The 144,179-nt window shown below is 47.5% G+C and overlaps 2 protein-coding genes and 1 long non-coding RNA gene across 3 annotated transcripts in view; all 3 read right to left on the reverse strand.

Annotated features, from left to right (window-relative positions):
- Positions 1-9,018: 9,018 nt before the first annotated feature.
- Positions 9,019-9,516, reverse strand: LOC129034135 (uncharacterized protein C3orf36). The gene has a single exon (XM_054483722.1). It carries the CDS (start codon positions 9,514-9,516, stop codon positions 9,019-9,021), a length of 498 nt encoding a protein of 165 aa, XP_054339697.1.
- A 3,896-nt stretch (positions 9,517-13,412) lies between these two features.
- On the reverse strand, positions 13,413-110,825 carry SLCO2A1 (solute carrier organic anion transporter family member 2A1). The gene is made up of 14 exons (XM_054482881.2): positions 110,444-110,825; positions 60,303-60,440; positions 54,494-54,656; positions 35,657-35,884; positions 34,373-34,471; positions 31,917-32,053; positions 29,613-29,691; positions 29,256-29,420; positions 27,981-28,170; positions 25,818-25,983; positions 23,312-23,475; positions 19,158-19,222; positions 16,498-16,621; positions 13,413-15,556 (listed from the first exon to the last, which is right to left on the reverse strand). Exons 1-14 carry the CDS (start codon positions 110,537-110,539, stop codon positions 15,439-15,441), a joined length of 1,932 nt encoding a protein of 643 aa, XP_054338856.1. The 5' UTR covers positions 110,540-110,825; the 3' UTR covers positions 13,413-15,438.
- Positions 110,826-143,144: 32,319 nt separating this feature from the next.
- Positions 143,145-144,179, reverse strand: part of LOC134739128 (uncharacterized) — a 3,040-nt gene continuing 2,005 nt past the window's right edge. Inside the window, exon 3 of the long non-coding RNA XR_010125638.1 lies at positions 143,145-143,297. This is a non-coding gene — a long non-coding RNA (uncharacterized LOC134739128). The remainder of the gene's footprint in view (positions 143,298-144,179) is intronic.

Genomic DNA, 144,179 nt, shown 5'->3' on the forward strand with positions numbered 1-144,179 from the left:
AGCTCAGGCAGCCTGCAAAGGCATAACTTTTCATAAATCCATCAGAGAGTTGAGGTTGCATGGTAACCCAGAAACACAAAAACTATTTTACCTTTAGTGAAACACAGGAAGAAGAGGAGGCCACCATCTAAGTGGGTAAAAAGAAATCAGCTAATATTTTCATAAATTCCTAAAAGCTGAGTTTGGCCTAACATATCAATCGGGAATAACTCAGAGTTCCAGATACGAATTTGCACACACTCACAAGATTCTCCATGGTTCTTCCCTGGGTGCTCATTAGAAACATGTGGCAGAACAAGAGATCAGAGAAGCCTCCCTTGGGTGGTGCAGACATGCAGAAGGTGATTGGCTGTGGCTGAAACACCACCTATTTAGAGGAGGAGTAGGAATATGTCCTAGAACAAAGCACACTCTAGACCTGCCCTTCAAATGCCTAAAATCAAGCCCTAATGAGATTCTTAGAGGAAACAGAATTTGGAGGTTGAGACCCAATAAATTAGAAGGGCTTGACAAATATCTGGGATTTTTATAGATTTTTCCTGACAAAGTATATAAAACCAAGCCTACATAAGTTCAAGGTGGTCAGCTAATAAGTGAACTACCTACCAGAACAAAAACCACCATTCTTTAGATGATAATAGCAGAATCTGGAGTCTCTACAGGATGTCATTCATAATATCCAACAGATACTAAAAAATAACTAGAATAGCAAAGGAAAAGGAAAACGTGACCCAAAGTCCAGAAATAAAAGTAATCAAGTGAAATTGACCATGAGATGGCCCAGATGTTGGATTTAGCAGACAGAAAATTTAAAGTAGCTATTATAAATAAGAAATTATAAATTAAAAATAAGGAATTAAAGGAAAATATATTCAAACAACTAAATGAGAATATTATTTTAATGAGTGAATAGTTCAGGAATCTCAGCAGTGAAATGGAAGTTATTGAAAAACGATTAAATCATATTTCTGTAAGTGAAAAATATAAAAACTGAAATTTAAAAAATCACTGGATGGTCATAAGAGTGGGTTAACAGAAGATGGCAGAAGAAAGCTAAATAAACTTAAGATAGAGCAATAGAAATTATCCAATCTGAGGACCACAGAGGGAAAAAAAATGAAGGAAAATGAACAAGACCTGTGGAATGTATCAAATGGTCCAATATGGTTAATCACAGTTCTAGAAGGAGATGAGACTAAATATGGGCTAGAAAAAATATTTCAAGGCTGAAATTTTCTCAATTGAAAAATAACCCAGTGAATCCCAAGCAAGATAAAATAGCCCAGTGAACTATAAATATAAATATATAGAGATAAATATAAATAAAAGATAAATATAAGTAAATATAAATATAAATAAAAGCACACTTAGGGGCATCATGTCAAATGGTTGAAAACCAAAGATAAAGAGAAAATATTGAAAGCTGCTAGAAAACAAAACATAACAAGACACATTGCATACAGAGATCAATGACACAAATGGACTGCTAACTTCTCAGCATAAATAATGGAATCTAGAAGACAATGACATGACATTTTCAAAGTGCAAAAGAGAAAAACTGCCAACCCACATCTTTATATTTATATCCAGTAAACAACATCTGTCAAAAATAAGTTAAATAAAGTCATTTTCAGGTTAACAAAAGCTGAGACAATTTGTCACCATGAGAACTGTGATACAAGAAATTCTAAGGGATGTTCTTCAGGCTAAAGGTAAAGGATTCCAGGTAGAAACTTGGATCTATGGAAAGTAATGAAGAAGGCCAAAAATGGTAAGTAGTAATCCAACTCTATAACTTTGGTAAATAGTTTAATATTTCTTATAAAGTCAAATATATACTCGCCATATGATCCAGCACTTCCACATATAGGTATTTACCCAAGAGAAATGAGAACATATGTCTATAAAAGGACAGTAACACAAATGTTCATAATGGCCCCCAAACTGGAAGCAACCCAAATGTCCATCAACAAGTCAAAGGTCGAAACATGTAGATATATGGTATTTATACAATGGAAAACTACTGAGTAATATGAACTTGGCACCAAAACCAGAATTCATAAGAGGAAAAATTAATAAATCGAATCTCATAAAAATGAAACTTTTTGCTTTGTGAAAGTTCAGGTGAAGAGGATAGAGAAAATGAACTATAGACTGGGAGAAAGAATTTGTCAATCACACATCTAACAAACGACTAATACTTACAGAGCATAAAGAACTCTCAAAACACAACAGTTAAAAAGCAATGTAATTAGAAAATGGGCAAAAGATGTAAACAGACATTTTACCAAAGAGGATATACAGATGGTAAATAAGCACATGAAAGATGCTCAACACCATCAGGGCAATGCAAATTAAAACCACAATGAAATGTTACTACTTACCTGTCAGAATCACTAAACTAAAAGGGTGACAATATCAAATGCTGACAAGAATACAGAGAAACTGGATCACTCATGCATTACTGGTGAGAATGTAAAATGATATTGCCACTCTGGAAAACAATAGCAATTCCTTAAAATATTAAACATGCAATTATCGTATGACTCAGCAGTTACACTCTTGGATATTTATCCCTGATAAATAAAAACTTTTCTTCCCACAAATACCTACATACAAATATTCATAGTATATTTTATTCATTATTAGCCCCAAACTCGAATCAGCCAGATGTCCTTCAAGAAAAGAATGGTTAACATCATTCTCAGCAAACTAACATAAGAACAGAAAACCCAACACCACATGTTCTCACTCATAAGTGGAAGTTGAACAATGAGAACACATGGACACAGGGATGGGATCATCACACTCCGGGGCCTGTCAGGGGGTACGGGGGTTAGGGGAGGGATAGCTTTAGGAGAAATACCTAATGTAGATGATGGGTTGATGGGTGCAGCAAACCACTATGGCACATGTATAGCTATGTAACAAACCTCCACATTCTGCACATGTACCCCAGAACTTAAAGTATATATATAAAGAAAAGAAGTGAATGGTTAAACAAATTGTGGTACATCCATACCATGGAATACTACTCAGTAATACAAAAGAGCAAACTACTGATACATGCAACAACTTGAATGACTGTCCAGTGAATTATATTGATATTGAGTGAAAAAAATACATACCATATGATTATATATACCATATATTATGTATATCATTATATATACTATATGGTATCCTCATTACCATACCTCTACTCCCCAGGGAACCACTGATCTGATGTCTATCACTGTAGATTAGTTTTGCCTCTTCTAGAATTTAATGTAAGTGGAATCTTAAATATGTCCTCTCACCTTAAGCCTTCTGGGTGAGATACATCCATGTTGTGTGTGTGTATACATTCTAGAATATACCTTCTAGAAATGAATTTTAGAAACAAAGGATAGATTTTAGAAATGAAAGATAGACTAGTTACATTTTAGAAATGAAGGATAGATTAGTGTGATTGCCAGGGGCTAGAGATGGGGTGGGAGGGGGCAGGAGGAAAGGAGGTGAGTGTGTTTATAAAAGGGCAACAGGAGGCTGGGTGCAGTGGCTCACGCCTGTAATCCCACCACTTTGGAAAGCCGAGGTGGACAGATTACTTGAGGTCAGGAGTTTGAGACAAGCCTGGCCAACGTGGGGAAACCCTGTCTCTACCAAAAACACAAACATTAGCCAGGTGCGGTGGCGGGGGCCTGTAATCCCAGCTACTCAGGAGGCTGAGGCAGGAGAATTGAACTCGGGGGCAGAAGTTGCAGTGAGCTGAGATTGTGCCACTGCACTCCAGCCTGGGTGACAGAGTGAAACTCTGTCTCAAAAAAAAAAAAAAAAAAAAAAAAAAGGCAAGAGGAGAGATTTTTATGGTGATGGAACTGTTCAGTATCTCCACTGTGGTGGTGGATACATGCAGCTACACAGGTGATAGAATTGCGTAGAGCTATAGACACACACACATATATGCACACACCAATGAGTACAAGTAAAGCTGAAGAAATCTAAAATAAATGGATTGTATCAATGTCGATATTCTGGCTGCAATGTTATAGTGTTGTAAAATGTTACAATTGGGGGTAATTAAGCAAAGTGTACAAGGGATCTCTCTGTATTTTTTTTCTTTTCTTTTTTTTTTTTTTGACATGGAGTCTTGCTCTTGTCGCCCAGGCTGGAGTGCAGTGGTGCAATCTTGGCTCACTGTAACCTCCACCTTCTCGGATTCAAGAGATTCTCCTGCCTCAGCCTCCCAAATAGCTGGGATTACAGGTGCCCACCACCACGCCCAGCTAATTTTTGTATTTTAGTAGAGACACGCTTTCACCATGTTAGCCAGGCTGGCCTCAAACTCCTGACCTCAGGTGAACTGCCAGCCTCAGCCTCCCAAAGTGCTGGGATTACAGGCGTAAGCCACTGTGCCCTGCCACTGTCTATATTATTTCTTACAACTGCATGCAAATCTATAAATATCTCAAAAAATTCAATTAAAAATATCTTGTGGAAAATTAACCAAGCATAGGATAGTTAAGATAGTATTTTCACTTTTTCAGATAGTCTTATCAGCATTTTTATGTGAAAACTGAAAAAGCAGACACTAAATTTTTGCCTTCATAGAAACTTAGATGATCTGATTATCATAATCTGATCCTACTTAAGAGGCTACCTATGGATATAATGGAAAACAGGAATATTCAACAGGCAGTCTTCATGATAAGCCTTTACTAGTTTCAGTCTACAAATATGTGACTTTTAAAACTACTTATTTTATTAGATATTTAAGATGTAGTAAAATCATTTGAAACACAAACTGATGGGCTTAGGCCATTTGAAATAATGATTTCATGACTACTAAAAATGTTGATAATGTAAAGATTTAAAAACGATTTTTAAAGTTAAAATTCATTTTGCATGTGGGGGAAGGAATAAACTACTGATTCATACAATAACATGGATGAATCTCACTCGAAGGCATTATAGTGAGAGGACATACTTAAGATTCCACTTACGTTAAATTCCAGAACAGGCAAAACTAATCTACTGTGATAGACAGCAGATCAGTGGTTCCCTGTGGGGAAGAGGTATGGTAATGAGGAGACCATAATGGAGCAGGAGAGAACTTATTTGGGAGATGGAGATGTTCTATATCTTAATTTGGATGTGGAAGTCACATGGATGTACACATTTATCAGAATAAATTGACCTTATTCTACAAATATATTGGCTGGGTGCAGTGGGCTCATGCCTGTAATCCCAGCACTTTGGGAGGCTGAGGTGGGTGGATCACTTGAGGTCAGGAGCTCAAGACCAGCCTGGCCAACATGGCAAAATCCCATCTCTACTAAAAATATAAAAATGAGCCAGGTGTGGTGGTGTGCGTCTGTAATCCCAGCTGCTCGGGAGGCTGAGGCATGAGAATTGCTTGAACCCAGGAGGCTGAGGTTTCAGTGAGCTGAGATTGCACCACTGCACTCCGGCCTGGGCAACAGAGCGAGACTCTGTCTCAAAAAATAAATAAAAATAAAAATATATGGATACTATTGCATGTAAATTAAACCTCAAGACAATGATTAAAAAACACTAATGATGCCAAGTTTTCAAAATGATATGGAGCAACTGACTTCTCCCATACCAGGGAGCATTAAATGGCATGACTTTGGAAATAGGCAGTTTCTTATAAAGTTAAATGTACACATACCCTGTGATCCAGCAAGTTTTGCTCCTAAGTATTTCCCCAAGAGAAAAGAAAACATAGGTCCACAGAAAGACTTGTGCACAAATGAGCACTGCTTAATTTTTAAGCAGTTTTATTCATAATAGTAAAAACGTTATAAACAAATGCCAAAAAACAAATGAACAGAAAAACATATTTTGCCTAAATACCAAAAAATAAATGAACAGAAAAACAAATTACGATCTATTTATCCAATGAAATACTGCCCAGCAATGAAAAGGACTGAACTACTTATACACATAGCCACACGAATGAATCTCAAAAACATGCTAAGCAAGAGATACATAATGTATTATATGACCCATTATATGAAATTCTAGAACAGGTTAAGCTAATCTATAGTGAAATAAGGCTTATTGGTTGCTTGCACAAGGAAGGAGGATGGAGTGAGGAGGTGGGGATAGTATTGTCTGGAAAGAGGTATCAAGAAATTTTCTGGTGGTCATGGCAATGTTCTATATCTCGATTAAAATGGTGGTTGTGTGGTTGTATACATTTGTCAAAACTCATTGAACAGCAAGTAGGCTTAAAATTAATGCTTTTCATTGTTTATAAACTATATGTCAGTAAAGCAGATTTTAAAAAGTCTTTTTAAAGCTTATTTTCTATTGTCTCCAAGTTTTTGGTCTTATCAACTAAGGTTGGAATGCCATTAACTGAGACAGGAAAGTCAGTGAAAGGAGGTTTGGGGAAGACAAGGAGCTCAATGTTGGATTTGATTCTGTAGCAGGCCACAAGCAGTCACCTGGCGATCACCACTTGTTCCTCACATCTTCTGCCCATCCATCCTCAAGCACGGCCAGTCTTCCCTGGTCATTATTTCTCAAACAGCCTTTCTTTCCTTCTGGGCTTGTCTTTTCCAACATCCACCTGGATTTCTGGTGTTTTAACTTGACTCTTTGAGGGTGTGTGTGTGTGTGTGTGTGAAAGTTTTAAATACCTACAAGGGCCAGGCAGATGATGTGGGAACCGCAGCCACCCTGAGAGGACAGGGTCCATCTGAAGGACTGCCCTCTACTCAGCTCCAATCCATTGTTTTTGGGCTGGAATGCTGCAGCAGCGTTTTTCAAGAGAAAACCCGAGTCAAACTCTCCCAGTTTTTGGAGCTAACTTAAAGACATGCAAATATCTTGTAGGCCAACTAGAACCCTTGTGCTAGGCCCAGGCTCAGCCAGTTTCCAATGCCTGTTTTATAACAAGGCAAGTTCTGGTGCTGGGATGGGCTCCCGCATGGCCTTTTGCTAACCCTGCATTCTGCGCTGGCTCAGCCTGGCTGCCAGGAGCCTGTGGGTGCCTGGGATGCTCCTGCTGCTCGGCTCTGACAGTCCTGCCCTCGGCTCTGACGTCTCCCGCTCTAGTATCCCAGTGGCCATAATGACAAGTAGGCCTCCCTCCTAAGGACCTTTGCCAGCCAGGTTCCCTCTTCCAAGTACACATGTAGCCCCAGTGGCCTTTTACACCCTGAAATCTGGTTGCATCTTGCCTCTGTTAAAATTCTGTCAGCGACGCCCCATCATCCACCAGCAGCACCCTGCTGGTTACTAAAGGAGATGTACATGATACACTCTCCCTCTAGAATCCACCGCTCACCACGCTCTGCCTGAGGCACCTTGCAACTGGGGGCGCTACTTACACACTGCCCTCCAGGCAAACATGGTCCAGTTTTCTCATCTCTTGAGTCTTCACTCCTGCAGTCCCCTCCGCCCAGAACACCTTCTCTAAGGCCCCTGTCAACAAACTTACCCCATCCTTCAAGGCACAGTTAGAGCTCATCTCTGCTCCAGATCTCCAATCCCCTAGGGAACGGGCCTCTTTCACCTTTGTTAATCCACCACATACACCGGCTTCCCCCTGCATTTCCATGCAGGCATCTGTCTGTCTGTTTGCACTTCTCCTTCGTGGCACTATTGCACCCGTAATTGATCAGCCAATTGCAGCCACAGTTTGGATGTTTTCTTGGTTGTCTGTCTGCCTTCTGTTTGTCTTGTTCACCTCTATAGGCCTGGTGCCCGGCTTGCCCGGGTACCTGAGTCTGTGACGGGATGGGTACCTGCCCCTTCCTGGGGTGGACAGTGCCTGAAATGCTGACAACAGTTTCTTTCCGACATGCACGCCCATCTCAGGGCCAGGCCCCAGGAGGTGCTCTGGTGGTTTTGGGAATTGGAAGGAGGAAGCAGAGGCTACCTAGCCCCCTGCAGTGGCTGAATAATGGTTCCCAGATGGTGCCAGTGACGCAGTGGGGAGACTGACAGCTTCTGGGTGCGAATGGCCCCACAATACGGCCGGGGACCACCCTGCCCACGGCCGGTCAGAGAGCCTGAGGAAGCCGTGTGTGCCCGCGGGCCCTCTCGGTGCCTCGTGGCACCTTACCCTCTACTCCCCTTGTTCTCTAACGTGTTTAATACACTTTCGTGCAGAAAATATAAACAGACTAAACGGTGCTTTATCGCGGGGTGGCAGAGAGGAAGTTTTCTCGAGGCTGTGTCCCGTGAGCAGGCGCCGGTGGGCTCAGCCCCCGGGCCCTCCGGGTAGGGGGAGGCGTGCGTGCGGTGGGCACGGGGAGCCCCGCAGGCCCGAGGGCGCCCTGGCGGGGAAGCGGGCTGTCCGAGGCGCGCTGAGCCGGGTGGTGGAGTCCCGCCCGGCTTGCTGTGGCGCCGCGGGGGCGTCCCGTGGGCGGGCTGGGCGTGGCGCCTCCCCGGGTGGCTTCCCCGGGCCGCGGCGGAGGGGCGGCGCCCCCTGGTGACCGAATGCGACTCCAGGGCGCAAGGGGCCGCCCACCCCGCCTCGCCCACCCGGCGGGGGCCTCCGCGCCTTCTCTGAGAAAGCCGGAGGAAAGGAGCCGAGACCGCAGTCCTCTGGGCCCGTTTCCTCGTCTGTGGAATGGCATGATTATTGCATCTCACAGGGCTGTCGTGAAGATTCAAGGAGCAAATGTATGTAAGGCGCTTCGGATGTCTGGTACATTCTGAGCCTTCAACCCACCTGAGCTGTTGAAACTCTGGGATTCAAGCGGTTCGGGTCAAAGAGGAACGGTGTGACACCTGCCTCTGTCCTTTCCAATGTGGACTCAAGGGATTGCATGCGTCTCGTCCAGAACCCCCAGTCTCTCTTTTGTAAGCTGGCGGTCATGAGATGTAATGAGGAAAAGGTTTAAACAAATGTTGGTCCCTATCTGGGACCTCTGAAGTCACTTTTAATGGATTTAGGGATTTTACAGATTTAAAAAGGGGTGCCTACTGTGGCCCATTTATAGACCTGTAGAGCGAAGAGAAGTAGTCGTCACACTGGGGGCCGGAGTAGAAGCCGTTTTAAATTAGTTGCCCCGCTCTGCCTTGAGACTGAGACTTTCTGACTCTCAGTTTCACGCTTGGGTTCCAGCACCCAGATGAGAAGAGAGAGAAGGTGGAAGAGGAAGAGAGGGAGGGGATAGAGCAGCGGCCACCACCTCTCCCTGAGAGGGCGCAGAGTGGGTGGTTCCCCCCAGGTGAGCAAGGTGGGGGCCCCATGGGTGTGCTGGGCAGGGGTGGAGTGTGCTGGGAGTACGCGGGAGGACTGCGCCTCTGCTCCTCGGGGTGTGGCGCGGCCCACTCAGGAGCCCCTTCCAGTGTAGACTCCAGGAGGGTACTCTGAGCTAGGAATGCCTTCCTGAGCCTGGTTGGTGGGGGCTCTAAGGCCATTCCTCCAGGCCCTGAGTGGGCAGAGCGGCACGTGATCACTAACCCAGGAGCCGGGACTAGGCTGAGCCCACTACTCACAGCCTGGGGTAAGCCAGCCTCAAGACCCTCCAGGATGGTCTCAGCCTGCATCCGACTGCCTCTCCTGCCTGACCACTGCGCTCCTTCACAGGCCTCTGGCCGGCGAGTTCTCAGGATGTGCACAGGTTTCCTGCTTCCTTACCTTTGCACACCTTTGCTTATTCCTTTTGCCCAGAAAGTCGTTCCCAGCACATTTGACTCTTGAATTCCAGTCTCTCCCGCGTGGCTAGGATCAAGCCCCTTCTCCCATCGCTCATCAAATGAACTCAGAGCACTAGTATTTTGCCCTGTGTTAAGGTCTTGTCCTAGCTCTGGATTATATGTCCTTGAAGGGTAGGGACCATGTGTTTGTCACCGCTTGTCCTTATACACATCAGGTACTACATAAATCAAGGGAGGTGAGAGGGACAACTGGAAGGGGCCTCGTCTTCTCCATGTACAGGATGGGACTAGTCATAGCGGCCGCACAGGGCTGTGGGAACTCTGGTGCGATTCTGCCATGAGAGTCACCCCATCTCCTCCTTGCCCGCAGGGTCTCGCTCCATCAGCTGTCCTCTTGGACCCCGCAGCCTCCCCATCCTGTGGCCTTTTGCCCCAGCAAATCTCTCCCCTCTGAAGCCATCCTTTCCTTGACCCTGCATCTCTCTCAGCCACCACCCCATCTCTGCCTCCTCTGAGCAAAATCGTCTTTCCCACCTCCCCAGCCCTCTGCAGACTGCCTCGGCCTTGCCTGGGCATCATCCCCTCAGCTTCAGGGACCCACAATTGGTGCTTCCTCCATTGGGAAATCTTTCCAGACTGTGCTTCCCGACCCCAACAGCCCTGCAAAGCTGGTTTAAGTGTCCCGGTGAGCAACTGTGTCCACCTAGGTTCACTACCCACAGTAGAGGGTTTTAGTGCTCAACCATATCTGCTCTTTCTTCTTCTGAGCACACAGAATATTCTGTTCCACTCTTGTGGCAGCTAGGCTGGGAGCAGAGTGAAGGGTGTTACTTTGGGACAAAGCATTGCTTAGCAGTGCGGGATCTTCCAGGACTTTCTTTCCCTGCCCCATCCATCATGGCAGCTTGTAATGAAATGGAGGTACCTCAGGTTCCAAACAGTCTGGGTTACTGAGACACTGTTTGGGGGGGCTCTGAGGTCAATCCTCCAGGCCCTGAGCAGGTAGAGGGGCACTACTGAGCCACTGACCTGAGAGTCACCCAGATCACCGCAGGTTCTGTGAGCGAGATATCATCTTTTGTTGTGTCAAGTGACTAAGATTCGAGAGGTCTGTTACCACAGCATAGCCAAGCCTTTCCCCACCGATTTACTGATTAAAGAAGTGTTTTAAATGGGTTAATGGCTTGGTAAACTGTAAAGATCTGTGCACATTTTAGTTATTATTATTGCTGTCAAGTTGTAGCAGGGCTGGAGACACGATGTGGCTGGGAGAGTGGAGGAATGGCCAGGGTATGCCATGGAGAAAAACTTCCTCTCATTTTTGATTTGCCAAGGGCTTTTCCAGGATCTGTTTCCATATTTAATCTCTGATGAAAGGTTATAATGAATCTGGTATCTGGTGCTACTGGCAGGAGATGGACCTTTCTTCCAGGTATTTACTTCCTGTGGTTGTGAAAGATAGGATGTATTTCTTCTGGATTTGCTGCAATATAATATTTTAGTATCAATTTGATACTGACTGGCTTCAGCCTCCAGCTTAACTGTATCTCTCCATCTTTGAGAGTGGTTGAATAAAATCACAATATGGCTTTGTTTCTTGAGCAAGAATCTGCTAAGCAGTCACCAGATGGAGCTGTTCCCCTGAAGGTCTCTGTGCAGGATTCTCAGGGCCTTTTCTTCTCAAAACCCTTCCCTCTTTGTCTCTTTTCTCCACAACTCTCTTTAACTCATGGTGCTATAGGGATAAATTGGCCCTGTTTAATGAATAGTTGTGATGTTGTTGCTAGTTGAATAGAAGGTAAGTAAATGAACTGTTACCTGGTTCTTTTGCCTTTGTTACCCACCTTAATGGCCCTCAAGAGATTCCCCCACTTCCCTCCCATGGGCCAGTGAACATCAGTGGGAAAAGAGGGGCCTCCCCACCATTTTAGTCCATGCTGACTCTTCAGAATGACTCAGCTGGGGTGATTGGGCTGGACCAGAGAGAGGTGGACAGCCTGGTTTGAGTCTAGGCCTGGCCAGCTATTATCTATGTGAAATTGGCCACAATGGTTGCTTCCTCAGGATCAGATTCCTCACCTTTAAATGGGGCATCCATCATGGAGGATCACCCCAAAGGGCTTTGGGCCAAAGCATAATTGATAGAGATATGGTATTTAGTTATCACTGTATTTGTGCTTTTTCCAAGAAAGGCCAAAGAAGGATGGAATAAAAAAGGTTCCTGCACACTCTTCCTTTTCTGGCTTTTTTGTTCAGCCCTTGAGGGGCTGGATTCTGTAGGGAGATGGAGTGGTGCAGAGGAGTGGGCTTCCTAGGACTGGGGCCGGGAGAGGGCATAGCTGCGAGTCTGCACAGGGAGGTGGGCCTAACCCTGGGGTCTGGGCTTTGTAGGGTTTCCAGGCTCAGGTGAGAAGAAGGGCCATTAAACAGCCTCAAATGGGAAAGGGACCAAAGACCCACAATGGCACCCTTGAATGCGTAGGCATCCAAGGACCTTCAGATGGCTCTAGGAGCCAGACCCAAGCATGGTTGATATTGAATTTCCAGCCAGACAGCAGGATGGGGGGTTTGAAATCAATAACTGATGTAAAGAAATAAGTGATTTTTTTCTTTTTGCACATCCAAGCTTGTGAAGTGAGAATGTCTCTGTCAGTACTGATAAGGGCCTCATATAAATGTGAGCTCTTGGATTGTTTTTCATGCCCATTGACTCTTGGTTGCAGCCATCCAAAAAATCAGATTCACAGGCATCTCTTCACTTGTTATCCTTCACTCACCTTTGAACATACCAAAGGCCTATCAAGCCTATAAATTTCTCAGTGGCCTAAGCACAAATGGGCATACCCCAGGCTCTATTGCACTGACAGCCCACCTCACAGGATTTGGGAACCACCCACATCAATCTCATGAGGGGACCATTAAAAGAGCCATTCCTGGGTCCCCGTTAGACCCACAGAAGTAGACGCTGGGGCTGGGTGGAGGGTGTTGGTAATTTGCATTTTAGCAACAGCCTCTGTGAGTGTCACACACTCAAGAAAGTTTGTTAAGCTTTGCTCTAGAAGTGAAATGAAAGTGACACTATTATATTCCCTGCTGACAGCTGAGAAGAACGATTTTCTGGGGAGTAGTAGTACTGGTTGTGACCATGTGATCAATTTGATTATGATATTAATTCTGTCTTGTGCCACGGACTTAGCTGTTTGCGTCCAACTCCACTTCTGGATATAAACCCAAGAGCAGTGATCCGGCCTCCTCAGAGCCCAGCAGAACTTCACTGAAGGAATAAGCAGTGTCTGGTACCTGCCTGATACCAGGCTAATGGGTTGACAGTTGCATTACCTCTAATCCCCATGGCCATGGGCCCCTGGGGTCTATGTCATGAGCACTTCCTCTGTTTACAAGATGCAGGTGCTGGCAGGGCGCAGTGGCTCACGCCTGTAATCCCAACACTTTGGGAGGCTGAGACAGGAGGATCACTTGAGGTCAGGAGTTTGAGACCAGCCTGGCCAACATGGTGAAACTCTGTCTCTACTAAAAGTACAAAAATTAGCCAGGTGTGGTGGCACAGGCCTGTAATCCCAGTTACTCTGGAGGCTGAGGCAGGAGAATCGCTTGAACCCAGGAGGCAGAGGTTGCAGTAAGCCAAGATCGTGCCATTGCACTCCAGCCTGGGTGACAGAGCAAGACTCCATCTCAAAAATAAAATAAAATAAAATAAAAAAGTGTAGGCGCTGTCTGTTCTCTGACAGATGTATATGACAACATAAATTCATGACCAAGTTACCTCAATAGCAAAATTAGAATATTTTAATAGTAATATAATAGAATAAAGGTTTGGGAGTGCAACCAATCTTCTAGAACCTGAAGGTTGGCATTCATTGTTCATAAACTTAGCTGAAGGCAGTGCCTTCCAAATGTGGTTAAATTGCCGTGGGAAAGACCAGGGTTAGTTGCAGGGCATCATTTTCCAAGCAGAACCATTTCAAATGCTAAAACTGGCCCCTGAGGTTACATTGAGCCTCCCTTCCTGAGTGAGATGTTTGGAAATGAGGTGGCTTTGGAAATAAGCCTGTCTGTAACAGTGGTTTCCACAAAGACTTCAGTCTCATGGCATTGGACTTTGTTTGGACATTGACATAAATATTTTGGCATATCACCATATGAGGCCTTTCCAGAGGTGGCTTCCAGTATGCTTCTGGAGGGGGTCTTCCAAGAAGAGTGGCACTTAAGGGTCATGAATGGCCATGACCCATGCCCAGCTATTCCAGAGGACGTGGTAAGACAGAGCTGTCTGGCAAAGGGCCAGGTGCAGAGTCAGTCTGGGGGCCATGGATGGCATGGATAGTCAGGTCTGGATCCTTCATGCCAATCTGTGGCTTCTTACTGTCCCCACCTCTCCTCCTGCTCTCACTAACTCCCACACCCCGAGTCCCACACTGCCCACTGAGCACACCCCGGGAGAAGGCCCTAATGTAAATGGAGGGAGGTGAGGTACGAGCTGAGGGAAGCTTCATGGAGAACCCTGTATTAGCACTGCTTTGCACAAAGTCGGTCTCCGATAAATATATTTGTTGATGAATGGCCTCCTTCACTGGCTTCTGTCTCTCAACATCTATCACATAGCAGCTGCGTCTCTCAACCCAGGTACCCACCTCTCTGGAGGCAGTGAGAATAAAGGTTTGGGAGAGGCTGAGAAAATGGGAATGGTATGAGCGTGTCTGAAACCAGGAAAGCCAACCTGACTGGCTCTGTTTTGTGGGCCGCAGCTTGCCATCCAGCTTGGTGACAGTGGACATCCACTCTGCTTCATCACTTGCTTTGCTGACATCTCTTCTGCCTCTCTACTCCTCGGAATACAGGCTGAAGTCCAGACGGGGAGGTGCATGTGAAGCCACCTCATCTGCTGCCAGGGAGATGTGGGAGGTTCTTCCCATTACTCTGAGATGAGGGGGTCTCGTCCCCACATTGAAGGGGTGGGAGGTTGGGCATCGGGACCATTTCATAGGCCTTCCTTGGGTCTTCACTGTGTTGTAGCTTTCTCAGTTTGAAAAGTACCCCAGAAAGACAGGGATAACATGAGGATCTAAGGACAGAAAGTCCAGGGTTCATATGGACAGCACTTAGATGACCCATCCTCGGGGTTTCTCAGTCCCTGCTCTGGTGCCTGCGTGCAGGTAATGGGCAGAGACTGTACTTCCCAACATGGCAGCATCCAGAATGGCCTCTAGGTACAGGAAGTGAGGGTCTGAGGGGAAGGGAGCCAGCCCCTCCCATAGTCTGTGCTGATGCCAAACCCAGGTGCGAAGGGGGCTACAGCCAGTCTCCCCAGTCTCCCAGTGGCTCTGGCTATTAATAACTCAGCCACTTCCTTCTTCCTCTCACCCCTGCCGCTCTTCAGGGTATGGGCAGTCAGCGGGAGAGTGGAGCTGCCTGGCAAGAAGGGCAGATACCCTTTTTCTCTCTCCGTTTAGGATTCCCCCCAGGGCTGGTGAGGGGCCTGGCTGCCTCAGTGGGCATCCTCAATGGAGGACCCAGCACTGAAATGAGCCTGGGCATCTGGGGGCTTCTTCCAAGGGGCCAGGGAGGACTCAGCCCCCCAGCTCTGGCCCACACAGTCCAGGTGCACAGTGGCCCTTAGGAACTGTGGGGAGGACTCTGGGAGGAGGAGGTAGGGAAGGCAAATGAGGACTGGGGTTTTCTTTCTTGTTTAAAAATACAAAAAGGAAATGACGTGTTAACATTAGTGAATATAGGTAGGTGTGGAAGAGGCAAGGTCCACTCTCTGGAGCAGGGCAGTGGCCCGAGGTGGGGTCAGATGAGGCCTGCCGCCTTCTGCACGTTGTACTCCTTGTTCTTCTTCACCCTCCAGCTGATGAAGCAAAGCAGCAGCATGCCCAGCGCCTTGTAGCCCATCTGCAGGCCCAGGTACCTGTGGGCAGGAGGAGGCAGGACTGGTGAGGGAGGAGGCCCTGCAGCCCACATCCCAGGATCAGGATCACTGGGAAGAACCACGTCATTCCCACGCTGGCCCACGGAGGGTGTGGGCACCATCCAGGTGGGGATCACTTTCCTCATTTCTTTGACCCAAAAGGGAACAAAGCTGCAGGGAAGCAGGCAGGGAGTTGGCATGGGACTCCTAATCCAGGGCTCGTCATCCCTCCACTGGCTCTTTCCAGACGGCCAGAGGTGACCCAGCTGCCCCAGCCACCCCCGGACGGTCCTGTCCTCCAAGCACAGCCAGAAGGAGAGGGGCATCTTCTCACTGCCCTCTTGGCCTGTCCCTTTTGTGGTCTTCTCTGCCACCCCCTTACCATTTCCAGCCCCTGCCCAGTCCCCTCAAGCCCACCTTCTTGTGGTTTCTGGGCCATATGACGATGGCAGCCGGTGAGGTGGCTGGAAGGGGTGCAGAACCCAATAGCACTGCAGCTGGACTTGGCCCATTGAGGCAGATTGGTCCCCCTGCCCTGGACTCTGCCAGGAGCCATGATGTTGCCCCCTCTGTCTCTGAGCAGCAGGAGGCTGCCCCCCATTGTTCCACAGCCATGGCCTCTTCCTTGGGCTCCAGCCATCCCCGCCCCTTCTTTCTGCTGCTGCCCCTTCCAAAGGCTTTCGGGTCAGGGAAGTCCCTGGGTCTGCTGCCCCTTCCAAGGGCTTTCGGGTCATGGAAGTCCCTGGACATCTCCCTGTGAGCCCTGAAATGCCTGTTATAGTAGCTCCTGCTCCCTGTCCATGGCAGGGCCGCAGAGGTGGCACTTCATGTTCTCTTCCTCAGAAGCCTGATAGCCCCCACAGTAGCCACTGGGCATATGACTACTGTCATCTCAAGCCCAGGGACTGGCTCTGGGACACACATACATGATGGGCCCTCACCTGTCTCGGAGAGCATCGTTGTCGTAGTAGGCACAGGCCCCTCGCCTCCCCAAGCACAGCGAGTTCCACCGGATGCAGGAGTGGTCAATGGTGAGGCCATAGAGGGCTGGAGATGGCAGCCAGGCTGGAAGAGGGTTCAGAAAGCCCTGGTCAGGTGGAACTGCAGGCAGAGGTGTCCAGCAGGGATGTGGGAGCCAAGTCCCCGACACAGTTCACATATATGAGAACGGCTCTGCCATACCCATAGGACTCACAGTGACTCTGGAAAGCAGAATAGCTTTCAGTGAAGCCTGAATTTCTCTTTCACCAGAAGGCTTAGAAGAGAAAAGGGACCTGGGCCATTCTTTCAAGGCAGAGTAAGTCACAGGGATCACCTTGATGCCGGCTCAGACATCCAACATAGTTCTCCTGAGATCAGCTCAGAGTGGAGATACACGGGCCTCCACTGTGTGGCAGGAGGCTCTCCAGGCATCGACTTCTCAGGTCCTCACACTGGCCCCGAGGTGTGCGTGCCCACTTTTTAGTGAAGAGGAAGGGGTTCTTGGCTGGGACACTGTAACACAGCCAAGAGAAGTCAAGGCCAGACTTGGAACCCTGGTTTATGGAGGTTCGAATCCCATGTACTTCTACCACACCAAGCTGCCCTATTGGATTAGACAACACCCCTCTGCAGACCTCCCAATACCTGGCTTCTCAGAGCTTCTGCTCTGGGCCCCTGAACTTCCCAGCAGCTGAGTGTTAAGATTTGGCTCGGCAGGGGCTATGCCTTCCTGGCTGTCTAATATTCCGGACACCACACTACCTGTGGGTAGTGTACCACTAGCTACAGCTCTAGGCAGTTACTGGACTGGGGAGGCGCTTGTCCAGGATTTACACCAAGGCTGGCCCATCCCATTCTCAGCACTGTGGTGCTGAGAACAGCCTCCCAGACTTTGTTTAGGGCCCTGTGAGCAGCTGCTTCCAGAAGAAAGACAGACAATGTTCCACTTGTGGCGCTGCCCACAAGTGGGAAACTCCAAGAAGAAGCCTCTCTACTCAGATCCTGCTCACTCTCAAGTCTCCAGGTGAACAGGGGGATGAAAACTGGCCAGACAGAGTGATATATGACACTTCCTTATGTAGAAGCAAAGTCCAGAAACATTGTCAACCCAATCCCAATAGGTAATTTAAAACCTGTAATAGGAAGTCCTTTTTCCTACCCAAGGGTGGACTGTGTTCTTGGGTGATAAATGGAACCCCTCCAGGCCTGGGTTTTCTCATTGTGGTCCCACATTGAGTTATCTGAGCTCAAATGGAAAAACAAAAGCAGCGAGTCCTTCAAGCAGTACGAGAGAGTCCAAGAGAGTCCTTGTTTTCAACGTCATTTTCAAGGTTGCTGGAGGAAGCAGGAAAGGGCTCTTTAGAGCCTATACCTAGGTGCTGGATGGGCTGAGAGGAATGTGAGGTCTCTTTCCCAGCAGAAGTATTAGAGAAAATTAAGTTATAAATGAAAATAAGGAGCTCTGATGACAGCAGAGCCTCTGCTGGGAGGACAGGTAGATCCTGCCGCCCTGCTTCCTCTGTGTTTATAATGCAGGCAGCAGGAACAGGGTCTGAAGGGGCTCTGCAGGGACTAGAGGAACAAGAAATCCCACTGAAAATGCTGGTTCATTCCCATCATCCAAACACTTCTCCTAGCCTGCGGTTGGATTGGGCTCAGCAAGGGCTCCCGCTCACCTGGCCCCAGTAGAGACATCACCAACACATCTCAAAATGGGGATGGAAGCCACTGCAGGGTGTGGTGTTGACCTGGCCCCTGGGTAATGAGGCACAGTGGGCTATACATTATTTCAGCATTTATGGTCAGAAACGATACCTTATAGTAACTGAAGTTCCTCTTGCTGGAGTCTCCATATTCCCCTCTGTAGTTTGCACCCTTAATTAACACATCCTCAGTTCAATTAGGTCCCTTTACTACTGTGTGCCTGTCATTACAAGGATCTCCCTATTACTGCCTGTGTTAAGTCTAGTGCACAGATATGTCAAGAAGGAACAGCCAGTGTGAGCAGTTCAGGAACGGGCCTGCATTGTGCCCCCAGCCCTCAGCCCAGGCACCCCGGGAGAGCACCCCTGCTGCCTCAAGCAGCTCACTCTCCCCTGGGGCACTGCTGATCACTTGTGCACAGCTACATTCCTCTGGTGGGCTCTGGACTGCTTGAGGGCAGGCAGGACTCACCAGCAGAGGGCCCCACATGGAAGAAACTTTTGCTGAATAGTTTTAGGAGGAGTGAATTTTGTAAAATGGAAAGGAAGCCAGGGCTGGGCTCAGCCGCTGCTCTGGCTTGGCAGGAATGCAAAGTTTTGTTCCTACAGTGAGTTTTGGGAGAAGGATTTAAAAATACCTGCCTTTAACACTCTATTAGGTATTCTCAGCTGTGTTCACTTTTCATTTTTCTTACATAACTTAGTTAGGAATGAATGCCATAGATGGAGTCTTTCCTAACCTCAAGCAATCTGGGAAACCGTCCACATGGATTTTGGCATCTGCCGTTGATTATGCACAGCTTCTCTTCACCATGGAGATGAGATGGTGCTTCCTCCATCGCTACCCTGCACCCATAGCCCTCGGATGCCTCATTGCCTGCGGCCACTTTTTGGGAAGAGGGGTCTTAGACACTTACCCAGCAAGCGCATCAACAAGAACTGCACCCCAATGGCAAATGACTTTTCCTCCTGGTTCACCACACTGAAAAGACAGACAGGAAATCAGCAGTGGGAGGATTCAGGGCTGCACGATCCCTTGGGTAAGGGGCAGCCAGCCTCAGAGTGGGTCAGAACCAGCCCTCATGTGGCCTGACGAGCCCTCTAGTGACCGGGTTCACCTGGGCTGAATGCTCTAGTTCTTTACATCAGTGGCCTCAAAGTGTGGTCCCTGGATCATCAGCATCCCCTGGGAACTTGTTAGATATGCAGATTTTCAGGCCCACCCCAGACTTACTGAGTCAGAAAGTCTGGGGATGGGGCCCAGCAATCTGTATTTTACCTCCAGGAGATTCTGATGCACCACTGAGAACCACCGGTCTGTGTGATTTTCAGGGCTGCCCAGAGCCCCCTTCAAGAAGCAGAGGGCAGTAGAGGCTAGGAGTGGAGAGAAGGATGCTGCGGGTGTGTTGATAGCAGCAGGTCTGAACAACTCCCACAGAATGTCTTATACCAGTAAAAGACAGCCCTGCTGCAAAGTGTAATTAGGGCCCTTGGGCTGCAGGCTTCTGTGCACAGCTAAAAGCTCTGTGGGTGTGTGCATACAACTCCACCCTCAGAAAGGTCCCACGTTTGGCTTAATGCTCTGCTGCAGCTGTCTGGAAATTCTTAATTTTTGAGCCAGGGGCTTTACATTTTCATTTGCAATAGGTCCTGCGAATTAGGTAGCTGGTCCTGCCCCTAACCATCTTCCTTCAAGAGAGGAAAATGTGTTTGGCTGAGGAAGGAGATTCAGAGAGAGCAGGGGACGGCCCTGCCATCCCAGCTAGGGAGTGGAGAGAGGGAGGACACCTCCACACAAGGTGGGGAGCCAGCAGCTGGCCGGCAGAGGCACCTGATGAGTGACTTGACTCCAGGACTCTCTGTGCTCTGAGCACACACACTCCCGGTGGGTGCTTGTCAGGAAGAACCTTCAATACTAGGGGACAGTGAGGAAGGGAGCTCAGAAGTAATCCCCAGGCCTCTACCTATGGTTTGTTTCACCACCACCATCACAGTTCCTCTAGCAAACTGGAAAGGGACCTTTGCCCAGCCCTCCTGAGGGATGGCCCAGTGAGACAAATACTCATTGGGGCAGGGGAAGAGGCACCCCTTGGGACTCCCCAAATGCAAAGTGTCTCAAATCCTGTTGTGTCTACAGATCCCTCTGGTGGTCCAGTTCATAATAGATACCTGCCTTGTCTTGGCCCTTGCCCTGGGCAGACTCCCCTAGATTCTCAATGAAGTGGGACTTGGCCACCCCAATTTGGCTTTTGATTGAGATCTTGGGCCCCTTCTAGTCTCTGTCCCATGTGGCCCTGAATGAAAGCTGGCCTTCTGACCTCTCTTTCTTCTTCCACATTTTCAGCTAGCCTTCACTTCCAGCTTGTGTTCCCATGGCTAATTGGGGGCCAGGACTCATAAATAATGCTTGGGTCACCTACAAAGTCATCTTTTTTTTTTTTTTTTTTCAGAGACAGAGTCTCATTCTGTCACCCAGGCTGGAGTGCAGTGGCTCAGTCTTGGCTCACTGCAACCTCCGCTTCCCAGGTTCAACCAATTCTCCTGCCTCAGCCTCCCAAGTAGCTGGGACTACAGGCGCCCATCACCACGCCCGGCTAACTTTTGTATTTTTAGTAGAGACAAGGTTTCGCCATGTTGGCCAGGCTGGTCTTGAACGCCTGACTTCAGGTGGTCCACCCACCTCGGCCTCCCAAAGTGCTGGGATTACAGGTGTGAGCCACCACACCCGGCCTACAAAGTCATCTTTAAGCCTCTCCTTCTTCACACTAAATAGCATCAATTCTGTCATCTTTCCTAGTGGGATTTATCTTTAAATCGTTGTGGGATCCTGGGGCCTCCTCTCCACCCCCTACCCCAACTCAACCTAGAAAGGAGAGATTTTCTAGAGAAGCCCATCCTGTGGTTGAAATGATGCTCTGTTCTTCATGACCTCCTTGTACCTAGGGTTTCACAGGAGTCCTCTGGGAGGTGATTTGACAGGGATTGCCCTTCTTCCTGCTGCATAGGGACTTGCCAGGGAGATTTTCCTACCCTGTGCCGTCTCCTCATCATGGCCTCATGTAGTTTTATGTCAGGGCTGGAGGGTCCACTGTGGTCCATCTGACCCAAGGTGCAAGAAGGGAAGCCCGCTGAAGAGTCTCAGGTGAAGGTGTCAGTGCTTTGAATGTGCAGGATGGGGAGCGGTAGAGAAGGGGGTGACAGTGGTGTCAAGGGAGGCAACACGCCGTGGGTTCCAAGCATCCCTGCACCTTCTTGCTGAGTAAGCTCAAAATGCAAGGTCCTGACTACTGTTTTCCTGCGCCATTTCTCAGGGTTGTAGTTGCAATGAGCAACTCTGAGGCATGAGTTAACGTTTCCTCCAAGACCAGGAGCAGCGGTGCTCACTGCTCACCATAGAAGTGGTGGCTCTTCTATGCTCAGTGTTCTTGCAAAGTGTACACCTGGGCCTCTCTGTGTCACCCCTGTAGGATTTGGGGGGCAAGGATAACTGACACACCCTAAGTTTTGTGCTGCTTTCTGTGCTGTAATAAAGTATTTTGTCTTTGACCCAGGAGTCTCACATCTTCTGCCAGCATCCTTGAAATAGTAGTTTGATTTGATAGCTTTCACGCTAACTTGATAGCTCACTTATAAATAGGGTAAAATCCCAGATCTCAACAAGTGGCTGCATCTGTTCCTTCCTTTTCTCCTAGACTTCTGGGGAAAATAGGTCACAGACACCTAGCTAGCTGTGAATTATTGTTATTATTATTTGATTAATAGTGATAATTAACCAATATGTAGAACACCTTATATTTACAAAGCAATTTACCATATAATCCTGACACCAACCCTTTGAGGTCGATATCATCATCATCATTTCATGAATAAGGAGACTGAGGCTCAATGAGGTTAGGCAACACCCTAACACAGCCAGTATGTGGCAGAGCAGGGACTTTGATCCTGGCACCGGGAGTCCAAATCCTGTGTCTTTGCCCTCTCTGCTTGCGAGGTGAGTGAGGACAGGAGGGAGGGCAGTGGGGGTGGGTTAGGTGAATTTGGTACAAATGTTGTTTTCTCCTTGCAGCCAGTGAGGTGAAGAGTGGGTCATTCCCAGTGAAAACCTCAGAGGCATTCATTGCCAGCTGCCAGCTGTAACGGGACACCCCGCTCCTCCCCTCCAGCTCTGGCCAGCCGCTCCCTTCCTGACCTGGGGACTTGGTCCTGGAGCCAATCATACTGGGATTTTCTCATTTTCATCCTTTTCCATAGCCCTCACTCTGACTCTGAAACTTTCCACATTTTCTTGCCTTGGTTTTATGCATCCAACTAAATTCTCTTTGCTCTTCTCATTTCTTTTAGGATTTTAAAATAAGCAAACCTACAGGCATTTCCATGGTGTGGAGCCAGGCAGCCTGGCTTCAGCACATGGCTCAGCCATTCACTGGCTCTGCCATACTAGGCTAGTGATTTTTTTTTTAATTATTATTATTTTTTGAGACGGAGTCTCACTCTGTCACCCAGGCTGGAGTGCAGTGGCACAATCTTGGCTCACTGCAAGCTCCGCCTCCCGGGTTCAAGTGATTCTTCTGCCTCAGCCTCCCAAGAAGCTGGGATTACAGGCACCAGCCACCACGCCCAGCTAATTTTTGTATTTTTAGTAGAGACGGAGTTTTGCCATGTTGGCCAGGCTGGTCTTGAACTCCTTACCTCAGGTGATCTGCCCGCCTTGGCCTCCCAAAGTGCTAGGGTCACAGGCATGAGCCACCGCGCCCAGCCTCGGCTTGTGATTTAACCTCCAATGTGCAGAGTGGAGGTGCCAACAGGGCCTGTGTCACATGGATGCTGTGGTACTGAATGAGGCCCTGCAATGAGGAGCTCAGCACAGAGCCTCCCCGGGCAGGGCTCCCAGCACTGTTGCCATTAGTATTATTTCCCCTCAGCAAAAGAACCTTGCACATTGTCATTCAAAGGACTCTGAGGGCCAGAAAATGGGGGGGAGAGATGAGAAACAGGCAACTAGGCGCCAAGTCAAAGGGAGATGTGGGGAAGGAGAAGCCACGCCCCAGACTCACAGAGGTTTGCCACTCACCGCAGAACCATCATGTAGAGGGGGTTGTGGGAGATGCAGGCTATCAGGGACACGAAGGAGATGAGGAAGATGGCTGGGAGCAGGAAGTGGGCACAGGGGACAGGGCACGAGCCTGTCTTTGCTGAAGCGGATCCCCCGGTCACACAGCTGCAGTTCAAATAGATCTTGAAGAGGAAGGGGAGAGAAAAAGGGGAAAATTTGTTATTATTTCACTTTCACACACTTCAGACATCTGCACCAGCTCTTGCTGGAGACTTAGGTTTCAACCCTTGTGTCCTCTGGGTCTGGTTCCCAGGGAAGCTGGGTGAGCCTGAGGCCAGGTGAGAGTTTCACGCTGCCCCAGGGGTCCCACCTCTGTCACTGGGCAACAGAAACCATCTTCTGGGATGGGCTGGGCTCCTCCAGAAGTCACATCTGCCTCTGGATGCCCAGGAACACTGCCAGGCTAGGCCTCCAACCCCCAGCTTGGAGCCAGGGGCCCAGGAGGGCTCTCCTTTGGGCCAGGCCCCCCGCGCCCAGCAGTGGTGGTTTTGCAGATTGTTGTTTTTGCTGTTTGTGTGTTTATTGCAGAGGGAGGCATAAGCAGTAGGAGGGCAGTGGGAACACGGTGGAATTCCCTGGGTTCTGATTCTGTCAGGCCTTTGCTGGAGCTCCCTGCCTGAAAGGAACTCCTGCCTAGAAGGGACTCCAGAGGAGGCCCCTGTCTCAAGTCTGCAAGTCCATATGGCTCAATACTGTTGTCCAACTCACTTTGGTGGCCACTGCCCTTGTCTGGTGGTCTTCACCTTCCTTTGCTGCCCTTGTCAGATGGCCCAGCCTGTGACAATTTCAGTGTCCAAGCAGTTACAGGACTAATATTGGAACTAATGGACTAGTATGTTTCCTTCTGCTGACAGTGGTAATTATGCACCCTCTTCACTTGGCCCCTAGGAAACTCCAAAGTTAGTTATATACAATATTGCTGTTACTTTCCTCAGTCTGGATTTTTTAAATAGAGATTTTTTTCTTTATAATTTACTGATTTTTTTTCTTGATATTTTGCTAATGGGTTTCTGTCTTGAGGTATGCATGCTGTTATGGGAAACTTGCCAAGATTATTTGTGGAAGTAGGTGACTCAGAGGTAAGTTAACAAAGATAAGAAAACCACGGAAGCCACCACAACTGGAAGGCAACTCAAAGAGCATCTTGTCCAAGTTCTTTGTCCTTCCTCTGCCTGGGAGCCACGCTCCTTTGCCCGCAGAGGTGGCAGTGGCAGCAGCCTTGCCCTGTCCTTTCAGAGGAGGTTGGTAAGTAGGCGCTAGCCTTGCCCATCCCCTCCATACAGGCTTAAGGGAATAAGGCATGTTCCTAGCTTACGCTAACTGCACAGTCTTCTCATTGCTCAGCAGTTCCTAAGCCTGGCCTGCCTGGCTGTGGCTCCTGCCTGCTCCCTGGCCAGCTGGGTGTGACACTCCTCCTACAGCACCAAGCCCGGCCTTTTCTCTTCTTTCCTACAGCATGCCCAGTACATTCATGCCCTTGGGACTTGTACTTGCTGCTCCCTTTATCTGGAATGCATTGCTCCTGGTGTGCATAGAATTCTGTTCTTCTGGTTGTTCAGTTCTAATGTCACCCTCTCCCGGAGGCCCCTGGGAACTCTCCATCCTATTAAGTCCTTCCATGGCATGGGTTACTTTCTAGAATTATCCTGTGTGTTGATTTGATAGAATGCACACTCCATGAGAACAGGGACCTTGTCTGATGGGTTCACCATCACATCCTCAGCACTCACGGCTGTGCCCAGTGTTCCGTTTATTGAATAACTAAACAAATGACTCAAGTCAGTTTGCTGCTGGCTGATCCTAGGAGGTGTGGAGCCACAGAAAAAAGGACTGTACTTTGCCAAGTGAGTCCAGTGAATGGAGGTTGCCCAAGTGGAAGGCTGGTGGCCAGAAGATACATGGCTTTGAATAGAAGTGCCCCAGACTGAGGCAGAGCCCTGGGTTCCAGTGCCAGGTCAGCCCGAAATAGCTGCATGACTTCAGGCCAGCCATGTGGCCACACTTGGGAGCTGAGGGGTTGAACCAAATGCCCTCAGCTACTGCTTCTGGCTCTACCTTTCCAGGTCCATGTCACAGAAGCCTAATGCCCTCGATTTATCTGGGCCACGGCCAGCCTGCAGGACCCAGAGATGCCCATGAGGATCCCTCAGGATGGGGCTCAAAGGCCTCAGCTGAAGGAGTGCTTTGACTGGTTTCTTCTCTGAGCAGTTAGGCCTCAAGAATGTGAATTTGTTGGACATCGGCCAGTCTTTAATTGACTGTGGGCTGTCAGCATCTGGTCATGACCCCAGGGTAGGGAGGTAGAGAGAAGTTGGATGTGGCTCAGAGAAGGCCAGGATGCTGGTAATGAGTGTGTGTGTGGAGCCCCGCCTATCCTGGAGCCGAGAAACAGTCTTTGAGGGCATGCACCGAGCTCCAAGATCCTGTGGGGCTCCTCTTGCCTCTGGACCCTGGCTGCCCTTACCAGTTGCTTGGAGGTTGCAGAGCTCATGTTGATGTTGCTGCAGCCGGCATGGCAAGGGGAGAGGTACTCGATTCCATTGTCCCCACAGACCGGGTGGAAGATAGAATCTGGGCACGAGCAGTCCCTGCGGCAGGCAGGAGACTGCGGATGTATAGAACTTGATGTGCTGCCAGCAAAAGAGGAAACGGGGAGTCAAACAAAGCAAGACCAAAGAAAAACCCTACACTCCAGCCCAGTGTGAGTTCCTGGCCTGGTGAGTGTGTCTGTGCATCTTTATTTCTTTTGGGCCAGTGCCACCCTGGGATCTGAATTATGCCTTGGTGGAGCCAACAGTGAATTTGCCACTGTTTAGTGGTCACGGCATCTCTCCATTTCTTCTGCCACTGGGAGCCCAAATCCGCTAATTATGCGCTGGGAAGGCCTGGCTGGTGAATCCCCTGCCACAGTAGGCGTCAAGACAACCAACCAACCAGAAAGGGCAGCTGCAACGGGCAGGTCACAGACAATATTCGCCTTCCCTCTTCTTCAGCCTGAAAAACTGTGTCCGGGACTGCTGAGGCAATCCAGGATTTAGTTTGCTGTCTGTCTCCTGGCTTAATGTAGACCTTGTCCAGAGTTACTCCATCCCCTTGAGCTTCAACCAGAGGGATCTCACTGGTGGATCTCACTGGTTGATCTCACTGTTCCCACTGTTCCCCAGTATCTGATCTTCATGACCTTCTTTGGGGAGGGTTGGGAAAGGGGCTGACAAACCACTGTCCAGATATTTCACTAGTATAATTATACGAATGAGAGTTCATCTCATGTGCCAGGCACTGTGCCTGGGGGCTTTACATGCACAATCATCACAACGAGTCTACAGTGAATTATTTGCCTTTTGTGGATTAGAAAACCAAAGTAACTTCCCCCAACTAGTAAGGAGCACTGGTATACAGTCCAGGCCTGTCTGAGGACAAAGCCGTGTGCTAAACTCCCGGTGGATGCTGCCAAAAGGCCCAAAGGCTTCTCGGCTTTTCTCAATCCACAGTCAGCCTGCAGAAGTGCCGTACAGACCAGGGGTGAGCTCCCTACCCCGAGCAACCCTCCCTTCCTCCAAACCCCTTCTCTCCTTCACCCACCAAAGACAGAGGAGGTCATTTCAAAGAAAAAAAAAGAGAAAATACCGGGGCTGAAAGGTACAGCATCTCCAAATGTTGCAACTTCATTAGGCAAAGTCTAAAAAGAAGCTTGTTGACAGGTGGCACCCAGGAAAGAAAAAATGCCCCTTGGTTGGCCTCCTCCCCCTCACGGGGCTCTGAAGCTCTTCCTGAACATAAAGCCAAAGTTAACACTGTGACCCATATTGCTGTCTGCAAACCAACAGGCAGACTTTACCTGCCCTCCTCCTCACCTGCCCTAATTTTTCAAGTCTGCCATCACTCTCATTATTCTTCTCCCGATCTTTTCAAGTCTCCTTTCATCTCTCTTCAGCAGCTCAATGAAACTGAAATTCTAGCCAGCACAGAGCTGATGCTAAACATAGCTTATTTCCTGGTTCCTGTGGCTCACAGCCCTACAAATTCATCCTGAAATCAAACAAATTAGTTTTTGGTGCTTCTTAAGAAAACAGAACTCTAACCCTGATTGCTGGTGGCCCAGTAAGAGCCTTTGATCTCTTCTTATAATGGAGCAGACCATTCAAGACCTGATTTTCTAAGCTGCCACGTGAGAGATCAGATCAAAAGTAGGCCGGGCGGGGTGGCTCACGCCTGTAATTTCAACACTTTGGGAGGCTGTGGCAGGCAGATCACTTGAGGTCAGGAGTTTATGACCAGCCTGGCCAACATGGTGAAACCCCGCCTCAACTAAAAATACAAAAATTAGCTGGGTGTGGTGGTGCACACCTGGAATCCCAGCTACTCGAGAGGCTGAGGCATGAGAATTGCTTGAACCTGGGAGAATCACTTGAACCTGGGAGGTGGAGTTCGAAGTGAGCCAAGATCATGCCACTGCACTACATCCTGGGTGACGGAGCGAGACTCTGTCTCAAAAAAAAAAAAAAAAAAAAAAAAAAAAGTGTACAGCAGAGAAGAGAGTTAAGGAAGCAGGAAGGAAGATGTATAACAGCCAGATCTAGGTCCTGGCCTTAGCAAAGGAGATCTCTCTACCCCTTATTCCCATTACCTAGGGGGGTAGACTTCAGCCACAGTTGGGGTGGAGCATCCCATGAAGAACAGAGGAACACAAAGGATCATGGAGATGGTGATGATGGTGGTAGCTACGCGGGGAATGGTTTGCAGAGAGAAAACAAAGCGCTTCATGAGGATTCCTCCAAACAGCATCCCCAAGGCTGCAGCAGGGAGGTTCACAGCACCTATAAGTGGAAAGAAGGAGGTGATCCAGGTGCACAGGCCTGGGACCGCATGTGGGCTACAAACACTGAGCTGGATCACTGAGAAGGAAGCATGGCTTCGGGAAGGAACATTTGGTATGTTAAATTGTAATCGAAATAGCTGACATTAATTGAGCATTTACTGCTTGCCAGGCACATCTAGAGAAATATCTTGAGACAGGATTGCCTTGCCTATACCAAAAATACAGAAGTGGGGTTCTTGCAGCTTAAGAGATGTGGGTTGAATATGCATTTATTAAGCACATTTCATTCCACGGGGCTTCTTTGCATGGGACTGCATGGGGTTAGCAACACAAGAGTGATGACCCCTATGTACCAGTCAGAGATGGAAGGCCAGAGGGTTAAAGCCACAGCCAAGGACCAGCCAGGGGGTGCATGGGAGTCAACCTCAAATCTCATGCACTGATCACCTTGCCAACTCCATGTGGTTAAACTCACCTGTGGGTTGGGCCCAGTGATTTCCTAGGGTACTTGATGGGACCACATCTGTAGTTCTCAACACAGTTGAAAAAATACTACTGCTGGGCCCCACCTCCAGAGATTCTGGTTTCGTTAACCTGGGGTAGGGCTGGGCATCTGTGTTTTGTAAAGCTCTCCAGAGGAGCCTCTGGTGCAGCCTGGGTTGAGAATCACTGGACCATATACTCTCTAACCAAAGCAAATATATTCAGGTCCCTGGGGAAGAAGAGAAAATCCAGGAGGCATTTTATCTAACCTCAAATTCAACCTTCCCTCTTTCCTGTGTTGTTCCTGATGATGTCAGGGCCTTTGGGAAGCTGTCAGACTTCCAGCCCCTTTACAGGGAGGAAGGCAGCCCCCAGCCTCCACCCACTCCTGACTGGAAGGATAGGAGTCAGAAATCTGCCAAGAACTTTCTAGATTGCCAACCAGGAAAACTGTCCTTAAAATTCTTTCTCCTGGGCAGTCCTCCTCCGGCCCCTGCCTGTGTCCGGTCTGGCCTGCACCCATCCCTGGATGGGTGGCTGGAGTGTCTGCCTCCTGGCCCAGGCAAGCCCTGCGGATCCTGCAGCACCCTCTGGGCTCACCAATGAGGAAGTTGGCGTAGGCTGCTGAGGTGCCATACTGCTTCTCTAGGAACTTGTTGAGGAAGGTGGAGAGGCCAGCAATGACAGAAGAGAAGGTGCACTGGGCCAGGACCACCAGGACGAAGAGCGGGTTCATCAGGAGCCTCAGAAAGATTCGGGGAAACCCTGTGAACAGACCGCCGTCAAGGCTCTGGCAGAACCCCTGGGCTGCAGGCACACCTAGGGGATGGGCCAGTTACAGGCCCTCTGCTTCTACTGCCCCTTACCACACACAACACCACAGGGGCTGGGGTCCCCCTGGCCACTATCCCCTCCCCCGCACTTTGCCAGCCCACCCAGGGCTGCAGGGTCAGTTACGTTTAATGAAATCCACCAGGGAGCCTCTTGACTTGGCCTCCTCCAACTTTCTTGCTTCATCTGCTGTGGCAGGAGCCCTCTGAAGGCAATAAAAGGGGTAAGTGTTCACGGCCCAGGCTCACTGTAGCCACCCTTCCCTGGGCCCTTGAGTCTCTGCCCTCGGAGGCTCAGGGCTGGGTGGAGGTGAGCCACCCCAGGCGTGTGTGCATGGGAGGGCATCCAGAGAATGCTCTCTTGAAGCAAACAGCACCTGCATTTCCATGAGCCTGGTGTTTTGGCTGACAATCAGAACACATCTATGCCAATGCCTCGCACGATACCTGTGGGCATATTATTTCATATCTAACTTTCCCATGACTGTTGCCAAAGGTGTCTTCCTGGACCCCACCCCCCACCCCCATCTGTCATGGCTACGCTTCTCCTCTATCCTCAGATTCCAGGGGATACTGGCTTCTGGGACACTCTGGTCTAGAATGCCATCTGTTTCCAGCCCCACCCTCCTCCCCTTTCTATCTCCTCTCTGGGATTCTTGCTTCCTCCTGAGCCTAAAGGTGAGTGCTGCTCAAGACTCTGTCCTAAACCTTTACCTGCACTTTCTTGGGTATACTACCCCAGGGAACCTTCCTACCTCTTCGGACCTTGTCAGCTCCAGCCTAAGGCCCTGCAGCTCTGAACTACCTTTCAGATGCAAGGCCCCTGGGCTCTGACAGCATTAGGATCCTGCTGAGAACTCATCGCTAGGAATAGGCTCTCCCATTCACTGAGTGCTTACTCCCTGCTGGGCCCGTGCCCAGTATTCATATGCTTTGTCTCATTCCTCACAACTCTTTCCCATATCGCTAGTCTAATTAGCTGGAGCACTGTAAAGAAGAGGAAGCTTAGGAACAAAGAAACTTGGCGAAGATCACTCAGCTAGTTCATTGTTTTTAATTTTTAATTTTTATTTTTTTAGAGGCAGGGTCTCACTCTGTCACCCAGGCTGGTGTGCAGTGGTACAGTCATAGCTCACTGCAGCCTTGAACTCCTGGGTTCAAGTGATTCTCCCACCTCAGCCTCCCAAGTAGGTGGGACTACGTGCACCCAACACCATGCTCAGCTAAGTTTTTAAAATAAATTTTTTGTAGAGATGGGGTCTCGCTATGTTGCCCAAGGTGGTCTTGAACTTCATTCCTTCCCTACCCACCAATCTCAACCTGGACTCAAGCAATCCTCCTGCCTTGGCCTCCTAAAGTGTGAGATTACACACCTGGCCAACTCAGCTGGTTTACAAGTAGCAGAGCTGCATTCAAACCCAGGTCTGCCTGACCCCAGCACCTGCATGATGTGTAGCCAACGTCTGAAATTCTTCCCCAAGACAAGCTGAGGTCCTCCCACCCCTGCCCCTCTCCCCCAGGCTGGGCCTAGATTTTATATACCTCATTGTCAAACATTGAGCTCTATTTTGGGACTTGAAGCCTAGGCATAAACTTTAGCTCCTTCTTCTCCTCCAAGCCAGCTCACTGCTGAGCACTTCTGGGCATCCATCCTAGGAATGTCTATCCTTATCTTTGCCCTGTCCCAGCTCTCCGACAACCATTGCTGCATTCCCCATCTCTCACCTGGTCTCTGCACTGGCCTCTTCAGATCTCCAGCCTCCATTCCTTCCCTACCCCCTAAACTCAACCTAGCTGCCATATTGCCATCCAAGTGGCCACCCAGTCACTGCAGTGCTCCAGAACTTCATGGAATTAGAACAATCTTTAGACCCTTCAGCTTAACATCAAGCCCCTACCCAGACTTCTCTTCCTTGCTCTCCATTCTCATCCTTCCCTGATTCCTTTCCCCAGTAGGTATGACTGGAAGATGCTTGGAAGGTCCTCTGCTCAAAATATGCTCCAATCTCAGCCACCCTCACACTCTTCAATGCTAGGAATCCCTTCCTACTCAGTTTTTCAGGTTCAAACACTAATAGGCCCTATTAAAAGTAAAAGTTGACTGTACCAGGTCGCAGACTTGGCTTTTATTGGCTCTTAATTCTTTAGCTCAATTTAGATAAGCTCAGTGTTTCCCAAACTGTTCCCTGGAGGTCTCCTGATCCTTGAGATGCTAACATGGCACGGGAACACATAGGAGATACCACCTTTTGGAAATTCACCAACACCCTCACCTCTCAAAGCCTCTGGGAAGTCCTGCATCATGAAATTTGTTTAGATTTCATCCTGAATTTGCTTAACATGCTGCAGCTTTTTAGCTCTATTTATTTTCTACCCCCACATCCCTTTCTTACACTCCAACAGGTAGAGTCATGGGCTCTTGGAACCTTACCTTTTCTCCTATGGGCATTGCTCGAGGGAAGAAAAAAAAGGGGAAAGAGGTGAGAACCAATAAGGCTGAAGAAATGAGCAGGCCTAGCCACCAGGCTCCAATCCATCGGGGGTCACCCGGGACCAAGTTAACTGCAGCTGAAGAGAAACCAAAGAGTGCAAGTGTTTGTTGAATGCATGATCTCACCTTACTGGAAACAGAACCTCTGATCAGGGGGGAGTTTTACTGATTTTCTTCCCAGGATGGAGAAGAGGCAAGCCTTGAGCTAGATTCTTGGTCAAAACAACATTCCTTCTCCCAGCTATTGGTCTTCCCAGAGGACCGAGGCCACTGCACATGAAGCACAGCATCAGAAAGTCCCCGGGCAGGAGGGAGCAGTACCTTCACCTCCTTATTCACCTCCCAGCCCTTGGCAGGAGTAGTGAAGGAGGGAGCTGACTGTCACTCACAAGGGCACACCATGGGCCAGACCCTAGACCGCGTGCTTTCCATCTGTTTACCCCTGGGTTCTCCTAGCAAGTCTGCCCGCCTCCCATGAGTCAAGAAACTGAGGATAGAAGGGGTTAAGTCCCTTGCCGCAGGTTAAGGCTAGTAAGTGCCATTTCATTGGTCAATTTCAAGCCTGTGTCTTACTGGTATGCAAACCTGCCCTCTTAACCATTAAACTACTGCCTCCCAACTATATGGATCCCTAACAAAGGAGGCCCCATAATCTTTAGAAGCCTAAAGAAACAACCATCAACTGTGTGAGCTGCCTGGCTTCCAAAGGAGCAGCTTTCTCTTGGCAATTCTCTTGCACACGTGTAAAAGTCTGTCATTGTGTTTCTCTGTGTAAAGAAACTATCCAGGCATAAAGGGAAGGAGAAGACGGCAGAATGGTTCAGTCAAATCATGACAAGCTTCCCTGGGCACTGCCCTGAGTGGACTGGGTGCTCAGTTGCTGGTCTCTTTGGGCAACCAAGAGCCAGGAACCAATTCGGGGAGTGCCAGCAAAAGGACAGAGATGGCTTGATCCTGAGGCATAAGACACCCCCTGGCTTTCCACTTTCATTTGAAGTACAGCCAAATGACACCATGCAGACAGCACTGTGGTCTGACAGTCCTAGGGACGGGAGTCTAGGCTCTAGCAGCATGGTTGCAACTAGCACCTGCCAGATATCTGTGACGTGACTGTGTGCAGGGCACTGGTGGGGGTGCTCTTCCTGGAGTCTGGCTCAGTCCTGCCTTTCAGCCACCCCTTCAGCCGAGCTGGAACTTCATATCCCACCCACACACTCCCCACACTCTCCACCCTACAGCACTTTGCCTGTCCCTCTGTTATGGTGCTGACCTTCCCCATCTTGTGGGGGACTGGGTAGTGTGGGACACACTCTTAAAGGCAGGAAGCCCTTGCTCAATTCATCCTGGGGCTGGCTCCCTGAATGGTTAACTCAGAACTTATGCCGATGTCTAGGGACTATATCTTCTCATCCATACCACTTGTTGAAGAATACAAACTCATACTGTTGACTTCTTAATATACATCAGGCTTGTTCTGATCTTTACAACAACTTTATTTTACTATCATTAGCTCCATTTTACAGATGAGGAAGCCGAGGCACAGAAAGACAAAGTTACTTGCCTAAGATCACTTGGCTAGTAAGAGATGGAGCCAGGATGAGACCCAGGCAGTCCCATCCCAGCGCCCACACAGTCAAACACCATGTTATACCCTCTGGATGTGAGTCATCATCCATGTGTATATTTTATATGATGTTTCTTTTTTTTCCTCAAAAGAGCTCTTATTAAATCTTAAAGAACCAGCAACATCTTAGAATCAAAGAACCACAGAATTTTTTTTTTTTCTTTCAGACAGAGTCTCACTCTGTCACCCAGGCTGGAGTGCAGTGGCATGATCTCAGCTGACTGCAAGCTCTGCCTCCCAGGTTCATGCCATTCTTCTGCCTCAGCCTCCTGAGTAGCTGGGACTACAGGCGTCCGCCACCACGCCTGGCTAATTTTTTTGTATTTTTAGTAGAAACGGGGTTTCACCGTGTTAGCCAGGATGGTCTTGATCTCCTGACCTTGTTATCCACCCGCCTCGGCCTCCCAAAATGCTGGGATTACAGGATTGAGCCACCGCACCCGGCCCATAGAAATATTTTTAATGCCACCAAGATGGGCGCTGTGGTGGCAACACCTGAGGTCCTGCCCTGGGTCTCCAAACTTCTTAAGGGCAGAAAGTGAGTTTGCTTCAGCAGCTTGTTCCCCACAGTGGCCAGCGTGGGCCCTGAGAGAGGAGGCGCACACTGTCTGCTCCTGGCTGTCCGAGGGACTGCAGGGATGAGTGAGCGAGTGAGGAGGTGGCAGAGTGCATCTGGGCTGAAGCTTCATTCTCTGTTCTGATTGGATGAGGGGGCCGGGGGGCTGCTTTATTGAGCTGGGGATGGGAATGGGTGTCCTCTGCACAAACTCACCTGTGTTGACCCTGCCGTAGTCCACAAAGATCTGCAGCATGACAGAGCCCAGCAGGTACCCGAAAGCCGGTCCAAATACAGAGATGGCAAATAAGATGGCTGGAAATGGAAGTAAGGGGAAGGAGACTGAGAAAAATGGAGAGAGTTTGGCAGCCCTGGGCTCCCAAGCTGAGGGGGAGTCTTGAGATGTCACTTCATCTGTTCCCAAGCCTGATAAGCCCACACCTGTGGCATCTCCCACCAGCAAGGCCAGAACCACTCAAGATTCCAAGACATACAGAACCAAGGCTATTTCTACCTCCAGCCAACTTCCAAAGAGACCTGCTTGCCAGGAAGGAAACAGGCTCCAAGGCATTTAAAAATGCCAGGTGATGCTCCCTGTGGGTACGATGCTGGGGGCCCTCGGAGGAGCTCGTGGTACCACAGAGCCTGTGGGGGTGGTCCGTCTGGTCTGGAGTGTAGGCCCTGAGGATGCTCGAAGTGGCGTGTTCTTTTTTTTTTTCAGATGGAGTTTCGCTCTTGTTGCCCAGGCTGGAGAGCAATGGTGCAATCTTGGCTCACTGCAACCTCTGCCTCCTGGGTTCGAGTGATTCTCCTGCCTCAGCATCCCAAGTAGCTGGGACCACAGGTGTGCGCCACCGTGTCCAGCTAATTTTGTATTTTTAGTAGAGACGGGGTTTCTCCATGTTGATCAGGCTGGTCTCGAACTCTCGGCCTCAGGTGATCCACCTGCCTTGGCCTCCCAAAGTGCTGGGATTACAGGCATGAGCCACCACGCCCGGCCCAAAGTGGCTTTTCCCAAGGGAAGGATTTGGGCATTCACGTGGTCATCTGCTATCTGCTTTGCATGGGCTTCTTTGAGGCCAACCTGCCCCTAAGTGGATGTCTCAGAGAAGACATGTGTGTCCTGGCCTGTGCCTGGAGGACTAGACAGCAACAGTAGCTGCTGTTGGTTTAGGGTCCATCCAGTGCCCAACACCAGCTAAGTGGTTACATATGTCATCTCATGTATCCCACAGCCATCCAGTGCACAGATAATATCAGCCTCATCCTGGAGGTGAGAAACCTGGGGCCCTGGGGTTCAGCCACTTGCCTCGCATCACACAGCTGGGAGGTAACGGAGCTGACATTCAGACCAAGTCTGTCTGATCCCCAGGCCTCTGAACTAATTTGCTGGGTTGTAAGCAAAGAGGGTGGGACCTCAGTTTAGTGCCCCAGGGCGTCATCAAGTGCTACATCAGGACCTCACCCCTCCCCAAAGCCCTCTTGAAGCCGGTGACTCACAAATGTACAGGGGCGAGTTGCTGGGCTCTGAGAAGTCATCCACATAGGAGATCCCAAATGGCTGAATAGGCACTGTCCCGATGCCAGCCAGCAGCTGGGCAACCACCATCAGGCCCCACATGCTGCTGGTCTCCTTCTGGGGGTTCTGGGTGGTGCTGTGGCACTTACTGGGAGGCAGGTCCTGCCAATGCTTCTGGCAGAGCTCGGCCTGCAAGCGGCTGTTGTTCCCTGCAACGAGAGTGCTTGCTGGTCTCCACCACCCTGGTCTCCTGGTTCCACTGGCTGGCCTCCAAACCCGGCCTTTCTCCCAGGCCCCTTGGGGAAGGACCAACTCTGGCCACAGGCTGTGCTAGCAAATGGGACATGGTTCCTAAGGACCACATCCTTCTGTCTGGCCAGCAGGAGGGACTCTAGAAACAAAGGTGTGAGAGAGAGGTGGAATGTGGGCTCCCCGGCCCCAGGAGCTGCTACTTCTCAGGTGGAGAGGAATCTTCCTCTCGTGAGTGTTCATGCCTTCTCCATGGGCACTGGTGGGGAGCTGAGCACGGAGAGGTCAGTACCTTCATCCTTGGAGGAAAGGGGCACCCAGCTGGAAAAGGGGGAGTCCAGGGTCAAAGCCCAGGCCCGTCGGCCTCCAGCACCTTATGCTCAGCCCTGGGGCCCTGGGCCCCCAGGGTTCTCTTCAGCAGGACAGAGGTCATGCTGTTGCACTGGGTTGGTGTCACCTATAACCTGGGTTGCATCCCTGGTTGTGACTTCCAGAGCCTTCACTTCTTAATGAGCCCAGCACCAAGTCACACTGGAAGACCTACTGCCAAAGACATTTAATATCCTTACCGCTCCGGGGAAGCTCCCAGAACTTCTGATGCTGGAGGGGCTTTAAGACCCTCTAGTTCAACCTCTCATATTACAGATGGGGTAGCTGAGGCTGCTTCTCGAAGCCCTTCTGTGAGGGTCCCAGACACCCTGGGTGAGGCCTGTGGGCACTGTGGTTCCTGTAGCTGCGGCCCTTGCCAGGCTGGGCCGCCGCTTCCATGCCTCTGTTTTTAATTTGGCCCACACTAAGCAATCAGCATTGTCAGCTCTCCAAGGCCTTAGGGGTTCTCGAGGGCTCCTTTCCATGAGATCCCCTTTTCCTGTCTCATTCAGGCTAATGGAAACCACTGACGTCATCGATCTCACTTGCTTAACACTAATGGGATTCCGTTTAACTCTCACTTGTGCTACCCTGAGCTAGGTGAGCCTAAGTCCCACAGAGAGGAAAACTGAGTGCCGTAGACTAGCCCTGCTCCTCACACCGGACTCTGCCGGTGCTGTTGGGCTCAGGGCTGCCCTGGATGGTGGGGCTGGGGAGAGGGGTCTGTGCTCTTCATTGCCCTTTCCCCTTTCCCCAGTCGCACAAGCCTCGTCCAGCCTGGCCCCACTGTTGTCTGCCCTCTATGGTGGTGGCTATGCAGGACAGATTTGAAAGTTGCTATCATGGGAGCTCCCCCATCAGTCAGGGAAGCCTGTCCCAGGAAAAGGAAAGGAAGCCAAGGCGTCTGTTTGGTCAGGGTCCTCTAGACCTTCAATAGTTGTGTCCGTGGAAGGAAGCATCCAGGCAAGCAGCCAGGGACTGTGGTCAGGGTCCCTCTGTACCTCCCTCTTCCCACTCCATGTTCATTATCCTGCCTTTCAATGCAGAATTCAAATAGAGTGGCCCGACCACATGGTGACATAATATGCAACCTTTCAGAATTGGGGTGAAAATATAGCCTTTTTTTACACGGAAAGATAGCTGGAACAGCTTGTTAGAATAAAAAAATAGTAACTAGTAGTTTGGAGAAGAATATGTTCCCTAATTTATAAAACGTTTGTGGACTACTTGAATATGCAGAGAAAACCTCTAGAAGATGATGGCTGTCTCAGGGTAACGAGATTGTGCTGATCTTTTTTTATTTGCCTCATTTATTTTGTAATTTGTCTGAAATGAACACATTTCTTTTGTGTTAAAAGAAATACTTTTGAAATAAAGCAACAAAGTTTTTAAATTCAAGGTTTTTGTAAATAAATATATCCAAAGCTTAACAACGTCTCTCCCATTTCTTCTTTGTCCCATTCCTATTGCCCTTCTTTCTGCTCTAGGTTCTAGGCCTGCAACAGTGGAGCTGAGTCTCTGCCCGTCCCCACCAACCACAACCCACTGCTGACATCACCGATCTCGCTCACTTAACACTGATGGCATTCAGTTTAATTCTCACTTGTCTGCCCTGAGCTAGGTGAGCCTAAGTCCCACCACAGTCCACCACCACCTCTCTCCCCTGTGGAGTGTTGGGCCTCTCTCTGATTTATAGGCTCTACTGTAGAGATCCAAGTCCTAGCACCAGAAATGTCAAACACCCATGTACTGACTGGGCCAGGCCCTGTGCCAAGGTTGTGATGTATGTGGTCTCCTGCTCACAGGGGTTATTGTGAGCAGGAGACTACATAAGACCATACCTAAGTGGCTGGTTTGGGGGTAGAGCTGGGATCCGAACCTGCATGTGTCTGACTCAAAGTCCAAACTGCAATCAAGTCTGATGGCAGTTTGAAAAGACAGAACACACATTTTTCAAGGATGGAAGAACATGACATGGGAAGATTTCCTCCATCCCTAGCCACCTTCAGACATATGAGCTCTCTGACCTTTGTAGGTGGCTGGGACCTTATACCTACTTCCTCTCAGGAAAGGGGCTGGCTGCTGGGATGTGTGCTAGAATCTCGGACAATAAGATGAAATAAACACTGTACAGGGAGTTAAGAAACTGGCTTTATCCCTAGGTAAGATAAAAATTGGTTTTATCCCTATGTATTCTTGAGCAAGTTTCTAAATGTCTCTGAGCCTTAGTTTCCCTTGGCTTAGAGGCCATAAGGTGGCTAGATAGATTCTCTGTGTCATTAAAGAGGTAGAAGACTATGGTTCCAAAAAGATGCCCACGCATGAGAAGTCAGACCCTGCCAGTCCCACACCAGGTCTAGTGGCTGTATCTGCCGTCTTGAAAGAAGGCTGGTGCAGCTCAGTGATGCTGCAAGGGTCCTGAAGCACAGAATTGTAAAATGCTACTGCTGAAAGACCACAGGGGCTGTCTGGCCCACCCTCCCACTCAGGAATCTGTATCAAATGGACCATTTCCAACACCCAGAAATGGGTGTGGCGCTGGCCGACTCCTGCAGATCCCAGGGTGAGGTCAGGGTGGCTCTGAGTGGGCAAGGCTAACAGAAGTTGGAAGGCCTGGGTTGGGAGCCTGGGACCCAGATTCCTATGACCCTGAATTTGTGGCTGTCTATGTTGGTGATTTTGACTTTGAAAGCTCTCAGAGGATTCCAGGGAAGGACCAAGCACAGCAGAGGGTGAGAGGCTGCTGGTGGATCTGGTGGGCAGAGTGTTAAGCCTCACTGGTCACTCCCCCAGTTCCCAGTGTAGCAGCCAGACAGGACACCCGGGGCTGCTGCCCCAGGTGGGTAAGAGTTTATATGCACAGGCTATGCTGGTCTTTCAAGGGAGCGAGGGACAGGTAACATGGCCCCATGCTCTTCTCAAGACCAAATAGGCATGTAGGGGAAAGAGAGCTAAGCCAGCTGCTCAGCTTGGGAAGTGTTCAAACATTTATACAAACCCACCTGACCTGGCATGGCTAACTGACTCAACGCAGCTGTGCAGTCACTCAAAGAAATCAACACGCACACTTCTCTGCTAACTTCTCTGTGCCGGCTTTGGCCAAACTGATGCATTTCTGAAGGACCAACACATACTTTGCGTCCATAAATAAAAGGGCTGCTGCTACATTTCCAAGTGGGTATTTATTTCTGAAGATTCAAACAAATCTTGGGTACACTGTGTATGGAGAAATGAACAAAGTCTGAGTTCCCTAAAACCTCAGGTTGTTGTCATTCACAAGTGTGCTTGGCTGAGCCATTCCCCTCGGTGTGACAGTGGCTCTCTGTGGCACATTGTCTCATAGGCTGCAGGGTGGCAGGACCAAGTCTAAGTTATATGGGAGCACGGTTTAAAGCAAATCACAGTACCTGGAAAGAGATGCAAAGAATCAGCCTCTGTTCCCAGTTCAGCCACTGAAGGACCATGCCTAGATGCCTAGGTCTGAGCGGCTGCCCCTCAGCAGCAGTATGAGTGATACCTGGAGAACATGGAGTCCTGAAAAGGACCTGGACCCAGTTTCATTCATTCTTCAGTCACTCAGTTATTTAGTCGATAGTGGCTGTGGGTGGGCACTCTGCTTGGGTGGGAGATGTGGGCATGACTGAGAGGCACAGGTACTGTGCCTAACAAACTCTTTGGTCTACTGTGGTACCCAGAGCATCAAAAAAGCACCATAATATTGCTTTATCAAATCAAAACTACAATGAGATATCACTTCATACCCATCAGGATGGCTATTACCAAAAAAAACAGAAAACGAGTGTTGGCAAGGGTGTGGAGCAATTAGAACCCTGTGCATTGCTGGTGAGAATGTAAAATGGTGTAGCCAACATGGGAAGCAGAAGGGTGGTTCCTCAAAAACTGAAAAATAGAATAATCAATGCTGGGCGCCATGGCTTGCACCTGTAATCCCAACACTTTGGGAGGCCGAGGGGGGCAGATCGCTTAAGCCCAGGAGTTTGAGACCAGCCTGGGTAACATGGCAAAACCCTGTCTCTACTAAAAATACAAAAAATTAGCTGGGCATGGTGGTACGTGTCTTAGTCCTACTATTTGGGAGGCTGAGGTGAGAGGTTGGCTTGAACCCAGGAGGCAGAGACTGCAGTGAGCCAAGATCGTGCCACTGCCTGGGCGACAGAGTGAGATATTGTCTCAAAAAAAAATAAATACTAATGGGCTGGGCGCGGTGGCTCATACCTGTAATCCCAGCACTTTGGGAGGCTGAGGCGGGCAGATCACGAGGTCAGGAGATCGAGACCATCCTGGCTAACACGGTGAAACCCCGTCTCTATTAAAAATACAAAAAATTAGCCGGGCATGGTGGCGGGCGCCTGTAGTCCCAGCTACTCAGGAGGCTGAGGCAGGAGAATGGGGTGAACCCGGGAAGCGGAGCTTGCAGTGAGCTGAGATTGCACCACTGCACTCCAGCCTGGGCGACAGAGCAAGACTCCATCTCAAAAAAAAAAATAATAATAAATAAATAAATAAACACTAATAAAGATAGAATCATCATATGATGTGGCAATTCCACTTCTGAGTATATACCCCCAAAAACTGAAAGCAAGGACTTAAAGAGATACTTGTACCCCCATATTCAGAGCACCATATTCCTGATAGCCAAAAGGTAGAAACAGCCCAAATATTCATCAACAGATGAATGGGTAAACAAAATGTGGTATATGCAATGGAATATTACACAGCTGTAAAAAGGAAGAGAATCCTGACACATGCTACAGCACAGATGAGCCTTGAGGACATTATGCTAAGTGAAATATGCCAGACATGGAAAGACAAATGCTGTGTGATTTCACTGAGATGAGGGATCTAAGAAGTCAAATTCATAGAAAAAGAAAGTAGAATGGTGGTTGCCAGGGACTGGGGGAGATGGGAATGAAGAGTTAGTGTTTAACAGATACAGAATTTCAGTTTGAGAAGATGAAAAAGTTCTAGGTGTGGATGATGATGATGGTTGCACAGCATTGTGAATGTACCTTAATGCAACTGAACTACACACTTAAAAGTGGTTAAACAGTAAACTTTATGTTATATATATTTTGCCACAATTTAAAAATATTGCCCAGGACATGTGAAGCTGGGACAGGGTGCCAGGGAACATATGAGAGAGGCAGCAGACCCAGTGTTGTAGGAGAGGACATTCTGGAAAAGGTTTCTGGAGAAAGTGGCCTCTGAACTGAGAAGAATCGACAGGCATAGATAGAAGATAAGGGTGGGGAGTGGGGAGGTGAGGAGGAGAGAAAGAGCGTGTGGAAGGGCTCAGAGGTGGGGGTGGTACATTCCACAACATGAATAATGTTCAGTGAGGCTGGCGCTCAAATACAAGTCCTCCAGGGTGAGGCCTGGCTGCCCCTGGAGGGCTTGTGCATGACGGGAAGGGGCCTGGATTGTATCCTAAGGAAAACCCCAGAAGGGTGAAAATCATGAGGGGGCAGTGCAATGAACACACTAGAGGGCTTAGGAGTAATGTGCAAGGCCCTGTCAACTGAGACGGGTAAGGAGGGGAGTTGATTCCATCAAGAAGCAGCCGGTGCATAGTATGAGGGGCAGGGCTTAGTGACTGCGAGGATAGTGAATGCATAGCCCAGAGGGTGTGTGCGTAGACACACAAGGCCAGGCTGCTGTAGGATAGCAGGGGCATGACATGAGAAACATCACCGGGGAAAGAAAGGGCCAGAGAATGTGTGGGTTTTTTGAATGCTAGTTCTTGATTCTACTGATTCTCATTAATTTACTTAATACACATTTATTTGAACATTGTTGCTGACTTGACTAGCAAAATCATTTTTTGCAAGGTATTTAATGGTCATCAAAGATGGCAAAAACATGAATGGCTTATTAAGTCTTCATACGGCATGTTGCCTGCTGCACCACGGCCACAAAAATCCTCATGAAGTTCATCTCATGCAGTGTTCAGGAGGTGAAACTTTCTGGGGATTGTTTAACTGCTACCACTAACTTTAAAAATGTCAGATTACATGTCAGAAACTGCCTTTATTAAAATATGTATTTAAAAATAATCAATGGGCCCCAATTACATCCAAGTCTACTGAGTTCCTCTTGGCTTATTCTACATTCCAAATCGATTCAAGATCTTCCAAATAACTTTCTTCCTTATGCCAACTCAATAGGGCCCAAACCCATCCCACATCCCAGATCAAGTTCTGACACATGTAAAAAGGAAACAGCAGTTAAATGCAACCCCGAGGTCAGTGCTGTCAGAGAAGCAGTGGCCCACTAACAGAACTGGCCTTATGCGGGGACAGGTGTTTATGTCAGAGACAGATGTAGTGTGGGCTTCCCAGACAATCAAGCCTGAGATACCCTTGGCAGTGGGCGGCCCTGGCTAGCTCACTCTGGTCAGAATAGAGTCTTCTAGAATTTATTTTTATTTTATTTTATTTTATTTTTTGAGACGGAGTCTCGCTCTATCGCCCAGTCTAGAGTGCAATGGCATGATCTTGGCTCACTGAAACGTCTGCCTCCTGGGTTCAAGCGATTCTCCTGCCTCAGCCTCCCAAGTAGCTGAGATTACAGGCACACGCTACCACGCCCAGCAAATTTTTGTATTTTTAGTACAGACAGTGTTTCACCATGTTGGCCAGGCTGGTCTTGAACTCCTGACCTCAGGTGATCCACCCTCCTCGGCCTCCCAAAGTGCTGGGATTACAGGCGTGAGCCACCGCGCCCAGTCAAGTCTTCTAGAATTTAGAACATTAAGCTCTTCCCTTATAAAAATAAGAGGACACACATTTTTAAAAAGAGAAAAAAAAAAGGAGGACAGGGATAGGCGTTCAAGGGGCAGGAAGAAGGGGAAGAAAAAGACCTTGTATGAGCACCAACCCTGTGGGCAGCCTCTGATCTAGTGACATTGATAATGGACAGCCTCTGGCAGACAGAATGGGGGACTTGAGTCTCTTTGCACCACTTCACACCTCTCCTCCCTGGAGCAAAAACTCCAGCCTTTTCAGGAACTCGGGCACACATTAGGAAGAAGCAGCAACCTCTCATTGCTTCACAAGCACTCTAGTAAAGGCTGGAACACAGCTACTCCATGTAACTTATAGAAGCATGGCAGGTTAGAGGTTGCTAACTCTGACCTTTCCACCAAGTCAAATCCTGTGGTAAGGTCAGGAACATGCCTGCCTTTTCCTGCTACCACAACCTCCAGAGACTGCCTGCCCAAACACAGCCACCTGCCCCTATCTTGGAGGGGTCTGGAGGAGGGAGGGGAGTCTATTTCTTAGCCAGATGTCAGTCTGTTTCTCATCTTCCCCCAGGCAACCTTCTGGAAGGCTCAAGTTCATCGGAGCACATTTTTTCCCATAGGACACCAGAGGCCTGGCTTTGCCAGTCTAGTTTTCACAGGGCTGTGAAATGTTAACTAGAAACAGGCCGGATCTCTTCCCTCCTCCAGCTCCCCCAGCCCCACCCCACCAGCACGTGAGTCAATCCTCTGACTCACTCCACCATTTAAATATGCAGAATTTCAGTTCTAAATTCTGGAGCCTCAGCAGTTTTAGAAATGTAGGAGTCTCTGTCAGGAAGGTCTACTTCCCTAGAAAGGAACCTCCAGAGATGGGGTAGATCTGGGGCAGGCCAAGGTCTAGCCATGCTGGTGTTCAAAGCCACATGTTTCAGCGCTCCGTCCCACCCCTCAGGATGGCCAGGCTGAGGCCAGCCTTCCAGCTGTCAAGGGAATAAATAGTAAGAGGGCTTTGCACCAAGATCTAGAGCTGGTGTAGGGAGAGGACCCTAGAAGGACCAAGCAACAAGAGAAGGCCATGGCAAGAGGGGCTTTCCTTTGACTAGTCATTCTCATCATTCTAATAAAGCAAAGAGAGGAGACTGCTGCCAGGAAAGAGGAGGGCTCCTTCAAGTCACGGCTCTTAAGAGCCACCCATCCCCTCCCTGCTCAGAAGGAGACAGCTGTCATCTGGGAGTGTGTGGGTAAGTAGGGTCAAATGGGGAAGAAGTTAGCAAGCCCCAAACTTCAGAAGCAATCCATAAGAGAACAACAGAGAAAGGCAGGGGTGTTTCCAGAGAGTTATCTGGAAGCATGGCCAAGGTGCCAAGCCCTTAAACTATCAGCACGACTCCTGGAACCTCATTCAGAATGTTCCACTCTGAAGGACTTATTTCCTCATCTCCTAAATTCAGCTACTCTACAGTTCCTCCTGAAACTCTGGCAACACCCACTGGCAGGCTTGGAACAGGCTGTCCCACACTCACTCATGATCTGAGATCTCAAAGTCGATTGTAAATTGGGTTGTTTGAAAATCAGAAATGATTGGGTTTCCAGTGTAGTCCACAAAGCCTAGTTAATCCATAATGTTCCAGTAATAACACGTGTTCTACTCCAGCTAAACTAAGCCTCCATTTATATAAAATGATTCCTATGGGCAAATGCACTCAGTTTCATCTTGGAAAACTAGGAGAACACAGTCTTCTGCCCCAGCGGAAAAAATGAGTTGACGTTGACAGTCTGGGGCACATTGTGGGGCAATGGAAGAAATTCACACCTTGAAGCCAGACAGATCAGGTTCCAATCTTGGCTCTACTGCTTGATAGTCAGAGGCCTCTCGGAATGAACCTCAGTGTCCTTGTCTTCAAAACAGATATAATACCTGTCTTACAATATTCTTATGAGAATTAAAAATAATGAGTATATTATAACCTGGGACATAGTGATTATACGATGAGATCGATTTTCATCCAAAGAGATGAGTAACTGTGAGAAACTCAAATAGATAAGGGAAATGGGAGGAGCTTGGAGACAGGCAATGTTGCCCAGGCCTTTAAGAACTTGGAAACTGGGTCCAGAAACTAGATACCAGTAAGATCAATGCTGGTCACCAGCAATGGATGGATTATAATAAAGTAGTTACAGGACAAGTGAGTGTGCTTGGAGAGGTTCACATCTGTGGAGGAAAAGGAGCTCAGGGCAGTGGAAGGAGGAACTGCTCTGCTTCTCTCTCAAGACTGGGTTTCCAAGACTAGTTCTGAGGCTGAGGTTGGATGTCCCTTCCCATACTGCCACCTTGGCACTAGAGGGGGCCTTAGGGAAAATGCCTACTTGTATTGAGGAGGCTGTGCTATGAATGAGCTGGGCACAAGACTGTAGGCTCACTGTGCACGCCCAACAAGGCAGGGTGCTATATTGCTGGCCAGGGGTTTTCTCTTCCACTGCCCACACTCCTACACCCTGGCCCAGCACATGGTCTGGCACCAGCACCTGGCTCGGCTCATCATCAGAGCTGGTTCTTTAGTGGATGAAGGGAAGGAAGACATACCTGAGGGAGCAGGATGCAGCTCAGAGCCATTTAATTTTAACATTCAAACAAATGTGAGTTTAATTAGTACTCCCCTACCCTGATGGGTGTGATGTAGAATTTATTGTTCACAGATTTATTCAGTAAGCTGATGAGAAGCTCTTTGAAGGGGGGAAAAAAAACCATTAGCGGAGCCAGCATGAGCTCATCAAAAGCCAGTCTTGCCAAACCAACCTCATTTCCTTTGTTAATGGGGCTCCTGACCCAGCAGGAAGCCACAACATGGTGTTACTTGATTGGAAGAAGGCTTTTGACAAAGCCTGTCATGACATCCTGCTAGACAAGATGAGGACACACGGCTGGGGAGTCCTCAGGGAAAGCTGGCTCAAAGCATGCCCAGCTAGGGTCCCCTTGGGCCAGCGTCACCCAGAAAGAAGCTGCTCTAAGTGCATGCCACTCAACACTTGTCACGGACTTTGGAGAAAGAAGGAAACTGCTTAAAAATGTGTGAATGACGTGGATGACACGAAGCTGGGAGGATTGGACAGTCCAAAGGCTGATAACTCAAAATTAGACCCACGGCTATAAGAAGGGACTCCAGCCAAGGAGAATGATTCCTACAGGAAGAAAATATGAAGCTTGACCATAGCTTAAAGGAATTCAGCTAGTCAGCAGTTGGAAGGGTGATACCTGGCTTGGCACAATGTATGGGGACAAGTCCCTGGTGTTCACAATTCCAGCCTGTGAGGAGGACCCTCTGATTCAGATGTGAGCCTCCCTCTGTCTTCTTCTCAGGGAGACCACCCTGACAGCACCGCACTGGGCCCAGGCAGCTTGGGCCCCCAGAGGGCTGGAAGCCTTATTTTGTGGGAAAGAGTGGAGACCAGCAGCTCAGGAAGCAAAGGCTCTGGGCTATGTGATGGCTGTTTCCACCACGGTGGACTGATGGGCTGGTTCTGCGTGATTCCAGAAGACTGACCTGGGCCTGATGGAGTGGAGTATAGGAAGACAGAATTCAGGGCAATCTAGGAAAACGAGTGACATGGGAGAGAGGGAGGGGCCTGCTCCCACAAACCATGACTGTCCACATCCAGGCAGCCTTGCAGTCCCCATCCTTGAGCTTCAGCTCCAGATGCCTGAGGGCAGTAGTGGGCCTGGCAGAGAGAACTGTCTGGTCCAGAGATTGGCAAACCACAGCCTTTGGGCTGCGTTCAGTTCCCAGCCTGTGTCTATCAATAAGTTTTATGGGGACACAGCCACGCCCACTTGCTTATCTATTGCGAAGAGGAACTTTAGTGCCGCTACAGCAAGGTTGAATAATTTCAGCACAGACCTTATGGTCCACAAGTCTGACATATTTACTACGTGGCCCTTTACAGAAAATGTCTGTTGACCCCTGGTCTAGTCCCATGGTGTTCAAACACATCAGCCACCAAATCTTCTGCAACCAATGCTTCTGGAGAAGCACAATGTATGAGACAGACAAAAGCAGGTGTCATCAGCACAAGACAACGAGAGGGGAGTATGGAGTCCCCTGCTCACACCTCTCCGCACTCCAGCCCCAGGCCAAGAAGAGGCCAGGAAGGAGCTCTCCAGAACATTCCAGAGTACCAGCCAGCCCCCTTAGGTCCTGGTTTGTGGGTCAGTCCTCTGTCACACTAACTTCTCTTTGCTGTTTCCCTCTTTTAGATTTCTGAGCCTCACATCCTCTCTGACTGTGTCCAGTCCAAGCTCTCAATCCTGAAAAGTCCTTTTGTTCCTGAAAGAAAGAAACTCTCCTTGTTGTTTCCAACCTCCTGGTGGGTAGCATGCTGCCCATTTGGGCCCAGTGGTTCCCATTTCAAGGCTTCAGGGCCACAGGAGATGCCTGCGCACACAGTCAGTGTCCCAGCTCTCCAGCTCTACTAAGTGTGGCTGGAAGAGCAGAAAGTTCCTCCCTGTCTCCCCTGGGGATGCTTGGGGCGCTCAAGGCATCTTGCAGGGAGGATCAATGGTTTCTTTGAACCACATTTCCCTTTTTTTGTGGGGCTTTCCCTCATTCTCAACACTGTTCCCGGGATGCCCAAAGCCACTGGAACAGTCCTTTTTACCCTGGATACTAACTCCCAAGGAGGCCATCCTCCTGCTATAGGTGGGCCCAAGACACGGTCTGCCAGCCTTCCTGGAGAAGCAACTCTCAGCATAGCAGGCTGCAGCTTGCCTCCTGGACCCTTCCCCCAAGCAGACCTGTCACTCAGCTTCATTCCTGAGCAAGGGAAATGACCAGGCATGCCTGAGGGGCCACACTCAGGTCTCCACCAAGCCTGTGCTAGAGACGCAGAACAAGGGGTCCAGTTTCCAGGCAAGTCAAGGGGAGTTGTGCCTTGCCCAAAAAACAGATGATAGAAAAGCCTGACAGAGAGTCAGCTACTTTTATGTCACGGCTCAGGCTCAGGCCTTCAGAGAGGCTGCGGCACCATCACCATGGAGCCCAGAGCTCTCCCACCAGTTTCCAGCCTCGCTCCTTCCCGGGCCTTCTCCACCGCAGTCTAGTGTTTTCTATCATTTCTCCATGTTTATTTCTATTCTTTCCTACACCACGCATTTTAAAAATGTTCCACATCAACTCTCATTAAGTTTTGTTCTGCTCATCTGTTCAGGGCTCTATTTCTCTCAGTCGAATTAATAACACCCATGTGTTTTGTGATTTTCTCTGTTGTTTATTTTCTCTTTCTTTTTGAGTTAAATAGATCCACTGGCCAGGTTGTGCAACTCCCACTAGGATGGTCCACCCCACCCTCCACCAACACATACACCCTTTCTCCTCCTTCCTTGCACATCTGCCCATCCCCACCCTCCAATCACCTACCACCCCACATGCTTCCCCTCACAGGCACCCCACCCCACCTCCATACCCCCACACACATGAACACACGCTTCCCCCTCACAGGCACCCCACCCCACCTCCATACCCCCACACACTTCTCCCAACATGTACCCCACCCCACCTCCATACCACCACACACACAAGTGAACACACACTTCCCCTCACAGGCACCCCACCCCACCTCCATACCCCCACACACTTCCCCCAACATGTACCCCACCCCACCTCCGTACCACCACACACACATGTGAACACATGCTTCCCTGTCACAGGCATCCCACCCCACCTCCATACTCCCCACACACGCACACACACTTCCCCCGACGTGGACCCCTCCTCACCTCCACACCCCCCCACACATGTACACACACTTCCCCATCACAGGCACCCCACCCCACCTCCACACATTTCCCCCACACCACCTCTTCCCTCACACCTTCCCCTTCACATACACCCCAACCCTCACCCCACAACTCCACTCACACATCCACATACTTTACTCTCCTCTGCCTCCTACCCCAGTCCTTCCCATCCCCACACACCCCCCACATCTCCACAGACACCTACCTCCCCTCCTCAGCTTCCTACTCATAGACATGCCTCCCTCACATACACACCTATACACAATTACCCACAAACAAACTCAGGCTGCCCAAACCACGGGTGCCCCTCTCGTTCCTCCAGGGCTTCCTAGCACACCCATCTTACAGCATAGGTGGGTGTTCACTGCGGAAAGGCTGAGCTCCCTGTCCTGACCAGTTCACTCAGGATCCCGAGGCTCCCCCGCCCTGTGCCTTCCCACCACCTTCTTTCCCAGGGACACCCTTGGGATATGCAAGCCCAGGTTGGGGATGGCAACTTCATGAATAAAGGACTGGAAAGTGACTCTTCCCTTTCTTTTTCTTGTCTGCTCCAAAAATACAGTCCTCCCCCTCCCCTCCTTAACTTCCAGGAAGCTTCCTGCCTGCGGCATCCATTGTCTGCGTGTGGGCAGACTTCCCTCTGGACTTGGCTGAAGGATCATTCACAGGTTACACCTAGTCCTACCAGACACTGGTTTCCGAAGCCCCTTCTCTTATCTCCTGGGAGGACTGGTCTCACGTTGGCCCGTTTCCCATAGAGGAAAACCTCTCCGCGCCTTCCAGACGTGCTCTTAGAGGCTTTGGCTGGATAACTCGTCTTTTCTCTAAAGGCGCCAGGGCACATTTCCGGACCCCACTGACATTTAGAAAATCTAAATATCCATAAATGTCTTCATGGCCTTTTAAAAATTAGCAATTAGTTGTTAAAGGTCTCTGTGATTCCCAAAATGTTTAGCCCTTCTTTAGCTTTTTTTTCCTAAAACACATTGCTACTCTTCATTTCCCATGTTCGTTTCTGGAGCAGCTTTACTCCAAGAGGAAGGAATCAGTAATCAACACAAGTAATAGGTCTGAGTAGCAGATTTCAAATACCACAACAAGGGCAGGCAAATAGAAATATGCTGAGCAGGCCAGGCGCGGTGGCTCATGCCTATAATCCCAGCACTTTGGGAGGCCGAGGTGGGTGGATCACAAGGTCAGGAGTTCGAGATCAACCTGTCCAACATGGTGAAACCCCGTAGCTACTAAAATACAAAAAATCAGCTGGGCCTGGTGGTGGGCACCTGTAGTCCCAGCTACTCGGGAGGCTGAGGCAGGGGAATCACTTGAACCTGGGAGACAGAGGTTGCAGTGAGCCGAGATTGCAGCACTTCATTCCAGCCTGGTGACAGAGCCTTGATTGCTGCCCAGGCTGGAGTGGAGTAGCATGATCATAACTCATTAAAGCCTCAAACTTCTGGGCTCAAGTGATCCTCCCACCCCAGCCTCCCAAGTAGCTGGGACTACAGGCATGTGCCATAATGCCTGGCTAACTTTTTTTTTTTCTTTTTTTGAGAAATGGGGTCTCACTGTGTTGCCCAGTCTGGTCTTGAACTCTTGGCCTCAAGCAATCTTCCTGCCTCAGCCTCCAGAAGTGATGGGATTACAGCATATCTGGCTTATTTCATTTTAATTTTACTCTCAGAACACACTGAAAGTCAAGGTATTCTTGCTCCCATTTTATAGGTAAGAAAACTAAGGTTCAGAAAGGTGAGGTAGCTTGCCTAAGAAGACTTGGCAGGTAAGTGACTGAGCTAGGATTCAAATGTTGAAGTCCATATAGAGTGGGGTGGGGTGCATGTCTACCCATCATACCAGGCCACACCAACACGAGGATCTGGGAAGAGAGCACAACAGCAACCTAAGCTTCCACCAACAGAAATCCTGAGGACTCACATGTGAGGATGCAGCAGGGACTGTGCCAAGGGAGGCGCCCTGCTCCAGAACAGAGCAGAGGACCTATGATGTAGACCAGAAAGAAGCTGCCTTCAGATGCCCCCAGGCCACCCAGCCCATAAGCTGTCACACTCTTCACAGGAAGTAAGATGCTTTCTCCTTTGGGATCCAGAAAGTCTACTAGTTTACACAACATCACATATGTATTGTCCCTACCATCGTGGGGACAAAAGCCACCACTTAGTGATTACTGCATGTGACAGCCACCGGGCTAAATTCTGAACAGGCATCTTCTCAGCCCCTGCAGTTCTACGAGGGCTATAAAATAGACACTCAGGGATGAACTGAAACTCAGAGCAGGGAGGAGGTGGCTCGAGCCCACTTGGGAGTTCCAAAACTCAGATTCAGACTGAGGACTGCCTGGTTCCAGTAGACCATTCAGATTCACACCCCCACTCAGAGTGGTACATTTAATGAAATGCATTTGTTCCTGACAACCTTGCATGATTCAAAACTAAAATTCCCATAAGAATACATTTGAAGTAGGAGTCACATTTTAAGCTATTCCCATGAAGTAAGACTTTATAAATATTTTATTTGCACATATTAGCATAGCACACTGACATGGTGCACTGGCACCCAGTGTGCAGCCCCAGCTAGATCGCATGGACGAGGTTCCTGGGCCAAAGTCCTTCTCATCCCACCCCCTAGCACCAGGAAGATGCCCGAAGGTAGCTCAGCTCTGAGCACTTCCAGCATCTGCTTCTATCCCAGCCAGACTGAGGGAGACTGCTGTGCCCTATTGTTGCAATTAGAATTTGCACCAATGAACAAGAACTACAAAACAGCCCACTCTTCTGGCCTATGGTGCCCCCCTGCAGCCTTGAGAGGCAAGGTGTGGTCTTTTCAGAGCCCCTCTGTGCTCTATCAGAAGATTTTGTCTTAGAGCACTGAGATCAAGGCTGGAACAGCACAGTGTTTCCTTCTGAGCTGAGAGGGTCATGGTGGGCTGAACCCAAACTCACTGATTATTCCTAACAAGGAGCAGAGTGAAGTTGTCTTAACCAGTCTCCCGTGGCTGCTCAGTGTGAGGCAAATGCCACTGGGATGTGGGCCCATGCCATGAGAGCCGACTTGCCAGGCTGAGCAGGCCACGATGTGTGGCGCCTGGCAGGAGGCCCTCCCCTCGGCCTGGCCACAGTGCCCCAGGCTCCCTTGCTGATTTCATTATCCCAGTCTTCACGTGATGAGGAAGGGCAGGGATTGTGGCTCTGGAAAGAAGACAGTGCAGCCAGCCTGGCCACACTGCTCTCCAAGAAGATGGCCAGCAACTCCTGACTCGCTTCAGAGCTGGCCTCAAGCTCTCATTAGATCAAGGGGGAGAAAGTGTATGGCAGGAGCCTGGGGCTCGGATCTGCCCAGGCTCTGCCCACCTGAAGCAGGATTCGGCCCCACAGAATCCATATATTTATGAGAAATGACCAGTTCACTGGCGATTTATAAAAAGGTGGGGGAAAGAGTTCCATGACCAGAACCCAGCAGACATTTCATCATTAGACACCCCCGTTCTTGCCCTATTCTTTTCCTGTTCCAGGCACTTCGTTCTCTCCATCACTGGCCTCACAATCTTAAGGGCTGCCCTCTATTATTCTAAGTGGTTCATCTCTCAAACCTGGTCTACATATCTGATTGAAAAAATAGCCTGGTTTCTAAGCAAACCGGAATCGATTATTCCCTCAGCACCTCCCTGGGTGGCTCATTTAACCTCAACTCCAACACAGTGGACTAAGGGTGAGCATCTATGAACTAGGCCTCTCACAAATGTGCATCAGAAAACCACAGCCACTTTCCACAGTCCTTAAAACAAGTGCAAATTCATCCTAAGTCAACACATTAACATAAAATTAGTTCCAAAGCAGTGATCGTCCTGGGTGCTGAGTAAATGTAAATGCCAAACCACTCTGTAGGGCTATTTCCTTACCCAGGCCACATACAATTTCCACAGGGAAAAAAAGCCCACTGCAAACGGCTCATGGTCAATCATAAGGAGGTAATCCACCATGAACAAGAGCAAGCAGACATAAAACAATGGGAGGATTAACATTCTTAAAACTTGAGCTAATAGAATGATCTGAGAAAGAGTATAATATAAATATATTTAAAATAGCTGAAGACATCAATAACAACACAAAAGAAATCATAAGGAAACACCAAAAAATTGTGTCATAGGGCAGAGAGATTTGAACAACTATTATAAGAACTTCAGGAATTAGCAAAATATGTAGTGCCATTCAAATTTATAATGTAAAAAATGGGTTTGACACCAATTAACAAAGCTGGAGAGAGACTAAGTGAACAGAAAGTCATACTTAAGGAAATTACCCAGAATGCAGCATAAAGCACTGAAAACTATGAAAGAGAGGTTAAGAGACAAGGAGGCCAGAAATGAAAATGTGAAGCCATATGTAAAAGGAGTTCCAGAAAAAAGGATGGAGAAAATAGGGATATGCAATATCAGGAATGTTTTTGGCAGAAAATTTTTCAAAATTAAAGAAAAACTCTTAATTTTCAAAAGAAATAGCACATCGAACTTTCTAACAGATAAGTGAAAATTAAGCCATACTCAGATGCCTTATGGTAGACATACAGAACAACAAAGAAAAGAAAAGAACAAATATTAAATAGAACTAGAGAAAAAACAGGATACCTAAGAAGGTATGACAATCAGACTAATGGAAAAGTCCCAATGCCAGAAGACAGAGGCATGGTACCTTCAAAGTGTTGAGAAGAAATAACTATTGATTTAAAATCTTGTTTGTAGCTAAACTATAATTCAAGAGTAAGGGTAAAATAGAGGCATTTTCAGACAAAGACTTAGAGATTTTCTTATTCATAGGCCTACTGAAAGTAACACTAAAGGATATCCTTCAGGAAAAAAAAAAATTAATCAACAGCGTGGGTGAAATGCAAGAAGCAATCAATGGTGAACAAAGAAACCAGTAAAATTGTGAGTACATAAATAACCACTCACTTATTTATAAATAACAGTATAGTAACAATTTATAATAATGACCACTGTGGGGAGGTTAAAGACAGGTAGAACAAAAATATGGGTCAACCATGAGTGGAAGATGAGAGAGGATGGTGGGCAAAAAAGCATCTATGATCCTTATTTTGCTCTCTTAGAGAATAGAGACATTAATGAACTTCAGTGGTTGTTAAATCATACGTCAATGTTAAATATAAGGGTAATAGTGAGCATCCTATGTTCATAGACTGGCAAACTCAACATAGTAAACATGATCAAATGAGTGCACTGTCACCTAAAGACAGAAGAATGTACAAATGTCACAAAGTGCTATGATTAAACATGGACAAAATCCACAGACTTAGTCATGATTTAATGCTTTGATCCTCCTCCTGCCAAGCCCCATTGCAGAAACTGCTCACAGTGTCCCCAGGGAGGTGGAGCTTGGGTCATTCCTGGCATGAAGCACAGCGAATCACAGCAGGAGGTGAGCCATGCACTGCACACTTTCCTGAACAAACCAGAGTTCAGCTGCTCCATAGCTCTACATACTTCAGTATATTCTGAGCTTCATATGCCCTCTTCCTGGAGTGGTATCCACTGCCCTAGGAGTATCCCCACTAACTTTGTGAGATGTTCACCCATTCCTTACCCCCTTGAGGCAGGGGTTGGAGGCCACTCACCAGTGCTGGCCAAGGTGTACTGGTAGGGCTCGGAGAGGAAGTGTGGGAGGGTGAGGATGAAGGCACCTGCAGCCAGGAAGAGACCTCCAATGCCAATCAGACGTGGACGGTGCACCCGGCTGCCAAAGTAGCTGACAAAGATGATGAGGATGGCATTGCTGATCTGAGAAGAGAGCAGAAGGGCTGAGTGAGACAAGAGGCCCTGTCCTCACCCACCCACAGAGAAGACCCGACCACACCTCATCCAGGAAAACTAGAAAGGGAGGGAGCTGTCCAGTGTCAGCTGGGGCCCAGACAGAGTTACAGTGTCAGCTTTTCCCAGAGAGCTTCACAAGTGGCAAGCATAAGCAATTTTGGTTTTCCCTCTGTTATCAGAAACCCTTCTGGGTCTCCATCTCCTAGACTAGACCAAAGGAAGTATCTGGAGATTATGAAAAGCTCAAAACCTAAACTTTAACCATCTTAGAACCAAACCTTTTTGGGAAAAAGCCAAAGAAACCTCCAATCCTGGCTGGCTCCTACGAATAAAACACATTCCCTAATTAAGCTTGAGAGTTTGTACCTAAAGTTTAGGCAAAATCCCAAGTTTAATTAGGTACAAATTAAAGGACCCAAGGACCTTGGCTTGGTGGCCAGAATAACAAGCAAGCAACATGCTTATCTCATTTAATCATGAAACAATTCTCATTTTACCTGACAAAACTGGGGCTCAGAATATTAAGTAACATGCCCATCACCATGAGGTTAGGGCGTGGCTTGAACCAGTCTTGCCTGACTCTGAAACACCAAGGCTTAACTAGAGTTGTCTGTCACCTCCTGGAGAAGAGGGTTTCTGCCCAAGCAGCTCTGCTACTATCCTGCCCCTTCCCCTGCCTTGGTCTGTTTTAAATTCTGTGAAATGAAGGATGAGAACTAGAGCACCCCTAAAGCCCTTCCAGCTGGAAACATGGGTAACTCCATGCTCCTGGTGCTCGCTGGAAGATGTGCTCTCTGAGCCCCACCCAGAACCAGGGAAGGGAACTGAAGGCTCCAGCATGGGGAGTAAGGTCTTCAGTGGTAAAGGGATGCTGCCAGGCCTTCTGACCACGTCTCCACCAAAGATGGTCCTCTCCTCAGAGCACAGTTCACCTGGACTGGAGGAGCTCTGTAAATCTGCAGCCATAGCCCTGCCTTGTTACACCCCAGTTTCCTCCTGGCTGGAGAAACGGGTACTCCTATGTCAGGAAAGAGAGGCCAGAGCCTCAAAACACGGCTGTCACTAAGGTCACCAGTGGCCTCCTCGTTGGCAAATGTACTGGTCAATGCTCAGTTCCATTTGACTCAGTTGACCATTTCTTTTTTCCTGAAACACTTCTTTCGGAGTTCCCACGTCACCATCCTCTCCTGCTTCCCTTCCCCTGTCTACTCCTTCTTGGTCTTCTTGGCTTATTCCTCTTTATCTCCTTGGACTCTCAACATTGGGCCCAGAGCTCTGCCCCTAAGTGTGTCCAGTTCCATGGCTATTTATGCTCTGTGTGTGCTTCTAAGTCCCACAGTCTCAGTTCATCTAAATTCTCACTCTTCTTCCTTCCTCCAAAACCCCAGTCCCCTGTCCTGGTCCTCCTTGTCTCAGTAAATGGCACCTCCATCCTCCCAGTGGCTCACACAAAACACTCGAACATCATCTTGACTTCTCTCACACTCATATCTAATCCATCAGCAAATCCCCTTGGCAGGACCTTCCACAGCCACCTGGAAGCCAGCGACTCCTCAACCTCCAATCCTGTCTGAATTACTGTGGTAGCCTCCTAATGGGACCCTGCCTTCACCCATGTCCTGCTACTGTTCATTCTCCACCCAGCAGCCAGAAGGGTCCTGCTGAACTGTCAGACCATGTTCCCTCAGCTCAAACCCTCCAGTGGAAAAAGGCAAAGGCTGTCCCAGAGCCTCCCGAGCCCTACACAGCCTGCCCCCGGTCACCTCTCAGGTCTGCACTCTTCTGCTCCTCTCCCTCCCTCCATCCAGCCATACTGCCCCCAGCTGTTCTTTGACCACACTAAAGAACAAAGGCATTCCCCCATCCCCCTTTGGTTCTTGCTGCTCCTTCTGACTTTACGTTCTCAGGACTCCGTTCTTAACCAGATTCAGGCCTCTGCTCAGATCGAATCATCTCATGAGGCCTTTCTCTGACCTCTTCATTTAAAATACACGTACATCCCCACCACTGAGGCCCCGTATACCTTTTCCCATCCGTGACTCTCTCTCTTCATTGTACTCATCATAACCTGATCTATAGTATGTTTTATTTCCATAAATATTATATTTATCCTTAGAATGATATATGAGCAGAGATTTTTGTCTGTTCATTCCTGTTTCCCCAGCACCTAGAGCAGTGCCTAACATATACTTGGTGCTCGTTAAATATTGTTGAACAAATGAATGAATGAGTAAATGGTAGACTTTTTCAAGAGGAGGGCATAGTTGCCCAGGAGACCCCTCCGGCGTGGCCAAGAGTGAGATGGTTTATGATCTACAAAGAAAGAGGATGTGAAGGTGTGTGAGGGGCAGCCCGTCAAAGGTGGATCTAGGACATCCTGAAACCCGCACCTGGAAAGAGAGCTTTATTCTTATGCTTCCTAGATTTCGTTTATTTCCTTCCTGTTTCCGTATGGCTTTTCATAAAATGATTGTAAATGTCAGATCATATCAGCTATGCTGACTGTGGCTGACTTTAGAAGGCCTGGGTGAGGGTCAGTGGAGGGCCCCGAAGGGGATCTCAGGGAGGAGGGACAGAGGAGAAGCTCTTCCGCACTCTCCAGGGGCCTGCACTTGTTTCTCTGTGGGAAACTGAACCTCCACAGGTGTTACAGCTAATGCTGGCTTAAGACCTTGTTCTCAAACTTTTCTTCAGCCACAGAGTCCCTTTGAAAAAACTGTTTTTCCCTAATATAAAACAACCCCCCAAATGCTGCTGTTCTGGCTGAGAAGAGGGCCTCAAGACCTCAGTCTCCTCAGCCCTGGAGCAGCCCCTAAAACACTACCATGGACTTGCTGTGAGACCCTTTGAAAGCTGTTACAATGCCCATCGTGACATGCCCCTGCCCTTCAACGTCTCAAACCAAAGGGCCGCGGGGACCACTGGTGGGTGGCGTGAAGGGCAGGGAGCCTCTAGGGCTCAGCCCTGGCCTTTCATAGTGGACAAGAGAAGCTGCTGCTTCAAGCCAAGTTGCTCCATGTCTTCCCTTCTTAACTAAGTTCCTCCTGCTGCTGCTGGCCTTTTACGCCCAGCCTGTCAAAAGCTTCACCTCACCTACTGGGCCCCTAGAAGGCTCTCTGAGACTGGAAGCTGTAGACTGCAGGTTCATGCTTCCTGGAGGTTCGCTGCACACTCCACGACCCAGGCAGCCTCACCTTCCCCTTGCACCAGGCTGGGCTCTCTTCTCACATCCCCCCCAGGCTTCAGGCATATACCGTACACAGACAGACACATAGAGAGTTGCACACAAATACTCAGACATACACAGACACAGATACACACACACAGAGGGTTATAAGGTCAGAGGAGTGAACTATCTGATGATATTTGCTTCAAATCATGCCCACAGGCATGAGCTGAATTCAGATTCTTGAAAAGTTCATCTGAGACTGGGAAAGATTTTAATGGGTGAATTATTTTTATTTCTGATTGAACTCTATCCCTGGGAAAATATTAAGCTCTTTCATTGCCTAATCAACCTCCTGTCTTACGCAGATCCTGCTACAAGTCCTAGCTAGCTACTCCCAGCCCATTGAGGAATCCAATTGTTTCTGGGCCCAGGTTTTTGTTCCAAGCATAGGGTCAACATGAATGAAAATTTAACCATGGGAGATTACAGATTTGGCTACCACCTGGGCTGAGGTGAAAGAGAAGATTCACCTCACATGCCAGCTCTGACTTTGATTAGTAGCAGGGCCTAGAATATTGTGTTGAGAAGGATTCTGAGGTTGTGCATGAACTCAGCAGGAAAGGGATGGGGTGGGTAATTAGTGATGCCTGCCAGGGCCGTGAAACAAGACTGTGGTGACGCAAATGTCAGAGATTTGTTTTCCCTGATATCCATCATGAGTGAGGACAACATGTGCCAGGGGCATTACCGAAGTCACAGGTCAACATCGATGAGGGTCATTCTGTGTGAAAGCAGGGCAGGGACACCAGGGCGCTGTCCTGGAGGAGGAGGCAACCACACAGTCAGGCAGACCCAGTCACCAGGCATCACCAGGAAGCTCAGGATAGCAATACAAGCAGACAGACAGAGACACAGGCACACACACAGACAGGTACACAGACACACACCTGGCACAGAAAGCAGGGAAGGCACACACATAGGCCTGGAAGCTCAGAGGAGGAGGTCTCAGGCCAGCAGGGATGACTTAAACAGGCTGCAGGACTGTGCGTGTATATGTGCATGCATGTCATATATGTGAGGAAAGAGCCCATGGAGGGGGGCCCATGAAGCGAGGGGCACCAGTGAAGATTCCAGCGATGTGTGTGGAGGTTGAGACTGGCTGGAGCAGTGCTTGTGAGCAAGAGACTGGAGGGACGGTAGAGAAGACAGTTAGGAATTCACAGAGGAGGCCTTAGCATGCAGCTCTCAGCCCTGGGCTCAGACGCTGGCTGCACCATGCCCATGGCAGGGGGCTGACCTGGATGGAGTACTCAGGATTTCTGATGCCGGGTTCCTTGTCTGAGAAACGTGACTGTGAAGAGCGCCTCCCTCCTAGGACCGTAGAAGGGACTGGCACAGGAAAGTGGTCCTGGGGTCACTGCTATGTGGACCATCAAGGAAGCGGGAGGGGTGAAAGGGAAAGCCTTGTTTCAGCAGGAGAAGGCTGGGGAGAGGAGATATCTTCCTTCTTTCACGGTTCTGTTTTGGCCAGAAGCTGCCACGGGACAGGGGCCCGGGCTCTAAGTGACTGCACTGACTTGAATTTCACTAACTCAAGGGAAGACCTCATGATGCTCCAGAGGAGCAACCCGGCTCTGGGGAAGGGGCCACTGCCTGCCTCCATCCAGGAAGAGTGGCCCTGGGGAGAAGATGGAAGCCAGCCCAGGAGCCCTGTCTCCAGACTATGGAGACAGGATGAAGGGGTTCTGCTGCCTCTGCTCACTCTCTCTCCCCAGCTTCCAGTGGCTCCTGGCAGGCCCTGCCCTCTAACCTCCCACCTCCTCTGGCTTCTCGGCCCACCTTGTCTTCCTCTAACTTTGATATGCAGTCACTGAGGGATGGCGGGAGATGCTAGGAGGCCATAGAGCCCTGATCTCATCAGGGAGTCAAGGCCATTAAGAGCTCTGGCTCTTGTGGCCCTCATAAGACAGGAGATGCCTGGGCCCAGGGCTGCTGACCCCCCTGCATGCCTGAGGCTTATCCTCCCTAGACTATGTATGGGGCAGGGGTCCCACAGGCTGGCAGATTGCACGGAACTCAATTAGAAGCACAGAGTTTGAAGGCAGACAGCCCTGCATACCTGGAGCAAGCCACTTGTACTCCTGAGCCTCAGTATCCTTATCTGTGAAGTGGGCATGAACATAGTACCTGTTGGCAAGGCTGCCATGAAGAGGCCCCCAGGTCAGGGGTGGGAGGCTTTCAGCTCAGTACCTGGCACAAGTCAGGCCTCAGGAAATCTAGCTGCTCTCACTGTGCCCACTTTGCTGTTTCCTTTGCTGTTACCTGGCAGAAAGAGGCATTGCACCTATGTGCACATCTCAGCCCCTTGTTCCTCTGCTTCTCCTGGATCTTGTGGTCAGGGTGGTGCACAAGTGGAGTCTGATGGACCAGAACCTCCTGCTCACCTCATTCAGGCTGGAAATGAGACCCGACGAAGAACTGGAGAGCCCAAAGCGCTTCTCAATGGTGGTGAGGCTGCTCTTGAAGTAGGCGCTGTACAGGAGTTGGCAGAGCTGCAGGAGGCCTTGGCAGAGCACGAACACCTGGGGGAAGAGTGATGGGCCCGTGAGGTTTCTGGACGACAAGCCCTGGCGCCCTCCCAGCCATCTATTAGGGGCCCCAGCAGGCTGACCTCTGTTTCCTCGCCTGTTATCTAGGAGCAGTTACTTCCCAGGGTCTCCAGGATGAAACGTCATCATTGCAACATTGTGTTGCACCCTGCAGGAAGCACTCCCAAAGTGCTAGCCATTCCTGTTATTACTGCATTCTTATCACTGTTGTGATATGTGGCCCAGTGAAACCACAAGGTGTTGAAGATATGACAGGGTTGGGGACTCACCCCCAAGGGAAGGGCCTAACTGCTCAGCTGAGCATCTTGGATTATTCCCCAACAGCACCGCAGTGCTCCACAGGCTGCACGTCTGCCCTCCTCCTGTGCCCTGTGAGGGCTGAAGGCCACTCCCCATCCAATTCAAACCACTCTTGGGAGATGAACAAGCCCGGGTCACATGGATCCACCTCTCTTGACCTGTCTTCCATTCCCAACACCTGTCCTCTGAGGCCCACCTCTGATGCCTCCCAGTAAGGCACCATGATGCAATCCCCAAAGCACCTGGTTTGAATGAATGTTCCCATCCATGTCCTCATCTCTTATCAGGACTATCTTGGCGTCTCATCAGGAATGTCTGTGACTGACTGTGCTTGCTGCCTGCTCAATGGATGATCAAGTCCCCAGGGAAGGGGCCAAGGCCATTTATCTCTGTATCTCATCTGGCCTCATACCTGGTCCTGGGGTACTGAGTAAATGTGAGTTCCATGGTGGATGGGAACAGATAACACATCAGGGAGGGTAGGAGAAGGGTTTCATGATGTCCCTAGTTGGCTCCAGGCTGAGCTCTGGGCTCCCCCAGGTTCTCAGCTGTTGCGCTGGTGCCAAACAGACTCTGAGCCAGGAGTCCTATTCTCAAGCATCTCCTGGAAGGCGCCCCTCTGGGTGAGGTTTTCCTCCAGGGAAGGGTGAGTGTTGTGCCATTTCACAGTCTTCCAAAGCTCTTTCCATGAATGAATGGCTGGCATCACAGGAGAGCAACCGGGGCTCCACCTTCATTTCCATTTCCTTCCGAAGCTGAGCCTTCCTCTATAGGTGCCCTTGCTCCAGGCTGTGGGGTTTCCTTCCTGCCAGGGCAGAACCTTTGCGAGGCTAGCTTGGGATGTCAGACAGAGCCCAGAACTCACTGCCTATCCATGTGTCCATGCTCACAGCCTCCAGGTCTGGAGAGGTCTTTATACCCACAAAACCAGACACCTCTCCTGACTGCCACCTGAACCTGTGTGGCCACCCCACTCCTCCCAGGTGGTAGAAGGAAGCCTGCCTGTCTGGGGGCATGGTGGCATTCCACCCCTGCCATGCTAGAGAGGCTCCACTGGGCTTTCTTTCATATTCTGAAATTCTTCTTAATATTTTATAATAATGTCATCCCACTCTATTTTCACAAATGGGGAAACCGAAGTCCAGCAAGGGGTAACCCAAGTGCCCAACCCGTGCCCTGTATGCAGTAGGCATTTTGGGGCTTAGATGCTAGTCACCCGATGCTTGGCGTGGACCAGATCTGGACCTACCGCTCATTCAACAGAGCAAGCTTAGCCAGAAAGGGTCATGTCTCTGTCTAGAGACAGAGTCTGGGGGGCATTAGTCTTTAGGGAATGGTCAGAGGAGGAGGATCTGGCGAGGCATCTGAGGTCAAATTGCTTCTTTCCTAGGTCTGGCCTGGACCAGGGAACAATCTGGGTTCGTGTGTGATTTTCCCCCTTCTGTGCACTGGGTTTTCCTAACTGTGAGGTAACTGGGCTAAGTCAATTGTTCATAACTCAGCTTTGATTCAAAATCACATGGACGGGGAGGCGGGAGTGCCTTTGAAATATAGAGGCTAGGCCCAAGCTCAGACCTACTGAATCAAAATCAGCAGGAGTGAAGCCTCAAATGCGTTATTTGGAAAACTTCTACCAGCAGAGTCTGGGGGGCAACGTGGTTTCCAGTCACTGGACTAGAAGACTCTTTCTGGCTCTGACCATCCATGTAAAGGGTAAGATGTGAAAGATTAGAAAAAGAAAAGCAAGGGCGGGCACGGTGGCTCATGCCTGTAATCCCAGCACTTTGGGACGTCGAAGCGGGCGGATCATGAGGTCAGGAGTTCGAGACCAGCCTGACCAATGTGGTGAAGCCCAGTCTCTACTAAAAATACAAAAATTAACCAGGCGTGGTGGCACATGCCTGTAATCCCAGCTACTCAAGAGGCTGAGGCAGGAGAATCGCTTGAACATGGGAGGTGGAGGTTGCAGTGAGCTGAGATTGTGCCACTGCATTCCATCCTGGGCGACAGAGCAAGACTGTCTCAAAAAAAAAAAAAAAAAAAAGGAAAAAGAAAAACAAACAATCATAGAAATTCCCTAATCCATAGGAATTGCCACTATAAGGTTGAAGGAAAGACAAGAGCCACATTATAGGTTATAGGTTATAAGAAAGCAGCACAAGACCATGACAGTGATGGGGATGGGATTTGTCAACGTTCTGTCATTTTCCATGGAAACAGGGCACTAAAGCTCACTTGAACCCAGATTGTTCCCTGGTCCAGGCCAGACCTAGGAAAAAAACAATTTGACTTCAGATGCCTTGCCAGATCCTCCTCCTCTAACCACTCCCTAAAGACTAATGCCCCCAAAGCCTGCCTGTATACCCCTTCTCTGGACACGATCCATTCTGCACCTGCTCACAGGCAATCCCATTTGCCATAGGATGATGGCCTCCAATCTCAGTTCTGTACCCAGAACTTTCCCCAGAGTTTTGCAAGCAGGTCCACTCCACTGTCTGCTGGATGTATCCACCTGGACACTCCTAGGCCCCTCAAACTAATCACTTCCCAAATAGGACTCATCATCTTCCCCTATAAACTGCTCCCCTTTTTCCTTCATTCCCCATCACCTTCACTCAGTTTCCCAAGCCAGAAACCAATAATCCTTCTTGATGTCCCTCCTCCTCACCCTCTGGTGTTTGCCCCATCCCTCAGCCCCGTGGTCTCTTCTTGGTGTCTCCCACATTGGAGCCCTGCCTCTTCTACAGGTGTAAGCCTTGGCTCAGGCCCTCACCATCCCTCTTCAGATCACTGCAACAGCCTCTCACAGGTCCCCTGCTTGCTCCTCTCAAATCTTCCACCACACCACCCCAGGGGGAGCTTTTTCAAGCACAAACATGAGCAGGTCACGCCTGAATTGGCCTCTCTCACTGGCGTCCCATTTTCTATAAGGTAAAAACCAACACCGCTGTTAGCCAAACAGCTGTGTTGGTTTGTGAGGGGTGATAGCCAAGATGCTACAGTCCTGGACCCAGCCTGCCTCCATATTTTCTGCTGAGACTGATCATATTTTGCAAAGATGGCCACACCAATCTCTCCCATCCACATACACCTCTTACAATGACACTCTATCAAGGGGTGGGTTCTGTGTTCTCTCCCTCTGAATATGGGCCAATCTTAGCTCCTTGCTTCTAATGAAGAGAAGTGATGCTATGTGACTTCCGAGGCTGGATCCTAAAAGTGGACAAAGAATCTGGCTGGCTCTTTCTCCCTTGGGACCCTTAGTACCCCGACATTACATTGTAAGGAAGCCCAGTCTTCCTTGCTCGTAGTGAGGCCACATGTTAATGTTCCACTGATAACTCGGTTCAGATTTTGGTCCTCAGCCAGCATCAACCACCAGACATGTTACTGAGCCAGCTTTCAGATGATTCCAGTCCCAGCCCTCGATGCCAAGTGAAGCAGAAATGAGCTATCCCCAATGAGCCCTGTGCAGATTGAAGATTTGTCAGATTTGTCAGCAACCTAAATGTGGCCATTGTTTTAAGCACCAAGTTTTGGATTGTTCTGGTATGCAGCATTAGACAGCTACAGCACCTGCTGCCACCTTGCCCTTCAAACACATCAAGGTCACACTCTCAGAGTTCCCTGAAGGCACTATGTCAGTGCCTTTGCTCACAGTCTTCCCCTTCTTTGTCTGGATAACTTCCCCTGCCCTTCAGGAGCAGTATGGGGCCCAGCATGGGGATCAGTTGTGTGTCTAGTTCAAGGTTGCTTCTAAAAATCCCAGCACCCTGGGCTGACTCCTGAAGGCTTGGCACATGGCTGGTGGCAAGAGTAGCATCTAGCAGAGGAATGAGGGCTGTCATAACAGCTTTGGGAGAGACGAGGGCTGGCTGGGGTAGTGGGTCTGGAGAGGCACCAAATTAGAGGCTCTTGCAAAGGCTGGCTTGACACGGCTGTCACTGATTCAACGTGAAAGAAGAGACGGGGCTACATTTCCAGCCTGAGGGCCAGGAAGAGGTCAAAGGCATGGATGCATGGAAACGGGGGGTCCAGAAGGAGGAGCACATAAGGAGATCACGGACTGTGAGTTCAGTTATGGAGCACTTGAGTTTCTGAGCATGAGGCTTAGAAAAAAACAGTCTCCCTCCATCCAAATTAGTAATGAATTAACAGGAGTGACTAATCATCACCAACTTCCCCAGTTGTCTCATGAGAGGAAGATGGGGATGGTGGGAGAGGAAATTTGTCTCAGATCTTTTCCTGAAAGACATGCCTCTAAGTACAGAAATTCCCCCACTTTCTCCCCCTAGCTACTGGGTGAAAGACTCCAGCCAGAGCTGGCTCCTTTCCACATCCCCCACCCCCTCACAGAGCCATCTCGCCACCAGCTATTGGCCCCTGCAAGCCCTGTCAGGTCTGGGTGCCTCCTGGGGGCCCTGGCAGAGGTGTTTGTATATATCTGGACCCCTTCGTTCCAGTGGATATGGAGAGGGATCAGACTGATGGCTGCAAGGTAGAAAAGGGCAGGGAGAAAAGGCAGGGAAAAGGGAAGGAAGTCGATGGATGGTTCTGTCAGGGCCACTCAGGGTCACAGCCATCTGGCCCCACATACTAAGCTTATGTGATGGGACCATGACCTCGGCTGCTCGAACTTACCAAGTACCTCCTATATGGCCAGCATGTGACAGAGCAAGCAACACTTGACACCGTGCAGATAAAACACAAGCCCATCCCTTGAGGAGGACACGGGTTCAAGAGTACATGGAGATGCATTGGTGGGAGTAGGAAAAGGTTTGCTAGTTGGGTTGCAACCTACCCTTCCCCATTATTTAGGCAATATAGTGTTATAGTTTTTGATGATTTGAGTTTTGGAGTCAAACAGGCCTAGGTTCAGATCTTGACTTTGTAAGCCATGGTGTGACCTTTGGCTACAAACTGGGTCTCCTTGAGCAGCAGGTTTTCCCATTAGCAAATGAAAACTATGATAACACCTGAGTTGTGAGGCTTCCACCACAGAATGTTGCAGGCACCTGCCACCTGCCCGGCCCACACCCTGCCTGGTGAGTGCTCCACATCCTGGAGGGATATTCAGTAACTTGAGGCTACCTCCACTCCCTCCTCTTGCCCTCCGAGTAATTTAACTTCCCGGTTGCTTTCAGTTCTCCTGTAGTCTGAGAACCCTAGAATAGAATTTCCCACAATGTGTTACCAGAACATCACTTGCTTAAGATGCTCTAGGCCAAAACAACTCCCTGGAGAAAACAAATTGGAAAACATAACATACTACAATCCTCCCTCACGAATATGTGCAATCACATTCGCATATTAAAGGTTCTGAGTTCCGTAGTAAAGAATTGGTTAAGTTGTTTAAGCCAACTTTCCCGTGCTTCTTTCACTATGTAACTCCCCATCCACACACACATCACCACTACTTTATAATAGATGCTAGCACTCTCCAGAATATTCTTTATGGAAAGATAACATGTGCCTTTTATAAAACACCTTTGGTAGAATTTGAGTCTTGTGATTTCTTCACAAAAGGAAAAGAAAATGAAGATGAATTACATGGGCTGCATCATCTTCTTTAAAATGGTGTATACCATCATTTTCTATCTCCTCACTCGACTTTTTTTCTTTTCTTGGCATGTATTGCTTCCCCAAATTACATCATGCGTTTGATTTCTCATTTATTGACATTTCCTCCCACCAGAATATAGACTTCATGGTGGAAATACAATGTGTGTTTTTTAGAACAAATCCACAGTGCACGAAATGATGCCCAGTTCAAAATTGGGGCTCAACCTTTGTCAAATGAACAATATGTCTGTAAAGTACTCTAACTGATAAGTCCAAGCTCCAGAATATACATCCACCACAGTAGTCATTCTGGGAGGCTACAGACTTATTCCAATGGTCTGTCTTCAATCATTTATACATTTGCCCCTTTGGTGCTGCTTCTGATCAATCTACCAGTCACACAACTTACAAGGCACAAAACAGCATTTGTCAGTTCAGCTGCCCTACTTACTTACTTGGCTAAACCCAAACTGAAATAAGATTTGCAGCCATGTATGAAGGGACTTTCTACCGTGGTGGAAATATTCTACTTTTAAATTTTGTGGTGGTATTTATACAGGTTTATACATTTGTCAAAACTCAACAAATATTTAAAGTGTGTGCATTTTATTATATGTAAACTAGATACCTCAATAAAGTTGGCTAAAGAAGAAATTCATTTGAAAAAAGATTTGCAACCATGAGGTATTCAAAATAATGTTCTGGGGCTTTGAAGGGAATTCGACAAACAGTTTTTTGTTTTTTGTTTTTTTAAATCATGAGCATTGGCAATGTCATTGGAATACCTTTGTTTATTCAAGAGGCCTATTTTGACAGGTTCAAAACCCAGGCAAATATCTAGGTTTGTGTGTGTGTGCTAATCTAAACATCTAGGTTGACAAGGGCTGTGCGTGTGTGTTAAGGTAAACACAACACTTGAGACACATCTTATAGAAGGAAGCTGGCAGAGAAACCCCACGGAGGACGAACAACATTCTTGCAGGGCAGGGAGGGCAAGAGGCACTCAGGCTTCTAACTGTCAAGGCCACACTCATGACGGCCTCATTCATTCTCCAATCCTAACAAACATATAAAGAGGAAGGAAGTGGGGAAACTGGAGCGGCCACGAAGTTCTTTAATAAAGAGAGAACTTTTTACCACCTGTGTCAAAGAGCTAAGAAGGCTCAAAAGCTACTGAGATGCAAGGTAAATTTGGGGGTGTGGGGGACTTAGCCCAAGCCATGCTTCAGTGACATAAGTGAAATGACCATGGTGGATAAGCCACAAGACAAGGAGGGAGGCCCCCACAGCTCAGGATGAAGGAGAAAGCATCAAAGGACAGTCTAGACATGGCTTTTTTTGATCTACATGTTCATGCCTCTGTTTTCCAAACTAAACATCGGAACTACGATCTAACCATTGTTAGATCACAGTGGCATCTAACCGTGGTTATAGGAACACCAGCAGAAGGTCTGAAATGTGATCCCCATGGGGTTATTACCTATTTAATGACTGACTGTGCTGTCAACCCACTCTGATGTTTTCCACACAAACCCCAGGGAAGGAAGACTAGAAAATTCAACTGATGTCTTATGTCCACGTAAATCAAAAATAAAATTCAAAGGCCCCCCGCCCCGCCACCCCCACCCATCCCCATTGTGAATGGACTTCCTCCTCAGCCAGAGTACTCTTAAAATTTAACCTGAAAGACTGGTTCAGGTCTCGACAGGAAGTGGGGGTCAGACAGACCTCATTATACCTCTCTTGCATTAACATCAACACAGACCTGAAGTCTGATAAGAAACATGTAGAATCTATTCTCTCTGAAGCCGACCAGCTACCTGGAGGCTTCATCTGTCTGACAAAACTCTGGTCTCCACAACCTCTTATCACAACCCAGACATTTCCTTTCTATTGTTCCCAGGTCTTTAGATAAACTCAACCAATGTCAATCAGAAAATTTTAAATCTACCTATAAACTGAAGTCCTCCCCCAACCCCACTTTGAGTTGTCTCACCTTTCTGGACCAAACCAATGTATTTCTTAAATGTATTTGATTGATGTCTCCTGTCTCCCTAAAATGTACAAAACCAAGCTGCACCCTGACCACCTTGGGAACATGTTCTCAGGCCCTCCTGAGGGCTGTGTCACAGGCCATGGTCACTCATATTTGGCTCAGAATAAATCTCTTCAAATATCTTACAGAGTTTGACTCTTTTCATCGATATCCACTAAGACACGACTTCTCTGAGGTGATTCAATGTACTGAAAGAGTCCAGGAGTTGGAGGAAAACCATCCAGGGCAGGAGATGTGGCTGGACTGAGACACACAGCCGGTGACCTCCCAGTTTGAAACAACTACTTCTGTCCCTAAATGGCAGCTATCTGCTTTCCCAAACAGGACTCTGACAGGGCAATCTGAATGAAACAGTTCTTCTAAAGGAAGGAAGAAAGGAGGGAGGAAAAGGGAGAAGAAAAGAACGCACAGAAAAACCTTATTCTCACCCTCACCAAGTGTAAACCAAAAAGAAAATTCTAAGTATTCCTCCTCACTGCCCCAAGCATCTGAATGGACTTCCTCCTGGTCAGGGCACTCTTAAAATTTAACCTGAGAGACTTTTTCAGGCCACGACGGGAAGTGAGAATATAATGAGGTGACATGCCTCATTATATCTCTCCAGCATTAACATTGACACAGTCTGTAAGCCTGATAAGAAACATTTTACAACCTATTCCCTCTGAAGCCCACTACTTAAAGGCTTCCTCTGCAAATAAGAACTTGGGTCTCCATAATCCTTTATTTTAACTTTACCCAGACTTTCCTTTCTATTGATCCCAGGTCTTTGGATAAACCCGACCAATTGTCAATCAGAAAATTTTTGAATCTAAACTATAGGCTGGAAGCCCCCCCTGCAAGTTGTGCCACCTTTCTGGACCAAACCAATGTATTCCTTGAATGTATTTGATCGAAGTCTCATGTCTCCCTAAAATGTATAAAACCAAGCTGCACCCCGACCACCTTGGCACACGTTCTCAGGACTTACTGAAGGCTGTGTCACAGGCCATGGTCACTCATGTTTGTAAAATATTTGAAAAGATGTATCCGGAGCCAGAGTTTGACTCTTTTCATCGACAACAGGATGCAGGGAGGGAGAGTTCGGGGTGCTGAGGACCATGCTGCAGTTCTCTGAAAGAGGGAGGGGACATCCAGGTGCTGCTGGCTTTAGTCCCTCCCAACCTCTGAAAGTCAATTTGGCCTCAGGGAACATTCTGCTCCTCTGCTCTCTAGGCCGAGCTGACTGCATACCAGACAGGTGGGAACACCTGAGACAGGAGAACAGAGTCTGGAGACAAGGAACTTAAGGCCACTTTGTGCTAACTTCCTAAAAGAGAAAACATCAAGTTCTGGGGGCAGGGAATCTAATGCCAATTAGCACAAACTTCCTAAAGCTAAAGCAAAAGGGAAAACCCCATCTCCCCACTCTGAGTAACAAAGGATCAAAGGCTACTCTCCTTGCAACCCTCCCCCTTCCACCGCGTCTCAGATGGAAAAGGAGAGTGCCTTAGATTGGCCGGCGGGCCCTGCAGGGACCTTCCCTTTATCTGCATACGGCACCAATTCACCTCAGCCTTTAATTAGCCACAGGCCAAATCCTCCATCCAGATAAAGGGAAGAACCTCAAATGGTTACTTAGAGCCCAGAAAACTTTATAACTGGGCCTTTGAGCTGCTTGCTAGGGCCCACTCCCACCCTGCGGAGTTCTTTCTTGCTTTAATAAATTCCTGTTTTCACTGCTTCATTCCTGCATTTCATTCCTTTGGTACTTTGTTTCTGCATTTTGTTCAATTCTTTGTTCAAAATGCCAAGGACCTGGAAAACTCATAGTCAAGACCCTCCTGTGGTAACACCCCTCTGAGACTTCCCTCTCTTGGGAAGAAGCATAACTGCACAACCACACTGACAACCCCCCCGGATTTGAGCAACACTGGACAGGCATCCAGTCCTCCCATTCCACAGTTAACTGGAACCCACCTATGGAATTAAAATCAATTTACATTTCTTTCCACATTTTATTTTTTTGAATCAGTGTAACACGTGCATATGTTTAAAATATCAAGTAGTGTGGAAGGGCTTAGAATGACAAAGCCCAGCTCTACACTTAAGCCAGCCCACCACCAGTACTGCAGGTTGGGAATAACCCCCTCTGCTTTTAGTTTTTAGTTTTTCTGTTGATGACATCCACACATCTCAAAATAATACACTTGTTCTGCAGTTTCTTGACTTACCATTTTATGGTACCTGTTACTACAGAAGAGGATTTAGCACACTTATACTTGCAATGCCCCCTTCTCCCTACTCCTCTCAACTTTTAATAGTTCTATCAGTATTTTTATTATCAGATCACTTTGTGGGAAGCAAACTGGGAGCCAGAGGAGCAGGGCTTCCCTCCTGGGCACAAACCTTCACACTGTCTGATAGTTCCATTAATTCTAGGAGAAAAGGTTTCTCGTGTTTTCCGTGGGGTAAAGGGCTGTTCTATCTTAATCCCTTAATCCCACTTCTCCTTCTGCCACGTTCGCCAATTCTAAATCTGTTGCCTCTCTGGGCTGTGCCAAGCCCGTGGGCTCCCGCTACTGCAGGCCCCGTGCACGCAGTTGACCACTTGTCTTCCTCCATTCTATTTCATCCATCAACACTTCCCAACCACTTTCCACCTTGCTGAAATTATTGAAATCTTTCATCCACTCATACTCTCCCTCCTTCTTCAGTTTTTTGTCATTGATTTTTCTCCTTTTTCTTCACTAGTTTCATTATAATGAAGGTGTCAGAGAGGAGGGGAGACAAATGTGTTCAGTCAGCAATCTTGAATCATAAACCAATCTATTTCCTGGTGCTAAACCTAGCAGACAAATCATTCTGTCTCCAGTTTTTCAATGGGAAAAAGAAAGGCTTCAAGAAATATGTACTTGTCAGTGGACTAGGCTGTCAAACCAAAAAATATACCAAACCCTTCCTCTCCTCCCACTACACTCGTGAGTCCTGATACCACCTTTACTTGACTAAGTCTTCCAAAATGCCTGGTGTGTCTCCAACAGATGGCAGGTGGCCTGAGAGTGGTGCTGGCTCTGGGTGTATGCCCATCTCCACTTCTCCATTGCACTGTCTCCATTCACACAACTCATTCTTGGTCCTGGCTGGCAGTTCTCCTCACCTGGGAGGTGAGGCTTGGGGCTTAAGAGGCCAATAAGGATAAAGAAGTGAACTCAGAAGGGTGACTCCTGGCTGCTTCCCAGTGTCATCAGACATGCAGGCATCTGGCCAAGCATAGTGGCTCACTTCTGTAATCCCAGCACTTTGAGAGGCTGAAGCGGGCAGACCACCTGAGGTCAGGAGTTCAAGACCAGCCTCGCCAACATGGTAAAACCCCATCTCTACTAAAAATACAAAAATTAGCCAGGTGTGGTGGCAAGGGCCTGTAATACCAGCTACTCAGGAAGCTGAGGCAGGAGAATCGCTTAAACCTGGGAGGCAGAGACTGCAGTGAGCCAAGATCGCACCACAGCACTCCAGCCCGGGTGACAGAGCAAGACTCCATCTCAAAAAAACAAAACAAAACAAAACAAAGAAACAAAACAAACAAAAAACAAAACTGCAGGCATGTGAAGGTGGGCAGGCTTCTAGGTTGGCTCCTCTGAGGTGCATCTGAAAGACCCTCGGAGCTGAAGCAGGGAGTAGCATCCTTCTCCCTGCCCCCAACCCCTAAAATGAAGGAAGCAAAGCAAGAGTCCAATGCATTCTAGAATAAAAGCCCTCCATCAGCCGTTGGCCTGCTCACCCCTCCTGTCCCTTCTGCAGGGTGTGGCTGTGAATCTAAACCATGGCCCAATGCCCCAAAGGGGAATGACTCTTTCAAGAAGTGATTCAGGAAATCCAATATTTTCCCAGGCAGGAAGAATGCCTGCACAAGATAAAGTTCAGAGATTTAAAATAGCCAGCCTGGGGTCAAAGTTGGTGATATTCCTCATAGCAACGACAAAAGGTATCTTTAGTATTATTCATTTTATTATGAATTAGAAAAAGCCTTTGATAAGACATGGTCCTGTGGGTCATTGGAGATATAAAAATCAGAACAATCTAGGAAGAAACACATAGATTTCCATCATAGCTTCCTTGTTCCTTAAGAGGGGAGTGGCCAGGCTGTGGAGCTGGGCCTGAGACCCTGCCTGGAAGGGGAGGCTGCAGGGGGCCGGAGGAGCCAGGCCTCCAACAGATCTCTCACTGCTCAGTGTAACTCTTCCCCTTTCTTCTCTCCAGGGTCCCCTTGCCAGACTTTACTGCCCACAAAGTTAACCTTACTGTTTGGCAGAGTTCCCCAATATGACTGAGCAAAGGCACCCTCTGAGGCCTGTGAGAACAGCTTCTAGGAGGACTGGCACATCTGTCCTCAGTGGAGGCCATAGGAAACCACAACAGGCACAGAGAAGCAAACTGCAAGGTGGATTCTCTTTCCACCTTTAACACTGCCTGGGGAACCCTGGTTAAGGGAACTCTGAGCAAAGCCCTGACTGAATCGGACTTGGCCAGGATCTCTTGACCACTTTTTTAGTTTAGTACACTCAACTTCAACAAAAATCACTTGAAGGTCATCATATAAGATACAATTTAAATGGACACTGGAAATCCCAATCTGCATAATTCTGTAGTGTTTGTTGTTATTTTGTATTTTTGCACCTCATGTTATTATGAGCTTAAAAAAGCCTTTGATAAGACAGGCTCCTGGGGGCCCTTGAAAGGACAAAGGTCAGGATAATCTGAAAAAGAAACAGATTTCTACTGCAGGGGCATTGTTTGAAGGAAGATAGAGCACAAGAAAGGGAGGTAGACAAACTTCTTAGCTCCTAATAACACCAGTCATCCTAAAAAGCTTTGTATTGTGGTTGTGATAGGGTCAGGAGGCAGAAAAATTCCAGGCAGGCAGAAGAGGGCAGGTCTCTGGCGAGGGCTCCACCCTCAAGCCTGGAGCTGTGGCCCAAAGTGAAAACTCACATTCCTGTTTTCCGGCTTGAATGTTGCCTTTTCCATAACCACCCATGGCCCGCCCTGCACCCCCATCCTGAGCCCATAAAAACCCCAGGCTCTGCCAGCAGAGGGAGGAGAAACAGCTGGACATCAGAGACTACGGCTGGATGTTGGACAGAAGCATCTTGACTTCAGAGGGACAGTTTGACAGCGTAGCTTTGGAAAGGTGTCCGTCCAGGGACAGCTGGACTCCAGGGAAGATTACCTTCCTGTTCCCTTTTCAGCTCCCCTTCCAGCTGAGCCACTTTCGTTGGCTGTTAAATCCCCTGCATTTACCATCTTCAATCCATTCGTGCAACCTTATTCATCTTGGATGCCAGACAAGAATTCAGATGTCATGAGTGTGGGTGCAAAAGGCTGTCACACTGACCCTCCACTAAGCTGTGAACACTTAAGCCGTCCACGGACGGGCTAAAAGGGCACTGTAACATTCCTTCTGGGGCTTCAGTGGCCATGGGCACCCCACCTCCAGATGCTGCCATGGGGCCCACAAGGAGTTTTGCTCCCACTGGAGCCCAAAAGCACTAGCCCCAGCTCTTGCACCCGCTGACCTGTGCTCCCCCTCCACAAGGAGTAGAACACAGTGGACTTGAGTGAGTGGAATTCATCCTTGCCACTGCCGAAGCGACCAGCTAGGTCCAGTGCCTGTGCACTCCAGTTCCCACCTGTGAAGGGGTAAGGGAAATACCCTGCTTCAGTTGTTTTGTGTTGTGTTTCTTTTCTAATGGTGCCCTGTTCAAAGCTCAGTAGTAGGAATGGAGCATGTGGATAGCTGGAGTGGTGAGGTCTGTGAAAGAAGGTGAAAGGGAAGCTCACAAGTGAAAGATTGCCCCACGGCAGGGGGCCAGGGGTCTGGGCTTTAGATACCATAGATTGAAAAAATATTCTGGAAGAGATGAAACATAAGCATGTGAGACAAGATGAATTTTCCAGGTCAGCTGGAAGCCTGGTTTCCCAGGAAAAAAAAAAAAAAAACACTTCAAAACATAATTATCACGGATATTTATGTAAATATGTGTCCAATTTCTTCTTTAGAAATTCTCCAATTAATTTTTTTTTTTAAGCCAGAAACATTTTCATCAAGTGCCATCTTGTCTTTCTGGGAACTTGGCAGTAATTTGTTAGGTTGAAAAGAACCTGCTTTTCATCCATTTATGGCAGGAATAGGACATTCAGACCTATTAGATATTATTCAAACATCCATATGGAAACTTTACTATGTTATATTCTTCCTACTCTTCGTTCTAATAATAGGATGGGATATCAATATTTTTTCTTGCATCCTGGAAGAGTTTGAAGATTAAGCCCTTCTCTTCCTGCCTTCAAGGAAAGAGAAGCTAGTTTTTCAGAGTGAGAAAGTGGGGCTTGAGCACGTGGTATCAGAAGAGCTAGGATCTTAGGAGCTGACCCCAAGGAATCCAGTCAGGAAAGGAGGGGCCCTGCAGTCCAAGAAGGCTGGGTGGTGGCTGCAGGGAAGCATGGGGGGCATTTATTTTCTTCACATCAACTCATTGATTTATTTATTTCTGTCTCCCCACTTGTCACTCTTGGTCACTCTGTATTTTCTGTGTCTGGCTGACTATCTGGGATATAATAAATGTTTAATAAATATTTGCTGAATAAAGTTAATCCTCATATCAGCCCTGAGAGGTACATGTGATCCCTTTTGTTTACAGTTGAGGACACTGAGGCTCAGGGCAGAGTTGGCAAATAGTAGCAGGCTACTGATGCCAAATCAATCACCTTGCTCCACCATGCTGCCTGGGGTGAGCGGGAATGTGCTACCGAATTGTTTTTACCAAGACTGCCAGTTATCTGAGTGCCACATCCAGTGGGCCCTCCAACAATGGCTTTACCTTGTTGAATGTCACATTCAACATACCTGCAGAAGGGGAATGTTCTGCAGGGTTCCTCTTGCCATTTGTGATGTCACTTGCTGTCCCCATGTTCTAGCTCTGTCTCTCTGACTGTTCCTTCTCTGAAATCCTTGAGGCAGCCCTCTTCCTTCTCCCTACCTGATGTTGATGGTGTCTGGGTTCTGTCATTAGCCCTGTGCCCAACTTCCCCCATGTATCCCATGGGCACCCTGCTCATGCACCCTTGGGGGGATCCTGGGCTTCACACTGAAGTCTTCCAGGCCTTGTATCAAACTGCATCTTACACATTTCAACTCTGACTTCCCCTCAGTTCCTCAAATCCATGCCCCCAACCATTGTTGGGACCTCACACTGTCTCCTCCCCATTCCAGTTCTTGCCCTGCTTCTTCCAACTCCAAACCAAGTTCCACGTCCACTCTGCACGCTCCACCTGCTTGGCCACCTCCAGTCCAGGTCCCAGTCAGCTCTCATCTGGCCAACTATCATGACTTCCTACCCGTTTCTTACACCCACTCTTTTCTTCTGATCTATTCTTTAACCAACTGCCAGAGTAATCTTTCAAGAACTTTACTGATGTATAACACTCATCTTTTAAAAATGCATAAATCATAAGAGTACAGCTTGAAACATTTCACAAGCTAGGTGCACCCGAGGGACTGGTACCCAGATCAAGAAAGAGATCATCATCGGCTTCCCAGAAACCCCTAGAGCCCCTCTCAGTCACCACACACCTCCACTTCCAGGGGAGCCAGTCTTTTGACTTCTAACAGCAAAGATGAGTTTGCCTGTTTTGTACTTTATATAAATAGAATCATATAGTATGTCAGCATGATCTTCAAAAATGGAGATCAGAGCCTGTCACAGCCCTGTAAAAATCCTCCAATGGATTCCCCCCACCTCAGATTAAAATTCAGGCAAAGCACCCCTACTCCTCCCCCTGTCGCTGAGCTCCCCACCACCATGGCCGCCTCTCCGTACCAAGCTACCTACATCATTGCTTGAAAATAAGCAGTAGAAATCTGTAGCTGAGTGGAAAATGCACGGCCCTCCTCAGGTGATGTTTTGTCTCAGAGTCTTTGTGGGTAGGGGCCATCCCCACTGCCTGGGGTGAGCTTCTACTTATCCGTCTTCCTGGTAGTAAAGAATGTCCCTCCTGTTACTCGGTCTGTATTGTTCCTTCAGGGCACTGAGCCCAGATTGCAATTACAACCACCATGAGTGCTTAGGGCCCCATATCAATTCTGTCACCCAGGACACACCTGTTGTGCCAGCAAGGCAGAGGGAAATGACCAAAGAAGCAGGGAGTAATCTTCTTCACAAACAATGACGAATGATTTCAGAAGAAAAGAATAAATGTCAGCGAATGACCCCACTGGTTACCTAGGCACTCATATGCCATAAGCGAGTGAATATAAAATTAACAAATTGGGTTGTAAATTCATTGTAGAAACAGGTATTTTCCTTCTATTGTATCCATTTATCTCCCCCCAAATTTCTGCAGCCCTTGTTGATATTTTAGGGCCAGCTCCATACCAGAGCTCCCAATACAACCATCTCCATTTGGAGAATTGGAGCCAGTTTTGACTCTTGGCCTTTTCAAGGTTTTTCTGTAGCAGGCAAGAGACTGGAGACTCACTCCTCTTTGCAATGAGGAGGAGAGGGCGTCCTTGGGGCTGGTGGTGAACAGCCCGAGGAGGTTTCATCAAGAACAAGTTAGTGCCCTGGCAGGATGGGGAAGGAGCCCTCATCTGGGGGAACCTCTGCCTGGGGGTGGCCTAGGCCCATCCACCACCTTTGGCAGCAGCCACTCCAAGAAGACCTCGCAACAAACCACAACACACTCAGCCTGTTCAAAGCCACAGTGGGGGTCTAAGAACAAAGCTTCAAGAGTCTGTAATCAGACCCAAAACAACAGATGCTTAGAAGCAGGGCGGGCAGGCTGCCCACTCCATGAGAGCAGAAGGTAGGATGGATGTGCATGGACACCTGTCGGCTCTCCCCAGTGCTCCGCTCTGACAGTGGAGTTGCTCCTGAGGCTACGGCATTCCGGAGTCACACATGCTACAGACAGGCTAGCTTAGCCTCCCGCTGAACCTCATGACACTGGCAGAGGCGGTGGCTCCCCTGTAACAGCCTGCTGCTGACAGACACACCTTCTGGCATGGGAACATTTCCACACCCCAGTCTGGTCACCCTGGCATTCCCCTGCCTGCTGAGAGATCTGGGATTCATGACCACAGGCTGTCTTCCAAGACCTCATCATTCCAAAAGTGATGACCAGCCCCCTGAAAACTGCGTCCCGTATACAGCAAGTCTTTGGCAGCCAGGATAAAGTGGTCAAATAAACAAAAGAAAAACCCAGTGTGCAACACAGTAGGTTCCCTCCACACAGGAAAATTGCACACTTCTATGGTCACTCGTCCCAGTTTTTCTGGTGGCAGGTAGAAGTATGGCAGCAGGAGAAGGCTTTGTCCAACATTCAAATCTCTCTGTCCTATAGGATACTTCCAGAGAAAGTCCTCCCTAAGTGCTAAGCTCTGAGCACAATTCCAGATTCCACTTGACCTCCTGTGGATCATAAGAGGGTCACATAACCCACTGTCTTGGCTTACCAATGATCAAGAACAAAGTACCAAAGACACAGACCTGAAGGGCCGCATCTCCTGGAGATGTCCGTCCTCACCACACCCTGGGGATCTCCACTTCCCTCCCCAGAGTGCCTCTCACCTCCAGCCCCGAAAGCCGCCCCAGCACTCTTTGCTATGATCCCCACGACTGGTCTCACACCTCTCTCCACCCTACTCCCTCTGCCTCTGCAACTCAAAGCAAAATGCTGAGGACATTCTCCGCCCCCAGTCTCCTTGCTAGGTATCACAGGTCAAATCATGCCTCCCATAAAGATATGTGGCGGGTTTAACCCCCGGTACTCATGAATGTGACATTATTTGGAAATAATAGGGTTTTCACAGTTGTAATCAAGTTAACATGAGACCATGCTGAAATCAAGTGGGCTCTAATCCATTGCCTGGCATTCTTACAAAAAGAGGAAATTTGGATACAAAGACACACAGGGAAGAATACCATTTGACAATCGAGGCAGAAGCTGGAGTGGGGTGTCTGCAAGCCAAGGAACACCACAAGTTTCCAACAACTGTTAGAAGTGAGGAGAGAGTCCTGGAATGAGTTCCCCCTCAGAAGGAACCAACTCTGCCAACACCTTGCCTTGTACCTCGAGTCTCCAGAACTGTGAGAGAATATGTCTCTGTTGTTTTAAGCCACCAAGTTTGTGGTATTTTTTAAATGGCAGCTCTAAGAAATGAATACCTTGGCCAGAGGTTTGGCCTGAAGGCAAGGGTAAGGGCATGAGCTTTGTTGAGAGACCTGAATTTGATTCTTGACTTTGCCCAGTATTACAGACCGTAAAATGACGGGCAAGTTACACTATTTATGTTAAGCTTCAGTATTCTCACGTGTGAGGTGGTAATAACAGTAGTGACTGTCTAGGAGTGTTTGGAGACATTGTAAAGCCCTAGCTCACAGCCTTGCTCACAGTGCCGGGGAGGTGCTGGCTGTCTTATGCCAGGGATCGCTCATCAGAAAACCTGCCTTCAGCAAGAGCCGCCTCCTGCTCTATACGGGCAGGCTCCAGGAGGTGCACAGCTGCAGCAGGAGACATGCCATGGGATCCCCTTGGTTCCGTGGCAGAATCCTGTCCCTTCCAGCACAGACTTCCCGTTTCATCTTTCCTAGGCCCACCACACATTTCCTCCTCCAGCTCTGGGGAGAGTCTGCTCATCCTTTTCTGGCTCTCAGGTGACTTAGGAAGCAGTCACTTTATTTTTAAATTCTTCAAGTCCCTCCAAATTTGCTCGCTATTTCCTTAATTCATTTGTTACTCAGTTAGTGTCTGCTGGGGACAGACATGGGGACAGCCAGGCCTCCTGTGCCTGCTGCCCATGTCCTGCCTCCCCCTGCTCCCACCCCTTGACCTGTCTTGCCTTTGGGCTCCACTCCCCTGTCTGGGCATCCTCTTTTCTCATTCCCAGGCCCTTCTGTCCACATTGGCCTTTTGTCCCCACCTGGAGGGTTCTGACTGTTCATGTCCCGTGAGCATCTTCCTCAAATGCACAGACCTCTCCTCTGTGTGAGCCATGTAGCTACAGGAAGCCCACACAAACTGAAGGGGGCCTTCCTTTTCCCCATAAGTCAAACCTTTTCCTCTCCTTCCTCTCGAAGCTGTCGTGCAGAATGGCGCCCTGCCTTCTCTGCTGATGGCAAATTCTTGTAACCACCGGAGTGGGTCTACAGACATTTCTCCACCGACCAGTGAATGGCTAGTCACCGATTCTTCCAGATCCTATAAAGGACAAGGCTCCAGAATGATTTGCTTTTCCAGACTCATTCTAAACCTGTGCCTCCCAGCACACATCCCTGGAAGAGGCCTCTTCCCCTGGCATGGCCGGCTCAGGAAGGCGGTGGCAGATGTCACACTGACGTTTTGCCATACCTCCATATCTGGATCCTGACTCCTTGTGTATTCTATCCCTCTGCCTAGAGCACTCTCTTGCCCCTCTCTGGCCTTCTTGCCAGTCCTAGCTCTGACTCTGTTGGAACACCGCCTCACCAGGACGCCTTTCCTGATCCCTTCTCTAGGTTACTCCTCGGCTTACAGGCTCCCCCAGGGACCTGCGAGCCTCTGTCTACCATCACACCTGCGATTCCAGGCCAGCCGTGGCTTACATGGAGATACACTCCTGAAGATCGCAGTTCAAAACACACACTGTTCAAGACTTATCAGGAAATGGATGCTGGGTCTCCCTGTGATGACTGAAATGGTGCTTTCCTCTGGCAACGATGCACACAGTTTACAATTCCCCTGGCCTGCCAGCTTGGAGACATTTTATCAGGGGCTGTGTGTGAGTATGGGTGGGTGTACTATTGCTAATTTTGCCCAGAAGGAACATTTGAAATTATATGGTAAGCAAATATTTATTGATTATTATTCTAGACCAAGCACATTCACGGGAGACCAAGGGCTGAGCAGGGCTGCCTCCCCCAGCCCCCCAGGGGCATACTATTACTAAGATGAGGCACATGCACAAAATAGTGACAGCTACTCTCAGGGTGATATGGCAGATGCCAAGGAGCGGTACAAGTAGTGGTGTCAGAGGGGCTCAGAACACAGGAAGATGAGGAGAGATCCCTGGAAAAGTGAGGCTGGAGCTGGGGTTTTGAAGATGAGGAGAATTTCAGAAAGTGGGTAGGAAAAAAGGGGTCATCCCTAGTCCTAGGAGACGAGATGAGGAGTGGAAAAATGTAAGGGTGATTAGAGATCTGAAAAAGATCGAGTTAGTCTGAGACAGTTCCAGGTAGGTGAGAAGAGAAAACCGAGTCAGAAAAAGAGTTAGTACCTGAGAGAAGCTACAGAATTTTATCTCTATCTGGCCATCACCAAAGACTTCTGAGCAGAGATAATGCATGTCAAACACTTTAGAAAGAGGAATCTGTCACAGGCTAGAGGCACAGAGGCCACGCAAGGTCTTGGGACAAGGCAGAAAAAAAAAAAAAAAAACCCTCCAGTCAGGCGGTGGCAGTGGCCAGGGGACAGCAGCGGGAGAGACACTGAGGGGAGGCAATGGCCTATGACTAGGAGATGTGGGGGATGACGAGTGCATATCTGAGTCCAAGAGAAGGGAGGTTGACATCAGGGAAGCAAGGAACTCAAGGTGCCAGGGGGAGCCGGGCGAGTGCGGGGAGGCAGCTTGAGGCCGTGGGGCTGGGAGACCAAGTAGAGATGTCCAGGGAGGCACTGGGAGTGTGGGAGCAGATGCAGATGCAGTCAGGCCAGGGACACAGGTCTGAGTGGTCCAGTCTTCAATTCCACAGAGAGGAGGTCACTGAGGAGAGGAGTCAGGGAAGTAGGGATGGGGGTGCATACAGCAAAGGGAAAAGGGCCGATGGGAGGTGTTGAGGGAGAAGCTAGGCACTTTCTGACTACCTAGGGCAATAAGACCAGTTCTCTCCAGCCTTGTAAACAGATTGTGACAATTTGAGTCACACACCTGAGGAAGGCGGTGCAGGGAGCTGACTAGCAGGAGCATTAGGAATAGATCACTGGGTTTCAGCCTAAGGAAACTCTAACTCTAGGGAAACTAACTCTAGGAAAAGGTGGCCTCACTTCTGCCAACTATTCAACCTCACACCCTGGAGAAAAGATAAGGTCCCTTCTGGTGCACATGGAATCCAAGACCAATCCCCAATTTAAAATGGCAACCCAGTCGCAACATTTGGGATTTTGAAATAAACTCCCCTTGGGCTTTACACAATGTTGGAGCTCCCTGAGCCAGACTGTAGCTAAGGAAAATGTCTTGTCTTATTATGTCTGCTACCTTTTGCTTCTGCTCCCCGAGACCAGAGCTTCGTGCCTTGTTAAACTCTGCACATCTGCACATTTCCCTTGCTAAGATGGAGGGCTTGCCTGAAATACAGCCACAAGGATACCTGTTCCTAACAGAACTTCACTTGCTAAATTAGCAAGAAAGCAGGAGGACAAAGGCCTCATCACTTGGCATATGTTCTAATACATCTGATCTCTGGCTTCTGAGAAAGCAAGGATCTGGAGCCCCACGGGGGCTGTTGGTGGGTGGGTCCACATGGAGTCTTTGGTCTTTTTTTTTTTTTTTCTGAGGCAGAGTCTCGCTGTGTCTTCCAGGCTCGAGTGCAATGGCACGATCTCAGCTCACTGCAACCTCTGTGTTCAAGGGATTCTCCTGCCTCAGCATCCCAAGTAGCTGGGACTACAGACCCACGCCACCGTGCCCAGCTAATTTTTGTATTTTCAGTAGAGGTGGGGTCTCACCATGTTTGGCCAGGCTGGTCTCAAACTCCTGGCCTCAGGTGATCCACCCACCTCAGCCTCCCAAAGTGCTGGGATTACAGATGTGAGCCACCGCATCCAGCCTTGTCTAGTCTTTAGATGGGAGGAGTCTGCTTTACCACTGGAGGCTGCACCAGGACTGGACTTTTCTCAACAGAGGGCTGGCTGCTCCTTCTGTGACCTCACCTCTTTGACTTTTCCCTATGTCTCCCAAGGCATTTTCTCCTCCCTTTCCCCTCTGTTTGCCTTCCCCATCTCTCTACTCCTCAGATCAGCAAAGACAGGGAAAGAGGGTGAGAAACATCTGCAGGGTCTGGGTAAGGAAAGGTGGGAGAAACGGAATGAAAGGTGAGAGTGAGGGGCTTCAGTCAATGCCACAGAAAATACCCAAATCCCTTCTCAGAAAATCTCCCTCAGGTTCCAGGCTGATGTGAGAGAGGAAAGGAAACTGTTACATGCAGAGGTCAAGGCAGGAGATCAAGAGAGGCATGCTTGCTCCTCTCCTATCAGAAAACCATGTTTAGATGATAGCAACAAGAACTTCCTCTCTTCCACCCCACCGCCATGACCCCAGGGAACAAGGCGAGTAGACCACAGCAATCACCACCTTCATGAAAGGGATTGGTCACTCAGGACATCAAGGTCTTCTCTGCACCATGAAATGTTTAGTTAAGGCATGGAAGATAAGGGCAAGAGTAGCCACAAAGGGGACCCCCACCAGCCAATTTCTCAAATTCCTTGCTTACCTACAGTATTTAACTTGAACCTATAAACATCATTAGTGAGAACACTCCTGACTTCAGCCTCCCAAAACATTTGCCATTTCCAAACTATCTGGGGGCAAAAAGACAGAAATGGAACTCAGCCTAGCACAGCAAGCCTGTGTGCTGTGAGCACTCCTACAGACTCTCCAAATTCCAATATGTGGTGGTCTCTCCTTGCTGAGAAGGCTGTGTCCTCAGCACCCTCCTGCCTCCTGGCCCAAGGGTTCTCAGGGACTGAGGTTCACAGCCCTCAGCTTTTGCCCCAGGCCACAGCAGAAAGCTCTGGGAGGCCTTCCCTGGTAAACCTAGGATGCTCCTGAAGTTCCTCCCATCAATGACAGCTCCTACATTAGAAGCTCATGTTCCCTGGCAACCATTTGAGTTGAATATCCATTACTTCCCACCAATCACTTTAATGAATAACTTGGCCACCAGAATATCACAGCCACCTCAGTGAGTGCTGCATATGAATCACTGTCCTGAGATGTGTTTGCCTCAGAGCAGCTGTTCTTGAACTTTAGGGTATATTAGAATTACCTAGAGGGCTTGTTGGAACAGTTTTCTGGGCCCCACCTCCAGTTTTTCATTCAGTAGGTCTGGGATGGAGCCCAAGAATTTGCATTTATAATAAACTCTCATGTGATGCTAACACTGCTACTCCAGGCACCGTACTTTAAGAACAACCACCTTAGACTCAAGTAGGTCTTCCTGAGCTCTAACCTAAATCTTTCCTTGTTGATAACTCTTTCTTGGAAACAAGGCTAAACCTCTTGTGCAAATCTATTGCATAAAACAGGGCAGCTAAAAAAAAAAGTCTTTCTCTGGGGTAAAATTGATTCAATTCCTTTATTTCTCTGTACTCCCCTTGGCCATCTGCCCATCTGGGCATGGGAACTCCACACGGAGGGTCTGGCAGCACTGTCGGTGTGGGCCAGGAACATTCCAGGACTGATCCGCTTCCCAACTACTTTGAACATTCCACTTCCCTCACCTGGAGTTCTCAAAGGCAAGTGCAAGGGAATGTGGTTTCATCATCTACACCTGGTTTGTTTTGGCTGGGACTTCTACCTGTAGGTTTCAAGACTCCTGAATGAAATCATCAATAAGCATCTTTAGATGAGGAAAGATTAGCTAAGCAAACACTTGACACCTACCAGTTGCAGCCCTAGGAGAAGCAGACATGAGCTCACCTACCTTTCCAGCACATGGGTGGATTCACGTCTGCAGCCCAGGGGCCTGTGACCTTAGCAGTAGGTCACAGAACACGTACTGGTAAGCCACATAAGGAACAAACATCTACACACTGGTGATACGCTGGGCGTCTGATCTTTATGGCTCTGGCAGAATTTGTGTATAGGAGAGAAGCAGACCCCTCATGGGATTTTCAAACTGTGGGAAGGCATGGACAGAATGCCCCATTCCAGGTCTGCTTGCCGAAGCTTACTCCAAGCATGCCTTCCTCCTCCCATCAGTGACTTCAACAAAATACCTGTGGCTCCCTGCATCCTCCATTTGGGGTTTCCTATTGCTCAATGATGCTTGCCATTCCTGGAGCCCTTGGCCTGCTGCTGCCACATTGTCCTATACCTGTCTTGAGTGTCACTGCCCTTGGCCCCCATGGCAGTGTTTTTGATGTGGCAACTCAACTAGGCCACAGTCTGCAGTTATTCAAATACCAATCTGGGTGTTGCTGTGAAGGGAGTTTGCAGATGTAATTAAAATACATAATCAGTTGACACTGGGTAAGGGAGATTATCCTAGATAATTTGGGTGGGCCAGACTCAATCAGTTGGAAGGCCTTTAAAGCACAGGTTGAGAGATGGACAGAAGGAGAGAGAGGGAAAAAAAGAGAGAGAAACTCCCCCTGTGTACAGCAGCTTTTGCGCTTGTGAGTTCCAGCCTGACTGGGATCATCCCTTCCTGACTGCCTGCCCTGTGAATTTTGAATCTGCTTAGCCAGCTCCTCAAATTATGTAAGCCAAATTTTGTAATGAATCTCTTCGTGTGTGTGTGTGTGTGTGTGTGTGTGTGTGTGTGTATCTTCTACTGTCTCTGGTTTGGTTGCACCCTGTGTTAGACAAAATAATGGCCTCCCCAAATGTCTACATCCTAATCCCTAGAACCTGTAAATAAATGCCTTACATGAAAAAAGGGATTTTGTATATGTGATTAAGGATTTTAAATTGGGAAATTACCCCGGATTAGCTGGGCGGTCTCAAATTAATCACAAGAGTTTTTTTTTGTTTTGTTTTTGTTTTTGTTTTAGACAGAGTTTTGCTCTTGTCGCCCAGGCTGGAGTGCAATAGCATGATCTCAGCTCACTGCAACCTCCGCCTCCCAGGTTCAGGCAATTCTCCTGCCTCAGCATCCTGAGTAGCTGGGACTACAGTCATGCACCACCATGCCTGGCTAATTTTGTATTTTTAGTAGAGACAGGGTTTCGCCATGTTGGCCAGGCTGGGCTCAAACTCCTGACCTCAGGTGAACCACCCGCCTTGGCCTCCTAAAGTGTTGGGATTACAGGTGTAAGCCACCATGCCCAGCCACAAGGATTCTTAAAATAAGGAGGCAAGAGTCCAAAAAAAAAAAAAAAAAAAAAGGTGAAAAGGAGAGCGATTCAGATGGTGAGATGCTAGTTTTTTTTGAGGATGGAGGAAGGGGCCACAAGCCAAGGAATGTGGGTGACTAGAAAGTGAAAAAGGCCAGGAAACAGAGATCCTTCACTAAAGCCTCCAGAAGGAACACAGCCCCACCAACACCTTAAGAAATCAAGGACTTCCGAACTCCAGAACCATTAGATAATAAATTTGTGTTGTTTAAGCCACTCCATTGTGATAATTTGTTACAGCGGCAATAGGAGACTAACAGCAAATTTGTCAAATTGGGGGCTTTCCAGTGAAGGAAAACAGGCACTTTATAGTTGCCAAGCAAGACTCAGCCATGGAGAAGACAGACGTTTACAGTGGAAAACAATGACCGTGACATTCAGAGAAAAGTATAGAGGGTAGGGCAAGCCCAGCTGGCATGCCAGTCCACCTGTCCAAATCCTTCACACATTTCCTAGGTTTCTTGTAGATTATCAAGATTCCTTGTGCATTCTATATATTCGTCCCTAGTCAGTTTTAGACATTGCAAACATCTCACATTCTGGCATTCTTTTTGCTTTAAACACTCTTATTTTAAACATTCTTATCTGTTATTAAAGTAGATAAATCATCTTTCTTTAGCTGGCATTCTTCTGTTATATCTTCTTCTGTTTCTTGATTTTCAATCTTTCTGTGTCATATTGTTTTAGATGTCTCTTTTAAAGAGCATATAACTAGATTTTATCTCTATTTTTTATCCAATCTGAGATGCTGTAGCTTTGAAATAATGAGTAGTCCATTTTCATGTATTATAATTTTTTTTTTTTTTTTTTTAGATGGAGTCTCACTCTGTTGCCCAGGCTGGAGTGCAGTGGTGCAATCTCGGCTCACTGCAAGCTCCGCCTCCTGGTTTCACGCCATTCTCCTGTCTCAGCCTCCCGAGTAGCTGGGACTACAGGCGCCTGCCACCACACCTGGTTAATTTTTTGTATTTTTAGTAGAAACGGGGTTTCACCATGTTAGCCAGGATGGTCTCGATCTCCTGACCTCGTGATCCACCCGCCTCGGCCTCCCGAAGTGGTAGGATTACAGGCGTGAGCCACCGTGCCCGGCCCATGTATTATAATTTTTGATAAATCTAGATTTGTATCAACCTGATTATATTTATATTGTGTTCCTATTTACCATGAAGTTTATTTTTGGCTGTTTATTTTATTTATTTATTTATTTTTTACCATTTCCCCCCTCCTTTTCTAGGCTTTTGTTGTTTAATTAGGTTTCTTTATTCTTTACTCTCTTTTGTTTTAGAAGGTATATTCAATGTCTTTTGTCTTAATGATTACCCACATATTTTAAAAATTGTGATAAAATGTGTGTAACACAAAACTTGCCACCTTACCCTTTTTTATTAATATTATTTTTTGAGACAGAGTCTTGCCTGGGCTGGAGTGCAGTGGTGCAATCATGGCTAAAAGCATCCTTGACCTCCAAGGCTCAAGCAATCCTCCCACCTCAGCTGGCACAGGCCACCATGCCTGGCTAATTTTTTTATTTCTATTTTTTTTAATTTTTTGTGGAGATAAGGTCTCACTTTGTTGCCCAGGCTGGTCTCAAAATTCTGGGCTTAAGCAATCTTCCTGCCTCAGCCTCCCAAAGTGCTGGGATTACAGGCATAAGCCACCACTGCCCAGCCTATCTCAAGTTCAGTGGCATTAAGTACATTCACGTGTTGTGCGACCATCACCATCATCCATTTCTAGAGCTCTTTTCATCTTGCAAAACTGAGACTCTATACCTCTTGAACAATAACTCCCCATTTCCCCTTACCCCTAGCTCCTGGCAACCACCATTCTGTTTTCTGTCTCTATGAATTTTACTATTCTAGGTATCTCATGTAAATGGAATCATACAGTATTTTGTCTTTCTGTGACTGGCTTATTTCATTTAGAGTAATGTTGTCAAGTTTCATCCATATTGTAGCATGTGTCAGAATTTCCTTTCTTTTTAAGGCTGAATAATATTCCATTGTATGTATATACACATTTTGTTTACCCATTTATCTATTGATGGACATCTGGGTTGTGTCCACCTTTTGGCTATCGTGAATGGTGCTGCTAGAAACATAACTGCACAAATATCTCTTTGAGACCCTGCTTTCAATGTTTTTGGATATATACCCAGAAGCAAAACTGCTAGATCTATCATGACTCTACTTTTAATTTGTTCAGGAACTGCCATACTGTTTTCCACAGCAGCTGTATCATTTTACATTCCCACCAATAGTGCACAAGGGTTCCAATTTCTCTCCATCCTCAAAAACACTTGTTATATTCTGTTTTGTTTTTTATAGTAGCCATCCTAATGGGTGTGATGTCACATTGTGGTTTTGATTTGTATTTCCCTAATGATTTGCAATGTTGAGCATCTTTTCATGTGCCTTTTGGCCACTTGTGTATCATTTTTAGAGAAATTTCTATTCAAGTCCTTTGCCAATTTTTAAATTGGGTTTGTTGTTGTTGAGTTGTAAGAACTCTTTATATATTCTGGATATTCATCTTTCATCAGATATATGATTTGCAAACATTTTCTCCCATTCTGTAGATTGCCTTCTCATTCTCTTGATTGTGTCACTTGATGCACAGAAGTTTTAAATTTTGATGTAATACAATTTATCTATTTTAACTTTTGTTGCCTGTACTTTCAGTATCATATCCAAGAAATCCTTGCCAAATCCAATGGTATAAATCTTTCCCTGTGTTTTCCTCTAAGAGTTTTATAGTTTTAGGTCTTACATTTAGATCTTTTATTCATTTGAAGTTAATTTCTATATAGGGCATAAGGTAAGCATCACTATACCATACGGATGGCATAAATTCTGTTTCCGATTCTATGTGATATAGCCTTGGGGTTTTAGTTTCTCAGAGAAATTTTTTTACCCAGACATCTTGTTAGAGACAAACCCCTGCTGACTCTGGAGTAGTGGGCAGGGTTTTATTAGTTCCCTTTTCACCAAGGCACCTAGTTTTATGAAGGGGTCTGAGTTTCAACTCCCCAATCATCTTTGGGTACCTGTATGAGTACTACATTCCGGCATTCATTAGGAGTTCCTTTAGCATCTCTTTACTGGTCTAATCACACCACACATATTTCTTCCTTATTCCTTGTGCAGGGTCAACTGATGTCCTTATTGTTCCTGTGTTCAATTCATTCTTCATGTCTTTCACCTAAAGATTTCACTTTCTTTCTTGCAAGTTCTGCCATGTATTTAACTCTCTGGTGCTGTTCTATTTTATGTGGTGTTTGTAGTAGGAGGGATTCCATGTGAACCTGTCATGTTGATGGAAACCATAATTCACAATAGCTGCTTATGGTTCATCTTACCCCACCTAACCACAGCCTTTGGAAGGAAGATAGGGACCTTGTCTGATTCACAGTCGTGTTCCCCATATGGAGGTTCTGTATGAGAACCATGAAGGTGACTTGTTAAAATTCAGTCCATGACCCCAGATGCATTAAATATAATCCAGTTATGTCTCTACCCCATTCTCTCTCACAAAACCAAATCCTTTTTGCTCTCATATGATGTGCTTTGTAACTTTGTATTTATTTGTGCTCTGTCCACTGTCTATCTCACTCATATGGGCATAGTTCACTCTGTTTTATTCATTATTGGACCTCCAGTGGTTGATGACAGGAGGTCGATAAGAATAAATGAATGAATAAATGGGTCTCCGGCATCCATCCCAACACCACTCTTGGCCTCAGAATTCAGAAACCCCTGCTGTTTACACTAGTAGAGTTTTACCTTTCAAACAGTGGATGGTCAATAAACTCTCACCAACGACTGGGTGAAAACCCACCCAGGAATGTCCTCTACCTCCTCCCAGGCAGCAAACCCCAGGCTCAGGAACAAACCCCTAGTTAGCACCTAGCAGATCCCATCCTGGCTTCTGTCCTCACCACCTCACCCTCAGGCCTACTCTTCCTACATGGCAAGGAGCCAATCAGATACATTTGTTCTCTAAGATGTTTGGCCAAACCTTAGGGCTGAATTCCTACCCTCTGAGCCAGCCCCTGGGAGTGGGCACCAGAAGAGCAGAGAGAGCAGATTCCTGGACAGAATCACTTCTTGATCTTCCCAGAAAAGGCTCCACATTCTTGCCTCCGTTTAAGACTTCAAGTATTGTTATCTGACTTTGCCTCAATTTCTGGAAAGCCATGACTCAACTGTGACAACAGATGGAAAAATGCAGTGGGAACAGTGATGGCACTGCAGGGGTCAGTCCTTCTAAACAACCCCATCCTCTTGGCTGCAATCCCAGCTGCATCCTTGGTCCACCCTCAGGTAATCAGAGAACAGCCACTTCCATCGTACGTCACATTTTACATACTACAATGAGATGTCTTGGTACACCTGCCAAAAGAAGCTGGGGCATGACCACAGACTGTAGGGCTTTTCAATGGATAGATTTTTCTAAGTATAAATACAGGACATGTTTACTTTAGAAAATGGAAAACACTGAAATTCACAAAGACAAAAAACAAAACCATTTATAGGTTTCACACACAGTATAGGCACATGCCCTTCAAGTCTTCTTTCTCTGTATACTGTGATTTTGACAAATTTGGATCATCTCTACATATGCTTATCCATCCTGCCTTCTTTATTTAACATTAGAGAATGAACTCTTCCCCCAAATTTCAACTATTTTCCATAAGACTTTTTAAAAATTGATTTGTATGTATTTTATAGATGGTTATCCCATGATTTATTTATTGACTCTCTGATTGCTGGATATACAAGTCACCTCCTCACTGTAAGTTTCTGAGAAGGTGAGTCATATGATAAAGCATTGTGCAGCTGACTGGGTTTCCATTTATTCTTTCACTTAGAAATCAACAGTTTAAGCCACTTGATTGCCCCACACCCATGAAGGGTGTAAATGCTCATGTGCCATACAGCTGGAGTGTGCGTCTAGGCTCACAACCATGGGTTAGGGAACGTGCAAAGAAAGAGGAAACTGAGGAATGAAGACCTTCAGGACCACCATTGATGAATTTGGCTTGGGAAAATACAACAATAGATATAAATAGGCAGTTCTGCTGTGTCCATTGTTATAAAGCAATCAAACAGCAAAGTCAGGCTCAACAGTCTGTGGTTTGTGGTGAAGTACATAGAGGAAAAAATCTTAAGACGGGGACTCCCAGACAGCCCCAATTCCAGCTCTGTCACTGTGGAATGTGGCAATTCCCATGGGCTGCCTCCCAATGTCCTCCACTATAAAATATGGGCAATGCATACCTCACAGTATGGCAGGGAGGGTTTAGTCAGATAGTGTTTCTGAAAGGACCTACCCTTGTCCATATTATCTCAGTAAATTTGGTACATAATGGGTACTCCCAGCAAGAGGCCTCAAGTGTATTTGCATTCACAACTAAATATCCATACACCACCCTATGTTTCACCACGTGTGTCCTAATGAAATGTGCCCATATTTGTGATAGTAGCTCAGAAAATTATAATTGCTGCTAAAAATGTGTTGGTGCGAAGGGTGGTGTATTAGTCCGTTTCACACTGCTATAAAGATACTACCTGAGACTTGGTAATTTATAAACAAAAGGGATTTCATTGACTCACAGTTCCACATGACTGGGGAGGCCTCAGGAAACTTTCAATCATGGCGGATGGTGAAGGGGAGGCAAGGCATGTCTTCATAAGGCAGCAGGAGAGAGAGAGGGAGAGAGAGCAAGAGCGAGAGTGCAAAGGGGCATCTGCCAAACACCTTAAAGGCATAGATCTCGGCCAGGCGCGGTGGCTTACGCCTGTAATCCCAGCACTTTGGGAGGCCAAGGTGGGCGGATCACGAGGTCAGGACTTCAAGACCAGCCTGATCAACATGGTTAAACCCTGTCTCTACTAAAAAAATACAAAAATTAGCTGGGTGTGGTGGCACGCGCCTGTAATTCCAGCTACTGAAGGGGACTGAGGCAGGAGAATCGCTTGAACCTGGGAGGCGGAGATTGCAGTGAGCCGAGATCACACCACTGCACTCCAGCCTGGGTGACAGAGTAAGACTCTGTCAAAAAAAAAAAAAAGCACTAGATCTCCTGAGAACTCACTCACTATCACAAAAACAGCATGGGGGAAACTGCCCCCATGATCCAATCACCTCCCACCAGGTCCCTCCTCGGACATGTGGGGCTTACAATTCATGATGAGATTTGGGTGGGGACACAGAGTCAAACCATATCAGGTGGGAATTCTAAATATTTGTGATTTTAAGGCAATCAAAACAGGTTTGACTAATGCCCAACCCCAGTCCTTATAAATTTTACACATTTATACATTAAATTTTGTCTGGTTTTTTTTTTTTTTTTTGGTTTTTTTTTTTTTGAGATGGAGTCTCGCTCTGCTGTTGCCCAGGCTGGAGTGCAATGGCGCAATCTCGGCTCACTGCAACCTCCGCCTCCTGGGTTCAAGCAGCTCTCCTGCCTCAGCCTCCCAAGTAGCTGGGATTACAGGTATGCACCACCACGCCCGGCTAATTTTTTTATCTTTAGTAGAGATGGGGTTTCACCATATTGGCTAGGCTGGTCTTGAACTCCTGACCTTGTGATCCGCCCACGTCGGTCTCCCAAAGTGCTGGAATTACAGGCGTGAGCCACTGTGCCAGCCTACACATTAAATTTACACATGGATTCAGTGGGCCCATGATGTGGGAGTCCTGGGACTCTGAGGACTGAAGAAGAAGGAGGCTTGAGCTGCTGTGAGGAAGATCTCAGCTGTGTGGAAGGCAGCATCCTGATATCAATGGCAATTTGAAAATGAAGTTGAGAACCACAGCCCCGTGAGTTCACTTTCCAAGTCAGGGACACGTTCCAAAGGTGGAGTAGGTGCCATATACAAGGCTGGTTCTTCATTAACTTGGACCTGACACATACCACCCTGGTGTATGTGGGGTGCAGCCCTGGAGCACAGGCTGGGATCCGTAAGACCCGTTCCCACTAGCATTGGGTGAGATGCCCTGTGTGAGGGGTCTCTGTTAGCCCTCTGGCAATGAAGCCAGGGAATGTTGTCTCCAGTGAGCCCCTTTTCTACTTCCTCCAGAGAGATGTTGTCCATTTAGAGGCTGAAGGGTGGAGTCAATGACCTGTCTAGGATACTCCATGAAAGCTTCCAAAGTTGGTGAGCAGTGAGAGCTGGGGCATGAGAACAGAGGGAGGCGGGGGTAAGAAGGAGGAGTGTGAGAGATGACGTGGGCATAGATCTGGGGGCTGATGAGGGCATCACAAACTTGCAAGGCCTAGTGCAGGGGGCATCATGGGAGGGTCTCTGCTGGGCCACTTTCCAGCTGCTGCCACAAAGCCTGAGACACTCACATGAGTGGTGACCAGGCTTCCGTCAGTGACCAGAACCAGCCACGAAACCTTTGTGATCTGGGACATCAGGAGTTGGGGGCCACACATGTCCCAGCAATGCCCACCTTCAAAGCCTAGTTTGGCTTTCAGAGGAGGGTGGCCCTGACTACCTGGTTTTCTATTTCAACCCTGCTGAGCAGTCCACAGTTAGAGGGGCTTCTGGGAGAGGGGAGACAGTATTCTACTAGAAATAGTGAAGCAAATGGCCAGGAAGTAATGGGTTCTGCTAGCTTCACTCTGGGGAACACACATGGAAGGGCAGGTCAAGATTTCAGCTCCACACAGGAGAAACCTGGTACATGCCTGGGGTGCTACAATGTTCTGGGTCTGCCTTGTGCTACAGTGAGCTCCCCATCAGAACTCTGCAAGCAGAGGCAAGGACATCAAGAGGATTCCTGCATCTTTGAGCAGATGAGCTTTCTCATCATTGTCTAGTCTGAAAGTCAATAATTCCATAAGCCAGGAAGCACCGTCTTTCAATAGCTCAGCTTTATCATCATTTATATAGATTCTATACAATAAGATGTTGAAAAACACGTAAAAATCATGGCCGGTAATGAAGGTGGGAAGCTAGGTGGGAGGACTTCTACATAGAAACCAGAGAGGGAAATGAGCTCCACCGCTGTGCAGAAGCCCAGCAACTGCCATCCTGGCTCTCACTTGCCTGCTCTCTGGGAGCCCCCATTTTTTCTCCTTATAGGTCCCTAAGGTTCATTTCCATTCTTGGACACCATCCCTGACTCTCCTCGGCACTTCCCCTGCACCACAGTCAGAAGGTGCATGTTTGTTCTTGTAAAATGTCATAGCAAGGGAGGAAGTGAGGTGACCAACTCGTTCCAATTTGCCCACAACTTTCCCAGTTTCAAAACTGAAAGTCTGGTGTCTTAACCCCCTCAGTCCTGGGCAAATGAAGACATTTGGTCACCTTGGGAGGCAGGGAACTTACAGGCAATTTTTTCTTGGAAACTTGGGAGACTTTCAGGGAGCCAGGTATAAACAGCAACACCTAGTAAAGAGCTTCACCCAGTAGATACTCAATAAATGCTTACAAAGTAGACACTCAATAGATGCTTACAGTAGACACTCAATAAACGCTCACTGAGTGAGTGAGGTCCTGGCTCCATATCAGTCTCAGCTCCCAGACACATACCCCAAATACACTGTAAATCAAAGGTACAGGAGGAAGTTTTCAAAAGGGCCTGTGGCACAAGTGAAGAATGACTTGTAAAACATTTTGAGAAACAGATCAGTTTAATCCTATTCTGCAATCTCTTTGGCAGCCAAACGAGCAGCAGGAGTGTGACTCTGGAAGCCTGCTTTCTCCCCACCCTTCCCTTCCACTGCTGTCCTTTTGCCCCCCGCCAATAGGGCCTCACTGTGCTCTCTAGCTGGTTCCGTCTGGTGGTGTCCCACGGGGCCCAGCCCAGGAATTTTCTGATGTCCACACCTCACACACCTGTCCCACTTAAATTGTCTAGGTACCATTCCCTCTGCATCTGACAAGCTGGCTGGGTAAGCCAACCAGATAAACTAGTTCCAATGTGAGGTCTGCCTGTGTTGTATTTCCCAAACTCAATTCACTCCACCTGGGAGTCCATATCTGGGAGAGCCAAGTTAGACACACACACCTTCCTAGAGCATCAATGTTACTCCAAGGTTTGGAGAGAAATATGACATATTATTTGGAAACACATAGATTGTGGAGGACAATATATCATTCATTTGATTTTAAGATAAAGTATAAAAATATATCAAAGAAATGTAATACTCAGGAGTAAAGCCACATCCCCAGACATCTCCCCTCATCCACCTTGTCCTACCCCTACACGGAAACTTCTTCATTCCCTTCTAGAATTCAGGGCCTCTTGGTGGGGCAGTTTGAGAAACAGTAGGTCAAGGTAGCCCTCTCTGATAACACAGGCATTTTAACTGAGGCTGTCTGTGCTCTAGGCCAGCATTTCTCAAGGGTGTTGGATGGAGCAGTTTTTAGACATAAACAAGTATGACTGATGTTTGCGTAAACAAAATGAAACTTGTCATCAGGACTCTCAGGTTCCTACAGGATTCCGGTAGTTTGCCACATTTCTGAAGGTAGGGGTCTGCCCTGTTTGGGGGTGGGAGACAGTGCCAAATCCTGACCAGACTGGGTGTTCCGAAGGTCACAAGTCCTGGGGTTACTGCTCTGGCTGTGCCAGAGCCTCCAGTGTATCCCTGTGAGCCTCCATAGCTTTTCCCTTCAGCAGGGCAAAGAGGCTGGAAAGACAGGCTCAGGAAGAGAGCTGCTGGCTGCAGAGTATCATCCCATCCTTCAACCCCTCAGTGCAGTCTCAGACTTCCTGCCTCGGTTTCATCTCCACCCCTCGGCAAATTTAATCCATCCCAAACAGTAAGACACACCCAGGGAATTAAGGTCCTCTCAACTGAAAGGGCTGGGGATTACTCAAAGACAATCCGGGTGCTTTTGCCAGGTTTCATAACAGGTCTCCTAGAAGAGTCCAGACCTAACTGGCCCTGCTCCTAGTCTCATCTCAATCAGCAACTTAACATCATGAGATAAGAATCTGAGAGTCTGAAAGGACCTCAGAGATCACTGAGCTCAGGCCCAAATGCTGGTGGGTGAGAGAATCCAGAGCTGAGAGGCGTTCTGTGGTCATGGGAAGAAGAGGAGTAAGATGACCAGGTGGGAATCCCTGCTTTGCCAGTTACTGGATATGCGGCCTTGGATGAGCCTTGGTTTCCTCAACTGTGACATGGAGACGTTGATACCTCTTTGCAGGGCTGTCATTAAGATTAGAAAAAATTTAGGAACATAGACTTGAAAATCAACTTCGAGGGAAAAAAACATACCAATCAGCTAAGGGCAGAAGAAAAGCTGGAGCACGTAAATACATAAGATCCCCTCACTTACCAAAAGCAAGCGTTAAACCTGTCCTTAAATCTTCCTAAAAGCCAGAATAGAAGGGAAACTGAACAGGTAATAAAATTTGGTATCCATAAGATAAACACATACCATTGCCCAATAAAACCAAGCTTTTATCCAACTTCAGGACTTGCTCTACATTATTCACAATAGCCAAGATATGGAATCAACCTCAGCATCCATCAGTGGATGAATAGGTAAGGAAAAATGTGGCATGTATACATATGGAATATTATTCAGCCTTTTAAAAGGGGGAAATCTTGTCAGTTGCTACAACATGGATATATCTAGAGGACATTACGCTAAGTGAAATAAGACAGGCACAGAAAGACAAATACCTCATGATCTGACTTAAATGCAGAATCTAATAAAGCTGAACTCGTAGAAGTAAAAAGTAGAATGATGGTTACCAGAGGCTGGGGGTGGGGTGGGAGGGGGGAAATGGGGAGTTGTTGATCCAAGGTACAAAGTTTCAGAGAGATGGGAGGAATAGATTTTGAGATCTGTTGCATAGCAGAGTGACTATAGTCAACAATAATGTAATATATATTTCAAAATAATACAGAGAGTAAATTTCCAATGTCTCACCATAAAAAATGATAGATAAGCAAGGTCAAGATACATTAATTAGCTTGATTTAATCATGCCACATTGCACACATAGATTAAAACATCACATTGTACTCCATAATGTATACAATTATGCCAATCAAAAACCTGTCAATCAAAAATAATAATTTTTTAAAGAAAATAAAGATGGATGGGCTCATCAACTAAAAATAAAGACTTGCTCTAGCTTCAGTAATGAAGACAGACTGGTATCAGCAGAAACAACGAAACAAAATAAAAAACCCAGAATAGATCCACACAAGTACAGCCAACTGATTTTTGACAAAGGTGCAATGGCAACTCAATAAAGGATAGTCTTTTCAAAAAAATGGTGGAGAAACAACTGGATAGCAATAGGTAAAAAAACAAAACAAAACAAAACAAACAAACAAAACACCTTAACCTAAACCTTACACCCATTCAAAAATTAACTTAAAATAGAAAATAAGTTTAAAGGTAAATGAGAAAACTTTTAGAATGAAACATAGAAGAAATCATTCAGAAACTAAGGTTTGGTGAAGAGTTCTTAGACATGACACCAAAAGCAGGATTCAGAAAATTGAAAATTGATAAATTAAAATTCATCAAAATTAAACATTTTCTCTGTAAAATATCTTGTTAAGGGGATGAAAAAATAAGCTATAGTCTAGAAGAAAATCATTTCAGACTGCATACCGAACAAGGGACTTGTGCCTAACATATATAAAGAACTCTCGAAATTCAACCGTTAAAAAAAAAGATTACAATTAGAAGGTGGGCAAAATGTAGGAAAAAACATTTCAATGAAGAGGAAATACAAATGGTAAATAAACACATGAAAAGATGTTCAATATTACGAGCCATTAGGGAAATGCAAAACAAGACCATGATGAGGTGTCACTATTCATATCTATTAGAATCGCTGAAATAAAAATTTGTAACAATACCAAATACTGATGAGGTGTCACAGCAACTGGGTCTCTCACATATGGCTGGTGAAAATGTAAACTGGTGTGATCACTCCAGAAAACAGTTCAGCAGTTTTTTAAAAAGTATTTCACCATGCAACTAACATATAACCCAGCAAACACACTTGAGCATTTACCCTAGAGAAATGAAAATGTCCACACAAAAACTTTACACAATTGTTCATAACAGATTTATTTGTAATAGCCCCCAAATGGAAACAATCCAAACGTCCTTCAATAAGTGAATGTTTAAACAAATTATGGTACGGTCATACCATGGAATATTTCTCAGCAATAAAAAGGAACAAACTATTGATACACAAAACAACTTGGATGGATCTCAAGGGCATAATGCTGAATGAAAAAAGCCAATCTCAAAAGGTCACAGATTGTATGATTCCATTTACATAACATTGTCAAAGTGACAAAATTATACAGGTGGAGGACAGATTAGTGGTTACCAGGGGTTAGAGACGGTAGTCACGGAAGCAAGGGGACATGACTATAAACGGGTCAGCACAGGAGAAATCCTTGTGGTGACGGAATAGTTCTGTATCTTGAAGTGGTGGGGTGGTGGTTACACAAATCTTCATGTGTGATGCAATGGCACAGAACTATACACACACTTGATAGCAATGTCAATGTTCTGCTTTTGATATTATACTGAAATTATATAAGATGCAACCACTGGCAGAAACTAGGTGAAGACTACACAGGACCTCTAAGCACTATTTTTCCTATGAATCTGTAATTGCTATAAAATAAAAAGTTTTTTTTTCAATTCTAAATCAATCATTCTGTCTGGCACTAGGAGCTCAGCTGACTTTCTCTATGGTGGCTCATGAGGCCCCAGGTTCCGCAGTGATAACCATCTGTGTTGATCCTCTGGGATACAGACAGGTGCAGATTCACACAGCTGTGTCTTCATGTCCTTCCTCAACAGAAACAAAATGGGATGGCCAAGCACATGTTAGTGAACTTAACTTCAGAACAGGGGCCAAACTAGCCTGGCCCTGTGCAGGCTTCCTGATGGGCTCATTTGCCCTGGAAGTATCCTTGGCTGCTTAATTCCACCATCACTGGCTCTCAGGCTCTGGCACATAAATGGTCTGAAGGCCAGCGCCGCCACAGGCAGAAAGGGGATTGAAGTGAGTGCTGGGGCTGGTTAAAGACATGGGGCAGGATAAAACTAAGTGGGGGTTGAGAAGAGGGAGAGTAAAGAGGGGCGAGGCCAGGGGACCCCCTCCATTCCTCTGCATACACCCTGGTCTGTTACACAAGCAAGACAAAAGAAGGCAAAGCGAAGCCACGTGCCCATCTCAACGTTCCAACGTCACTTCTGGATCTCTCAGAATGGAAAAAACAGATAGTCACTGTCACAACAAAAGACAGTGATCAGAAAGAGGTGAGGTGAAATGAGCTATGTATACTGCGAAACATACAACACTCTTCCATTTGTTCCATGTGAGTACCACCAGAAGACAAACTGAAAGCTAAGGAGGGCTTTCAGCATCATCCAGGAAGAGGAGGTCTGAGTGACCCATGGCCCACCTGACCCTACCCGTTCCCGTTGTTCTCTCTTCCTTTCTCCCTACAAGCAGGGGAAGCAGGCCTCTCAGGAGGCAGATGCTTAGGAACAGAACAATGTTGTCCTCAATGTTAGAGAAACACCACCCCTGGGGAGGAGTGGGCATATCTTAACTCACTGGGTGGGTGAAGGAATTCTTGGGTTCCGGGGATTTTCTTGAGAGTGTTTTCCTGAGCATGAATCTGGTTGCTGGGATAGAGCACTTTGCTCTGTAAACTGATTAGTTAAGCAAGCCCAAGATGCCTCCCCATTGCTGGGGGTCAGAAGCCTCAGGAAGTGATGGGCATAGGCCAAGACAAAGTAATTCTCCCCCATTTTTTGGTCCTCCCAGGCCAGAAGTCACCAGGGCCACTGAAGCCAAGCTGTGAGGTTTGCCTTTCCCTTCTTCCCACTATTCTCCAGCCCTCAGTCTCCACCGGGATGTTCCCTCACTGATTGGATATACATTACTTCACTACACTGGAGCTCTGGGTGTGTGATTTCCTGAAATTTAGCAGCAGTCATCAACCACTCCTTCTATAAGATAACCTCAGTTTGGTCCCAAGGGCAAGTTTTATTTTAAGGAGAAACAGAACTTCCTGAAGCCGCCAGGATAAGTCAGCTGCAAAAGCTGCTGCCCACCCCCACCCTCAGGATTACTAAATGAACCTGTTTAATTTAGCATTCTGGACACCGAATGCTGAACAGTGATTGTAGAGCAGATCTCTGCTTCTTAAGATTCCTGTAAGCCAGAGGCAACAGAGACTCTAGATTAAATCTGGTTTACTACTGCAGGAGCAGGCACATAAAACCCACCTGAGAGCTGCCACACTCTGGAGATGAGAGGGAAAGGGTATCAGCCCGTTAGCCACTGGGAGCATCCATCCTGCAGCCACTGCTGCTCCCCTTGGTCACAGCTGGGATGTGTGTGTCAACAGGGCCCAGAGAAACCACTGGCCACTGGGAATAAGCACACCCCTGCTAAACCAGTGTTAAAGAGCATAGTGTTGATGGTGAGGGCCAGCTTGAACAGGGGTTTGGGTCTTTGACTCTGAAGTCTCACATACCTGGTTCCTCTATAGTCCACCCCTTTCTGGTTATGTGAACAATTTCACAATGCCTTGTTTTCCTCATTATTAATGAGGACAATAATAGTATCCACCTGATAGGGTTGTAATGAGGATTAAATATGGATAAAGTACTTCCATAGTTCCTGGTACATTCATACAGCTCAAATACTGTTAGCCACTATTACTATTATTTTAATCATCATTATTTATTATTAAATGTGGTTTTTCTTAACTAATAACTATGCCTCACAGAATTTGGTGGAACAATTGTTCCTAAATGCTTGAATGTGAAAAAATCCTATTTGTTGAAGCAAGAATTGATCTCAGATGGGTACTGATCCTGACAGCACAGCATGGTTTACAAAGCCTTTTTCCTATGCCTCATTCCACATAATCCTTTTTGAGCCCCATGAGCTGGATATTGGTCAATTACCAGCTCTTGCAGGTAAGGACGCTGAGGCCCTGAAAAGGTGAGAAATGCTTCCCTGCATCATCCCATTGGTAGGTGGCTGGGATGGGGCCTTAAATCTGAGTCTTCTGGCTTTATCTGCTTCCCCTAAACTAAATGGTATGTGGGTTTTTGCAGGAATGTCCAAAGTGGATTGGTTAGTCTGTCCAGCAACAAGGAACCTAGACAAATGACAGACCCTCTCATTGAGTGTCCCCTGTTCCCGCTAAGGGAGGAGACCACCCCTCATATTGTCTTATGCCCAATTTCTGCCTCCAAAGAAAGAAAAAGTAAAAACTAAAAGGCAGAAATGAAATCCACAAGCAGACAGCCCGGCACCATACCCTAGGCCATACCCTAGGCCATAGGAAGTTAAAGATCGACCCCTGACCTAATCGGTTATGTTATCTGTAGATTACAGACATTGTATAGAAAAGCACTGTGAAAATCCCTATCCTGTTTTGTTCTGATCTAATTACTGGTGCATGCAGCCCCCAGTCACGCACCCCCTGCTTGCTCAATCGATCACGACCCTCTCACGCGCACCCCCTTAGAGTTGTGAGCCCTTAAAAAGGACAGGAATTGCTCACTCAGGGAGCTCGGCTCTTAAGACAGGAGTCTTGCAGATGCACCCAGCCAAATAAACCCCTTCCTTCTTTAACTCGGTGTCTGAGGAGTTTTGTCTGCGGCTCATCCTGCTACATTTCTTGGTTCCCTGACCAGGAAGCAAGGTGATTGGCGGATGGTCGAGGCAGCTCCTTAGGCGGCTTAAGCCTGCCCTGTGCAACATCTCTGCGGGGAACTCCGACCAGCCCAAACGAGGCAGATCCTGAGAGCACTCCGGGGTAGGCATTTGCCCCGGTGGGACGCCTTGCCAGGGCATGTGTGGCAGGCCCCCATGGAGGAGCAACGCAGTGGCTGAACACCGGGAAGGTTTTCACTGGTCTGGACATCTAAAACTTAGTAAGACTAGTCTTTAAAACTTGCCCACTCCGTTTGAGTGGAAGCGTGGCCTGATCACCCATGGCGTGCCTTTATCGGCACTTTGGTTTTGGTTTTGGTTTTGACTTGGTTTGAATTGCTTGACAGGACTGGTCTTGAGAACTTGCCCATTCCATTTGAGTGGAAGCTTGGCCTGATCACTCATGGTGTGCCTTTATTGGCACTTTGGTTTGGTTTTGACTTGGTTTGAATTGCTTGACAGGATTGGTCTTGGGAACTTGCCCACTCCATTTGAGTGGAAGCGTGGCCTCATTACCCACGGCATGCCTATACCGGCACTTTGGTTTTTGTTTTTGACTTGACTTGGATTGCTTGATACTTTGGTTTTGGTTTTGACCTGGCTTGGATTCCTGGATACTCTGATTTTGGTTTTGATTTTGGTTTGGTGCAAACTGCAAAAGTGTGTGTATGCCCTTTTTACCTGTTCTTTGTTTTGTGGTGTGCATGTGGTATGAGCGTGGTGTTTTGTCTCGAAGAAGCATAGGTCAGGCACAAATAAGCCCACCCTACTAGGAACTATGTTGAAAAATTTCAAAAAAGAATTTAAGGAGACTATGGAGTACTGTGACAGTAAGAAAACTTAAAACTTTGTGTAAGATAGACTGGCCAGCATTAGAGGTAAGTTGGCCATTAGAAGGAAGCCTGGACAGGTCCCTTGTTTCAAAGGTGTGGCACAAGGTAACCTGTAAGCCAGGGAACGCAGACCAGTTCCCATACACAGACACTTGGTTACAGCTGGTTTTAGACCGCCTGCCCCCAACATACAGTGGTCGAGAGAACAGCAGCATAAGTGGCTGGCAGAGGCAAGGAAAGACCAGCAGAGAGAGAGAGAAAGGAAAGAGAGGGAAAAGAGGCAAAGAGAGAGAGGAAGAGACAGACAAAGAGGGAGTCAAGGAGAGAGAGAGAGAGAGAGAGAAAGAGAAAGGCAGAGAAAGAGAAGAAGAGACAGAGGCAAAAGGAAAGTCAAAGAGAGAGAGACAAAGTCAAAGAGAGAAAGAAAGAGATATACAAGTAGTTAAGAAAAAAAAAGTGTACCCTATAAAAGCCAAGGTAAATTTAAAACCTATAATTGATAATTGAAGGTATTCTCTGTAACCTATCACACTCCAATACCACTTTGTTGTCAGTGTAAACAAGGGCGTATCCCGAAAGCACTGAGGCCTTCCTATCAAAAATCCTTAACCCAGTAACCCGCGGATGGCCCAAATGCATTCAATCTATAGCTGCAACTGCTTTGCTAACAAAAGAAAAGTAAAAAAAAAAAATAACTTTTAGAGGAAACCTCACTGTGAGCACACCTCACCAGTTCAGAAGTATCCTAAAGGAAAAAAAAAAAAGAAAAAAAGAGGAGGGGCAGAATTTATATAAAAAGAGTATTATATGGTAAATTCTTGTCCTGAAATAAATTAACTGGTTGTTTAAAGAAGGAAATATTTGTAATAAGTCAAAAAGTTGAGGCATGTTGAAGAATTATCTGCGAAAGTCATGAAAGAAAAAAAGTTATAAAAAAGAATTTATGCAAAAAATGTGGTATAATTTAAAAGTAACTAGGCCTCCTGAATTTAAAACTATTACAAAAAAAAACAGTTTGTATGCAAGGTGTATAAGAAAAGTAAAATATACCTTTGGTAGAAAGATTATAAGGAGGCATAAGAATGTACATTTTTACCTACATTAAAAAGTTAAAAAAAAATTATTGTTTTGAAGGTTTAAGCAAGTTTTAAAACGTTAATTGTAAAGAAAATTCTGTGTGTAAACATATTAGCTAAAGTTAAAGAAGTATCATCCAGTTTTTCTGTGAACTGGACATTAAAGTAAAAGCATAACAGGTTTTTCTTAAAGCACCAACCCACTCTTTAGCAAAAATTATAAAAGGTTAAAGAGTCTATAAAATCTTACTTTATGGTCAAACATTAAAAATTAGATAAATATGTCTAGAAGGTTTTATTAAAATTAGATTTAACATTAATAACACACTAATATAAAGGTAAAATTTAGCTTATCTGGTGTAAAAATCATACGAGAAGCACTGTTAAATGTAAAATGGTATTTGGCTTTCTTTGGTTTAAAAACTAATAAAAATAGGTGCTAAAGGAAATTTCTCAGTAAAAAGGCACCAAGGACTATAAAGTCTACTGCCAAGGTCCCCACATTTAAAACAAAAGGTCAATGTCTTAAAAATTATATACTTGGTTTATCTTCCACTTTCCTTTCTCTCAAAAACTAAAAGTCTTTTAGCACATGTATCACCCCTAGAATTTCCGGTAAACCAGTACCAGCCTGAAGATCACGTTCTCATCAAAGGGTGGAAAGAAGAAAAACTCAAGCCAGCCTGGGAAGGACCCTACCTTGTGCTGCTAACCACCAAGACTGCTGTTCATACAGCAAAAAAAAAAAAAAAAAAAAAAAGAATGGACTCATCACACCAGAGTCAAGAAAGCGCCACCCGCTCCAGAATCGTGGGCCATAGTCCCAGGGGAAAACCCTATCAAACTAAAGCTAAGAAAAATTTAACTCTTGTAATCTATTCTATTACTCTTTCTTCTTTCCTCATTCTATTGCTGACCACCTAGTTATTAACATAACCAAGTCAATTTCTCCTCAAACTATTGCATTTAATGCTTGCCTTGCTATATATACCCTGTGAGGACTTGCCAAGTAAAAGACAGCTTTCTGCTTCAGAAAAGTACTTCTGTCCCTCTTGACTCTCCTCAGACTGGGCATTAGTAAACTAGGACCATTTAATCCGGGGAGATTTCGATAAAGACCCCAGTGCCAACCAGAAGTCTTGCCCCCCGATGTAAAGCTTTCATGCCATAGTTGGTCCAACATTCTGTGGACCACTAAAGAGCAAGGATGGACTGCCCCAACCAGTTTTTGTAATTTCCTAAAATCATACATTCATTTTACTAGAGGATCATGGAAGTTAAAGACTTAAAACAAACTTTAGCAATTAAGACAGGATAACAAGATGCAAATGCCTGGTTAAAATGGATCAAATATTCCATCTGCACGTTAAACAAAAGCAATTGTTATGCTTGCGCACATGGCAGGCCAGAGGCCCAGAGTGTCCCCTTTCCACTAAGGTGGTCCTCCAGTTGACCAGGTGTAGGCTGCATGGCTTTTTTCCAGGATTCTACAGCCTGGAGTAATAAGTCATGTCAAGCTCTCTCTGCTATATCCCAAAGTCTGGCACCCTGCGGGTCAGCCCCCGAAGGCCATCCAGCCTCCGTTTCCCAACACTAAGTCACTTCGTGTCTCTCACGACAGGGAGGAAACTTAGCGTTCCTTGGAGACCTGAAAGGATGCAGTTAGCTTAAGAATTTTCAAGAGCCTATCAATCAGTCAGCCCTTGTTCATCCCCGAGCAGATGTGTGGTGGTATTGTGGTAGACCTTTACTGGGCACTCTGCTGAATAAATGGAGTGGCACTTGTACTTTAGTCCAATTGGCTATCCCTTTCACCCTGGCATTTCATCAACCAGAAGGAAAAAAATAAGACATTGTAAAGTGAGAGAAGCCCCTTATAGGTCTTTCGACTCTCATGTCTGTTTAGACACAATTGGAGTCCCATGAGGAATACCATATCAATTTAAAGCTTGAAATCAAATAGCTGCAGGATTTGAGTCAATATTTTAGTGGGTGACAGTTAATAAAAATGTAGATTAGATAAACTACATCGATTACAACCAACAGCAACGAGCTTTTCATGAGTTAAAAGAAAAACTCATGTTGGCCCCAGACCTCAGGCTACATGACCTGACAAAACTCTTTACACTCTATGTGTCAGAAAGAGAAAAAATGGCAGTTGGAGTTTTAACCCAGACTGTGGGGCTCTGGCCAAGGCCAGTGGCCTATCTCTGAAAACAACTAGACAGGGTTTCCAAAGCCTGGCCCCCAGGTCTAAGGGCCCTAGCAGCAACAAGGGCCTTCTTGTCCCGTTAGCACAAGAAGCAGATAAACTAACCCTTAGGCAAAACCTGAATATAAACACGCCCCATGCTGTGGTAACTTTAATGACTACCAAAGGACATCATTAGTTAACAAATGCTAGATTAACCAAGTACCAAAGCTTGCTATGTGAAAATCCCCACATAACCATTGAAGTTTGCAACACCCTAAACCCCACCACCTTGCTCCCGGTATCAGAGAGCCCAGTTGAACATAACTGTGTAGAGGTGCTGGACTCAGTCTATTCCAGCAGGCCCAAGCTCCGAGACCATCCTTAAACATCAGTAGACTGTGAGCAGTATGTGGACGGGAGCAGCTTCGCCAACCCCTGCAAAGTGACTCTGAAGAAGACGACAAGCCCTGATCTAGTCACACCCGGAAGCTGACTGGTCCATGCACGGCTGAAGCATGAGAAAACTCATCGCAGGACTCATTTTCCTTAAAATTTGGACTTTTACAATAAGGACTTCAACTGACCTTCCTCAGACTGAGGACAGTTCCCAGTGTATACATCAAGTCACTGAGGTAGGACAAAAGGTTGCTAGGGTCCTATTATTTTATGGTTATTATAAGTGTACTGGAACTCTAAAAAGAACTTGTTGTATAATGTTATTCTATACAAGGTATGTAGCCCAGGAAATGACCAACCTGATGTGTGTTATGACCCACCTGAGCCTCCCATGACCGCAGTTTTTAAAATTAGATTGAGGACTGAGGACTGGTGAGGGCTCATAAACGATACGAGTAAAGTGCTAGCCAAAACAGAAGAAAAAGGGGTGCCCAAACAAGTCACCTTAAAATTTGATGCCTGTGCTGTCATTAATAGTAATAAGTTAGGAATAAGATGTGGTTTTCTTAATTAGAAAAGAGGGTATATAGCAGAAAATAAGTACATCTGTCATAAATTAAGACTGTTTGGAAATAAATGTAAATACTGGTCTTGTGTCATTTAGGCCACTTGGATAAAAAAAAATGAAAAAGATCCAGTCCACCTTCAGAAAGGAAAAAATGGCCCTTCCTGTACTAAGGGACAATGTAACCCCTTAGAGCTAGTAATAACCAATCCCCTTGATCCTCGCTGGAAAAAAGAGGAGCGTGTGACCTTAGGAATCGACGGGGCCGGACTGGATCCTCGAGTAAATATCTTGGTTTGAAGAGAAGTTTACAAACACTCTCCTAAGCCAGTGTTTCAAACTTTCTATGATGAACTAAATGTGCCAGTACCAGAAATTCCAGGAAAAACAAGAAATTTGTTTTTGCAATTAGCTGAGCATGTAGCCCAGTCTCTCAATGTCACTTCATGTTATGTATGTGGAGGAACTGTAATAGGAGATCAATGGCCATGGGAAGCCCGAGAATTAGTACCTACAGACCCAGTTCCTGATGAATTCCCGGCTCAGAAGAATCACCTTGATAATTTCTGGGTCCTAAAAGCCTCAATTATTGGACAATATTGCATAGCTAGAGAAGGAAAAGAATTTACTCACCCCATAGGACGACTTATTTGTCTAGGACAGAAACTTATAATGGTATCACAAAAACAGTCATTTGGTGGAGTTCAAATCACACAGAGAGAAATCCATTTAGTAAATTCCCAAAGTTGCAAACCGTGTGGACCCACCCGGAGTCCCACCAGGACTAGACAGCCCCCACTGGATTATACTGGATATGTAGGCATAGAGCTTATGCCAGATTACCTGACCAGTAGGCAGGTAGATGTGTTATTGGCACTATTAAATCATCTTTTTCCTACTGCCCATAAAAACAGGCGAACTCCTGGGCTTCCCTGTCTATGCTTCCCGCGAAGAGAGAAGCATAGCTATAGGAAATTGAAAAAATGATAAATGGCCCCCTGAGAAAATCATATAATATTATAGGCCTGCTACTTAGGCACAAGATGGCTCGTGAGGATACCAGACCCCCATTTACATGATCAACTAAATCATACGGTTACAAGCTGTCTTAAAAATAATCACTAATAAAACCGGCAGAGCCTTGACTATTCTGGCCCAGCAAGAAACTCAGATGAGAAATGCTATCTATCAAAATAGATTAGCTCTTGACTACTTGCTAGCAGCTGAAGGAGAGGTCTGTAGGAAATTTAACCTTACTAATTGCTGCCTACACATAGATAATCAAGGGCAAGTAGTTGAAGACACAGTTAAGAGATATGACAAAACTGGCACACGTGACTGTGCAAGTGTGGCATGGATTTGATCCTGGGGCCATGTTTAGAAAATGGTTCCCAGCGCTAAGAGAATTTAAAACTCTAATAATAAGAGTTATAATAGTAATAGGAACCTGCTTACTGCTCCCTTGTTTGCTACCTATACTTCTTCAAATGATAAAAAGCTTCATCGCTACCTTAGTTCACCAAAATGCTTCAGCACAAGTGTACTATATGAATCACTATCAATCTGTCTTGCAAGAAGACACAGGTAGTAAAATGAAAGTGAGAACTCCCACTATTGAGTGAGAGTCTCAAAGGAGGGGAATAAGGGAGGAGACCACCCCTCATATTGTCTTATGCCCAATTTCTGCCTCCAAAGAAAGAAAAAGTAAAAACTAAAAGGCAGAAATGAAATCCACAAGCAGACAGCCCGGCACCATACCCTAGGCCTGGTAGTTAAAGATCAACCCCTGACCTAATCGGTTATGTTATCTGTAGATTACAGATAGAAAAGCACTGTGAAAATCCCTATTCTGTTTTGTTCCGATCTAATTACTGATGCATGCAGCCCCCAGTCACATACCCACTGCTTGCTCAATCGATCACGACCCTCTCACGTGCACCCCCTTAGAGCTGTGAGCCCTTAAAAAGGACAGGAATTGCTCACTCGGGGAGCTCGGCTCTTGAGACAGCAGTCTTGCCGATGCCCCTGGCTGAATAAACCCCTTCCTTCTTTAACTCGGTGTCTGAGGAGTTTTGTCTGTGGCTCGTCCTGCTACACCACCATGTCATATATGTCCCAAGATATGTGCAACCCATCCCCCACTGCAAAGTGGTAGGGCTATTACAAACACTCTTATTGGGAGGAAATATCCCTTCAAATAGCAGAGCTCCCAGTTATTGCCCCAGGAGGGAAAGGTGCAAGTAACTTTAACTGATGGAATTTGAGATTCAAAATTTACCTTAAGCTATCCAACCTCATACCTGGTTTCAGGCTGATAAGTGGAGTTAAGTGGAAGTCCTCCAAACTCTGGTCTTGCAATTAGTATGGATCAAAGGAGGTGATGACTAACAGAATCTCATTTTTAGAGTCAAGAAAAACTCTTAGCCAGTATGAGTACTTAACTCCTTTAGGAGGCCAATTGGCCTGAGCCCAGCCCTCAGGTACGTGTGGTTAAATCATCAACACATGAGAAATCATCTTATTTATATAGATCTCCAAATAAATTGCTGCCATAAACACTTATTTTAGGGAATCAGGGTGGGTCTAAATGGATCAATCTCATTCAGCCTTACCCTCACTGTCAGGAATCTGTTCTGGACACCCGTCCCTCCTGCCCTTCTTGGTGAAAATGAAGGGAGGTTGCCCCACCCTGGTTCCTGCAGAGGCCCCTTTCTTTAGACCATCTAATCCTAGTCCCCACCCTTTCCTCTCAATTCCTAATTTATAAATACCAAAGGTTCCAAAATTCCTGATGAAATTTCTCCAAAATGGTGGAACCAAAACTGCACACAACATTTCCATCCAGGTCTGGCCAAAAATGAGGAGATTTGGAGATTATTTTAAACTATCTCAAAATTTCTGTTGCTTATCCATATACAACTACAAAATCAATTCAGCCTGTATTTATTGCGGTGCGGAAAGAGCAGAAGCAGGAGTGGAGATCCCAGCTGAGTAAGTATGCAGGTGAGATCCACTCTGACCTCCAGATCCCTTTCTGTTGGACACATATAACCAGTCCACGGACACCCCCATCATCCCTTTGTGTAATCTGGCTTCCCCTTAATTGCACCACCGGAGGCTTTACTCAGCCCATCTGACTGTATGGTTTTGGGAAACAACCTCTCTACACCATGATCCCACCCTGACCAGAAGGGGCCTTGATGCAGTCTCTGCAGTCTCCCACATCCTCACCGCAGCAGCTTTGGCCTCTCAGGAGGTATCTTCCATTGTTACTTCTGCCTAGCCAGAATGGGCAAAAGAGCCCCAGTGTGGATTGAACCATTCCAAGTCCTCCTGGACCTGTGAGGGAGTGGAAAGCATTTCCGACCCCCTGGGAAAGGTACTCTCATCCTAACAGCTGCCAACACCCTATCTTCTCACCCGCTCCCGGTAACTTGCCTGGTGAGTGGCACCTGTTTAGCCCTTACTGAATCGTGAGAGCTGTGACCTTCCTGGGGCCATTTCCAGACCAGGGAAGCCAATCTGAGCACGCGGGTTGGTTGCCAGCCTGGGGAAGCCACCCGCTTTGAGAAGGAATTCTCAACGTAACCGCGAGCGGCACAGCCAGGTGGCAGAGCCCCTCGCCCCCGTTGGCGGGAGAAGAAAGCCTGGGGAAGGAGAACATCCCTTAGGCCACCCACCCCAAGACGAGGGGGCTCGGACGAGACACAGTCTGTCCCCCAAGGCGAGGGGGTCCCCCTGGCACCTCCAAGCCCATCCCATTGACGAAGTAACCGCCCGCTGGAGGCCGAAAAAGGGTTCCTCGAGATGATCTTTTTCAATCATCGAGGACAATTCTCTCGCTTATAACTCTGCCTGGAGTTATCCGAGTAAGCAGTAAGCAGGTACTTCCATTGTCCCATTACTTACTCCGATGAAGGCGTGTGAACACACACACACACACTTGCACACACACGCACACAAGCGCGCGCGCACACCCACACGCTCACACACACACTCGCACACACACGCCCAGCACGCGTCGCCCGAGGATGAGATCGGAGCGCGGCACAGGAGGGAGCCCGGGGCTCCCGGAGCCTCCTGGCTCCGGCAGACAGACGCGGGTGCCCAGCCGAAGGTGCGCCTGGCGCGGCTCCGGCCCGGACGACCCCGCGGACTCCGCTCACCTTAATGTTGCCGAAGACCGAGCGGGCACAGCGGCCGGCTCGGCTAGTAGAGGCGTCGCTGCCCTGGGACGCGCCGAGCTTGGGCAGGAGCCCCATGGCTGCGGGCGGCTGGCCGGGCGCGGAGCGGCGCGGGGGCGGCGGGCCCCGGGGCTGGGGACCTGGCGCGCGGGGTCGGGGCGCCTCGGGCTGGAGCGGCCGGGCGGGTGAGAGGCGACCGCGGCGGCAGTGGCCGGAGGAGATTCGCGGAGCGGAGACTGAGCCAGCGAGTGCGCGCCCAGAAGTTTTTATAAGTGGCCGCCGCCGATGATGAAACGCGCTCTCCCTCCTCCCTCTTTTCCTCGGGTGTCAAAGGCGCTGCGAGCCCCCGCCCCGCCGCCGCCGCCGCCGCCCCCTCAGACAGGTGTGACGCCGCAGCGACCCGCGAGGCTTGACTGCCCTGGAGAAGATCCCGCCTGCCGGGAGGCGGGAGGGAAGGAAGGAGGTGGCGGGCCCGGAGAGGGGAGGTGAGGGCTGTGGGGGGGCAGGAGGCTGCAAGGGGCTCCTGGGGACTGGCGAAGAGAGGGTGGGCGAAGCGAAGGTGGGTGAGTGGAGGGGATGGAGAAGGAGGTTGGCAGGGCTGGGGGGCACGAAGCCTAGGATATGAGGGGGCCCGAGGCGGGCGCTGGAGGGGCCAACGTCAGCCGGGGGGTGGAGGGGAGCCCCAGCACCCCTCCCGACGCTCTTGGGGAGATTTACGGAGCCAGTCTCTGCTTGTTTGCACTCGCAGAAAACCTAGGCCCTCAGTTCCGGTGATGGCTCTGAGACTCGCTGCAGCTCTGTTTGTGTTGAGGACTGATTTATATTTAAACTGCTCTTTGCGCTGGAGAGGGGGCTGGGTAACAAGGTGAAAAGGTGGGGGCTGGGCCCGAAGTCTCTGGACCTGAGCCAAGGTAAACTGCAGGGGCTGTCAAGTGTCAGCATGGCTGGGTCTGGCATGGGGTGCTGGGGGGAGGGGTAGAAGGGGTGGGGTGGGGGGTGTGGACAAACAGGACGCACCCCACTGACCTCCTTCTCAGTGCTGGAATGAATAGTGGGTTATTTTTTCCCCAAGATTTTCTACCACCAGGATTCCAAGTGCCGAGAAGAGACAGTGAGGCTTCTCAAGGGAAGGATAAGAAGGTTCTTCCAAAAGCAGATGCAGTGAGGAATCCAGCTCTGGAGGCATTTTTCTAGCTCCCTCATTCCTGTAGTCCCGTGCAGAGGGAACCTCTCCAAGCCCACCCCAAACCCAGGAAAAGATGCCGTCAATATCCAGGAGGCTTTGGCTAAGACAAAGGCCACAGGATAGATAGACCACATAGGCTTCTTATTTCTACCCAAGACCTGATACCTTTCTGGGCCAGGTCTGGCCTGGCCTGGGCTTGGGGGCTTCTATCCACCTGCGACCCAAGGTCCCTGGACACGGCAGCATTCCAAAGATGTTGAACAGTGGGCAGCCTCTGGCCACTTCACTCAACCACAGAGCGAGGTACATCCTGACAGGCTTTCCACAGCCCTGTAGCAGCCCCAGCCCCAGAGCAGGCATGAATTCCAGGTCCCATCTGTCCACTGGGAGAACATGGCACACAAGGACAGATACCAGCGTGGAGCACTTGGTGTGTGCTGGGCATACCAGGCCCTCTGCTGAGCACCCACGTGCATGATTTCATGAAGCCCCAACGTTAGCCCTACAGGTATGGGTACTGATGGAGTCTGGACTCCACAAACAAGGATGCTAGAGCAGTCAGCTAAGAAAGCTGTCTGAAAGCCACACAGCTAGCAAGTGGTGGAGCTGGACCCTGAATTCAGCCTTGTCTGACTCCAAAGCCCAGACTTGAAGCACTATGCCTTCTGATAAGTTGTCTAGTCCAACAGCCCCCTTTTGCAAGTTGAACCAAACAGGGACCAGAAAACCCCCAGGCCAAGATCACAGGCACCTTAGGGCTACCATGCCTGGAGCTTCTTTCTCAAACCCTGAGGCCTCACTATGATCCTCTGGTAGAACCCCTGGGAGGATCAGCCTCTCCAGCCCTCACCTAGTCCTGTTCCATTAACCTGGCCCTCTGCCTCCTGTCAGCGCCAGCATCATCTCCAAAGGAAAAGCCTATTCAGAAATGCTCACAGATGCTTATCTTCCTTCATTGACCTTTACTGGGTGGAGTTCAGCTAAATGTAATGGAGAGCCAACCAAAATGACTTAAATGAGATTTATTTGTCTCTCAATAATTAGAAGTCTGCTAGTAGGTAGTCCAGGGGTCATGACCTAGACCCTTCAAGATTCCTTAGCCTGTGGTTCCCATCCCTATGGCTGGCTCATTGTCACAAGATGGCTGCTCCATCTCCAGCCTCCTCTCCTAATTCCAGGAAAGATGTGGAAGACAGGAAACAGGAAGGGGCCATGCTTACATCAAGGGAGCAAATCTCTCCCTTGCGTGCACAGTTGCTTTTCCTTAAGTCTTCTTGGCCAAACCTGGGTCACATAGCTACCCCCTACAAAGGATGCTAAGAAGTATAATTAACACTATTGCTGTCCTCTGAACAAAATTGGGGTTTTATTAGGGAAAAAGGGAGAAATAATATTGTGTTTTACATTTTCAACACCTACACATGGAGTAACCCATTTCCTTTCAAGAGCACTCCCAGAGTTGGTCTCCCAGACTTTCCATCCTTAAATTTCAGTAAATATTTCCTAGCACTGAAAAAATACAAAAAAACAGGCTGGGCACAGTGGCTCATGCCTCTAATCCCAGCACTTGAGGAGGCTGAGGCAGACGGATCACTTGAGGTCAGGAAATTGAGACCATCCTGGCCAACATGGTGAAACCCCTTCTCTACTAAAAATACAACATTAGTCAGGCATGGTGGCAGGTGTCTGTAGTCCCAGCTGCTTGGGAGGCTGAAGCAGGAGAATTGCTTGAACCTGGGAGGCAGAGGCTGCAGTGAGCCAAGGTCGTGCCAGTGCACTCCAGCCTGGGCTACAGAGCAAGACTCTGTCTCAAAAAAATAAATAATAAATAAATAAATAATAATTTTTAAAAAAAGCTAAACCACAAGAACGCTTCCTGACCTCAAAGACTCTATGGTCTCAGGGTGGGAAACAAGAAGAGAAAGTGTGGCTGTGATGTAGGAAGAAAGCTATTGTGCACAGCTGCTATCGGAGCATAGAAGTGGGGCCCTAATTCACCTTGGACAGCAGGAAGACTTCTAGGAGGAGGTGACTGTCAAGCTGAGCCCGAAGAACTAGTAGGATTGAGAGGATTAGGGTAAAGAGGGTAAACCTACTCCATGGTTTCAGTCTGGCTGGAGCTCAAGACCAAGCGCAGTGTGTATGTGGGTGTGAAGCAAAGAGGCTGGGAGTTTAGGTTTTCTCCCCAGCACAATGGGGAGCCGTTAAAGGCTTCTAACCAAGGGTGACCTGGGCTAATTTGCATTTCACATGGACCTTTCTGGCAGCCAGAGTGGAATTGTGTAGTCTGTGGAAGGAATCCCAGGAGCTATGATAAAAGCCGGCATGGCAGCAGTGGGATGGTGGTAGGAAGGAGAGAAAAGCTTAAGAAATGTCAAAGGGAGGTGGCACCCACATATCAGCGAGAGGAGAGATGTTAGTGATGACTCCCCAGGATCTGGCTTGGGCAACTAGCATTGGTGATGCCCACTCCTGACAGAGGGGGCCCAGAAGGAGCAGTCACTATTGAAGGAAGCCGGTGAGTATCCTGGTCACATTTTGAATTCAAATTTCCCAGACTACACCCAAGTAAAGATCTTCAGGAGTCAGATGGGTATATAGGTCCAGCACTCGGTGGACACTGGGCTAGAGATATGGGCTTGGAAATCCCACGTGGAGGTGGTGGTTAAGCCTCAAGAAGGGATGGGTCTCCTAGGGAGACTGTTGATGAGAAGTAGGTCCAGGATGGGCCATAGCAATATCAAGGTGGCACAAGGGACGGAGACAGAGTAGAGGAAAGTAAACCAGGGGAGGAGGTGTTGATAGAGCTGAGGGTACTCTTTCAAAAGGGAGGAGGGCGGGCGCATGGCCAGGCTGCTGGGGAGGCAAGAGAAGGCCTGAGGAGTGGCCACCAGGCTGGCAACGCTGGCATTGAGGAACTTGGCAAGAGTATCTGCAGTGGGTGATGTGGGCAGAAGGAATTGGAAAGGAGAAAATGCGAATAGAACCCATCAACAACTTTCTCAAGGTTGCGGAGGGAAGGAAAAAGATAGGGAGCAGCTGAGCAGCTCCGGGCTCTCCTGTCTGCCTGAATTGTCTCCAGCTGTCTTGGGCCTCCTGCTGGGGCAGTTAAATTCATCCCCACCTCTGGTTTTTGCTCATGCTGTTCCCCTGACTTCACTGCCGGCCTCACAATGCTTGGCTTCTACTCTTCAAGGAGTGGTTCATGTTATTATTGCACAGACCTTGTAGTCAAACAAAATTGCTGACTACCTTCGATAGCTTGCTTAACCCATTGGATCTACGGTGCCTTCTCTTCATGATGAGCTGTTATGAAGTGCATATGAGATGATGCATGGAATGCCTGGAGCATAGTGAGGTCTCAATGCTGGGAAGCTGCTGTTGCTGTGGGGGTTGGTGGTTTGATGTTAGTAAACTGCACTCTAGGTCTCTTCCTCCAACTCAGCTGTGGGCTCTTCAAGGGCAAAGGTTCTGTGTCAATTCTCTTTATATCCCCCATTTGACCTAACATATCCCGTTGCTCAAAAATGTTTATTAAGTGCTATTAAGCAGAAATGAATTCTAAAAGGTCCCTCGTGACTGGCCTCGTGACTGGCCTCATTGCTCCTAGACCTCCATGCCATTGTTCTCTCTGCCCAAACCCCGCTCCTTCTGCCCCCTGGAGGCCTCTGGGTTGTCTCTGGGTCTCAGCCTCGTCTCTTCTCACTGGTGGCTGGCCATGAACTTGGTGGGCCACACTGCCCACTCCCGCAGCAGCTGATGAAGCTTCCTTGGCAATTTAGATACCCAAGTGTGATCATGGATTAACTCTCAACAGTGACTGCCTCTCTTGAGTCAGAGGCCATGTTTGCAGCAAGTGCTCCACTGCTTTGTTACTGTCACTGGTGGGGCAGCCTGTTCCTCTGCAAGTCACCCTGACCACTATTTTATATTTTTATTTAACAGTGCCAACAGTCTGTGCCAGGTTCTAGTATAAGGTTGATTCTTTTTTTTTTTTTTTTGAGATGGAGTCTCGCTCTGTTGCCCAGGCTGGAGTGTAGTGGCGCCATATCGGCTCACTGGAACCTCTACCTCCCAGGTTCAAAAGATTCTCTTGCCTCAGCCTCCCGAGTAGCTGGGATTACAGGTGCCTGCCACCACACCCGGCTAATTTTTTTGTATTTTTAGTAGAGATGGGGTTTCACTATGTTGGCCAGGCTGGTCTCAAACTCCTGACCTCAAGGGTTCCACCCTCCTCGATCTCTCAAAGCACTGTGATTGCGGGCATGAGTCACCGCGCCCTGCCAAGGTTGATTCTTTTAATCTTCAAAACCACCGAATGAGGAAGGTTATTTTCATTAGTTCCATTTTACATGAATTTCAGCAAATATTTCCTAGCACTGAGAGAATACAAAAAAAAAAAACCCAAAAAAGAAAAAAATTAGCCACAAGAACATCTCCTGACCTCAAAAACTCTACGGTCTCAGAGTGGAGAACAAAAAGAGAAAATGTGGCTGTGATGTAGGAAGAAAGCTATTGTGCACAGCTGCTATGGTAGCATGGAAGAGGGGCCCTAATTCACCTTGGGCAGCAGGAAGACTTCTGGAGGAGGAGACTGTCAAGCTGGGCCTTAAGAATTAGTAGGACTGAGAAGATTAAGATTAGAGGCACAGAGAGGTAAAATAACTTGGTCAGGCCACATGTGTAGTAAGTGACAGAGCCAGGATTAAAGCCCAGGCAGCCCAGGTACAGAATCTAAGCTGCTGGGAAACTCTTGCTCAAAGGGACTGAGCCACAACCTGTGGGCAGACCAAGTCCACCGCCCACCCACAGCATGACCCTTCAGGGTCAGAAGCCTACTTTAGTGCCTCGCCCATCCCTGCCCCCTTGGATAGCCCTCCCTTTCTCTTCCCCGGGATGCCATCTCAGGAATCGAGGCCACACCCAGCCTGGTGAGTTCTCCCTAAATGAAGGCCTGAGCACAGACTGGGGTCACTGGTGGGCCCTCACTAGATCCAGCCCCGAGAACCTCTTTTCTGCTCTTGCTGACTGCTGACTGCACATTCCATTCCTCCAGCATGGCTTTCCATGGCACATACTGCGTGCCATTCTACCTCCCACCTCATCTTCCCGCTCAGGACCTGAGGCAGACTTTGCCCTCCTGCCCCGGCCGGAGAAAATGCAGTGTGGCAAGGGAGGGGCACCACAGCACCAGAGTGTCCTCCTGGGACCCCAGCTGCTCTGCATTTTCCCTGGGGTCCACCCTCTGCGCACAGCGCCTGGCACACGACGATGGAGTTTCTATTGTCTTCCATGAATGACTCACTCAAAGCCTGGTCTGGCTGTCTGTTCCACTTCCTGGTCTCACCCAGTAGAAGACATTCTATGCTTTTGGGGGAACATGGGAAACCCCAACAGGCCTCACCGTGCACCCCTTCCCATCTAGTCCCTCAGCAGCCTCCTCCCTGGGGGTAGGAGCCCCAGCCTGGCCCTGTCTGCAGACCACCCACCTGGATTCAGGTCATACCCTCCCCCAAGGGGTGTTTATCACAGCCCGTGTGCCTACTCATCAGCACTCCTGTGTGATAACCAGCCACTCCTGGGGAGCAGGGATTCCATCTCTGCTTCTGGAACCTGCATGTATAGCACAACACATGTTCAGTGAGCACCTATAATGTCCTCAGTCCTGTGCTGGGCTGGGGACCCAGAGGATCCTGCCATCTTGATGTTGCCAAGCAAATAGAGAACCATACTTTGTCTCTCTGCCTTGATGCTTGTTTTTAAACTGCCTGCTAATTTTTATATTATACTCTTTCAAAAATAACTGTGTTTTGACTCTACTGGGGGAGATAGAATATTTGTTTCATTCACCTATCATTCCATACCACTACTTAAATTTTACTGAATTTTCTACTTTTTCCAGTTTTTCCCATAAACATGTTTTTACCAAGAAAAATCATGGTATGCCATTAGTATCCTACCTTTTACAGTAAACATTGTTCCGTGTTGAGAGGAGCTCTTCACCATCTCTTGAATGGCTACATGGACAGCCATGGGCAACCAGGAATTATTAAAAGATTTAAACCCTCTGCTGGTGTTGAAAGTTAAGGATGCCTCTAACTTTCATCCTTCACAAATAGTGACTTGATGGATAACATTTTGCAAATAGTTCTTTGCCTTAGGACTGACTGACAGTAGTATAATTACTAAGCCCCATGGGTTTGAACACTTCTAGATATTTTTCTCTATGACATTGAAACTATTTCGTCACGCTGCATTTCCATCCCTTAGGCCCCTTCTTCCTCACAGTGACACCTCTCCTGGCCTCTATAGAGCAAGGGGAGCGCTCCAAGGAGAATGGCATGACAATACCAGCTGTAGAGCTCCACCCCACTCCCTCCCCACAGACCTTGGGCACTCCCTGGGGCCTTCCTTGTCTCCTGCAGTCCAGACAAACCTCATGAGCTCTGAGAGCCTCGTCGCTTTCACCGCCCTGGCCAACTTGGGGCTCACCCAAGGATGCAGTGGAGTGTGGCTGCCTTGACCCAGCACCCCCACCACCCCCAGTTCTGGAGAAGGAACGCGGCACCCAGGATTATAGTCCAGAGATCTTATGTGGGTGCCTTCCCAGCAAGAACTGGATTCCTCACCGGCATAACCAAAGTGTTGGATTTTAGGTCCAAAGCCAGGCTGTTCTCTTAGTCTGTCCCAGCACTGTCGGCTTATTAGCTATGTGACCTCAGGCAAGTCACCTAACTTCTTCTCTGTGCAGTGCTTAATTCACAGAGGTGTTTGTGAGGAGTGAATTGGTCTCACAGCCCTCAATAATGGCCACCATTATTACTATCATATTTTTCTTCTGAATTTAGCAGCGCTTCCCTCGTGGTCCCCTGTTCCCTCACCAGTTGTTCCTCACTTTTCTCTACAGGAGGCCCTGCTTTCTCTGGGGCCTGGGTGGCTCTACAGTTAGTATCGTATATACAGCTCATGGAAAGAGGCTCAGGACCCTGCTCTCCCGTCTCCTCCCGGAAACTTTCCTGCTATGTGCATCTGAGACAAGCTGGGAGTCCCAGTGCCAGCCCTGGAACTCCCTCCCTCTGCCTTAGGAGCCTAAACCCTGGGAGCTGTCAAGAGGCTGCAGCAGGACACACACACACACACAGGCACACACACAGGCACACGTAGGCACACACATGCACACATACACACAGGCACAAACATGCACATGCACACACACACAGGCGTGAGCACACACACAGGCACATGCATGCACATAGGCACACACACAGGTACACATGCACATACACACAGGCAATACACACACAGGCACACGCACACACACAGGCACACATGCACACAGGCATGCACATGCACACACATACACACATGCACACGCATACACACACACACACGCACACGCATACACACACACACTTGGCAGGCAGGCTTCCTTAATGCTGTCTTGGCATTTCCTGGTTAGAAGTGCTCTGCTTGTGTCCTCACCTTGCTCATAGCAGGGTCAGCCCGTGGAAGCTCTAATGAAGAGGTTCCCTGCACATCCTTATTTGTTTTCTGGATTCCCCACAGTGCCTGTATCACTTGTATGATCACTCTGGGGCTCGTGTATCCTGCTCTGAGTCCAGCCCCTGGTCTGGGCCCACACTCCCACCTGCCCTGTCCTCACTTCTGGGAGGGATCTCTTTTTTCCTCAGTCTTGCTTCTTGGGCCCCTTCTCTCCCCTTTCTTTATTTGCCCAGGTCTGTGGCTTCCTCATTTATTGAAAGGCCCCAGGCTCCCGATTTCCTGCCTTCCTGCACCTCCACAGAGCCCAAAGAATACATATTGAGCCCTGTTTTTCTCTCACCTGGGAAAGGGAGCGGGTGCCCTACATTGCCATGCACACGCCCTCTCTGCACTATTTGGACTGACCCCATATCAGGTAGATTGTGAGCCTTCAGGGCAGGGACCAAGTACAAACACAAGTGCAGATAGCAGGATGCCACCACCGGAGACACAGCAGGGCTGATCTGTCAGAAGAGCTTGCCTCTCCCCACCACTCCTGCGCGAGGGGCTGATGGGAGATGCATGTAGTGCATACCTTATTTCCCAACTGAACAAAGAAAGTGCCAAGAGCACTGGGGGTGGGCAGCGGCTCCTGGCTCCTGGACCACAGCCTCTTCCTGTGCTTGAGCCCCTGCCCTAGGCCAGCCTGGCTCTCCCAGGCAGCGTCAGTTCTCCCTTCTCTGCTGTAAACATCAGGGCCAATAAAAGCTCAATGAGACCCTTTACCTGGGCCCTGGTCTGCAACACACCCTGGGCCCAATATGGTGCTCTGAGTCACCTGGAGAGGTCACTAGAAGTCAGGCCTCCTCCCTGTTCATGGTCACAGGGAGGGAGTGCCTGGAGGTGTGGCTCCATTGCAGGGCACCCAGGAAGAGAATGCTCATTGCTTCCCTGTGCAGGCGGCAGGCTAGGAGGCAGAGGAGAGTGACCAGGGAGGACTCTGACCTGAGGACAGTAAGCCTATGTCTCTCTCACACCAGGGTGTGGAGACTAAATGCACGCAGGGGCTCCTGGCCTCACTGGCTCTGGGAACCTCTCTCCAGCGACAGTAGTAGGAATGATGGTCAGCAAGGTAGACCTCTGCTCTTTACTCCTCTCCAAATCTATCCCTCTTCTCGTGAAAGTTCCCTGACCTTCCTTCAGGGTCCCAGCCCTCCCTACTCTCAGGTTTTGAGGCCTAGGTAAGCTGACACTCACTGGGGCAGCAGGGCATGGGGCCTAGGCCTGGCCACTTGGGCCCCCTGCTAGACCGACCAGGACAGTGTGCTCTCTCCTAGGGCCAGGGTCAGGGCAGAGGGCCTTCTCCCTCAGTGTCAAGGTCTAGGGAGCAATGGGGAGAATCTGCCCCAGGATGTGGCCACCGAAGGAACAGGAGTGTGGGCCAGAGGTCACCGGGGCCCATGGCCACATCCTTCAGGCTCTAGGTCTCAATGGGCCATTGCATCTGGTCTTGGCAGTTCTGTGAGCCAATAAATTCTTTTTATAGTTTAAGTTTTGTTGAGCTGGATTTCCTGTTGCTGGCATCTGAAGAGTTCTATTGAATCCAATAAACCAAGTTTTCAACAACACCGGGCAATTCACACAGCAGCCTCAGAGCCAGCATCTCACTTAACCCATGCAGCTACCATGGGAAGTGGGTCCGGTTGTTGTAATCTATGTTTCAAAGAACAGGAACTAAGGCTTGGTTATTAAGGGCTCCCCAGTCCCTGTGAAAGGTTAGTGTGACCTGGCACCCCCGCTGTGAGAGGTCATTGTGACCTGGCACCTGGGACTTCTGAATACAGACCTTGTCTTCCTGCTGGGTCTCAAGGAGCTACTGTCCCTGCTGGGATCAGGCCCTGGTGGCTAAGAAGGTACTCAGGGTGGAGGTGGGACTACCCAGCACCTTGGGGAGATGGTGGATCTGCCATCCCAGTTGACTCTGCCTTTGGGGGGGTTCCTCCCAGTCGAACTTGGCTGGTCTGTAAGGTTTTGTGGGGAGGCTCACACTAAGGGCATTGGAAGGGACATTTTCATCAGGCCAGTGCAGTGGATAACCCACATTTTAAGATTCCCCTGCTGATCAGCCACCTTCCGGCACTGCTTCTCTCCTGCTGGCCTTATGAGCAAATATTATGGTCCATGGAATTGTAATTGGCTAAGTCTTTGGATAAAAACTACTTAGGATAATCTTAAACTTTGTTGGCAAAAATGGGGGCTCCTTTGAAACTCCAAACTTGCCTATTTGCGTGCGCAATTGGAACAAAGAAAATACTGAGCCTCCCAGAGAAAATGGGAAGGAAGCCTAATTCTCAGTTGGCCCTTCGAAAGTTCTAAATTGAATCAAGAGGCTACCATTGCCTCCCTTAGAGAAATAATTCGAAACTGAATGAGTGCCTTAATGAAACAGAAAGAGATAGTGCTTGCAAGATTGAAATTAAAACTGTTAAAACACCTTTGAAAGACCCTTATTCCACTAGCCCCCTTGCCCACCTCTGCCTGACTTCTGCACCTTTTTCACCATCTCTGGTCTATTGTTCACCCTCTCCTTCCTCTTTCACTCTTTCAGCTGGTTATCTTGAAAAGGTTCCTACATTTTCTCTAGGCTCATCTGCATGTTTCTTTGTAAAATTGTGTGATAAATTCCTATGATTTATGTTACCTTGGCATGCATTTTAATCCTCCTCTAGCACACCCAAACTCCTTCTTGAGAAAACTTAAATTCTCTCTGTGCTTGAGATATGAATTTGTACGCTGTTTTATCTGAAATTCGGTAAGGGCTTTGGCCACGGGGGACAGGTAAATTTCAGCCTATTACATTTACAGAAACACAGTTTTGAATCCAACTGTGCTTTTAAACTAGTGAGTTTTAAAATTAAAGCTGTAAAATCTTTGTGCCTTTTTGTATTTTTGTGTATATATGTGTAAACATATCTGTTTGTATATTGTATATGCTACCAAATTGGTTTATAAATTAATGGGTACCCGTAAATTAAGCAAATAAGCCCAAATGCTTTCCAAGTTCATGTAACTTAGTAATCTTTTGGTGGGTGGGACTAATCTAATATTGTTGGTTTGGTGGGAATCACTATGTCTTCTGAGTTATTAGAAAAATATGCATGTATTTAACTTTAGGGTTCTTGCTTTTATGATACTTGCCTGGCATGCAATAATGTAAATTTGGCTGATGAAAAAATTTAGCTTAAGATGGTAGCTAGATTTGTCTAGTGTGTCATGAAGTTTTCCAAATATAATTTTTAAAAGTGTACGAATTGGATGGATGTAAATGAAATAAAAGTTCATAAATGAATTGTGGATAATGGTTATGTTTTATATGTTTACTTGAGAAGATTTCTCAAATGTCTTTAGTAATGATATGCTTAGGGTTTGCTAAGCTAAATTAAATGATGGATATACATTGAATGTCTAGATCATTTTCAGATAAGATGTAATACTGAGACATTTGCTGCTGAATATTATGGGTTTAGGTTCATATACTTTTGGCTTCTTGTTTCTGAGAAACATAAGTGGATCTTCTAGTAAAAATATCCTGTTCCATATTAAAGAGTTGGTTCTGTTAGAAAGCATGTGTTCCTGGAAATTGTAAAATGTGTATTCTTGGATTGTTGGTACATGATTGATAGTTAAAAGCTGCTTGCTTTCTAGGTTTTTACTGAAAATTAGGGTCACCAAGAGTTAACATTGTAATTAATGTGTGTGACTAAACCACTATTGATGAGAAAGAGTTCTGTGTGCAAGCATATAAGGAGGGTAAGATGTATATTTGGTAAGAAAGAGAAAAGACAAGAAAAGAAAAAAGAAAAAGAAAAAGAAAAGAAAAGAAAAGAAAATTTTTATGAGAAAAAATCTTGGGTGGTAAATTTCCGTTCTAGATTAAATGACTGATTATTCATGAAAGAGGAAGTATAGGACAAACCAGAAAGTCCAAGCATGTTGTTAATGATCTAAGTAAATCATGATAATGTTGTGAAAAGACAATTTATAAAAGGAATTTTCTGTGTGATCAAGTGAGTTACAATTGGAAGGAACTTGTGTATGAGCCTTTCTAGAGATCAAACTTTGATGTTAAAAACATACTAATACAGAACTTAAAATGTTGATCCCCTATGTTAGAACAATGAGGTGTTTCATAAAATGTTGATTTGCTTTTAATAAAATTGTAAGAAGTTTTGATTTTTGGTTCTGAAATCTGTTTCTTAGCAGTAATCTTCTAAACTACAAACAGTTTCTATTTCTGCCACATTTCTTCCTGAGCTCTATCAAATTTCCCTAGTTTCAGGTTGGAAATGCAACTCTCCTTTCTACCCTTGAAAAGGTCTATCTTTTTGCTTGGCTGGGTTGATTACCCTCTCCTTCAACATTTTTGCCAAGTCCTGTAACTTTTTCCCTGGTTTTAGCACAGCCATTACAATTTGTCACTAAAGTGTTTATCTTTTTTTGTTTTTGTTTTTGTTTTTGAGACAGAGACTTGCTCTGTCACCCAGGCTGGAGTGCAGTGGTGTAATCTTGGCTCACTGCAACCTTCACCTCCTGAGTTCAAGTGATTCTCTTGCCTCAGCCTCCCGAGTAGCTGGGATTATAGGCATATGCCACCATGCCCAGCTAATTTTTGTATAAGTGTTTATCTTGAAGGTCTAGGAAAGCAGTGTTTCCTCCATTACAACTTGATTCTGTACTTTTTTTTTTTGAGATGCAGACTTGCTCTGTTGCCCAGGCTGGAATGCAGTGGTGTGATCTTGGCTCACTGCAACCTCTGCCTCCCAGGTTCAAGCAATTCTCATGCCTCAGCCTCCTGAGTAGCTGGTATTACATGTGCCTGCCACCATGCCTGGCTAATTTTTGTACTGTTAGTAGAGACGGAGTTTCACCATGTTGGAGAGGCTGGTCTTGAACTCCCGACCTCAGGTGATCCACCTGCCTTGGCCTCCCAAAGTGCTGGGATTATAGGCATGAGCCACCATGCCCAGCCTGATTCTGTACTTTTGACTTTTCCTGATATGTCTGAAGTGTTCCATGTAACCAGGAAATTTCCTATGTTATTACTAAGAGCCAGACACTCTCCTACGCAAGGTGCCAGTTTTCTTGCTTACATTTCTCTGTAACATAGAGTATATTCATAACCCTGGATGAACTTCTCCTGTGCCTGATTAAATTCAAGTACTCTTTTTGTTAGGCTTAACTTACAAGTTATCTAAAGGGACATTGTATAAATAAAAGCAATCACACTACAGGCAGTTTTCTTTTTTCTTTGCCTTTTAGGTAACTGGCCTAGGAAACAAAGATTCTATGCTTTACCAAGATAATTTCCTGTGTTTCATGTTATCTTTATTGAGTTTTTGATATTTAGGAAAATTGAACTTTAAAAGGATTAAAGTTTTTACATCCATGTAACTTTCTGTAGTGCTTTTGAAGTCTTTTGATTACCGCTCTAGTTAAATGAATAACTATTATTTAGCAATGACCTATGATTCTGTTCAATCAAGTACCTTAGACTTTTTGACATCTTTGGTAGATTTCCCCTGCATCAAAATCCAAAATTAAATCTTTTTGGCCTAAAATTAACTTTGGGATTTTCCAGGTGGGCTCCTGGAGAGCCTCAAAGAATGTATCTCTCATCTTGTATAAAGATTAAATGATTAGGCTTATTGAGAAATCATAGGGGAAGCATTATCAATTAAGAAATGATGTCCAACTTCCTTTAAGTTATATTTGTATACATGTGGTATTAAAATATGTTCCAAAATTGTGTGAGCGTTCTAAAACTCTGATATGTCATGACATGTACTATCAGTCATGATTAGGCTATTATGTTAAATTTTTATATACACAAATATAACTAAATTTCCTCATCCACTGTGAACTTTCATCAGATGTTTGAGCTCGGCTGTTCTAGGTTTTTGTTACCCACAGTTATTGTTTTCAATTTTTCTCTGGAAGCATTTGCAACCATTTATAGTCCAAAATTGCTTTTCCTGGAACTGCTAATCAAAATTGAGCAAAACAACAGCAAAATTAATTACATGAAATTAAATAGTTGATAATTGATAAAGTTGATTTTTTCCCCTAGTGCTTACATAAGGACACAAGAATGGTTAGTTCTTTACTTATGTGCTCTATTTTTCAGATTCAGGGAAATTTTCTTTCATAAACGATTTATAGTTTGCAATAATTTAGTGAAATATCTTTTCATGAGCAAAAGTGGAAGCATTTGATTTTTATACCTACTTGATTCCTCCAAAATTCAGAAATTATTTGTGAGTATTCTTATTTGTATTTATGTAAGTTCAATAAAAATCTGCTCTCTCTTTATATGCAAGATAAATTTGGAAACCTTGGTTATATTATAAAGGTTTTGGTGGAAATATCATATTTAAGAATGTGCATAAAATGACTGGCTTCAAGAGTTTCTGACCTTACAGTGAATGCGTAAAAACTGTCACTTTAAGAACCTGAAGATTGTAAGCAAAATCTAAAGCCTCCCTTGGTCTGGCTTCTTAGCCTTAAGAGTTTTTTTAAAATCTGAGATTTCTATATGATCAGTGTGGAGAGAAAAAGTTATGTTTCTGGGGAAAAAAAACACTAAAGCATATCTCTTATTAGATTGTAGGCCAGTCCATTGTTTTCAAGTTGTAGACTGGACTAGATCATGAATTCTTCTAATTTCCTCCAATAGTTGGCTATGACTAAATGTTGATAAAGCTCCTGCCTCTCTTCTCTCATGCAAAACTAGAGATGCTTCAAGGACATTCAAGGGACATTTTTCCCTACTCAAAATTAACCAACCAGGAGAATTGGATATTAAAATTGGAGACAAACTAATCAGAGCTATGGTCAACACTGGAGCTATCTTGTCCATCCATCCTTAACCCTGATATGCTTTCAATGAGCCCTCCTCCCCACAGTTCTGAATTCATCCAGATGGTCAAGGTGGCCAATCAGGTTATGATGGTCCCTAAATCTCTACCTACCCCCTTCCAACTAGACCCCTCACTGGCAGTCATTGCCTTTTGCTTGTCCTGTTGGTCCCCATGCACTTCCTGGAAAAGACTTCTAAGAAAGTTACCAGGCTCGTATTTCCTTCTTCCCAAAAGGGGAAATAATGCTGAAATTATCCTCATCAGGAGATTTTGCCACAGAAATGGCTTTTACCCAAATTTCCATCTTTTCAGTTAGCCTCACCAATGCTACCTGCCACCCTGCTCTCCAAGAGCTAGCTAAGTCTTTGGGCATAATCCAACACCAATGATAACCCTTCAGATCATGAAGATAATAGTTGTGTGGACACTCTCAAGGACACTCTCATTTACCTGGGAGTGATGTGGAGATTAACCCTAGTGAAGAAACTAAATGGGCTTGGCTTGAACTAGGCCCTGCTTGGAATGAATATATATGGTCAGAAACCTTTCCCACACTATTAACAGAATTGCTTGCCCTGCTGCCTGCACCATAAGGCCAAAACAGAGGTCCCTCAGATTCCCTTGCTTATGTGGTCATAGATAACCACATTGCTTTAGACTATCACCTCACCACACTGGGTGGTGTTTGTGCTGTCACTAACACTTCTTACAGTACCTGGATAAATACTTCCAGTTATGTTGAATTGGAAACATCTAAGAGCCTAAATCTGGTTAAATCTCTAAAAGGGACATCTTCAGAAAGCCTTCTGGCTGGACTTACTGGACTAGATTTCCAATTTCCAGATATTTTTCAACTGGCTTTGCCCTGGTATAGAATCCCTTCTGCTTTCCACCCTAATGATCCTCTTCATATTTGGGCTAAGCATTTGGCTCCTCTTTAAAATTGTTCTAGCCTGTTTTAACCTCCACTAGGATTGTGCTAACTTGACACCATGAGACTTTAAACTTGCTCCATCCAGACCAGAGCCAACTTAACCCAAGAGGCTTTATTCAAATTTGGCAGGTACATGAGTGCCTCTTATAAGCGGCTCTAATTGCTCAGTTGGTCACTGTCCTGCCATTAGAATTCCTGAACAGGACTAGATGAACCTGGGGCATGTAGCCAACCACTCCAGTGCCACAATGATTGGTTGAACCATCACTGATGATTGAACCAACCTATTCAATCATCAGCATGTCTGCCAACAGGTTTTGATCAAAATGGGGGAATATGAACAAATGTGAACCTGGAAGAGCCATTTCTTCAAGATGGATTCCAAGTGGCTAACAGGGCCTAAATTTTAAATAGAGCTAAGTGACCATTTGCTGACTAGAGGTCATACTACTCTGAGTTCCCTGAAAACCCACATCTCTGTGTAACTCTGGGACTTTAGGATCTCAGCTGTATCAACCAATCAGGGCTCAGTTGTATTGACCAAACAGAACTCAGGTATGTTGACTTACCAATATTCATACTTGTGAGAATTTATACTTTATATTGGAATTGGAACTTCCAATTGAGGGTATGAATTGAATTATCAAGAATCCAATTGAGAATAGCTCAATATTCATACTGAGATAGAATATCAAGTGTGAGTCTCACTGTCCAGACTGTGAAGATGCCCCCTTGGTGGATATTACATGACCCGGAGGGGAATGGCCCACATGGGACCCCTCTGTACCTCATGACACCCCCAATCACTCTCCCTTCTGTCTTTTAGAAACTCATTCCAGGCCCGGTGTGGTGGCTCACACCTGTAATCCCAGCAATTTGGGAGGCCAAGGTAGGCAGATCACTTGAGGTCAGGAGTTTGAGACCAGCCTAGCCGGCATGTTAAAACTCTGTCTCTACTAGAAATACAAAAAAATTAGCTGGGCATGGTGACAGGTGCCTGTAGTCCCAGCTACTCAGGAGGCTGAGGCACAAGAATTGCTTGAACCCAGAAGGCAGAGGTTGCAGTGAGCTGAGATCACACCACTGCACTCCAGCCTGGGTGACAGAGTGAGGCTCTGTCTCAAAAAAAAAAAAAAAAAACCCAACCAAACAAAAAAATTCATTCCATCGAAGTCTGCACTTCCCCAGAAGTTAGCAAGTTCACATTTTCCTGCTCCTTATAAACTTCCACAGACTCTGCTGTGGGGTTTGAGTTTTCACCATTCTCTCTTTGTACAGAAGCTTCATTAGCGTAGACGGAAGGAGACATCAACTCCTAATGATGGAAGATGGTGGAAAGCTGTCAGAATATCTACTCCAGCTGCAATTTGCTTCTCCCCCTTTTGCTGTGCCTGAAGACCTAAAATATATTAGGGGTAGCTCTTGTGCCAGAGGTAATTCTTTCCAAATTACAGGAGATTCATACCCTCAAGTCAGCTAACTTTGATCTTACTATGCAATCAGGCCATCTGTCTTTCCTCTGACCTCGGTTTAGCTTGCAAAGCTCTCCTTCTACCAGTCCCTTAGAGAAAGCATCATGGTTCTATGGAAGGTGGGCCCATCTGGTCGCTAGAGGAGCACATCTTGGGTTCCGATTGTCTCTGCTGCTCTGTGTTCCTCATTTCCATGGAATTTCAGTAAACATTGGTGAAGAGAGAAGCCCGTGGGCAGCAGCAGGGCCCTGGTGAGTTCAGAGACTCAGGCCACTGGCTGAACCTGGGGATCTGTGTATTCTGCCCTGGAAAGTCTGTGTGGAAACACTTGTGTGGCCTGGCGTAGGTGGCTGTGGAGAGATGTAAGCAGGGTGCCCATGGAGAGCGTTGGTGCTCATACTTGGGTGTGCATCAGAAACCCTGGAGCTTATTCAAACACATGGCATGGGGCCCTGCCCTGGGGTTTCTGATTCAGTAGGACTGGAGTAGGGCCTGAGATTCTCCATTTCTTTTTTTTTTTTTCTTTCTTTCTTTCTTTCTTCCTTCCTTCCTTTCTTTCTTTCTTTCTTTCTTTCTTTCTTTCTTTCTTTCTTTCTTTCTTTCTTTTCTTCTTTCTTTCCTTTTCTTTCTTTCTTCTCTCTCTCTCTCTCCCTTTCCTTTCCTTTCTTTTCTTTTCTTTTCTTTCATTCTTCAAGGTCTGACTCTGTTGCCCAGGCTGGAGTAATGCAGTAGCATGATCTTGGCTCACTGCAACCTCTGCCTCCTGAGTTCTAGCGATTCTTGTGCTTCAGGCTCCTGAGTAGCTGGGACTACAGGCGTGTATCACAACGCTGGCTAATTTTTGTATTTTTTGTTGTTGTTGTTTTAGTAGAGATGGGGTTTCGCCATTTTGGCCAGGCTGGTCTCGATCTCCTGTCTCAAGCGATCCACCCACCTCTGCCACCCAAAGTGCTGGGATTATAGGCATGAGCCACTGCACCCGGCCTCTGCATTCCTTTCTAACAAGTCCTCAGGTGTAGCTGCTGCTGCTGGCCCAGTGACCATGCTTTCAGAACCTCTGTTTTAGAGGAAAGCACCTTGTTCTGCCCCCACTCAATGCATACAGCGGGCTCATACACAAGAGGGCCCACTCCAGCCTGAGCTGGAGGGATGGTATTGGCTTACTGGCAATGGCGAGTCCCTTAACACTGGCTTGCTTCTGTGCCTGGACTTTCTTGGCTCATTTTCTAATTTATTCTTGGTCATTGTTGCTGTGGCTGAAGAGCAGAAAAAGGAATTAATGGTGTGCAAGGCCTAGGTAAATGGCAGCGATGGCCATCAGAAGGGCGATCTCCCTGCACCACCCTCTCACCCTCTTCTCCCTCAGCATCAGACATTCCTTTTATGATTGTTCTATTTTTCTCCACGCCCCATTCATGTGTGTTTTAGAGGACACAAAGCCACATTTCTGCAAAGGCCTAAAAATGTTATGAATTACATCCAGAATACTTTTTCAGTTTCCTTTATGCTCCCTGAGCTCCCCCCCAGCACCCACATTCCGGACTGAGAGTCAGAAGGACTTTCCACATAGGGAAGATGCCAGCCCTGGAGAGGAAACGGAATAAACACATTTGCTGATGTAGAAGCAGGAGGACAGCCTCCAAACTGAGGTCAGCATCACTCCCCAGGGGCACAGCCTCAGAGCCACCCTGGCTCCTTCCTCCCTGCCTTTCGTCTGCCCCAGGGCCTAAATAGATGGCTTTTACCTTGAGCTCCTTGCCAAATGTCTGCCCTGTTTTCCATAGTCGGCTAGGGCTGATCATATCTGCACAGGAAGAAGGGGGCTCATTCTCAGAGGGCTGAAGACATATATATGCATGACTGTGTGAAGCGGTGGAAGAAGGGGTTGCGTTTCTGTGGACAAAGCCTAAAAATATTATATATATTTTTATATATATAAAACACTGTAATAAAATGGTCCTCACTTTTCTACCAAGACCCGGATCAGATTTAATCATTGAAAACTGCTATACTTTAACAAAGTCGTTGGCGCAGGGCCTGGATCACTGCCTGGCCCTCCAAAGGTGTTCATAAATATTTGTTGAATGAATGAATGTGTTCATCCCAGGATTATCAATCCTGATTTGAGAGGATCTGATATGATGCTGGCTAATCTCATTTAAACTGAGTTCCTGTTTCTTTTAAGGTTCTCAGATGAGGCATTAAACAAACCATCTTTCATCCTGCAGCTGGCTGCCAGGGGACAATGGAGTGGTCACTCAGCAATGCAGAAATTTCAAAATTCCCCAAGCATGGGCTTCCTGCCCATTTGAAACCCAATCAGCCCTCCACTCCATTGCATCCTGATATGGTCTGGCTCTGTTTCCCCACCCAAATCTTATCTTGAATTATAATCTCCACATGTCAGGGGAGGGACTTCACTGGAAGTGATTAGATCATGGAGGCGATCCCCTCATGCTGTTCTTGTGACAGTCAGTGAGTTCTCATGAGATCAGATGGTTTTTATAAGGGACTTTTCCCCCTTTGCTCAGCTCTCATTCTCTCTCCTGCTGCCCTGTGAAGAGGTACCTTCCGCCATGATTCTAAGTTTCCTGAGGCCTCCCCAGTCATGTGGAACTGTGAGTCCGTTAAACCTCTTTTCTTTGTAAATTACCCAGTCTCAGGCATTTCTTCATAGCAGTGTGAGAACAGACTAATACACCCCGAGCCCTACCCCACCTTCTGATGGCTCCCCAATGGGATGCAAGCATCCAGGGCTACCTGCCCTTCTCTGGATGTTTATGTGTCCAGGAATCTGCAAGGGGAGGGCTGTCCTGTAATGACTGTGAAAGCATCCCTACCCTTGTAGGTTCCTGAGTCTAGGGTCCCCTGCCAGTCCCCAGGCCTCAGAAGATTTGGGGTTTGGAAGACAACTAAAGAAGGGCCAAGGATGGAGGCCAGGGGTCAATAAAGAGCAGATGAAAGATGTTTTTAAAAGATTGATTTGAGCACCAATATGTAAAAACCAACCTGCCTTGTCCAGGGCCAAGAGTTGAAAAGATGCACTTCCAGCTATGTTTCTTTTCATGCCTGGTTCACCTTGTTTATTGAGCTCTCTATGCCAGACCCAAGGGGATGCCACAGAAGTTTAGGGATAGGTCATTTCCTTAAGGAATTCACCATATCCCTGGGGAGGTAAAGCCATGTTACTTAAAATGGCTAAATAATATGATGATGTGGCATAGGCTGAACAAATCACTCTGCAATATACCATGATATAATAAATTATTGTTGATATTAATGTCACATTTTTCTAGTTTACATTAGAATAAACTCATAACCATTCACAAAAATACTACAGTTTGTTTGTGTATGTTAAACCATGTCAGTTACACTCCCCCTGCCCCCATGGGATGTACTCTTTCTTTGTGAGATGTTGTTACAGGCCAATGGCCCTGGAAGGATTTCCATGTGTTGCTCCAGCAGATGACTATTGTCTCCCAGGTCCAGCCAGGCAGAGCAGAGTAAAGGGAACAGCTCATGCTAGATGGGGTTGGGCTGTGCTACCTGTCTGGATTATATGGCCTAAAGGCACAGCCCCAGGCTTCCCTCTCTTTTTTTTTTTTCTCTTGAGACAAAGTCTTGCTCTGTTGCCCAGGCTGGAGTGCAGTGGCACAATCTTGGCTCACTGCAGCCTCTGCCTCCTGAGTAGCTGGGACTACAGGCACATGCCACCATGCCCAGCTAATTTTTTGTGGTTTTAGTAAGAGGCGGAGTTTCACCATGTTGGTCAGGCTGGTCTTAAACTCTTGACCTCAAACGATCCACCCATCTCAGCCTCCCAAAGTGCTGGGATTACATGCATGAACCATTGCGTCTGGCCTCCCTCTCTGAACTCAGATGCCAAAGTCATTTCTCAGGGCAGAGCCCCAAGGGCAGAGTAGACAGGTAGTCCATTCGTCAAGTCTACCAAAGCTGGGGTCCACCTGCTGCCCTCCCGTTCTGACCCTTTGCCTGCACAAATAAAAGGCATTGCAACCCCTTTATTCTCTACTGGCTCTTTCACCATCTGATCTAGCTCATGGCCCAGCTTCCTTGGGGAAACCAAGTCAAAAAGAAATGCGAGGCTCCCGCAGGTTTCTAAGTCAAACAGCCAAGGCTGCTGTGGAGGGAAATTGTGGCTGCTGACCTGCTCCAAGCTGAGGAGTGGGAAGCCCACAGCAGACTCTCTGAATCAAGGGTAGGAGCTCACATCCATGACCCCCTCCCAGGGCCAACCCAGGTATCGACACATCCCCCTAAAATACTGTACAGGCAAACAGGACAGAGTGTGCTACAAACATTGTATTATGAAGCAATATCCATCCCAAAGAATTTCACAAGCATGTAAGTAAACAAATCAGTCAAAAATTTGACACTTTATAGGATCAATGAACAAGGTTAATCTAAGTTCTCAAATGTTGAACATTTTTCAATAAATATTGATTTTGTTTATATATCTTCAATCCACAAGTAGTATTAACAAGTCTCAGAGGTGTTATTGAAGTCTAAGAATCAATACATTTTATTTATTATTTAATTGACCGATGTGTACCAAGGTGTCATTAACCTGAATAATGTTATGCAAAAGTCCAGCTCTGCCCTTTCAAAGATGGTCATGGTGTCATCCTTGCTTGCGTGCAATGTCAAAAGGTGGATGCTCTCCTCGTGCTGTCTTCACTGGGCTTGCCTTCTTCCTTTCCAAAAATGTATTCATGGGCCAAGAAGAGAAAGAAAAACACTAGCGACTATGGAAGTGTAAGCTCAAAGTACCATCTAGCTAGAAACTGTCCTATAAGGCCCTGCAATGACCGTTTGGGGCCTGAGGGCTGGGTATCAGTGGGGTTGACCAGAGGTAATCCCACTCTCTAAAACCTGAGACAGCAGGGTTACTGCCAGGAGAAGCCCTAGTCCGCACTCTAGTGTAGACCATTGACAAACTCAGCTCTTTGCTATGGGGGTTGCAAGTTCCTTGCAGAGCCTATGATGTATGATGGCTCATGCCAGTGGGTGTAAGCACTGGGTTAGGACCACCAGGTCAAACGTTGATGCCTGGTTCAATTTGAATTTTAGATAAACAACCATTTCTTAGCATAAGGATTCCATACTTAGCAAATATTCCATACTTGGGATATACTTATGCTAAAAAATTATTTATTGTTTATCTAGTATTGTTTATTACGTTGAGCTGAGTGCCTTGTATATTTTCACTTGCTAAATCTGGGGCCCATTTAATTCATTCCACGAGTGAGATGTCATCGTGCTGGCATTTCATTTCAGACACACGAAGCATTTCAGTTGGATAAAAGTAAGCACCAGCTAAATTTAATGTGAAGATTAAGGTTGGTAAACTGAGTCTAGGTGCTTTATATCAAATGTGTGATTGTTTCTCGGTTTGAGGCCGCAGATGTGAAACATTGAATAGAAGGACTTAAAGAGAAAGAATTCTTACTATTAACTTGATTTCTCCTGTGAATTGGGAAAGACTACCATTATTTTATCTGAAATGCAGAACATACTCATTCTAACTGGAAGAATGTCAAGAACCCACCAGGACACATCTTGTTAACACAGGCTGGAAACGCAGATGGTGGCCCAGGAGGGCAGCCTGGGGCAGCCAGCAGGGCAAGCTTCAGGCAGAACTGAACAGTTTACAATGGCCATGAGACAGGGCAGTCCGTGGGGGAGGGGAAGGCTGAGGATGCACAGCACCTATAAAAGGTGGGAGAGTGTGAGAGTGTGTGTGAGCATGTGAGTGTGTGTGAGCATGTGTGAGAATGTGAGTGGGTGTGTGGGGATGTGTGTGAGAGAGAGAACAAGAGAGTGTGTATGTGAGCGTGTGAGTGAGTGTGTGTGTTTGAGAGAGTGAAAGTGTGTGTGTGAGAGAGACAGAAAACGAGAGTGTGAGCATGTGAGTGTGTGAGAGTGTGAGTGTGTGAGTGTGAGTATGTGTTTGAGAGTGTGAGTGTGTGAGAGAGAGAAAGAGAGCGAGAGAGCGTGTGTGTGTGTGTGTGTGTGTGGTGTTGGCACTCTGGAGCATGCAGAGTCCATTATGAGTGTGCAGCAGGGTCCAGGCACTCTCAGACTTGGGAGCAGGGGGAGCTGGGGATCCATAACCCAGGGGAAAGCTGGGTCTGCTGCCATGGCCTGTGCAGGAGGGACCCTACAGGGAGCAGGCAGGGCCTTTCTGAAGGGTTGAAGTCTCAGGCTGAGAAGCAGGGGTTGATTACCCTGGGAGAAGCCTGTCAGATGATTGGGGCCCAATTGGAAGTGGCTGGGGCCTGTCCGGTTGGCTGGGGCCTGCCTGGCACCTGACCAGGCATGAAGGGACAGTGAGGGCAGGAATGAAGTGGCCAGGGAGGGCCAGGAAGGCATCTCTGGGTGAACAGAGGTGCTGGGAGCTATGCTGTCTGGCATAGGATGTTATTATGTAGGATGGAAATTTAGCTCCTACCTCTACCTGCTGTTGGCCAATCAGCCAGATGTCTCCCATCAATACTAGGCCTGACAGCTGGCTCTCACACGAATCATGTCTCTTTGGATGAATCATGTCTGTCCTCGGAAGCTGCTTTCTCATCAGCTCAAATGACAGGACCCAGAGAGTTACAGTTTGGTGTGCTTGGGGAAGTCACAGCCTCTCTCCTGGACGGGCTGGCTGATCACAGCAATTGGCATGGATCCACAGGCAGTCCCTGAGTCTAGAATGTCTCCATGCAGGATCACCTGCCTTGGCCCTGCACCCTCATGATAGTGCCTGAGACTCGGGCACACATCACACCAGTCCTGCCTCACCTTTCTCAGTGTTTAATCAAGGGAGTCTGAAAGTGAAAATAACTGGCAAGAAAAGTGAAACTGCTTCTCCTCCCTGCCTGGGGGAAGGGACAAGGAGCAAGCAGCAAGCCTAAGTGGCGGAGGAGGCAAAGGTCACTTTGTGCCCCTTGAAATGGAAACCCAGAAGAACCTTTGCTACTTCCTCATTCCTAGTCTCATCAGCTGTTCCTGAATGGCTCTGGTTCCTGGAACACAGCAAGCCCCAAAGGCTATCATTAGAGCCCTGTCAGCCAGGTGACCCTGGTGGCCTGCCCTGCCCATTCCAACGTGAAGGCCAGCTGAGCTGCTGAAGGTAAAGAGAGTGGCTGCACACACGAGCCACAGGCAGAATCACATACACACTTGGGCATGCGTGGCCATGCACAGGATCAAACACGCCTGTGTACATGCATCCATTCTCAGGTGTACACAGCTGGAGACACCCTCACCCACAGCTCTCCAACACCACACACACGCACACACACACACACACACACACACACACACACACAGAGCTCTCCCTAGGTACAAGCCCACACAGACACACATAAACATGCTTCCCCCCAGCCCTGCCTGCGTAGCATCTCTCCTGGCACAAACACACAGGCGCCCATGGCCACGGGATATAGCGCACTCTTGCAGGTAAACCTTTTCCTGTCCACACACGTGCCCAGTAGCCCAGTTCATAGACACAGAGCCAGCTGTGCAGCTTCACTGCTGACATCAAGCCACAGGGGTGCTTCTGTGACTTGATGTCAGCAGTGAAACTGCACAGCTGGCTGTGTGTCCTCTGGACAAGAACACCAGCTTCCCCCTCCCCTCCAGTCTGGAAATGGCCTCCACCACTTCTCCATTGGGCAGCAGAGCAGTGCCCTATAACTGCATTTTGTCCAGTTTGCACTGACCCAAAGGGCACTTGAGATCCAGGCCCTTCAAAGCTCAAGCCAACCATTTGCCGGCTGCTTTTCCCATGTGGGTTTAAATGCAGAGTGGCTACCTGGGCTCTCTGGTATTGAGAAAGTTTTCATTTCCATGCTAGAGAGGCTCTTCCAAGCTGCAATAAACACAGGCACACTCCAGTGACTTTGAGTCATGAACGTTTATTGTAAAGGAGAAAGGATAGACAGATGGGCAGGACACTATCAGTGCAGTTAAGACATAGGGTTTAGGATTCATTGAAAGGCAGCCTTAACAATGATGATGGCTGGCAACTGTTGAGCATTTCCTCTTCCTGAGTGCTGGGCATGGCCCCAGATACTCTGTGTGCTTTATCCTGGATGCTGGCAACAGTCTAATGGAACAAGTTGTCATCAGCATCCCGATTTGAGGAGGAGGACGTTGTGGCTTACAGAGGTTTGTAACTTGCCCAAGTCCCACAGCTAGTAAGTTCAGATCTAGGGTGCAAACCTAGCTGTCAGGAGCCCATCAATGTACCCCAGGAAAACCACTCTGCAGAGGAGACCCCTCTATTTTGCTACTGCCCAGACACTCGCATCCATGGCTCCTGCCCTGGGGGATCTGTCATTCTTATGACACGGCTTCCCTCTGTGTCTCTCTCTGCTTCCCACTTTCCTTCTCTGCTTCTCACTCTGCGTGTCCCCAGTTCAAAACTCCCTGAGAAGACCTTCAAGGTCAGTTGGATTCCAGCAAGTGTAGAACTACTCTGAGGCAAAGGAAAGTAAACACTTGCCTAGCTAAACCCACGTGCCTGGGGCTGCCTCACCAGCTAGTGGCTGCCTTTGGGTGGGACAGTCAGCTGCCATTTGGGGAGCAGGTCACAGTCCATATAGGACCCCTGTGGGTGGAACAGACATCTACAGACCACAGAATGTCTGGTGTGCTTTCAAATGCTGTTATTGAAAATCTTTACTGAACATGTTTCTTATATTCCTGACTTTGTAAGATTTATCTAGTACACATAATTGAACTTTTAAAAATTGGTCCGGATTGTATGACTCCCAGGATATCATTCTGAATTCCAACTGGATCAGGCTACAAAAGTAGGAGGTATGGAGAGCTATTTTGTGGTGACAACCAGGAAATTCCCTAAACATCTTTTAAAAATACATTCCTGCTTGGTTATTTGCCCTCATTTTAATGTGGAGGCAACAATGAGAAGGAAAAGTCCCTGGCAATGGGCTCCAGGGAACTTCAGCTTCATGGTGGAAGCTGCAAATGCAGGCAGGTCCCAGCAGATGTGGCTCCCTTCTCCCAGGTGCTTCCAGGCAGGCTGCTCAGAACCATCTGCCCTGGGGGTCCTCCAGGGACTCCTCAGACATGTGGGCTCCAGGCCAGCTCCCTTGTTGCCTCCCTACCCTGGAGCTGCCTCCACTGATAGAGGACAGAAGATGGATGTCTCTGGTCGCTCCAGCCCCACAACACCCAAACACAGGCTGCTAATCCACTCTTGGAACTGTCAGGAAAAGACCATTTTCATTTGATCCCTCGCACAAATAGATTAGAGGCCACAGACCCTGACGTCTGAGCATTGTTCAGCTTCTGTTAGAAAACATCCATATTTAGGGCAGTCTGGAGAGGCACGAAGGAGGGAGCAAAGGTCCAAAACACTCACTGAGAAGACTCGACAAGGACTGAACATTCACACCCAAAGCTAAAGTCTGAACTCTGAGCGCCATCCTATGTCAAAAACAATTCCCTGTGGACCTGAAACACCCCAAAGCCAGCAGCTACTGGGGAATGAATGCTTTTCCAGGATCATCAGCTCCTTTTGGGCTCGTCTCCTCCATGCTGACTGAGCTTGGGTGGCTGACCTTTTGTTTTCTTATATGTGGGAGGCAATTGAGAGCAAGGCTGTGGGGCCGGAATTCAAACCCCTCTCCCCATGTCCCCAGGGTGTGTCCATGTGGGGCTGCCAGATACACAGGAAAGGAGAGAAGAGCTGGGGAATGTTGACTCTGGATTTTAGGCAGCCTGGGTCCTCCCTTTTTCCTAAATCAGGACCCAGTCAAATAAGGAGATGATTGCCTCTGACCATGTGCTGCAGCTTGACAGTAACATGACAATAGACCAAAACCCACAGTTACTCCAGGCAAACCTAGATTTTTAAGGGGAGTGTATGTGGGTGGCCTTATTTTACTGAGAAAAACCTTGTTTTGTTTATATTTTTCCCCTTACTTTGCAGAAGAAATAAGATCCCTTCTATCAAGGTTGCACATGATTTCTTTTTTTTTTTTTTACTTCATTACTTGACTTGGAAACTCTCCCAAGAGGGTAGATATTCACAGTGTTGACATGTCGGTCTTGTTCTCCTGACCTTTAGCCTATATTGTTGACCAAAGCTGTTTAAAGGGTTCCCTGTGTGAAAGGAAGCTGGGGTCGGGCGATTCTCAGGGAGGCAAGAGGACAACACCCCATCTCATGACTAAATCAAAACTCAGCTCAGGATAGGAGGATCTAGGGCTGAGTGGCTGCAGCAGAGAGATGATCCCTAAGTGGAGAAGCGAGTCTGGCCCTGGCCAGCAGCCTCCCAGAGCCCTCTGCCCTCACACGGGTGATCTGAGCATCTGTGGCTCAGAGGTGATCACTTGACACAAGCAGATCTCCCAACCCAAGGAAGCCAGCGTGTCCATACAGGACATCCAGAGTGCGAGGAAGGATGAGGGAGTTTGGGCCCTGGGCCCTGGGTGCCTGCCCAGCTGTATTCAGAGAATTCAGCCTTCTTCTCTCTTCTGCCAATGGTAAAAAGGAGAGAAGAGGCTAAACTTTTCCTCTCAATCAATGCGACCAAGGGCCTTCCAGAAAGCTCCTGCTTGTGCAACATGGTGTGTTCCTGAGGGTCTCTGCTTAGGGACAGCCTAAGGCGCTATAGGGACTCGTTTTGAGCTACCAGATCTTTCAGGCTGAGAGAGCTTAGCTGGAAATCTCCAGGACGAGGGAGGCAGGGGCTGGATGGCAGGGGCTGGATGTTTGAAGCAAATGTGTATGCAGAAGGGTCTGAGTGGGAGAGAAGTGAGCAGCGTGGTTCTCTGGGCGTGCTGACATCTGTTGCATTCTGTCCAGGCGTACTGTCTTAGTTTCCCAGGGCTGCCATAATGAAGTACTTCCAACTGCATGGCTTCAAAGAGAAATTTCTGTCTCACAGTTCTGGAGGCTGCAAGTCCAAGATCGGGGTGTTGGCAGGATCTGTTTCTTTTGCGCCCTCCCTCTTTGACTGGTCGATGATCACTTTCTTCCTATTTCTTCATGTTATCTTCCTTCTGAATGTGTCTGTGTCCAAAATTTCTCTCCTTATAAGGACATCAGCCATATTGGATTAGAGCCCACCCTAATGACCTCATTTTAACTTAATTACCTCTGTAAAGATCCTGTCTTCAAATATGGTCACCTTCTAAGGTGTACTGCAGGTTAGGACTTCAATGTATGCATTTCGGGGGAACACAATTCGGCCTGTAACATCTACCTAGAGCAGAAAGCTTCTTATCCCAAATGAGCAGTTTTGCAGCCCTGCTGCCAACCGAAGCCATTTCACCCATAAAGGCACAGTCCTATACTGCTCACAAAGCATTTGCACTTGTGATTTTTCCTTCAATCTCTCTGACCCTTCTGAAGTCAGCAGAGAAGACATTCTTGTCCCATTTCACAGATAAGAAGAAAGAGTTCCTGAGAGGTGAAGTATGTGGCCTTGAGCCCCACTGCCAGGAAGTGAGAGAGCTGAGCTGAGACGTGGTATCTCAGTCTGTTATCTTGCGCTACAACAGAGTACCAGGCTGGGTAATTCATAAAGAAAAGAAATTTATTTCTTACAGTTCTGGAGGCTGGGAAGTCTAAGAGCATGATGCCAGCATCTGGTGAGGTGCATCCCATGGCAGAAGGGCAGAAGGTGGAAGTGGGCATGTGAGACAGAGAAAGGAAATTGGCTGAATTCATCCTTTTTATCAGGAACCCATAACTGTAATAATCAGCATTAATCCATTCAACCTCATGACTTAATCTCTTAAAGGTCCCGCCTCTCAACACAGCTGCTTTGAGGATTATGCTTCCAACACATGAATCTTGCGGACACAGTCGGACTGTAGCACCCAGCCTCCTCACTCCTCCTGCAGAGCTCTTTCAAACTCACTGGGTCTGGTCCAGAACATTCCCCCTGAAGGAGGGAAGAAAATATTTCATCTGAGAGCTTCCCATCCAAATCAAGAGTGGTGACACTCTGCTTGTCCTGTTTAATTTGCCAGAGCTTTACCACAACATTTGTTTGTTAAATAAAGTTGCTGCTCTCTGATGTTAGCCCGAGTCCGCTGCTGTAGGCCAGTCACTGTTCCAGGCACTTCATCTGCATTATGTCTCATAGCAGTCCAGTGAAATCATATTTGTGGATGAGAAAGTGAGAACATAAGGAGGTAAAATAAAGCAGCTAGTCAGTGCTGGAGGGGTAAACTGAACTCAGATAAGAGTAAGTTAGAATCCCTTGTTCTTTGCAGGGTAGTGGTCTCTGATAAATTTATTGATTCAATAAGTATCTATTAAAGATAGCTTTATGCTAAGCACTGTTGAAGGCTACTCCAGATGCTTAGGATCCATCAGTTTACAAAACACACACTGGTCCCTAGCCTTGGGGAGCTTATATTCTACCAGGAGGAGACAAATAATAAATATAATAAATGAGTAAATTATGTTACATATTAGAAAGTGAAAAGTGCTATGGAGAATACAGGTGCAAGGCAGGGGTGATCAGAAATACCGGGGCTGAGGGAAAGTTGCAATATGAAACAGGGTGGCCAGGAAGTCCTCAAGGAGAAGGTGACATTTAAGTAGTGGATTAGGAGTCCAGCAACTGGCATTCCTGCATCAACTCCAGCTTGGTTTCTCAGTGTACTTCAGCCAGGCGTGGTGGCTCATGCCTGTAATCCTAGCATTTTGGGAGGCCAAGGCAGGTGGATCGCTTGAGACCAGAAGTTCAAGATCTACCTGACCAACATGGCGAAACCCCGTCTCTACTGAAAATACAAAAATTAGCCAGGTGTCGTGGTGTGTGCCGGTGGTCCCAGCTACTCAGGAGACTGAGGCAGAGATCACTTGAACCCAGTAGATGGAGATATCAGTGAGCTGAGATCGCAGCACTGCACTCCAGCCTGGGTGACAGAGCGAGACCCTGTCAAAGAAAGAGAGAAAGAACGAAAGAAAGAAAGAGAGAAAGAAAGACAGAAAGAAAGAAAGAAAGAAAGAAAGAAAGAAAGAGAGAAAGAAAGACAGAAAGAAAGAAAGAAAGAAAGAAAGAAAGAAAGAAAGAAGGAAAGAAAGAAAGAAGGAAGGAAGGAAGGAAAGAAAAAGAGAGAGAAAGAAAGAAAAGAAAGACTACTCCTGGGCCTCAGTTTCCCCACCTGTCAAATGTAGGGCAAGATCCCTGTGCTCCTCTCCAGCTCCCTGGAGGTTTTCGGTGCCTGAAGAGAAGCCCATGCAGTGTGGGGCCACGGGTTTACTCACCTACTTATTTTTCCTATAGGATTTAGCCCGATTTCCTGGCATCCCCCTCTCCCCAGCTAACCTCTCAACTTGGTCTGAGCCACTTCTGCAGAAAGGCTGTTGGGTTGAGCTGAGCTCAGAAGAGTGCTGGAAGAAATCTGGGTCACACAGTACCACTGCCCCCCACCCCAGGAGGGGAGCTCCTTCTGAGATGTGGGGAGCACGGTCATGGTGGGCATACACAGACCCTACTGGAAGGTCCCTTAGAGACCCCTGTTTCACTAATTGGGCAGCTGAGGCTAAAAGAGGGGAATGGACTAGTCCAGGGTTTCACAGAGGTCACTGAAAATATCTGACTTAAAAAAAAAATAAAAAACAGTTTTATTGAGGCATAACTAGCACATATTAAACCACACATATAGTGTACAATTTAATGTATTTTGACACACATATACACCCACTCAACCATCTCCACAGTCAAGATACTTCACATTCCCATCAGCTTCCAAATTTTCTCCTGTTCTTTTGTCTCCCCCTTATTCCACACTTGGATCTATTTTCTACCACTATGGTTTAGTTTCTGCATATATTTTAAAATAGAGCTGACAGGACTGGCTGATAGATTGGGTGTACCTTTTGAAAGAGAAGGGTCTAGAATGGCTCTAAGAGTTTGGCCTGAGTAACCAAAAGCTGAAGTTGTCATTATTTGAGTTAAGGGTAGAAGGAACCTCAAGCAGCTCCCATGTGGAAAAGGCATTAGTGGCAGCTTCCAGAAGAGCCTGGAGTTGCAGAGACAGCTTGTCCTGGAGAACAGAGATGGAATTGAAAGCCAGGGCTAAGCCAGGCATGGTAGCTCATGCCTGTAATCCCAGCACTTTGGGAGGCCGGGGTGGGTGGATCACTTTAGCCCAGGAGTTCGAGACCTCACTATGTAAAGACATAGCGAGACCCTGTATTTACAAAAAATAAAAAAGTTCTATGGGTCTGGTGGTGTGTGCCTGTGGTCTCAGCTACTTGAGAGGCTGAGGCAGGTGGAATGCTTGAGCCCAGGAGGTGGAGGCGGCAGTAAGCCATGATCAGTCTACTGCCCTCCAGCCTGGGGAACAGAGTGAAACCCTAAATCCAAAAAGAAAGCCAGGACCTGAGGGAGGTCTCCAAGGATTAAGGGTACCTGGAGACAGAGCCTGGCCTCCCATTCTTGTGGACCATCTCTCTAGAAAAATGCACTCTTGTCCATAACTCTGCTCCCCAAAAGGAGTCACAGAGTCCCTGAGCCCTGGAAAGGAGCCCTTCCAGGGCAGACCTGTGTCATTCCATCTTAATGTTTCTGGTGCCCACACAGTGCCTGGCCCTGGTAATAGCTTGTACATGCTTATTGAACCACGTGGCTGGAAGAATAAAGGGAAACTTTTCCCTTCTACAGTTAGGAACCCTCTTCTGCTTTCTTCCCAGAAGGCACACCAGAGGCCCTGAGTCACATGAATAGGATTTGCAGTCCTTTACCATCAGGTGGAGGGCGATTTCCCAGTCTGTAATGACCACTCCCAGGGACTGGGAGAGTTTGCCTTTCCCCAGCTCTCACCTCTGGCCTGTGATTCTGCGAGAAGGAAAAAGCAAAATGACGTTTGATTCAGTAACACCTTTCAAGAACTTTCCCTCAGCTGACCACCCAATAACTTTGCCAGTTAGCTCTTACCATCCCCACTTCACAGATGAGGAAAGGGGGGCTACAGAGAGAAGACAGGAGCAGGTTTGAACCCACCACCTCTGACACCACTGCAGCCTCCCTGCAAGGAGGAAGTTCTGTTGAAGAAGGGGCGGCACGCTTGGTGGCATTGTACAAAGGCTTGAGGGAATCTGCCCCTCGTTTGAGGGTCCCCTCACTGGGCACTGCCCCTGCACAGGTCTCTTTTCACCCCTGCAAACATATATAAGACATTGTGTCCCAGGTGGACGACTGCCCCTCTGATCCACCTGCCCAGCACCCCATCCTGGCCTGTTCTCTCATGTCAGCCCCATATTGCCCAGGCCCTAAACTGCCTCCTCCTAACCCAGCTGTATGCAGGACCTCATGGAAGTACCTTCTGAAGACCCCAATCCTGCTAAAACATTCCATTGTCTCTGCTTCCCCAGTAAGCACGGGTGGGCACTCCCACTGTGTCTGGCCAGCACACAGGCAGCAGGCACTGTCCCAGCCCTCCTGCAGCTGGAGTGAGTCAACGGATCACCCCCAGGAGAGTCACAGTGGCCATGAGGAGTGCTGCAGAGAAGTCCAGGGCGTGGGACAGAGGGACCAGCCCTCTGGGGGGTCCATACGGGCATCACAGGGATTGATGGGAGAGCTGGGGCTGAGGGATGAGGAGAAAGCGGTCCAGGCAGAGGAGAGAAGGGACAGAGGCATAAGGGGAGGAGAGGCCTGTGTGCCGGAGGGTAGACTAGGAAGACCAGAGAGGATGTCTGGAGGGAAAGCAGAACAGGA

This window comes from Pongo pygmaeus, chromosome 2, assembly GCF_028885625.2.
Source record: "Pongo pygmaeus isolate AG05252 chromosome 2, NHGRI_mPonPyg2-v2.0_pri, whole genome shotgun sequence".
Taxonomy (NCBI): domain Eukaryota; kingdom Metazoa; phylum Chordata; class Mammalia; order Primates; family Hominidae; genus Pongo; species Pongo pygmaeus.

Coding starts and splice junctions, on each gene's coding strand:
- SLCO2A1 (XM_054482881.2), bottom strand. CDS start 110,539: ATGGGGCTCCTGCCCAAGCTCGGCGCGTCCCAGGGCAGCGACGCCTCT. Junction 32,054..34,372: donor CTACGGCAGGGTCAACACAG/GTGAGTTTGTGC, acceptor GTTTCTCTTCAG/CTGCAGTTAACTTGGTCCCG. Junction 29,692..31,916: donor CAATGCCCATAGGAGAAAAG/GTAAGGTTCCAA, acceptor TATTGCCTTCAG/AGGGCTCCTGCCACAGCAGA.
- LOC129034135 (XM_054483722.1), bottom strand. CDS start 9,516: ATGCAGGCTGAGACCATCCTGGAGGGTCTTGAGGCTGGCTTACCCCAG.